At 35.6% G+C, this 144,179-nt stretch overlaps 1 protein-coding gene across 1 annotated transcript; it reads left to right on the top strand.

The window, feature by feature from the left end:
- Positions 1-77,196: 77,196 nt before the first annotated feature.
- Positions 77,197-126,498, top strand: LOC139363954 (uncharacterized). The gene is made up of 4 exons (XM_071099200.1): positions 77,197-77,261; positions 118,559-118,727; positions 124,104-124,504; positions 126,438-126,498. Exons 1-4 carry the CDS (start codon positions 77,197-77,199, stop codon positions 126,496-126,498), a joined length of 696 nt encoding a protein of 231 aa, XP_070955301.1.
- Positions 126,499-144,179: the final 17,681 nt, after the last annotated feature.

Raw genomic sequence — 144,179 nt, 5'->3', positions numbered from 1 at the left:
TGGCTCGTGACACGTGTGTGTGTGTGTGTGTGTGTATGTGTGTTCAAAAGCAATCTTATTTCTAAAAACAAGAATCATTTCATTTCTACTGCCTGGGTTTTGTTGTAACCTACACTAACATCAAACACTTAGGTGAAATCAATTCATCTTTTTTAGACTGCTTCCTCTTGACTGCTTCAAAAATCATCAAATAGTTTTTGAGAAATAGCATATAAATTGTTTATCTTACTGTAATCCTTTTTCTCCATTCTTATTCTCAATGCATTTTCAAATTAAAGGATAACATGCTTCTTGTTCTGTACTTTGAAAACGTGATTTCATATTAGGTCAGTAATGTAATATTTTTTCTATCAATCGCCACAGTGATAGTAGTCTTGTAGACACACATCTAGAAGTTTATCTTCTTCCATTTTCATAATGTAAAAAGTCTCAATAAATGATTCCCCAAGTTTTTAGAAAATGTCCCCCAAAATTATCATTATGACATCCTTACTCTCACAGGTATACAAATCACACCCCTTTTTAGGAGTGAAGGCTATAAAGTTTAGAGGATATTTAGTACATAAGATCTTTTCTCTTTATTTCTTAACTCTATAGTTAAACTAAATTTGCCAAAATTTGTATTTTTACTTTCTATCAAATATACGTATTGTTGAACATAGTCTGGTTTATATTGGCCAAGATGTCAGTGATCTTTTGTTTTATGTTTTCTGCAGTTTTATTAAAATCTTTTAGAAATAGTTTATATAAAACTCTATTTTTCAAACCAAAATATGTAAAGGGAGTTTTATTGTTGCTCTGATTTGACACATTAGTTGATATACTGTAGAAAGCATGATTGTTAATAATGTCTGACATATCAGCTGTATTTGTAGAAGGCAAACACACTTCTTATCAAATACCCCCTTTCTTTATACTCAGGTGCAACCTCTGATACAGGAAATGCTGCTTTACCCAGATTCATGAAGTAATCAAGGAAACTCTATGATAATGTTTATTTGCTCATGTGGTACACACACATGAACTCAGCTGGCCTTGTTTGAGACTGAGCCTTATATGGGAGACAAAAACCTTTGCTTGATTTAAAAATACATATGTCTCATCCTAGAACGTGAGGGTCAGTATAAACATATACTTCCATATCTACTTCTTCACCATGTTCAATCCCAAGTTCCTTTCTGCATATTTTGCAATATACTCTGTCATGATTTTTTATTTCCTAAATTCAGTTGCATATGACTTTCCATCTATCAATAAAATAACAGATCTATTTAGCCTGCATTTATGGTGATGTATGGATCATGCTGGCATTGGCATTTTAATGTTCTCATTTTCATTATTTGAACTTTTATAAAACATGATCACTATCACAATGTTCAAATTGTGAAAGTATCACTACATTGATAGCATAACATTTTATGTGCAGGCAATGTCAAAGGACTGTTAACACTAAGGATTATAACGCACTTAAATTGTGCACTTAAGTCTCATTACTTATAGTGATGCAACAATGGATGATCCATTATTGCAAAGCACAAATTACCTTCCCAGCATCACCTTTTATAGAATAAAACAACAACAGTAACTGTGGAAGATGGAAAATTCATGCCTTATCCATTTAATACTGAAAATATATTACTTTCAGCTCTTTTTTTGGGGGGCTGGCTACTGTATTCTTTTTGTATTCTCTCTACTCCATCTCGTACCTCCCCACACACCTCCACACCACTGCATTCATACCTGGAAATGGGTACATTTTGAATCCCAGTGAGGGATATGCTGTGACACTGAACTTTCAGTGCTAAGACAAAATCATTCCTGAGCAAACCAAGAAAATTGTTCTCCCTGTTCTCCCTACCTTATGACAAGTATATACTGCAAATGGTCCTCTGCAGATAAGATATCTTTCTCTGAGCAAATATTAGCAGTTTGTTTTTTCAGAGATCTGATTGACATAAACGCTATACTTGGTTATCTGTCTTCCTTTTACTTTGTTGAGAGTCCCTCCATGTAAAGTCATGAATGAATCATAGTTCAGCTCCTTTAGCTCCTTCCTCTTTATATGGAGATATACAAATTATATCTACATATTTGTATGTGCATACATACCTTACACACAAATTAATGTCATAGAATTTTATTTTTATTTGTGTATTTTTTTTTTATTTTCTTTGAGATGGAGTCTCGCTTTGTCACCCAGGCTAGAGAGCAGTGGCATGATCTCGGCTCACTGCAACCTCTGCCTCCCAGGTTTAAGTAATTCTTCTGTCTCTGCCTCCTGAGTAGCTGGGATTACAGGCATGCACAACCACACCTAGCTAATTTTTGTATTTGTAGTGGAGACGGGGTTTCACCATGTTGGCCAGGCTGGTCTAGAACTCCTGACCTCGGGTGATCCACCCGCCTCGGCCTCCCAAAATGTTTATTTTTTATTAATGAAATTCTTACAAAAAAGGGAAAAATAGTATAACGAACCAACAATTATCTATTCGTGGCCACTCTCTAAGAGTTTAAGACTCACTTTTCAAATATAACCACAATATTATCACAATATCACAACAAAAAGAAAAGAAATACAATGAAAGTTTACTAGCATGAAATATCTCATTTTGATAGAAGAAGGAGGCAGATAAATCCCAGACAGACAGGAGTGAGTCCCTGGTGAAACCCCACCTTCAAGCCAAAAAGTCTGAAACACATGGCCCAAAGTGAGAACTTCTGTTCCCGTTTGCCCACTCTCTCCCAGTTGGTTATTTCTGAATAATGTCCTTTTGCCAATCAAATGTTGCCTTTTCCAAAACTACTTATGGCCTGCCCTCATCCTATGTGTATAAAGACACAGACCCAGTAGTTAGAGAGAGAGGTGGCTTGACTGGAGAGAGGTGACTTGACTGCAGGGAAGAGACGGCCAGACTTTGAGGAAGAGATGGCTGGACTTAGAGGGAAATCGACCTGCTTGTCCTGTCCCCTCTCCAGCTCCCCTCTCCAATAAGAGCCATTTCCATCTCTAAATAAGATTCTCCAACTTCACCATCATTCAAGTGTCTGTGCAACCTCATTCTTCTTGTGTGCTGAACAAAAGTTCAGGACCCACCAATGGGTTTACCCAAAAAAAGCTGTCACACTGGCCCCTTGCCCTCACAGGCAGAGGGCAGCTTCCCTACAGGACAAGGCAAGGGGCCAACTGAGCTGATAATACACTGCTGTCTATGGACAGTAGTGCTAAGAGACCACTGTAACCCACCCTCTGGGGCTTCAGGGTTGCAGGCACTCCCACCTGGGCACTACTGCAGGCCTCTCGTGGCGCGGCCAGCCTCACTCGCTCACCTCACGTGCTCCCTACTGTAAGGGGTTGAGTATGGCAGGCCAAGTAAATATGGCACCCCTATTGCAAGCCTGATGAAGGGGTCGCAAAAATCCTGCATCCACTGGTGTTCAAATACCCCTGATTTTCACGTACATATATTTCTTCACAATTTTTATAAATCAATAATTTTGCTTTCTCTATCTTAATTTTTTTTGCAATGTGTTTGTTAAGGAGACAAGTTGTTTATCCTGTAGTTTCTTAAATTCTGAATCTTGCTGATGGTATCAGTACAGTGATTATATTACAGAGTTTCAGTCTCCCTCAAATTTTCTGTAAACTGGTAGTTTTATATAAAGGCTTTACTATATTTTGGTTCTTTTTTTAAAAAAAATAACTTTACAAGTGATATAGAAGAATACACATTAAATGATTTTTCTCATTTTTTTGGTGTTAGCAGTGATTGATATTCATTGCCTAGATTCATTATTTTATTATTTAGTAACTTGCAAAGTGGTAATATTCAAATTCTATTTTTTTCTATTTCATTCAGCAGCAATACCTCTGAAAGATGAAACTTCCCATCTTTAACTTTTTGATTTTATTCACACGCAATTACTAGAGGAAAGGCAAAAAAGTGTTTTTATTGTTAGTTTGTGTCTTTTTTTTTTTTCAAGTTTTCAAAATAAGTTCGTTTCCTGATAAATACCCCAAGATAGTCAACAATTTTTACCAGTATTATCTTATGAACTAAATATATTTTATGTGTTGTGGTATATTTCAAATATCTTACTGCGGCTCCATTTTTCCAAATTAGCTAGCAGAAACCTTTTGAAGTTGGCCCCTGAGTCCTTTAATGCTGAAATAATATTAACCTTTGAAAGCTTTCTGGCTTTATGTCCTGACAAAATGTTCCATGTACTCACTTTGTATTTTCTTCCCCAGGCTTGAAATAAGCTGTTTGTTTAAAGAACACTGTTTCTTTTAGTGAAACATTGTGTTTGGAAAATAAAATCTGATCTTCTGGAAACAAATGCATATTTTATGTATGACCTTTGGACACAAACACAAAAAACCTCTCCAATTAAAAATAACTTTTAAGCAAAAACAGGCTTTATTTTTTCTCTTTAGTACAGTAGTCTTTTTTTTTTTTTTCCTTTGTTTGAAACATTGTATCTCTCTGTCACCCAGGCAATCTTGGTTCACTACAACCTCCACCTACCGGGTTCAAGCAGTTTTCATGCCTCAGTCACCCAAGTAGCTGAGATTACAGTCGTTACCACCACACCCAGCTAATTTTTGTACTTTTAGTTGATATGAGATTTCACTGTGTTGGCCAGGTTGGTCTCGAACTCCTGACCTCAAGTGATCTGCCCACCTCCATCACGCAAAATACTGGAGGTGACTGCCCCCAGCCACAGTAGTCTTATTCAATGAAAATTCATGATATATATCTCGCTGCAAACTAGAAATACAAAAGAACTTCCTCAAACTGATGAGCATCCATGAAATACTTATCACTAACATTACACTTAGTGGTAAAAACCTGAATATTTTCCCCTAAGACTTGGGATTCACGTACTGATGTGCTTACTCAACACTTATATTCAAGATTTTCCTGAATGTACAATATGCAATAAGGTAAGAATACAAAATTAAAGTACTTATTGGGAATAAAGAAGTAAACTTTTATTCTCAAACAAAATGATCACATACATAGAAAATCCTAAGGAATTTACCCAAAAAGTCACAGAAACAAAGTATAATACAGTCACAGGATACAAGGTCAGTAACTAAGTCAATGATATTTCTACAAGAAAATGAAATTAAGTGGCATTCTGGGAAAGCCAATACTATAGAGATTAAAAAGGTGAATGATTTCCAGAAATTAAGGAAAGGGAAAGTGATTGATTACAAATGACATGTACTGGGAAAATTTTATGGTAAAGGAATTATTCTATGTGATATTGGGTAGTGAATACATGACTTTCTGTGTTTGGGAAAACCCATAGAAATGCAAATCATAAAGAGTGAACTTTAGTGGATGCTAAAAGAAAGCAACCAACATGTCAAGAGGTCCCAGGAAGAAATGTAAACTGTGGCAAATTAATCTAACTGTATTATAAATATATGCTATATTAGAACTAAAAGGAATGGGGAAACACTGACCTAAATAACTTTGGAAAATGGTGCTTTGGTTAGAGATTTAATACTAAATGTAAAAGAAACTTTACACAAACACGGTACCCTAACTGGCAACTCTATTTATCATTATTATATTGGTTAATAAACTTCTGAAACTGCTTTAAACGTATACTGGGGTTGAATGAATATGGACAGTGGATGCTGAGAGCCAAGATTTTCTCTCTGAAAGAAGGAAGTTAAAAAGAAGCAAGCAGGCCAGATGTGGTGGCTCATGCCTATAATCCTGACACTTTGAGAGGCCGAGGAGGGTGAATTGACTGAGCTTAGGAGTTCGAGACCAGCCTGGACAACATGGTGAAACTGTGTTTCTACTAAAATACAAAAGAAATTAGCCTGGCATGGTGGCGTGTGCTGTAGTCCCAGCTACTTGGGAGGCTGAGACAGGAGAATCACTTGAACGTGGGAGGCAGAGGTTGCAGTGAGCCGAGATTGCACCACTGCACTCCAGCCTGGGCGACAGAGCGAGACTCCATCTCAAAAATAAATAAATAAATAAATAAACAGATAGGCAAGCAAAAAAGACTAGAAGCCTATGGGATACTGAATTACTATCAGAGATACCAGTGTGGATTCATAATTAGCTATATTCATATTCAGATGGATAAATCTAGAAACAATTATAAATATGAATGCACACGTATGTTAATATAAGTACATATATTACCTAGCTTTATCTCCTGAAAGAACGTAAAAACAATGAAACCCCTGTAGCAAGGTACATACTCAATGTCCAGTAAAAGAAACTAGGCTCCCTTGAAGAAATGGCTGATACTAGGAAAGTGACAGGGAAAATATTATAAAATAAACCTAGAGCACCAGAAAGTAAACAATTACTGAAATATAAGGCTCAAGATTTTTAAAGACATGCCTTTAGAAATAAAAGAATGAAGATTTACAAAATCAAAAATATGAAGTATGTCAAATGGAGACCGGAGCCAATCTGAAAGAGCTCCTTATGGAAAAATCTAGAACAATTTGAGCAACAAAATAATGTAGTATTACATTCCAACACGTAAGTATCCCTAAGTTTATACTTATATACTACAAATGATTGAGTAAATATAGGAATAGAGGAAAAGAAAAAAACATACTTTTCCAGAAAAATTGCATTTAATATATGTAGGCACTTCCCACCTCCTGGCAGATCTTAGTTAGCTCCTTGCCTTTCAGAGTGGGCTGACTGAGGATATGCTAATAAATGCAGCAATGTGGATGAATCTCAGAAACGTTATATTAAGCAAATGAAGCCAGAGCAGAAGGCTACAAACAGTATGATTTCATTTATAGGAAACCCTAGAAATGACAAATCTAATCTATATTGAGAGAAGTAAAGCAGTGGTTTTCTGGGACTGGGGAGGGAGAAATTGACTGGGAAAGATCACTAAAGGTCTTTTATCAGTGATGGAGATATTTTGCGTTCTAATTTGGTCATGGTTACACAAATATATGTATTTATTTATTTACATTTATGTAAGTAATGTACATCATATACATTTATTAAATGCAATCTTTCTGGAGAAGTATGTTTTTCTTCCTCTATTCATACATTTATTCAATCATCTGTATATAAATATAAACTTAGGGATACTTATGTGTTGGAATATAATGTAATACATTATTTATTTTGTTGTTCAAATTGTTCTAGATTTATCTATAAAGAGCTCTTTCTGGTTGGCTCTGGTCTCCATTTGACATACCCCATACTTTTGACTTTATAAATCTTCATTCTTTTATTTCTAAAGCATGTCCTTAAAAATTTTGAGCCTTATATTTAAGTACCTGCTTACTTTCTGGTGCTCTAGGTTTAGACACACACACACACACACACACACACACACACACACACGCACACAATACATATTTTACATATATTTTATATATATAATATATTTATATACTGATAAAAATAAAGACTTAAATGGGTGCACTTCATTGCATGTAAACTAAGTCTCATTAAAGTTGATTAATAATAATTTTTTAGAGCCCCAGTGTTCGCTTATTTTAGAAATGGTATATCTTGGGGGGAGGGGGGAGGGATTGCATTGGGAGTTATACCTGATGTAAATGACGAGTTGATGGGGGCTGACAAGTTGATAGGTGCAGCACGCCAACATGGCACAGGTATACATATGTAACAAACCTGCACATTATCCACATGTACCCTAGAACTTAAACTAAAATAAAAAAGAAAGAAAGAAATAGTATATCTTGCCTTAATTTCCTTCTTAGAAGACATAACTATCTCTTTAAAATCTGGACAGTTGTTCTTTCTTTCATTATTCATATCTCAGCTACTTCATGCAGTGTTTCCAAAAGCTCCAAACCCTCAGTGAACATCTTACCAAAATACTTCAAAATATATAATGCACCTGTAATTATTTGATATAAAAATGAAATGTGTAAATTCATCTAAGCATTTTTTATACTTGCTAAGATCTATCTTGAATTATATTTTTGCATTTTTCAATATATTTTAAAATTTATTATGAATTTCTGTAGTATGGTTTCAGGATTTAGGGTTTTGTTAACACTCAGGTTTTGCAATCAGCAAACAAGTGTTTAAGGCTTATTTCTAGTCGGTTTTAATGCTGGTTGCTTTCACATATACCATATTCATGAGAAATAGTAACCACTTTTATAATTTGAGATATTTGCAAAAACTGTTCAGGCACTGTTTTAACTCAGAAAACCTGGAACTTACTAGCAATCCCACTTAAACCATTCTTTACTGGCCTATATTAAGTGAAATTAACACAAAGACCAAGGTCCTGTGCCTGTTGATTTATAATCTGCCGAAGTGCTAAACACTCCTTCATTTGATTTTAGAGAGAAAAGTGTAAGATTAACATTATAACATATCATAAATTATTTTGATATTTTATGCCAGAATTATATTTTATTAGTTTTTTTCTTGGCATTTTACATTATTGATAAAGTATTAAGCAAATATTTAATCTATATATTGGGTGTTTCCATATTCACTATTCTCTCTATATACATGTTTTAAAAATATTCAAATTCACAAATACAATTCAAAATATAAATTATGGTTCCACAGCTGGTACACAAAATTTGATAAAATGCGGAGATAAATATCACTTTATTATTGAAGAAATTTATATAGTAGTTCTCAATCTTTTTATGATTGAAATTCACTTTAAATTTTTAAAAACTGGACACTGTATTTGAAAGAATTAAGTAATTCAAAACACCTCTGCACAATTGAGCAATAACTACAATACAATTGTTGCTAGTGTATAACAAAGTCTCATAATATATATAAATACTCTAGTTACTGCAGTATTCAGTGTATACTGTTTGTCTATGGAGTCACTTTCAAGGCATGCCACGTAACCTCTCTGGGACGTCGTTATAATAATTTATAATATAAATATATAACAACTAAATGATCTCCTCAAATCTTTTTTTATGAAAAAATTATTCTCCAAAAACTAATTTGATGTCTTTTCGCTTTACATGTACATCTGGCATTTCATTTGTATGAAATCATACATATTCAATTCTCATGAAAAGAAAATTCTTGAGAAGGGAAGTCATGCTCCTGTTTTAAACCTGTAGCAAAATGCAGATATGCACTGTTATAGGGAGAATTCTTTTCTCCCTGGTGTGGTTTGGCTCCCTGTCCCCACCCAAATTTCATCTTGTGGCTCCCATGATTCCTACATGTTGTGGGAGGGACCTGGTGGGAGATTATTGAATCATGGGGTGGGTCTTTCCCGTGCTGTTCTTGTGATGGTGAGTGGGTCTCATGATATCTCATGGTTTTAAAAATGGGAGTTTCCCTGTGCAGGCTCTCTCTTTACCTGCTGCCATCCATGTAAGATGAGACTTGCTTCTCCTTGCCTTTCACCTTCCGTCATGATTGTAAGGCCTCCTCAGCCACGTGGAACTTAAGTCCAATAAACCTCTTTCTTTTGTAAATTGCCCAGTCTTAGGTAAGTCTTTATCGCAGCATGAAAATGGGCTGATTCAGTAAATTGATAAGAGTAGAGTGGAGCGCTGCTGAAAAGATTCCCCAAAATATGGAAGCTACTTTGGAACTGGGTAACAGGCAGAGGTTGGAACAGTTTGGAGGGCTCAGAAGACAGGAAAAGGTGGGAAAGTTTGGAACTTCCTAGAGACGTGTTGAATGGCTTTGACCAGAATACTGATAATGATATGAATAATGAAATCCAGGCTGAAGTGATCTCAGATGGAGATGAGGAACTTTTTGGGAACTGGAGAAAAGGTGACTCTTCTTACGTTTTAGCAAAAAGACTGGCAGCATTTTGTCCCCGCCTTAGAAAACTGTGGAACTTTGGACTTCAGAGAGATAATTCAGGTTTAGGGTATCTGGCAGAAGACAGTTCTAAGCTGCAAAGCATTCAAGAGGTGACTTTGGGGCTGTTAAAAGCATTCATTTTTATAAGGGAAGTAGAGCATAAAAGTTTAGAAAATTTGCAGCCTGACAATGCGATAGAAAAGAAAAACCCATTTTCTGGGGAGAAATTCAAGCCTGCCGCAGAAATTAGCTTAAGTAACGAGGAGACTGATGTTAATACCCAAGGCAGTGGGGAAAATGTCTCCAGGGCATGTCAGAGATCTTCACAGCACTTCCTTCTATTACAGGCCTGGAGGCATAGGAATAAAAAGTAGCCAGGCCCAGGGTCCCCATGCTGTGTGAGCCTAGGGACTTGGTGCCCTGCATGTCAGCTGCTTCAGCTGTGGCTGAAAGGGGCCAATGTAGAGCCTGGGTAATGGCATCAGAGGGTGCAAGCCCCAAGCCTTGACAGCTTCCACATGGTGTTGAGCCTGAGAGTGCACAGAAGTCAAGAATTGGGGTATTGGAACCTCCACCTAGATTTCAGAAGATATATATTCCCAGGCAGAAGTTTCCTGCAGGGGCAGGGTCCTCCTGGAGAACCTCTGCTAGGGTAGTGCAGAAGGAAATGTGGGGCCAGAGCTCCACACAGAGTCCCCACTGGGGCTAGTGGAGCACTGCCTAGTGCAGCTGTGAGTAGAGGGCCACCATCCTCTAGACCGCAGAATGGTAGATCCACCCACAGCTTGCACCGTGCACCTGGAAAAGCTGCAGACTCTCAATGCCAGCCTGAGAAAGTAGCCAGGATGGGGGTAATACGTTGCAAAGCCACATGGATGGAGCTGTCCAAGGCCATCGGGACCCACCTCTTGCATAAGTGTGACCTGGATGTGAGACATGGAATCAAAGGAGATCATTTTGGAGCTTTAAGATTTGACTGCCCCATTGGATTGTGGGCTTGCGTAGAGCCTGCAGCCCCTTTGTTTTGGCCAATTTCTCCCATTTGAAATGGCTGTATTTACCCAATGCCTGTACCTCCATTGTATCTAGGAAGTAACTTACTTGCTTTTGATTTTGGAGGCTCATAGGTGGAAGGTACTTGCCTTGTCTCAGATGAGACTTTGGACCGTGGACTTTTTGGTTAATGCTGAAATGAGATATTGGGGGAATGTGGGGAAGGCATGATTGGCTTTGAAATGTGAAAACATGAGATTTGGAAGGGGACAGGGCAGGATAATGTGGTTTGGTTCTGTGACCCCACCCAAATTTCATCTTGTGGCTCTCATGATTTCTGCGTGTTGTGGAAGAGACCCGGTGATGACTGAATATGTGGGTGGATCTTTCCCGTGCTCTTCTCATGGTGGTGAGGGGGTCTCATGAGACCTGATGGTTTTAAAAGTGGAGTTTCCCTGTGTAGGCTCTCTCTTTTCCTACTGCCATCCCTGTAAGATGTAACTTGCTGCTCCTTGCCTTTTACTTTCTGCCATGACTGTGAGGTCTCCCCAGCCACATGGTCCAATTAACCTCTATCTTTTGTAAATTGTCCAGTCTCAGATATGTCTTTATCAGCAGTGTGAAAATGGACTAATACACTCTCCAAATAATATGTTGACATCTTAACTCCTAGTAACTGTGAATGTGACCTTATTTGGAAATAGGGACTTCACAGATATAATCAAGTTAAGATAAGGCCATTAGAATGGGCCTGAATTCAGTATAACTGGTGTCCTTATAAGAAGGGAAATTTGGACACGAAAACTCATATGAACAGAGAGAACACAGAGGAAGATGCTGGAGTGATGTAACTACAAGCCAAGGAACTCTAAAGTTTGCCAAGTACAGAAACTAGAGCCCTAAGGGAGCACATGGTCCTATTGACACCTTGATTCCACACTTCTAGTCTTCAGAACTCTGATAAAATAAGCTTCAGTTGTTTTATGCCACCCAGTTTTGGGTACTTGGTTACGGCAGCCCTAGAAGACTAATGAACTCAACAATTAATATTATTCTCCATTTAAACTTAAAAAGATTCACAGAGGAATAACATGAACATTTACTGTGTTATATGTTACTCTAGAAAAAGGTCATTACATTGGTTTGGTTTCTTGTGGCTGCTGTAACATATTACCACAAATGTAATGACTTAAAACAACATAAATTTTTCCCTACAATTCTGGAGGCCAGAAGTTTAAAACCAAGATGTCAGCAGAACCTTACTCCCTTTGATGGTGACTGTCAGCATTCCTTCACTTGTGGACATATCACTCCAATCTCTGCCTCCGTGGTCACATGGTCTCCTATTAAATCTGTCAAACCTCCCTTGGCCTCATTCTTACTTGTCATTGGATTAGTGTCGCTATGGATAATTCAAGATAAACTCTTCCTCTCAGAGTCCTTAATTTATTTACCACATAAGTTTTGCTATATAAGTTAACATTTACTATTTTACCATTCACTGGTTCTGGAGATTGGAACATGGGCATATCTATTTTGAGACCAACATTCAGCCCACTACAGCATACAACTCTTAATACATAAAGACTAACCACATCCATACTTCTAATTATCTAATGATACTATTAAACATCCACCATATTTTCTGAACTACAGTTTCTTATAGGAGTAATTTAAACCTAAAAATGACTACAAAATGCAATAACTATATATTTTCTTAAAAATTGAATATTTTGCACATTTTCTACAATGAAGATATAGAATGCTTAAAATTGTAGCTTTATTAATTACATGTTTTAATCACCCAGAGGTTATGGATTGTATTAAGCTTAACTTTTGGTTTTGTATGAATTTTGATAAATGTACAATTACATATATCTGCTTTATGATCTCATAGAGAATACTTTCCCTGCTAGAATAAAAGTCCTCCTTTTTTCACCTATTCATCCCTTAATCCCCTAAACCCTTGGAAATCAGAGCTCTTCTTACTATCTCTATACTTTTGCCTTTTCCACAACTTAATATAGTTGAAATCATATACTATATATCCCTTTCACATTGACCTTGTTCACTTAGTAATATTCACTTAAGATTCCTCCATGTCTTTTCATGGCTTGATAGCTCATTTCTCTTCAGCACTGAAAAATATTCAATTGTCTGGATGTGCAAGAGTTTATTCATTCACTTACTGAAGGATATGTTAGTTGCTTCCAAGTTTTTGCAATCATAAATCAAGCTACTTGGAACATTCATGTACAGATTTTTATATGGATTTTAAGTTCATTTGGGTAAATACCAAGGAATGTGACTCTTGTATTGTAAGAGTAAGTTTAGTTTTGTAAGAAGCTCTCAGACTGTATCCATAGTGACTGTAACACACTGCATTCCCACCAGAAATAAATGAGAGTTCCTGTTGCTCCATATTCTCATCAGCATTTGGTCATCAGTGTTCTGAATTTTGACCATTCTTATAGGAGTATAGTGTATCTTGTTATCATTTGCATTTCTCTGATGACATTTAAGGTGTTGTATCTTTTCTCATGCTTAATTACCTCTTGGATAAGGTGTCTGTTAAAGTTTTTGGCCCCTTTTAAAAACAGATTGTTAATTTTCTAGTTGTTGAGATTTAAGAGTTATTTGTATATTTTGGTTGGTCATCATTTATCAGACATGTCTTTTGCAAATATTTTTCCCAGTTTGTGGCTTGTCTTTCCATTTTCTTGAACAGTGTCTTTTGCAGAGCAAGAACTTTTCATTTTGATGAATTTCAGCTTATCAATTATATTGTACTGTTGATGTTGTATCAAACCACAGCCAAATTTAAGGTCATCTAGATTTTCTACTATGGCATCATCAAAAAATTTGATAGTTTGGCATTTAACATTTAAGTCTATGATCCATTTTGAGTTAAACTGATGAAGGTTGTGAGATCTGTGTCTAAACTTCTTTTTTTTTTTTTTTTTGCATTTGAATTTCCAGTTGTTTCATCACCATTTGTTGAAAAGATTATCTTTTTCTAGTGTATTGCTTTTGTTCTTATGTAACAGATCAATTGATTGTACTTATGTAAGTTTATTTCTGAGTTCTCTGTCCTCCTGGTTTGTTCTTTCACCAATACCAATGTTTTAATTACTGTAGCTCTATAGTACGTCTTGAAATTGCTTAGTATAAGTCCTCCAACTTTGTTTTGCCCCTTCAATATTGTGCTGTATATTCTGGGTCTTTTGCCTTTTCGTATAACATTTAGAATCAGCTTGTCAATATCTACAAAATAACTTACTGGCATTTTTATTGGGATTCTGTGGAGTCTTTAGATCAAATTAGAAAGAACTGACACCTTGACTATATTGAAGTTCCCTATTCATGAACACGGAATATCTCTTATTTATTTAAGTATTCTTTGGTTTCTTTTGACAGCATTTTGTAGTTTTCCTTATGTATATCATATACCTTTTATCAGATTTATGCCTAATTATTTCATTTCTGATTGTGCTAATGTAAATAGTATTGTGTTTTATTTTATTTTAAAGTTTACTTGTTCATTGATAGTATACAGGAATAAATTGGCTGTAGTATATTAACCTTCTATCTGGCCTTATTGTTATAATCATTTATTAGTTCTAGGAGATTTTTATTGATTCTTCTTAGATTTTCTATTTGGACAATCATGTGATTTATGAACAATGACAATTTTATTTTTTTCCTTCTTAATAATTGCATGTTTTAGCTTGTATTTTTATTTTTTTAGTCTTGCAGCATTAGCTAGAATTTCCAGAACAATGTTGAGAAGTGGTGAGAGGGGATATCATTTCCTTGTTTATTATCTTAATGAGAAAGTATCAGTTTTTAATCATTAAATCTGTAGGTTTTCTATAAACATTCTTTATCATAGTGAGGATGATTCTTAGTTTACTAAGTTTTCAGCAATGAATGTTGGATTTTTTCAAACGCTTTTTCTGCAGCTATTGATATGATTATATTATTTTCCTCTTTAGACTATTGATGTGATGAATTATATTCATTGATTTTTAAATGGTGAATTAAATAAATTAATTCCAGGTGAATCCTTGAACACCTGGAATTAATCCCACTGGTCATAATTTAAATTTATAATTATTTTTATACATCATTGATATTATTTGCTAATATTTTATTGATTTTGTTGCATCTATGTTTATAAGACATATGTGATATGTATCTTTTGTTTGTTTTAATATCCTTGTCTGACTTTGATATTAAGGAAAAGCTAGCTTCGTAGAAGGAACTAGAAAGTATTTCCTCTGCTTCTGTCTTCTGAAAGAGATTTCAAATAGCTGGTGTAATTTATTCCTTCAGTGTTTAGTAGAATTCATCAGTGAACGCAGCTGGGCCTGGTGCTTCCCATTTTGGAGGATTATTAATTATTAATTCTATTTCATCATTAAGTAATTTTATTTAACAGCCTATTAAGAGTATCCTTTCAAAAAAAATAGTAAACTTTCTTGTATCTTTGTTTTTCTTTTTGGGTGGGGGTGATGGAGTTTCACTCTTTTTGCCCAAGCTGGAGTGTAATGGAGTGATCTCGGCTCACTGCAACCTCTGTCTCCCCGGTTCAAGTGAATTTGCTGCCTCAGCCTCCTCACTAGATGGAATTATAGGTGCCTGACACTACACGCAGCTAATTTTTTTTTTTTTTTTTTAGTAGAAACGGCATTTCACCACGTTGGCCAGGCTGGTTTTGAGTTGTTGACCTCAGGTGATCTGCCCGCCTCAGTCTCCCAAAATGCTGGGATTACAGGTGTAAGCCACCACACCCAGCCTCTTGTATCTATTTGATAGGAGGTGGCTTTATAATTTTAGAGCACAGTGTCCACTGATGTTAGGCTTTCACCCATCTGGAAAACTAGGAGATAAAACTGTTATCTTTTTGTAACTACTTTTTAAAAGGATGACTCCAAGGTCTTTGAGAAAAAACATTCCTGTATTGTAAAATAGAGAAGAGGTTTTTGAATAGGTTCACATATATCTGAAGTGGCTGAGAAAGAATTTATACTTTTGTTGTTGTTGTTTTTAAAGTAAATGTTCAAAGAAAAGTAAAGTCAGTGTCAAGAGTTAGAAAGAAGCCCCTCTTTAGTCCAACTGAGAGTAGTATTAAGAGCATCTTGGAGTCAGGTGTTGTGATAGGAGCCTATAGTCCCAGCTACTGGGGAGCATGAGGTAAGAGGATGGCTTAAACCCAGGAGTTCAAGATTGCAGTGAGCCATGATCCCACAGTAAGCCTGGGCAACAGAATGAGAGCCTCTCTCTCTGGGAGGGGTGGTGGGGAAACATCTTAGGGCATCCTGGGCAGTGTCTTAAGTCCCCTTCTCATACACACACACACATACACACACACACACACACACACACAAGAATTGCTTAAATATAGGTAACAGTAATTTTTTTTTAAAGAAGACATTATTTATTAATGAACATTATTTACAAATAATTTAAAATATTATTTAAAATAATATGTGAATATTTACTAAAATGTTTCTAATCTATTTTAAATCATTGTAAAATATAGATTAGCTTATGCTGAAAATTCAAAAATAAAATGACCATCAATACTGGATATTATTTCCAAATTGAAAGATAGAGACCCAGTTATGAAAGAGCAGGAATAAAATTAACAAACCAACATTTGGGAGATTAGTCTCTTAGTCTAAACCTTTTAAAAATCCTTATGTTTGCATAAATATTATAAACATGTTTGAATCCAAAGGTGACTTCCTGAACTGAAAGTTAGCTATGGTCAGCACTTATTTTTGTTTCATTGGATAAACTTGTCTCACTAGAAGCAAACTTGTGGGATGCAAATTTATCTTACATGATAATGTTTTACTTTTAGTTTATCAGTCCATGGAAACAACAATTTTCTGATTCATATAAAACATTTGAGAGCCACATAAGCATATTCAGAAAACTTGTATGGATAAGAAAACCCTTGCCAAATAATATTTGTGATAGCAAGAGCACAGAAATAGAGATATATAGATACAACTTACTTTGAAATGAGGACAGCTATCAAAATTAAATAAAAAGAACAAGTACATTTTTGAGTTCTTTGATATTTTCTGAACTCCAAATGCCCTTATATGTTCCCATTTCTGTCATATGTGTACTTCTTCAGCAGCAAAGAAATTGGCCAACATAAGGAAGTGCTTGGAAAAACATGACACGTCTATTCTGAGCATTAGTTAGGAGGACAGCTATTTCCAAACAGAAAAGATGGATTTGAAACTTTTTGTCTTGAATCATAGAATGTATTATGTGTCTATTTAGAAGCATTTCAATTTAATTGTCTCAAAGTCTGAGGAAAAAAAGAAAACATTGTTCAAGCATATATTTAAAATGTTTTAATTTTACTTGCTTTAGCACATTCCTAAAATGAGAATGCACCCTATCTTAATCATCCCACTTTCTTTTTATTTCATTTTATTTTTTTAGAGACGAGTTCTCACTCTTTCATCTAAGCTGGAGTGCGGTGGTGTGATCATAGCTCACTGTAACCTCAAACTCATGAGCTCAAGTGATCCTCCCACCTCAGCCTCCCGAGTAACTGGGACTGTAAGCCCACAACACCGTGCCCAAATATTTGCGGGTGTGTTAAAGAGAGGGTCTCACTATGTTGCCCCAAATGGTCTTCAACTACTGACCTCAAATGACCTCCCTTTTGAGCCTCCCAAAGTGCTGAGATTACAGGCGAGAGGTAACAAGTCACCCAACCTCATAATGTTTTCTGATCTAATTGAATGAGCATGAATTTATTCATGAGCCAACGCTGTAATTTAGCTTGACTTATTTGTTTCTTTTTCCAGTGAGAAGAAACATGTATTAAGCATAAGAATACAGCTGTGTGTGAGTGTGTGTGTGTGGTTTTTTTTTATCTTTTAATGTTTATTAATTGACTAAAACTATATTCCAAGTTGATGGAAAAGGATGAAATGGGAATTGAATTATTCATTCCACACGTATATCATCCTGAAAGTGCTGAAATATACAGAAAGCAATGGAGGAAAATTAAAATATCTATAATTCAATCTTTCCATAGACTTCTAACATGACTCAGAAAAGAGTCAAAGAAATAATTCCCTATATTTTATTTACACACTCAATATCTTTCCTGAAACAACATATAAATTTCATTAAATCCAGTCTCAAAACGGTAATTTAGTAATGCATAACTATTCAAACTCAAATCCAATGTCTTTACAGCTTCTTTTGATGGAATAGAACTAAAGAAAGTACTGAGTATATAGTAAAAACAACGAAGTGCATAGTAATGGTATAACAAAATGGTCTGAGATTTGTTTTATTTCAACAAATTAATTAGTGAGCTATATGTAAGATGGAACATTAAGTACTAGGTGAAGGTACGGCTTTTTTATGGGAACTGAGTATACCTTTGGGTGAGATTGAAAATAATTGTGGGGATTATGCGCACAATTATTCATTACACATCTCAATCAATATAGACAGACAGCAAACACATGCAACAAAGGCATTAGCTAGAGAAACTGTATACTTGATTTTTTGGAAGTTTTATGAAGTATTTCCATAAAATAAAATTACCAAGTGCTGTATCATAAAATAACCTTAAACAATTTGATACAGTAATGTTTTAATAGACCTCTTTAACTAAATTACTATCTACCTGAATCTGAGATGAAGCACAGTTTACAAAATTATTGGGGTAATCTCCAAACTAACAAGCTGAACAGCACACTTGTATATAGGAATATGAAAAATTCAATCTGTGTGAAAGCTAAGGGTGACACACGAACATCTGTACATTTTCTTAGGTGGTTTAATACATACATGATAAAAGAATCATAAAATTTCCAAATGTTGGTGGTATTACCTGAAATACTAAATAAAAATAAAAAGGTAACTTCCAAAAAGAATCGATGATCTTTTATTATCCGGATGCTCTGTTATGTTGTTTGTTTTACTGAAATAGTAGAATAAATCTCAGTCCAGAGGCTATTGTACAAGAAAGTGCAGGGCAAAGATGTGCAGGATGGTAAAAGAAAATAATCTTCCCACAATTTAGTAACAGAAAGTTACTTCACTTTTCCAGATACTTCTTAAATGTTTCATATTAATCAGAGTATAATATGGTTTAGTCTCTGAAAATATATTCTATATTCATATCTTCAAAATGAAGATTTTAGAGAGATTCAGTATTTGATATGTTCTGAATGGTGTGCGATCCGTAAGCCAAAGTTTTCTCCTCAAAATTTATCTAATATATTTGCTCTGCTACTGTCAATATATGAGAGTAATGCAAAAATACTTAAAAATTGTTTTAAATTGCATATAAATGCAAATAATCACAATGTAAAGTATTGTTTCTATAAGTACTTTTCCTTAAATCTTTCTTTGATTGACTGCCATAGGCAGAAAACACATTCTAGTAAGAGAATAATAGCCTCTTTCTGTTGAAAAGACAAATGAACACAAAACAATATTAACTATACCAAGTGGTAATTATACAGGATAAATATTTGTAACAAAGATTTTTCAAGTAATATGGTTCTTATACCTTACTCTCTTTCTCACATTTATTAGATTATTAAATAACTTTATGTCACAGTAAAATTCCTTTTATTATCCTAAAGGAGAATTGAGAGTTTTAACAATTAGTTATAAATTGATTCAGTTTCAAAACTATAGCTTTTAATGCAATTATGCAAAATTAGCTATAAAATGAACCAAATGTTCAAAAATAAATGTAAAAGCAATACTCTCATCAACAGTTAGAAAGTTAGTGATCACTATTAAACTCCACAGAAAATAAATTATAACACCCAAGGGAATATTACTTCTCTGGAATATCAACATTCTTTTTTATTTTCTATTCTATGCATAATTTTTAAACTACTTGTTTAGCAACTAACTTGCTAAAATTCATTCAACAAATATTTAATGTTTACCTTGAAGGTAAAAATAATTTTTAGATGTATTTGTTTACTTCTCATCAGAATAAATATGTCTAACCAAATCCTTTAAGGAATTTCAAAGATTCCTTAACAACATGTATTAAGTAAATGTAAGAGAAGCCCAGTGGAGACATGTTTCATTGACCTTGGCCCTCTGTCTGAGTTCTAACAGGTTAGAAGGGTTATGATTTCGATAATGTCAAATATTGGGGGTAGTCAAGCTACCACCTCAACAAGTCATTGTTGTTCATTGTTGATCTTGTTTAATTGTTGACTCAGGGTGAAGTAAAACAATTGACATTTTGATTTAAACTTACATTGTATTTGATTTGCATTTTTTTCAAGATAAGATACCACAAAATATGTCCTTGTGAAGGATGATAATTGATTTTAAAAGGCTGGGCTAGCAAAAATTAATATTGACATTTCCTTATATGCTGAATAAAAAAGTAACATATGATGAAAAATAAAAAAATACATTGGGCAATAAATAAATTGGTCAAGTTTTATTCCCTAAAAATTCAATTGAGAAGAGATTCCTAAGAGATAAATAACAAAAAATTAGAGTGGCCTCTTAAAACCTAAGGCAAATATCATTGTAAACTGAATAATCACTTCAGCAAAGAAAGATTTTGGAGATACTGCTTCTCAATATCATTACTGCTACTGGCAGTGCATGTTTGTCATTATTTGGAATATTGTAAGTGTCCTCACTGCCTCAACATCAAAATCTACTCATAAATTCTATCCTTGCTCCCCATTTCTTTAGGATTAAGTACCAATTCTTTAGTACACTATATAATTCAGCAACTCATATGTGTACTTATCCCTTTCAGTACGTATCTCGTGTGAACAAATGTGAGCTTAAACCAGTCAATCTTTCAAGATGGATCCCAAGTGGTCAAATAGACCTAAATTTAAAATAGAGCTAAGCAGCCATTTTCCGAATAGAGGTCACATAAGCTCTAAGTTCCCTGAAAACAAACACCTCTGTTCAACTTTGAGGATTTCAGAGATCACCTGAACTAGCCAATTAGAGCTCACCCAAACCAATCGATCAGACTTCACCCACTTTCATCAACCTGGGCTTCAATGTATCAACCACTTGGAAATAAGCAAGTTTGAATCCTTCATTTGCATAACAGACATGATTGAGAACCTGGCCAGGAACATTTGCCATAGAACCTGAACTCTCCCTTTGTTCTTTGGAAGGCGCCTTCATTTTACACCCAAGGCTAGATCTCCTGGGTTCTCAGACTGTTCACTGAAATAAGGTCTCTTTTCTCCAAATTCCTTTTCCTTTTGTTTACGCTTGCTACACATTTTATCTCTACCTCTACCATCCTCAATGCCCAATGCAAGTCACGCCCTAGTCTTAAAACATGTCTTCTCAATTTTTAAATCATTTTGTTGTATAGCCTTGTGATTTTTCACACTATTCTACTAGGCAAGAATATCCCAACATTCCTATTTTTACATAAAGCACCTCTCAAATTTCAATGTTGAGCAACAGCATATGTCTTCTGTGATTGATGCTTTCTGAGGCCGCACTTACAAAATTAAGGGCTTCCTCCTTAAACTTTTCACTTTACTTTATCTTAATTTCTGTCATAGCATTAACAACACTGTTGATTTTAAAATAGCATTTTTATGTACTAATCTGTATACTCCCTGAAGCTAAGATTCCATTTTCTTTGCTTTTCTACCCACAGTGTCTGACACAGACTGGATGCTTACTAAAGACGATGAATGAATAGGACTGTGCTAAACACTAAAGAAAAAGAAGGAAAGTAGTTCAGATGTGAGGAAATAGAAAAAGCTGGTTATTATAGTATAATTGCTCACAGAAGAAAAGAAAAAAAATTTTATCTCCTCTGCAGTTTACAACGGTTCATCAAAATTGCTTCAGAAAGGATATCAAGTCATGGAATAAATTCTTTATGTTTGATTGCATCTTCCCTATCACTATCACCTTTGGGGATCTGAGAGCAAGTGCAGTGCGTATGAGAGTAGAAACTCTCAAAATATATTTTCCATTCTTACAGCCAAATTAGAGTCAAACACACATGACCTCATGGATAGATTACACAAGAGTTGATAATTCAAGTCTCTTCTCCACTTCAAGGCATTTTGGGCAATTAGGACCTGATTATTTTCACTACTTACTCCATTATCATTCCAATCCCTTGGTTATGTCACATTTTTAATGACATATAGTATAATTCTTCCTACTCAATCACTAGTATTTTTTTTTGTTTTATTTTTGTTTTTTTATTTTTCTGTAATGTAAATTTCCCTTTAATGTAAATTAAGGCCTTGATTCCAGATATTTTAATTTAAGTGGTCTCAACTAGGGTTAATAATTGTATATTTAATAAATATTTTTAATTGAATTAAATTAAATATAAAATTAAATTAAAATAAGTATTTTTCATATCTATCTATGAAGAAAGAAAACATATTTAAAGGCCAACAGATAGACAAGTTACCCCAAACATCCAATGTCCTATCACCCACTGCTTTGCTCTCAAACCATTTACTCTAATGAGGTAGAATTAATCATACCATTACATATTAAAATCTGCATGTTATATTAGCCACTTGGACAACTTTTCATTTTGTTAGTACTGCCCCAAGAATTTATGATTTTAAAGTTAGGAAACCTAACTTTGAGTTCATATCCAGCATCTACTACCTGCATTTCCTGAGGGAATACCAGTTTCCTTACTTTTAACTTGTGCAAATTAAAAAAGATAATACTAGGGAAGAATCTAGTGAAGTATCGGTTTTAAATGGACATTAGTTGCTTTTCCCATCTTCTATGCAGATTTGCAAGCTTTTAGATAGCAATTACTCTTTGCACATTGATCATCTCCAACTTTATAAAGCCTTTGACACAGGATTTGAAAACGCAGGACTGCTAAAGACTGCTCAAGCTTTACCCTTCCCTGTCTAGGTAGTATCTTTCATGGAGTTGGAGAGAATAGTCCTTTCTATCTTTTTGAGGCTCAGCTGTACATTCATAGGTACATTTGGAGCCCAGCAAGCTGTGTATATGGTAATTACCTAATATGTATATTTGTTGGGATAAACACTTAAATTTTTGACCAAATATAATAAGTGGTCAACATTTTGAGACAAAAATAAAAGGAGTGCTTATTTATCTTGTGTGCTTTCAACTCAGTTAAAATTTTATACTTGGAAGAAAACATCTGATGTGGTTTGGCTCTGTGTCCCCATCCAAATCTCATTTCAAATTGTAATTTCCAATGTTGCGGGAGAGACCTGGTGGAAGGTGATTGGATCATGGGGCTGAAAACTTCTCCCTTGCTGTTCTTATGATAGTGAGTGAGTTCTCAAGGTACCTGCTTGTTTAAAAGTCTGTAGCTCTTCCCTCTTCACTCTCTCCCCTGCTCTTCCATGGTAAGATGTACTTTCTTCCCCTTCGCCTTCCACAATGATTGTAAGTTTCCTAAGGCCTCCCAGCCATGCTTCCTGTACAGCTTGTGAACTGTGAGTCAATTAAACCTCTTTTCTTCCCAAATTACCCAGTTTCAAGGAGTTTTTTATAGTAGTGTGAGAATGAACTAATACATCATCTTCTTCATTCCATTTTCAGAGATTATTGCTAACCTAACTGAAAAAAATAATAATGCAGGATAACAATCTTTCTGTTATTTAGGAAATGTCTCCTAAAAGAATTGGTAATATGACGAATGCCTTGAGGTGGCACCGGTACTAGCAAGCATAGTGGTGGACATGTGCATTAACATCTTATAGGACACATTTGAAAAGTGTATGCGTTTGCCTTTGGCGTGATTATGATAGCATAGTGACAGGAAGGTGTTACATTTTATTTTCTTCTACTATTACTTTTATTTTTGTTTACTATGGGTCAATGGCATAACAATGTGTTTATTGTTGGAAGGCAGAAGGTAACAGTCAGTTAGCAAACACTGTCGCTTTTTGAGTTTCCATTAGGATAGTCAGATACTCAAATGTCATTTAAGTGTCAGAGTACACATCAAAGAAGCATTAGTTTAACTATTTATTTGGGTTATGTGAGGATAAAAAATGTCTATGACAATACTGTTAGTTGTCAATGCTTAAATCAGAATGAAGCGAATTCTTTTTCTGAAAGAAATTTTACCAGAGGTCTTTGTGTTAAACAATAATTTGAGATATGGACATACCTGTTTTGCAAAGAGAATTCAACTGTTGGTTTTGGAAATATTATATATGTAAACACACCATGTATATGTGTATATGTAGTGTATATATAGAAATGTACACAAATATATGTGTGTATATATAACTATATCTATATTATATATGTCATATATAATATAAAAAATAAATATATAATACATAAATAAAAATACATAAATTTTTATTTATGTATAAATATATATAAATAAATGAATAAACACCTTCTGGTTCATTGTTTTCTTGAATTGTTTAACCTCTAAATAATAGTGTTATAATTTTATAATTGTATCTGGTTTAATTGAACAAGTTAAGATCAGAATTATGCACTTGAAATATGTCACAAGACTGATCAGTGAAGTTTGTATTTAATAATGATTTGTGTGGAGGCAAAAATACTGAACACAGTGCTTTTGGCCTTTGACTAAGTGCAGTATACACTAATAGTTCAGTAAGTGCTTGTCTCTTTCAGAGGTGAGTCTGAGAAAAAATTCCATTTAAAATGTGAACAAGGGTATAGAAAGGTATTTTGAAAGTGGAGATGTTGAGAAATAAACTTGTCAGCTGTTCTCCTGACAGCCCTCCTGAATGAAATTTCCACTATAGCTGTTATATAGGCTATCTACAAATGGTTTTTATTTTTCAAGTACGAGTAATTCATTCCTTGGGAGTCAGAAAGTGGGAAAAAATTACCAAAATGAGTTTTACCAGGGGCTATAAACAGATTATTGTATTGTACATAAACATAAATCAGCCTGTGACTAGATGTCAGCTTAGAGAGTTAAAGGATATAATGCTTTTTAATGCATCACCATTATCCTAGAGCTTTATTTCAATCTTCTCATTAAAATTACAAATTATGCCATTTAAACTCTGTAGAAAAATGTTGTATAACTGAGAACAGAATAAGGAAAGATAGCAATCAAATCATGCTCATTTTTCTTTTCTCTAAAGGTTTTTTCTAAAAGAAAAAATTTTCACACATTATGTTTCTAGTTTAGTCATCCATGGTTACTTCATGGCTTATACTGGTATGAGAAAACACTACATAGATTCTATTTAACTTATTATTTAAAAGTTCATCAGCTCTAAGTGTTGCATATTAAAGAACTGAGGTTCTCAAACTCCTTATTTACATCAGTCAATTTTAACAAGAGTAATTCTTCATATATAAATGAATTTGCCAATAATAATTACACTCATTATTGCAGAGTGCTTGTAAGCCTCGGCTGAAATAATGAATATGAAATTCTTTCTGTACAGTAAACGTTAATAATAATCTAAATGTTAAATTACTATTTTCATAATCATCAGCTTTTATAGCCATTATAATATCATTTTTAGTTCCATAAAACCAAACATAAAATAAATATGATTGTAGCAAAAATAATAAGAAAAGTACATTGAAAAGAAAAATAAAGAATAATTATGTAAACAGGACATGCCAGTTATGAAAAAATATATTCAGTTTCTATAAAAACTTAAAGGGCCCAAAATATCATATTTTCTCCTTTTTTTCCTCTGTACACTGATAACATAGTTGTCTTCACATATATCAATATTTAAATTAGAGTATGAGTTACTTGATGGCTTCAGATCCTGTACTACTTTTACCCTCTGAGTACATGCCAGGCTAATGACATGTTGTCAGTACCTGCTGGGCATTTGTTGAATTCATTGTATTGGTCATCACTAGGACACAGGGATAGCACAGAATGGACCTTTGTGCCAAATAAGAAAATGTGAGCACTCTGAGAAGACAATTAGATAATGGGCTGCTTCCTTCAGGCAGCCCTGAGCTGCCTGAAGAGTGCCTGAGCTCATTGTTTGGAGGGTGGATTTCATTCCCCTTTCTAGGTCATCTTTGTATAGACCAGTGCAAAGCACAGCATGCTAGACATATGCAATTGTCCTGGTTATCATTTGGCTTTGCCTTTTCCTGAAGGAGTATCGAAGGTACCCTGACACTGTGGGACAATAAGGGCCTTACTTCAACCTGCACCACTACTCCTTTTGTAAAGATAGGAGAAGTTTGTTTTTCGCTTAGATACCTGTCAATAAACAAATCCAAGTGACCTAGTCACATGGGCTAACCCCACTTAACATCCCTCAGCACCTTTCTCTTAGCACACCCCTACCTCTTGTTTCAGGGAAGTTGTGTCTGGTTCAGAATTCTCTTACTTATTGTGTTCCTGAGTAAAATAAATAAAATTCCTACTGTATTCCTGAATAAAATGTGTTTTTACTGATTTACCTATTGTCCAGTTTTGTTTATCTTTGACATGGGTCAATCAATGTTAGGCACAGCAGTAGGTAGCTTGCATGTAAGCAATAATCACAGAAGCCACTGACAGCTCGGCATCATTCCAAATGGTATGCTTGTGCTGTTACTGTTTACCGTGTATTGACTATGAGACAAACATAGTAAATTAGAAAAGAAATGCAGATTTTCATATTTTAATACTCATATTTTAAATACAAATTTTATGTGCAATGGAATGTAACTTAAAAAGTTTCCATCTCTCCCCAGTCATAGCCTTTTTTTGCTGGGCATGGGGATAGTGCTTTGGCTAAGATTTTCAAGCTGAAGGTTGAGCTTTAACATCTTCATGGAGAAATGAAAAATACCATATTAAAGGTTCCAAGCATGGTAATGGAGATTAATTCACAGTTTTCTTTAATAATATAAAAATTACTGTAGTTTATAATTTAGTTCATTTAGCAGGTATTTTTAGTCACTCACCTGTCACAACTTCAAGACAAGTTTATTATTGTTTTAATGGTACTTACATATATTAAGTCAAATAAGAGTCTGAGAAATGAATAATATCTTTCATTTAAAATATGATTACAGTTATTTTGGTTAAAATTTGCAGTGGTATACTTTAGTAATATTATGACTATGTGATCACATTCTTCATTAAAAAATAGATTTGCTGACCATTTCAGGATAGTAAAAGGAACTAAAGCTCTTAAGGTTTACCATATCATCCCGGCTATGTGGGTTGAATTTTCAGCAACAAAGTGTATTTATCAGAATTTTAACCAACAGCGACTAGAAAAATTTTCCCCAGAATCTAATTTAAAATTAATATGGATGTGTACAATGGAGATAAGATTTGCATGAATTTTAGATCCTTCAATTATATTCCATGCATTTTAACAAATGTTTTTGGCTGTGTGCCTTCAAATATCCCACTTTCTACCATTAGAGGCTCTTCATTAAAAAGCTGTAGCAGGGAGTTTATTGGATTATTAGTTAGTTAGCCTTAAATTTATTTATGGAATTTAATATGATCATCAATTTAGTTTCATGTTAAACTTTGGGTATTTTGTAGACTTCTTTTTTTTTATTTTTTAAAATTTATTTATTATTATTATACTTTAAGTTGTAGGGTACATGTGCATAACGTGCAGGTTTGTTACATATGTAGACTTCTTTTATACCAACTTTTAACTTTTACACTGCTATAACACATTCTCATAAGCTTACTTTCTCGACATTTTGCCATAGTCAAATTCAAATTCTTTTATTACATTGTTACTGGGTAGAATATGTGAGACCATATGGATATGCAAATTACTGATTTATTGGCACTGGATGTGAATAAAACATTGGGAAAAGCAGTAGGGATGTGCTGTACCTCCCAAACCTTTGGAGTGCCTTGCCTTGCATTTCATTCTTGGTTGCACAAAGCTTCACTCATTCCCATCAGGGGTTCTACTATTTGATAGACATAGAGAGGAAACGCTGCTTCTAAACACTTTTTTTTTTCATTTGCATGTGATGTTTTTGTCACCATACTAGCATTATCATAACGTGAGTGTTTGGCACCTGAATAATTGGAAGTGATTCATGTGTTATTCAGTTTTTATGGGAAAATTAACTTGATCTCTCCAAACTCTACCTTCTTTGTAGGTATCCCATTCACATAGCTGACAGAATGCAAAATATTCTGCATGTAAGCTGGATTCTTATCTAATCTATCTCTGTCTTTCTCTCAACTTATACATCTATATACTATTTCCTAAATGTATTAACTTAAGCCATTTTATTTTTACTTATCACACTATCTTCCTTTCCTCTAAATAGTTTGCTCTTCTAATTATTTCTGTCCTCTCAATATAGATATAGATATAGATATTAATATTGATATTGATATTTCATTAGATAAAAATTATTAACTTCACTTCAAAACGGTACTGGTTTCTATATTTGTTCTTTTCTTTTGCTTGAATAAAGTTTTAAGAACTTCGATCACTTGGATTGTGCTAAATGCGAATAACCAGTGAATTCATATAATGCACACCTGTAAGATAAGAAGGCCACGTGTAACTAACAGATATTTCACCATGAGGCTGTGTTTTAATCTGATGCCATTCTTCTGCTGGATAAATGAGCCAAAACCCCGTGGAGAGCCCTGCATATCATTGAGAGAACTGTTAGTCGCCTATGGTCATAGTCATTAGTCTCTTTTTAGAGAAGCTAAAAAATGTGTTTTTTCCTGAGGTTATCACAGTTTTTCTAGAGAAAATCTATACTGTTATAATCTTTACCTATCCACACAATGACATTATTATATGACTTTAAACAGTTTTGCTTTATTTGAATAAAACATTAAATTAACAGTGAATTACAACAGAATGCTTATGAAAGCATATGTGATGACCACATTAATTTCAAATGAATTTATTATGGTTAGCGCTATTACAATGAATACAAATGCACTGACAATAACATGACAATAAAAATGTTCACACTAAAATATAGAAAGGGACACAAATATTTTTACAGAATGTTCAAACTACTTTTTGTTCTTGTACAATAATTTTGCTCCTGAACCTCTAAATTCTAATGGCAAAGTTTCAATAATAGAGAACTCTTAACATTAGTAAATGGTTAATGATAGATGAAGCTTATTCTTTAACTCCTGCTTAAGGTAATGCTATGAAGGATCCCTTCACTTTACATATTTCACAAATTTTCTGAGCCTTTGATTAAACTAGTAAAACCTTTCAATTGTTTTGGAGTCAACCCATATTCTGACAGCAAGTAGCTACCCTCCAGACACCCTCCAGACCCATAGCCTGGCAGCAGAAATGGCAGATAAATGGATAATGCCATGTTTACTACATCACTCTTTGAAGTGCTGCCATTCCTACAGCTACCCCACAGGGAAATCCAAATTCAGGATCCAGTCAGTGTTGCCCTATGTACTACTTCCCAGAACTGTGTTCCATACATGCATCTATTGGAGCAGCAGAGCCAAAAACGCCAGTGCCCCAGATGGCTGTACTCAGTAATAAAAACAGAAAGCAGTGAGGTGAAATCCTGATGTTCTCCATGGGCCCCTTTCCTGAAAGCTTATAAAATCAATCAATGAGAAAACCTATCTGTTCAGTAACAAAATATAAATTAAGAATTGATAGATTCAAAACTTTTAAAATAATAAATATAAAAATAAGCATAGGGAAAAATAACATTTATTTATTCATGAGGCCAATATTTGTTGAGGCCTACAGGGTGTCACACCTTTTGCACTATGAACTGAGATATGCTGGTTGACAAGGTCAGGCCATTTCTGTCATAGAGCTTATTTTACATCAAAGGCCATATTGACTTCCTAATCACCCTTAACTCAGCTCAGATACCACCCTTTGTTGTAAGTAAAATGACTACATGTCTTCTGTATTGTCTTCAAGATTTTCAACATGGCCTTATTATTTTATGGTTTAGGTAAATATCAGCACCTTCTTAATCACATAAGGTCATGCCCAAACTCACTGTTACCCAAGGGGAACTATGTTTGACAATTAGTCTAAGATACTGTTACCCAATATTTGCAACCTCACACTTGTCAAGTTTTATTTGTACATCTTGTTATTCGAGGGATTTTTTTTTCTACTGTTGTTCTTTGTCCTAAATGCTTTCTTAATACTTAAGCAACTTAAAGTTGAAATGCAATTCTTGTTCAGCTTAATTCCATCCTTTTTCTTAGTTAAAAATTGTATAGTGTGAGGATTAGTTCCCAAAGGCATACTATGTAAGTACTAACAGAAAATGAAAAATATATTTTAACGGTCACACTAATGGTAATCATTCACTCACAGATTGACATTGCATATTTTATAGTTTGAAAACACTGTCTCTTTATTCATTCCTACATGTCCAATCTTAGCAAATTCACTTCATAAAAATAATCAAGATTATTAAGTATCCCTACTAGGAAAAATACACAAACTTCTAGATCCATATTCTTGTTTGTCTCTAAAGAAGACACATATTCCAACCAAATAAAACTTCTATAACTGTGATCTTGATTTTAACTCTTTGCATTTTCTGGAATTTTGCTCCAGAAGTAATCCTTATTCTGTATCCAGTCTTTCATCTCTGATATCACAGAACTTGGATCATCAATAAGTGATTAACAAATAAATAATAGATTAAAGTAGCAAGGCGGGAAAGGGGATACATGCATCTTATGCCAGATTTCTTGCTTTTATTACCAAGTTTTAATCAATATGTAAAAATTATATGAAGGATTACAAAATATGTATATTCAACAAATTTGAAATGAATATATCTATTCAATTGCTCTTGTGTTCCTAGTAAACAAAACATGTTAACAATATATCAGTCCAACATAGTGCTATTTATAAAATATGCAGTCAGTTATGTGGTAACATTCTTAGCAATTATATTTATGTTATATTGAAGAAGTTGCATTTTAGGGTTATCTAAATACGAGAGCAAGAAAAATTACCAAACTGTGAAACTGATGCCCAAGAGAATTACCATTGGACTTTTTGGACATCTTAAGTGGATTATCTCTGAAAAACTACAATTAACATGCGTTAGCCATATCAACATTGAGTGCCTTTAAAATGGAAATGAGTGCTTGGTTACGCAATTACAGATTCACAAAAATTATACAGAATAGGCAATAAATTTATACAAATGTCAAAAGCATCATGATGAAGTGGAAATGCTGAAAATTGATTGCCTAAAAAATTAGATTCTGTATTTCAAACTACCTCCTACTGTGACCTTGAAAATATGTTTATCTTTAGAACTCTAAAACTGACTGCTATATAATTTCCAAAGTATATATTTTATACACAAAATATATTTATATATTGTAGAATATATTATACATAATAATATATAAGATATATATGAGTTGTAGAGATAATTATAGGTTATATCATACAATTCTCAACATTTGGTATTTCTATACTCTTCACCTTGATATTACATACTCAGAGAGATGAGTGTCTTTAAGATTAGTGCCAGAAGATTGCTCCATTCAAAATCAAATAACCAAGTAAAATGGTCTACTTAGCAGTGATTCCAAAATTTGTCATCAGTTAGTTGATGGAGTACAATAATTTCATATTTATCAATAAAGTTATATAGTTTAGTTTATAAAGTTATAAAGTTTAGAAGATTTGCCACGTTCACAGAGGACACATTTAATACTGTAAATATATATCTGGTAAGTGGAAATATTTATATGACCATTGTGTAAACAGCCGATGTGAAAATAGAAGAGATTTAGCTGTTTTTACCAAGTCAACTAGGCAGATAATTCTGCCAGTCTCCTTCTCTATCACCATTCCAATTTTCTGATTAGCATAATGGACAAATTAATCAAAATACAAGAAAAATTGTAGTCATGATGTTTACCTTTGATATTTACCAAATAAATATCCTGGAAAATTAGCCCTTTGAGACGTCCATGGAAGGTGTTAAAATAAGTTTTGAAGACACAGTATTCAGTCTTTCCCTTCCTCATCCCTGGGAAATATATAATGTGCAGAGGCTTACTATACCTGCTTAGTGTCCTCATATTTATTGGCTCAAGGTATTTTATGTTGCCAAAATGATAATTTTTTTTTTTTTTTTTTTTTTTTTTTTTTTTTTTTTTTTTTTTTGAGACGGAGTTTCGCTTTTGTTGCCCAGGCTGGAGTGCAATGGAGAGATCTTGGCTCACTGCAACCTCCACCTCCCGGAATTCAGTAGATTCTCCTGCCTCAGCCTTCCTGAGTAGCTGGGATTACAGGCATGCGCCACCATGCCCGGCTAATTTTGCATTTTTAGTAGAGACGGGGTTTCTCCATCTTGGTCGGTCTCGTCTCAAACTTTAGACCTCAGATGATCCGCCCGCCTCGGCCTCCCAAAGTGCTGGGATTACAGGTGTGAGCCACCATGCCCGGCCCGATAATCATTAACGTAAGAGCGGGTATTCTACAGATGCCTAAGGCAATGCCCCTAGAACTCCATTAGTGTTACTAATTGATGTTTTATGAGGCCAGAACCTTACTCAAGTGTCAATACAATATTTTATCATCTAATAAAATGTATTGAAAAGCCATTCTGTTAAATATGTCAATTCACCTAAGAATGATATATTATCGTACTTAAATATGTCATAGAGTATATGTAAAGGATCTTTACTGGAAAATGTTAGAGTTTCACATTTAAAGTGAAAAAGAGCCCGTCTCCCTCTGAATCATTCCGCTGAAACTTCCGTTCCAGTTTTCAGCAATTTAGTGCCCCATCGTGTATAGCTGGGTCAATTCATGCTTCCTATCAGTTTCTGAGGCAATCTTAACAGATGCAGAAATTCCAATCAACAGCTTTATGACCTTTGCTGTCAGTAGGGCTTTGATTAAATGGGTCTCCGTTATTTGGGATCCCTCAGTTGAGTCATGATTTCTAGTCTCCTGCCTTGCTTTCCTATTGTTTCTAATCAAGACGGAAACAGAGTGGTTCACAGTAAGGACTGATGTGTGCTCTATTGTCTCTAGATCAAAGATTCATACAGGAATAGATATTATTTTTCATGCTCTTGACTCCTTAATTTTCTCTGTTTCTTCTCCAAGTAGCCCTACCGTGAACCTCGGCTAAATCACACACTTTCTCTGGTCTTACTGTGTGACCTTAACATTTAACCCAAATTTACACGGAAAGCTGGTATCGCTTACTGGTAAATGGATATTCAGAATGCTTTTATCTCAGCTCTACTATCTGTTTTAATTCTGAATAGTGCTACAGAATGAAGATTGACCTGTGACTGGATTAGACTGGCCATGATAACGCTATGCCTCAACTAGAGTATCTACTGCTTACATCAACTTCTGCTGTATTTTGTTGAATATCAAATTCTTCCCTACATTCTCTCTGATGCTGAGAGAAGACTCTGACTTACCTTTGAGCCACAACATGATAATGCCAGATTATCAAGTAAATTTAATTGGTTTATATATTATTATCAAACACATGGTTTATTATCAAACGTATTTTATTATCAAACACATACGTTTGATAATAATAATAATCTTGTATTTATAATGTTTATGTAATCAAAACTTACAATACTAATAGGTCAAATATAATTTGCTAATGCAAAACCAAACAAGCAAAAAGCAAACAAAACTCATCATTTCTAGACACAAACAGAAAATTAAATACCAATATACAGATACACCTCATTTTAATTAATATATATGTATGCCGTATTTTTTCAACAAAAGCATTATTATTTTAGAGAATAAATTCAAACTTTGAAAAATAAAATATTATGCTTTTCTAATAACATCATTTTAAAATTCATGTACTCGTAGATATTGATTAAAAATATAAATAGCTCAAGAGGATTGTTTATTAAAAGAATACTGTTAAATCAGATGTCAATATGAATTCTTAGTAACCTGAAATATACTATGACTGTAATTGTCTTTCAATGTATGTATATGACTTTTATTTTTGCATGATCTCATAAAACAGTTCATCTTGTAAATCTTATGCATTTGTTTCAATCAAAAAGTCAGTTTGAATAATTTCTTTTGCTTCCCACTTGAAAGTAAAATGAAAATAGTCCTTAACTGCAGCCCTTATACTTAATTCCCAATGTGACAGTTTTGAAATGTGGAGCCTAATGGGAGGTGTTTACATCATGATGGCTCACACCCATCTGCCTTCCACTCTGTGAGGATGTAGCAAAAAGACCCTCACCAGGTGCTTTTGCCACAGTCCCAGACTTTCCAGCCTCCAGAACTGTGAGCCAATAAATTCCTGTTTATTATAAATTTTCAAAAAAAGGAGTCCTTAACTTTGAGTAACTATGCCAACAAGAATCGGTATCCATAGGGAAACTTCAGGTGTGTATAGCAATATAATATATATTTCTTTCCAAGTTAATGTATGGCCTACAATTTTAACCTATACTATGTATATATCTGCGGGTAGATTCTAGTAGTTGTTCAAGCTCCTTCAAATAATATGTGTTATATATATGTCCCCATGTGAATTTTTCCTTAGAATAAATCTAATATTTTATAGGCTCTCTAATGTGGTTGTAAAACTAAGCTGAAGGACCGTTGCTTTAGAGACAGTCTGGCCTTTCTATAATACATTCTGGAGTTTGTATACACAGAAATATATTCTCAGTAAACAGTATATCTTTGTTTATTGCTTTCCAGATTATATGCTATTGGCTCTTGAGTCTTCAGAATGTCCAGATGGTGCGTAAGGTGACTCGAGGCTCAAGTCTGCTTGTTTCTGGCCACAACTGGCCATGTCTGAGGCTTCTTAGAGTACAGCCTGTGCAAAGACGCTTGGAATAGCATGCTCCTTAGTCCTGCCATAGCTGATGAGCAAGAAGTAATGCATCTAATCACCTGTAATGCATCTAATCTGGCCTAGTATGATGAGTGTAAAGAAATTTTTTAACACCTAGATGGTGTTGAGTTAATGCATATGCTGCTGTCTATTGTGAAGAAGGAGCCTATATTGGTTATCTACTGCTGCATATTAAAGTTCCTCAAAATATAGTGGCTTAGTGTAGCAAACATTTATTACCTAACATAGGCTCTGAGTGTCAAGAATACAAGAATAATGTAGTTGAGATATTCTGATTTAAGGTATCCCAGGAAGTCTGCAGTCAAGGTGATAGCCAGGGCTGGAAAAATCACCTAGCTGCAGGCAAGAGGTTGTCAGTTTCTCCTTACATAGATAGTGCTATCTTCTGAACAAGTGTTTTGAGGGAGGGTGCACATGACAGAGAGTGATGCCACGCTGCCTTGTCTAACCTAGTCACTGAGTCACACAGCACTCTTTCTGCTTTATTCAACTCATTAAAATCCAATCACTAAGTCTACCCCACCCTCAATGGGTGGGATTAAATAAAGGTGTGACTATAGGAGGATCACTGGAGGACTATCTCAAAGGCTAGCTTTCACAGAGCTCAAAAAGCTGCCAGACGACTGGGTCCTTCCGATGCCTAAGGAGAATGACACATAGCTAAATGTGTGTGTGTGTCTGTGTGTGTGTGTTTAAGGAAGGTCTAGAAAACAGATTTCCAGCCCGGGCACGGTGGCTCACGCCTATAATCCCAGCACTTTGGGAGGCCGAGGCAGGTGGATCATGAGGTCAGGAGATCGAGACCATCCTGTTTAACACGGTGAAACCCCGTCTCTACTAAAAAATAAAATAAAATAAATAGCCAAGCATTGTGGCGGGCGCCTAAAGTCCCAGCTACTCGGGAGGCTGAGGCAGGAGAATGGCATGAACCCGGGAGGCAGAGGTTGCAGTGAGTCGAGATTGTGCCACTGCACCCCAGCGTGGGCGACAGAGCGAGACTCCGTCTCAAAAAAAAATAATAAAATAAAACAAAATTTGAAAAAAACAAACAAACAGATTTCCAGGCAATAGCCACACATTTCTGTTTTCACATATGTCAAATATTTTGTCCATTGCAATTTACGTATTCATTTATTGGTGTTCGAGAACTCAGGCAGCTGTAAGAAAAAAATGTATGTTTGTATTATAAAATAAAGTATATTATTTGGAAATAATTTGTTTGAAAACAGTAGAACTTCATTTGTATTATTAGAAACCACATTTATTTAAACACTATATTTCTCAATAAAATATAAGGAAGAGCTAATTCATTAAAAATATGAATGTATACATTTGGAGTGGTTGGAAAATCAATTTTGTCACTATTGAATGTGAATAAAGTTCTTATCTCTCAAGACAGTAATGAAATTATCAGCCAGGCCTCTTGATTCATGCCTATAATCCCACCACTTTGGGATGCTGAGGTGAGAGGATTGCTTGAGTTCAAATGATTGAGACCAACCTGGGCAACACAGCAAGATCCTGTTTCTACATAGTTTTTCTTTTTCTTCTTCTTCTCTCTCTCTCTCTCTTTTTTTTTTTTTAAATTAGCTGGGCATGGTGGTGCATGCCTGTAGTCCCAACCATTCCGGAGGCTGGGACAGGAAGATTGCTTGAGCCTTGGAGTTCAAGACTGCAGTGAGCTGTAATCACACTGCAAAAATAAAAACTTCAACTGAGTTCAATTTAAAAGAGTTTAATTGAGCAAAGAACAATTTGTGAATTGGACAACTTCCCAAGCCAGAGTAGGCTCAGGGACTCAAGCACAGTCATGTGGTGAAAGATTTGTGAATAGAAAAAGGAGAGTGACATACCGAAAACGGAAGTGAGGTACAGAAACAGCCAGATTGGTTATAGCTCCGTGTTTGCCTTATTTGAACAAAGTTGAAACAGTTGGCCAGATCCGATTAGCCAAAACTCAGTGACTGGCACAAGAGTAGATTACAGTCTGTTTACACTTCCATTTAGACTATAGTTCATGATGTACAGAGAAACTTTTAGGCCAAACTTAAAATATGTAAGGAAGCAGCTTTAGACTGAACTTGATTTAATAATGCCATTGCAATCGAGCATGAATGACAAAGTGATACCCTCTCTCTATATATATATATGTTTATATAGATATATAATAAAATATATCTCTGTCTGTATATATAAAATAAAAGACTCTTGAGTCTTGATAAGAAGTTGTGTGTAGGTATTTCAGACCTACACCTTAAAATACAAAAAAAAAGATAACTAAAACTTTTCAAAAGAAAGTTTTATATAGTTTTTATAAATAAAACATTTTATAAAATTAATATTTAGACTTAAATTCACTATAGTTTATTTTCATTACTATAATTATATAATAAAAAATAAAATATTTTAAATTCTAAGTTACTAATAATAGTCCCAAATTCTTTTTTATCACTTTCTATGCATACTATGATGTTAAAAAGTGCGAGGCACTGTGTTATATTCCTCAGAAATAAGGAATTATGACTAAGGTATAAGACTACAGCAAAGATGTATAATTTTTCTCTTTGTCTGAATTAATAATGGAATCATGTGTACTAGAAGGAACCTTAGAGATAAACTAACAGTCAAAGTGAGATTTTTCAGGTAAGAAAACAGAAACTCAGAAATTCAAGTGATATGTAAAACCGCATGCCTAGTTACATCAATACAGCATAACAGACAAGCTTGGAAATTATCAAGGCCCCTTATTCACATTACTCCAATATATGTTTTTTGTTTGTTTGTTTGTTCGTTTGTTTGTTTTTTGTGCTGGTGATCCCTGTATAACTAAGAAGGTCATATTATTTAGCTTCTCACTACAGTTACTTAAATAATATGTGTATGCAAAATTTAAAAAACTCTAACAGCTGAAGGATGGCTAGATTACTTACGAATGAGAACATTGAAATCCATTTACACGCAAAGGTCTTAAAGTTGGTAAGATTGAAATGCCACTAGAATCTAGTTCACCCAGATGTGTATTATTTTTGTTGAATTATAGTTATTCTTTCAGTGCCTACATTTATGAAGTGGATAATATACGACTGTTTAAAATTTGTCAATCTTGAACTCTATTTCCAATCTTAGAATTATATAGCAGTTATTTGAAAGAGTGCATTAATACAGTACTTGCAATTGCAAAACTAGATACCCATTGATATTTAACTGATGTAAAATATAGTTCAAATAAAGATGATACCGAGCTGGGTATGTTATTCATGGTTGCCAAGAGGAATCACTTTTAAGGCAATTATGGCGCCTATACAACACATACACTTTGACTGACATTTTTATTTGACGTATTCTAAATTAAAACATATCTCATATATTTCTGTATTTTTCAATAAAATTTTTTACGTTTAATAATTAAAAAGAAGTTGCCATAATATTTCATGTAAGCTAAAATTTTTACACTCTGAATAATTCCTTTTTAAATATTATAACCTAAAAGTAAATGATGGTTAACTGCTTCCTATAGATTTGGATTACTTTCCCCCATGGTATTACTATGATTAAAATAAAAATATTTTCACATTATCAATTATTTACTTTAGTTTATTTTAGAGTCATAGAAATAGCATGTGTTATTTAACACAATTAATCATGATAAAAATAATTATTACTTTACAGGAATTTATATTCTGTATATTCATAGATGACTATATTGTTATGTCATATTTCATTTCTTTTGACACCTTAATTTAGAAAAAAAAATGTTTTCAGGTCTCTATGACTTTTAAAAAATGAGCTAGATGATGACTATTTTTTACCAATGGTAACAAGAAACAAATTAATAAAGAGGACGAAAGGTGCTCAAATTGAAAAGAGATATTTAGAGAAGATCAATGTAATATATTTCCACAAATTTCTCAATAAAGTTGTGAATGGATGTCATGTTCCTCTCACATAAATCTTACCATATAACAACTATCTGATACAGGATATTTTCCGTCTCTATGTCACTCATTGAAATATTATATCTTCATCTGTTTTTTAAATGTAGTTTTCTTCCTTTCTAATGCCTTTTGAAAATCAGAGTCTTTTTAAGAAAGTAGTACTTACCACAAATCGAACTGTGAAAATAGCAGGGGGTTTTAAGGCAGCTAATAGGGACTACATTTGGTAGTTACAAGATGATATAATCAGACACATGGAAAAATTAGAGAAAGTTATTAAAGTGGAATTACTCTGTTAGTAGAAAAAGACCGTCACAGAGTCTTCATCCAGGTAGGTGAGTTACTTCATTCTTTTTTTGTTTTTGCTTTTCTGTTGAGTCATTAGTAGAGATTGAAGTGGTAAAAGCAGAAATGACAATGAAAAGCAAACAGTCACCTTCTCCTAATTAATAGAAAACAGAGTAACCAGTGTGATATGTTCCACTTACAAAAATATGCCACAAAATCCAGAGATGACAAAAAAGTATGTTTTCAGACTAGACTATTTTGGCTTAGCTCTGGAGCCTCCCATTCCAGTCAGCCATAAGTAACCAAATACATAAATAAAATAATAATATAATATTATCCAGTTAATCAATCAAATTTTAATTTGTGTGATCATTTCAGTTCAACTTTCCTTCTCAGAAGTGTGAGGTAGGCCAGGCGTGGTGACTCATGCCTGTAATCCCAGCACTTTGGGAGGCCTAGGTGGGCAGATCATGAGGTCAAGAGATTCAGACCATCCTGGCCAACATGGTGAAACCCCGTCTCTACCAAAAATATAAAAGTTAGCTGGGAGTGGTGGCACGTGCTTGTAGTCCCAGCTACTCAGGAGGCTGAGGTAGGAGCATCGCTTGTACCCAGGAGGCGGAAGTTGCAGTGAGTCGAGATTGTGCCACTGCAATCCAGCCTGGTGACAGAGCAAGACTCCATCTCAAAAAAAAAAAAAAAAAAAAAAAAAAAAGAAGTGTGAGGGTGTGAGGTGGGGAGGGGAGGGCATGTGCCCATGCTATGGTCTGAATGAAATTCCATTCTGCAATAGAAATGTCCATATGTTCAAGTTGGAACTGGTAAATCTGTTCACAAAAAGAAAAAGAGAAAGAAAAGAAAAAACTCTTTGTAGCACTTACCAATTTTTTGTGGCATGCATATCCTCAGTTTCAAGCTAACAATGCTTTAACAACTGTGAACCTCCTGTTTTCAACCATCAGCTATCCCAAGCCTGTAAGGGGCCAGCTTTAGCACATCCCTGGTTTGATTTCTGAGCACAGATGGAACTAGGTTCTGACTTCTTGCACCCTGCTAGGATGCAGGAAGTCAGAGCCTAGTTCCAAATCATGCTTTTTTTTTTTTTTTTAAATGAAAGAACATACACACCAACACCCCACCATTAGAGAGCTTTTGGCCCACATGCCGATGAGATATTCATGTTCTTCAGGGACAAGAGAAGCTTCTTCTCAGGCTTCCTCCAAGCCCACGAGAGGAAAACAAAAGCAAAACACAGATAACCACACCCTGGAAAGACATTGAATATGGTCCATTCACCAACCAGAAGGATGTAGAAAGGACAATGTGCCTCATTGTTATGACTCCTGAACTTTCTTTCCCAGCTCTCTCTGATCTCATCTTTCTCTCATTCACCTCTTAATCTTTTATAATATGATGGGTGTAGGGATGTTTGCAAAGGAAGGTTTTATTTTTATGATCACCCCATTGTTTCTCTACTGTACTGCAAAACCTATGATGGTGAATTATCAAAAGTTCTAATATTTGTGCCATTAGAATCCCAGAAGAATAAATTTAAAAGATTGGTTCAGAAAAATACTTGAAAAAATACTGACCAAAACTTCCAAAATTTGGTAAAAGATACAATGGAGTAGTAAGTCGAAATGATTTTTTAATTTGGCAACAGAGGTGAGAAAAATGTGTACTTATTTATCTCGGACAAGGACATAAAGACATTATTATAACTACTTTTTTCTGTCTAAGCAGGTTATGGAAAGACTTAGGAAGTTAACTGGAGACATGGAATAATCAAACTTTTAGATATTTACAAACATAATATCTACAGTAAAACATGCACTCTATTTTAGTAGCAAATTAGACCACGCAGAAGAAATAATTGGTAAACCTGAATACATAGCAAGAAAGCTATTTAAAGAAAAAACCTAGAGAGAAAAGACATTTAAAAAATAAAGATAGCCACAGTGAATGGTGAAACAACTTCCAGCGCCCTAAATTCGGTGCAGTTGGAGAATTTCAAACACAGAGAGAGGATTGCAGGAAACATTAAAAATAAATAAATAAACTGATAGATCCAAGAAGCTAAATTAACCCCAAGCATAAGAAGTTTAAGCAGAACTATACACCAAGACACACCTTGGTCAAATTGCTTAACCAGTGATAAAGAAATAATCCTAAAAGCAGCTGAAGAGGAAAAAGATGGAGGAACAAAGAATAACAGCATACTTCTTATCAGAAATCATTGAGGCTCAAAGAAATATCTTTAAATAATTTGAAAAAGTAATGAACTTTAATCTAGATTTCTGAAACTGGGAAAAAAACTTCAAAAACAAAGACAAAATGAAAATATATTCAAACATACAAAAATTTAAAGAATTCATTACTGAAAGAGCTATGTTGTAAAAAATAATGAAGTAAATCTTCCTAGCAGAAGGAAAATGGTAACAGATGGAAATCCATATCAATACAAAAAAATTAAAGATTTATTTATTGAAAATGGTAAATACTTGGGTACATATGAAAGACCTTTCTGATTATTAAAACTCTTAAAATTGATAATTGATCATTTATGACTAAATTATAATATGTAGATAATATTATGCAATGTTGTAAAAATATATAGAAATAAAATGTATGATGAAAATATCACAAACCCAAGAGTTAATTGGAAGTATACTGCTACAACTGAAGTCAAACAATGTTGCTTGAAGCTAGACTCTAATAAGGATATTTAGTAGGAAACTGAAATTCAGAATAAAGAGTAAAAACTAGTAAATCACAATAAATCCAGAAAAAAGAGAAATAATAAATTAGCATGAGATGTCATAATAAAAAATAATTAAACAACCTAAAAGAAGAGAGAAAATGAAAAAGAGAGAGAACAAAGAATCAACAGTCAAAAGAGAAAACAAATAGCAACCTGGCAGATTCACACACAGCTATATCACCACTCATATTAAATGTGAAGAGTGTACACACCTCAATTAATACTCTGAGCTTGTCAGATTCGATACAAATAACAACCAATTATATGCTCTGGATAAAATATCCACTTTAAATGCAAACACACAGATAGATTAAAAGGAAAAAGACGGGAAAAAAACATCATCCTAACATTGGTCAAAAGAAAACAGAAATGTCTGGATTAATATTAGACAAAGTTGATTTCGAAACAAAGAGTATGGACAGAGGAGAGTCACTTTAAAATGATAGAGGTTAAACCACCAAGAGGCAATACCAATCCCAAATGTTTATACATCAAATCACAGAGCTTCAGAACACATACTAAAACCTGATTAACTGCAGAAATGGACAAATCTATCAGAAATCTGTAAACATTTTAAATTTTTTTATTAAGAATTAATAGAATGAACAGAAAAAATAGGTAAGTATATAGGAGACTTGAGCAACACTATTGACCAACTTTACCTCAATAAAAATTATAAAACACCACACACAGGTAGCAACAAAAGCAGGTTGGAAAGCAATGCTTAAAATTTGTTATATAACATTTTTGTTCACAATATTTACAATTTTATAAACCCTAAAGTGCCTTAAAATTCATTTTACCAAACTGGAGTCGGTAAAATGGTGTCGATTTTTACTTTCCTTCTTTATATTTTAAACTTTTTTTAATGAGAAATATATATGTGTGTGCATATATATATTACACATATATACACATACACATATACATTAATATATGTGTGATATTATATGTCATATATCAGTTTCCTGCTTCTTTCTTCTTAACTTTAGCCATTTTTTGTGCATGTCTAGCCTGATATTCAACTCTCAGTTCTGCATCTGTTTGCCTAAAAGTGTTCAGGGGCCACTGGGGACCACTCTTCATATGTTCCCAGGAGGCTGGGAACTGCTAGGGAGTTAATGCCACCCGGGAACTGTGCTCTACCAATGACAGGCTGAGGTTAATGGGTAAGGACCCTAGCCCTCCCTCCTGCAGCATGGGCTAACTCCTACAGCATGGGCTAACTCTTACAAGCGTGGGCTAACAGGTTTCTTCCAGAATCCTGTAATGGCATGAAGTCCCATTTACTCACAGTGATAAAATAATGCAACCTTTGATGATTTTGTTTCCTTCCTTCTCTGGTCAGAAAAATGACAATAAATTTATCTTTTTTTTTTTTTTTTTTTTTTTTTGAGACGGAGTCTGGCACTGTCGCCCAGGCTGGAGTGCAGTGGACAGATCTCAGCTCACTGCAAGCTCTGACTCCCGGGTTCACGCCATTCTCCTCCCTCAGCCTCCCGAGTAGCTGGGACTACGCCCGGCTAATATTTTGTATTTTTTTTTTAGTAGAGATGGGGTTTCACCGTGTTAGCCAGGATGGTCTTGATCTCCTGACCTCGTGATCCACCCATCTCAGCCTCCCAAAGTGCTGGGATTACAGGCTTGAGTCACCGCGCCCGGCCAAAGTTATCTCTTTTAAAAAATACAAGCAACAGAGAATACATTGATTTAGATATATTGAGGTGAAAAATTGTAAAATTGATAGAAACCGTCTTTAAATACTGCCAGCTTTTTAAAAACAAAAATGTGTTTATTTTTTGCTGAGAATTAAGAGGTCAGTAGTTTGATTTGTGGCCTAGGGGAAATTAAAAATCTTCTAAACAGCCACTGTCAGCAACACAGTAAATCTTCTGGTTTCAAAATATAAATAAATAACGTATAATTAAAGAATCTAACAAAAATCTTTAAAAATTCATACAAATGAAATTCAATACAGTTATCATGATCTCGGCTCACCACAACCTCCACCTCCCAGGTTCAAGTGATTCTCCTGCCTCAGCCTTCCAAGTAGCTGGGATTACAGTCATGTGCCACCACACCCGGCCAATGTTTTGTATTTTTAGTAGAGACAGGGTTTCACTCTGTTGGCTAGGCTGGTCTTGAACTCCTGACCTTGTGATCCACCCACCTTGTTTCAATTATTCATTTATATAGTAAGATTGTTAAGCATAAGATATAATTTTGCACAATTTTGCTTGTACATATAACTTTTCCTTCAAAAATATGATCCCAAATGATAAATTTCAGTTTTCACAGTGTGCTCCTACTTCACACATTCACAACCAGGTGATAATTCTTAGCTCTCATTTATATTTGTTAATTACAATTAATTAGTTTAAAATAAATGAGTTGAGTTTTCTTCCATCTCTGTGATTTTCAGTAGAGACTTTCACACCTTTTCCTCATTCATAAAAATAAATAGAAAATCCAAGTTTTGACATCTAAAGCAATATTAGTAGAATCAATAAGGCTCATTATTCTGATTTTTACCCCCACTCCAGAAATCCTTTTTAAAGTCTCTACTAAAATGAAAAATAAACCTATAAAAACTTTAATATGTGAAAGAAATAAACTGGTTATTACTCAAAAATGATGTGTGAATATACATTCACATAAATTATCACATTTAATCTTTATCTCAAATTGAAGGTCGGAAGATAATTAGATTTGTTCCTGGCCACACAGTTATCTGAGTCCAATGTTATTGCATGTTTTCCACAGAAGTTAATGTAGTCATTTCGGCTAACAAAAGTCAGAATAGCATTTGAAACCAAGTCTGAGGTTAGAGACTGGCTCTTTTTTCTGTCTCATGAAACCTCTTAGCAACAGAAAACATGCTATTAAAACAACCTTTTTTGGGGAGGTTATTACCATGGGCAACTTGGTGTATAGTAAGCTCTTTACATGCTTATTTTATCATTTTTTCATATCAATCTTTTGCAGTTGAATGAAACTGAAGCGCAGAAATCTTAATGCTTATTCACGTTACACATGAACACGGCGGGTGATTGGTAAATTTGGAATTTAAATTAGGATATGTCTCTCTCCAAAGCCTGTAGAGTTTATCTTTTTCTGACACTTCTAAAATTTTATTTTTGTTGTATTGAAAGCATAGGCTGTAACAACTGATCTATTTCAAAAATTCTAATTTTTAAAATATTTTCTGTTACTGTATATCACTCATGTCACCTTTATTATTTTGTACACATTTAGGCATTAATGTTAGTTGTACAAATAATACATTATAAGGGTCTTTTTTTTAATTTCATACTATGTAGATTGACACTTTTTCTCCTAACAACTGATCCTCATGCATTTAAGTTTTCTTTCTTCCAGAGAAGATTCTCCTCAACTAAACTACTGAGTTGGAACTCTTTTATGTTTTTCTTCAGAAACATATATTGCTTCCTATAAAGTGAAATTTTCAGATCCTTGTATTTCTCACTAATATTACTTTTATGTTGTCAATTTTTCTTTTTTGCCTTACATGCACTATATTTACATCTGATTTATGTTCCAGTTATTTTAATCTTTACCTATGGGTTACCTAGTTCTTCTCTCACTTTCTGCTCTAATATGTTGTCCGGTAGACTATACGTTTTCTTTTGCCCAACAGATACACTGCTGTGTTGCCCAGAGCAGACTTAGCACTATTAGGCATCTCTGGTTTTTTTATTTGTTTTTTTGTATTCAAGGACTTTCTAACCTACTTTAAACCTGAAAATCAATGGTATTACAATCGCAACATATAAATTATTTAACTTTCACTCATTTCCTTAGTACTAAACTGAAAATAATTTCTCAGCCTTTCTTCCTTTCTCAGAAAATAAACTTGAGACAAAGACTCATGTAAAGAATATTTTACTGGAGTCCTAGAGCAGTTCAGGGGTCAGGAATAAGAGAGAAGAGAGTAAAGCAGGGATGTGTTATTGAGTTGGCCACAGGATTTTCTGAGATAACACAGGTCCAAGCACTTGAGGGAGAAAGGGAAAACATTTATACACTGGCTCCCATCCCACTGATCGAACATTTTAGCCACACCACATCCACTTCCCTGTACTTTCAGGTTACACATGCTGGGTTCCAGTCACATTCTTGTTTCTGTCAACTAGGAAGTTCCTTGGTCTGAGAGAAGAGTCATAAAGTAGTGTCTGGGAGAGGCTGTTGGTACCTGGAACCTACTTACATCTGGCTGGAGCTCAGGCAGGGCTGGCTGATGCAGCAGTAGGGCTATAAAAGGCTATAAAAATCTGAAATGGTTCATAAGGGATCTCTGGTACAAAAAAAGTGGAGAATTGATAGATACGCTTTCAGTAAATTCGGAAACATTTTCCCTAACATCAATTAATTCTGGTGATATTCCAATTCATTTATATTCAAAATCACAAATTTTGTTTTCATAATGAAATTTGTCATCTATCCAGCCATACTCTGCCTCATACTCAATCCTTACCTGGTCCTTGTTATAGATAGGGTTGTTGTTCTTGATTTACATTGAAGAAAATTAGAAAATCTGTGCAAATTTCAGCCTTTGCTATTGTAGGCTATATAGAGATACAGATTACTTTCAAGTTTCAAGTGTATTTGAATTAATGTTTCTATAAAAACAGAGCTTACAAGCAATTCAGTCTGAAAATTTTGTTTTAAAACATACCAAATTGGAATAAGATACAGGAAAACATTAAAATAAGGCATATTTTTAGCAACTTTCTTCACCTTGTAACCATCCTGGTGAGACCTGGGTTTCGTCTCAAATTATAGAACTTATAATTTGTGTTCAAATTTTCTAGTGTTTATTATCAATCCCAAATTTTTTAGCATGTTTTGCCAAAATACATGAGATCTTCCCTTTGATACAGGCTTCTACTCTTCTAGCTTTTCTTATAGAAAGATAGTCTCAATTTATCACAAAGGCATTATTTTACTTACTTGCCCATTATCTTGAATAAAAGGTAATTTTTTTACTTCCAGTGTCAGACTCACTACAATAACTTTTGCAATACAGTTGAGAAGCAATTGGGTGATTATAAAAATAAAACTTTTTTTTTTTCAAACATCCGTATCCACTTCGCATATTATAAATGACACAGATGTGACTAAGAGAGAGATCAGACTATAGGAAGCTGGGAGAGAAAGTTCGGGAAGCCTAAGAATGAGGCACATTCTCTGCTTATTTTTAAAAAGTAAAAAAATAACAGATGCTGGTGAGGTTATAGAGAAAAAGAAATACTTATACACAGTTGGGAAAAGTATAAGTTAGCTCAACCATTGTGGAAGACAGTGTGGTGATTCCTTAAATACCTAAAGACAAAAATATCATTCTACCCAGCAATCCCAACCCTGGGTATACACCCAAAGGAATATGAATCATCTATTATAAAGACACATACACACGTATGTTCACTGTAGCACTATTCACAATAGAAAAGACATGGAATCAGCCTGAATGCCCATCAATGAGAGGCTGGATAAAGAAAGTGTGGCACATATACACCATGGAATACTATGCAGCCATAAAAAAAGAATAAGATCGTGTTCTTTGCAGAAACATGAATAGAGCAGGAGGCCATTATCCTTAGCAAATCAACAGAGGAACAGAAAACCAAATACTGCATGTCTTCACTTTTAACTGGGAGCTAAATGATGAGAACACATGGACACATGATGGGGAACAACACACACACTGTGGCTTGTCAGGGGCATGGGGGAGGAGAGAGAAGATCAGGAAAAATAGTTAATGAATACTAGGCTTAATACCTGAATGATGAAATAATCTGTACAGCAAAGCCCCATGACACACATTTAAACTATGTAACAAACCTGCACACTATGCCTGAACTTCAAATAAAAGATACAAAAGAAAGAACATTTTTAGCCATGAACTTGTGTCTCTTCCTCCCTTAACAGCACAGGGGGAAGATATCAACTGGAGGGAGAGCACATCAGTCTGAACCATCTCAGATTCCAATACTCTCAGTTTTAAAATATGTTTTAAAATATGTCTGTCTGTATCTTTTGATCATCTGTACCCAGAGAAACTCTATCTCAAGTAGAAGGTAGACTGTTGATCAGCTCAGATGTGTTTGACTGTCAGGATCCAGTCAGCCTCCCTTCTAAGAGCAGCCCTCTCGTTTACAGAGTGTCCCACTAGTCTTGAGAAACAATATAGCATAGCTGGTAAGAGACTGCATCCTAGCACATCAGACGTTTATGACCTGTTGGGAGAGTTACTTAACATTTCTCTGCCTCAGAGTTTCCTTATATAGGGCATCCCCAGATTTTTGCATGATCATCAATAACTTTAGACACCTCCTGTGCCCCAACTCATATAAAGCATGGACTGTGCAGTCAATGCCACTAGGCAATAACTCAAGGTGAAATTTGATAAAGATTTTATATTAGTTAGCATTCACTAGAGAGAGAGAATTAATAGGAGAAATGTGTGTGTGTGTGTGTGTGTGTATGTATAGGGGAGATTATTAAGTATTAACTTACATGATCACGAGGTCCCACGGTAGGTTGTCTGCAAGCTGAGGAACAAGGAGAGCCAGTCTGAGTCTCAAAACTGAAGAACTTGGAGTCCGATGTTGGAGGGCATGAAGTATCTAGCATGAGAGAAAGACATAAGCTGGGAGACTAGGCCAGTCTCTATTTTTCACATTTTTCTGCCTGCTTTATATTCGCTGGCAGCTGATTAGATTGTGGCCTCCAGATTAAGGGTGGATCTGCCTTTGCCAGCCCACTGACTCAAATGTTAATCTCCTTGGGCAATACCCTCACAGACAAACCCAGGATCAATACTTTGTATCCTTCAATCCAATCAAGTTGACACTCAGTATTAACCATCACAGATGTAAACATGAAAGTGAAAAAAAAAAAAGAAAAAAAAAGTGAGGGGAGATAAAGCAAAAAACAAACAAACAAGAATGAGGCTCATTCTCTCATTCCTCCTTCCTCTTTGTAGAGAAGCAGGTCATATTCAACGTGTCTTCATGGTGAAGGCTGCTGCTTGCTGTGCTATGAATAGTATAATCCTTTGCTTCTGATCTTGGAGTCTGTGTCTTCTGTCAGCATCCATGAAACTGGGAGGCTAACTTCTTGGTTTGAAAGTAGTATAAAATCGGCCGGGCGCGGTGGCTCAAGCCTGTAATCCCAGCACTTTGGGAGGCCGAGACGGGTGGATCACGAGGTCAGGAGATCGAGACCATCCTGGCTAACACGGTGAAACCCCGTCTCTACTAAAAAATACACAAAAAACTAGCCGGCGAGGTGGCGGGCGCCTGTAGTCCCAGCTGCGTGGGAGGCTGAGGCAGGAGAATGGCGTAAACCCGGGAGGCGGAGCTTGCAGTGAGCTGAGATCCGGCCACTGCACTCCAGCCTGGGCGACAGAGCTAGACTCTGTCTCAAAAAAAAATAAAAAATAAAAAAAAATAAAGAAAGTAGAGAAAGTCTAGTATAAAATCTCAGGACTTTTAGTTATTGAGAGTTCTGGCAATAAGACTGGGAGGTTGAAGAAATGTGGCTTTCAGAAAAAGAGTATGATGATTTCATAGGCTGATTGATTAACATGATTTGAAGAAAGTTCATGGAAATTGGTAAAGGGTATTTTCACTACATTTTATGGTCAGTTTGATAATAAAAAGTTCCTCTACTTTATTACATGATAATGAGCAGAAACTGGGAGAGAGGTGCAGACCAATACCTGGAAGTAGGTTGTTGCATTGACAATGTCAGTGCAAATGTCCTTGTCAATCTGGGCAGGCAAAAATTTTTGCCATCTTTCAGACAACAGTTACAAAGACATACACCTATAGTGAGCATGAAAGGAATAAAAGTTGTGACTGCTCCAGCTAGCAACATGGTGAATCATTAGAACTTCAGCTGGTGTCCATGGGAGATGAGAGCGCAAACACTGTATCATTTGTTAAAATAATGGAAACATCTGGGCCATTTTACAACCCAACTCCTTCTGCAGGCTCTCATGCTAATCTTAGGTTCATTTTGAGATTTTTGCAACGGGTTTTGGTTGCGATGAGGAGGGCTCTCCTGAAAAGATTTCCCTTAAATAGAAAAATTCCTGTGGAAACCACAGATAGAGGCACTGACTAGTTTTCAAGTTCTTATTGTCTAGATTGAGTTTACAATGCCAATGAATACACAATGAAGGTGACCTGCCAGATCAAGGGTCAGCAAATATTTTTGAAAGTGCAATAAAGTAAATATTTTGGGCTTTTAGAATATATAGCTTCCATTACAACTATTTAACAGTGCCTTTGTCGTACAAAAACTGCCACAGACAATACACAGATGATCATGGCTGTGTTTTGATAAAACTTTATTTACAGAAACAGATGGTCAACCTACAGGCCATAATTTGTTAAAGAATGAGAAAGTAATTTAATGAATGCCTGAAAAATTATTGTGGTGAGCTCCATTGCCTTGGAAAATTGTAGATCTCACATTAAAGCTGGGTGAAAACTGAAAAGGTGTTATCATAACAATGTGGCATCCAGTGCCTCAGGTTGAAATTGGCTTCTTCAAACAATTTCTGCCCTATGAGTGAAGCCTGAGTCAACCAGATGTCACATGTCTACATCTCTGTCAAACGCATTATGGTTGTGGCTGCCATGTTAAAGGCCACTCAAGGCTGAAGTAGATGTTCTTGCCACCCAATATAGAGTAGTGGGCAAACTTTAAATAGTGACGTTTGCTTGGTTGAACCACAAGAACCTTGCTTACTGAGGTGGAATCACACATTTCACCGTGCCCCCCACCTCTCTTTCCCCCATGGCAGCTTCAATTTTGAAGAAGGTCTTCCTGTCTCAAAGCGATTTGCACCTTTCTAAGTATGCCGGGAAATTAGGGGGAAGTTAGGCATTCAAAACTGTTAATGTGTTGGACTATTTTTGATCTGTTGCTAAAAGAGGTAAGTTTTTTTTTTTTTTTTTTCTTGTTTATATTTTATTAAAATGTTAGCCTTTCAAGGATCTATGCCTGAGGTGGTCTCTCAATTTTAAATCCTTACTTTGCATGTTTCAGGGCAAGGGTTTGTCTGTTGGTGCTACAATAACCATTAAAACACTAGTGTCTGCCAGGTGCAGTGGCTCATGCCTATGATCCCAGGCCTTTGGGAGGCCAAAGTGGCCAGATCATGAGGTCAAAAAATCAAGACAACATGTTGAAACATGTTGTCTGGTCAAACATGTCCTGGTCAACATGTTGAAACCAAAACCCCGTCTCTACTAAAAATACAAAAATTAGCTGAGTGTGTTGGTGCACGCCTATAATCCCAACTACTTGGGAGACTGAGGCAGGAGAATAGCTTGAACCCAGGATGCAGAGGTTGCAGTGAGCCGAGATCCAGCCTGGCAACAGAGCAAGACTCCATCTAAAAAAAACCAACCGGCCGGGCGCGGTGGCTCACGCCTGTAACCCCAGCACTTTGGGAGGCCGAGACAGGTGGATCACGAGGTGAAGAGATCGAGACCATCCTGGCTAGCATGGTGAAACCCCGTCTCTACTAAAAATACAAAAAATTACAAAAAATACAAAAAATACAAAAAATCCTTGAACCCAGGATGCAGAGGTTGCAGTGAGCCGAGATGGCGCCACTGCACTCCAGCCTGGGCAACAGAACGAGACTCCGTCTCAAAAAAAAAAAAAAAAAACAAACCAAAAAAAAAAAAAAAAACAGACAAACAACAACAACAAAAACACTAGTGTCTTGGTTACCAACATTGTCAAATATACCCAGGCTTGCTGTACACTAGCTTCAGTTTATCACTTAGGTTTACTTCTTACATTTTTATTGATTGGGTGGAGGGTGGGTGGCTGTTGGGGATATGCCTCAGTTTTTCTTGTGAGTTTGGCTATGCCTGTAAAAGGAGTTTGTTTCATTTAATTCAGTAATTCTGGGTATTTTATGTTAGAGATAATATCAGAATATCTAATTGATTATATTATTTTTAAAAAGCCATTCTCATCTTCTATATTATTAACAGCTTGGTGATCTGGAGTGATACAGATTGTGATAATACATGGTAAATTCCTCGTTAATTTCTTTGGTTTTTCTTCATTGTTTATTTTCTTTTCCTTAAAAAACTGGCTTCCTTATACCAGAAACAAAAGCTTGTTTTATATGCTGCACAGATACATGCATGATGTACCTTTTAACAGTGCTCTATTATTTGGGTAGAAGTCAAGAGAAGCAAGTTGAAACCTAGACTTTTGGTAAAAATAAAACATCCCTGCCTCCATGAAGAAAAGAACAAACAATGTATACACTATTTTCATGCTCACCTAGATATATACTGCTATATAAGAATGCTCAAGACTGGTCACTGATATTAAAATTAGGCAATTTACAGTAGTAATAGCCACATTACCTTCTGTGAGGTAAAATTCATATTGTCGAATGCATGACTTTCCTTTGCAGTGCATTATAGTCATATATTTTATGATTTCATTGACCCAATCCTTCAATGGCTGTGGTAGAATCTGACTGACATGCACAAATAGATCAATTTCTCAATCTGATTATTAAATATTCTTCTACTTTACCAGATTTTTGGTGACTATTTTACTGATAACTAAATATCTTCTGATTCTGGGCATATTAAACAGATGATCAACTCACATAATTTTTGCAAAATGTCTTGGTCGCTTATCTTCCAGCATTGTTTCTTCTAAGTCTTGGATAGTGTGCCAAAACATAATTAGTATAGACCCTTAACTCAGGCTTATCTGCCTTTAAAGACATTGTGAAAAATAAAGTCTATTGCTTGAAGGTCTGCCTACAAGAAGCATGCTTTTCTCCTTTCTGTTTAAGGAGGATACTTGAATTCTATAGCAGATTTCTACATGGCTGATGCAAGATCATTCATTAAAAAATTAGCAAATATTGTCATTATGAAAATATAGATATCCTACTCATTCAACTTCTGTGTGTATTAAAAATTTATTTTGTCTGATCTGGTAGATTTTAAGTTCAATTAATGACATAGTGTTACACAAAAGACTGACTTTATACCTAAATTATAAGGTAACTCGCAGACCACCGTTGGTTTGATTATCATCTAGTGTCCTATGGTTTTATTCTCTACTAACACCCAATAGAAATCCAAAAGTTGTTTCTCAAAAAGAGAACTGATACGTTCCAAAGAAGAAATGTCTTTGCTCTAAAACTTTAAGAATGTAAGTTTTCTATTAGTGTGTTTTATAATCTCCACTACAACATCCCAGTTTCCCATGAACATTCAAATATCATTGACTCCAGAGATTCAAAATGTCCAAGTGACAGAACTGCTTTACTTCTAGATTAGAAGTGTAAATATTTTTTTATTTTCCCTTGGATCTGTTAAATGTTGGCAAATTTATATCACCCAGGAGATGAGTCAGAGTAGTACAAATAACTATGAGAATACTAAAGACTGTGCCACCTTCTTAGTGGTAGAGGACACAGTTTCTAATAACTTTCACTTTGAGGGGATAGAAAGACAGGACCCAAACCACCAAAATGCATAATCATTATTGAGATCTCATGACACTACATTTTCATGGAATTTATCTCACGCATTCTGGCATGCATGTAGCTCATCAAGGTGTAGAGTTTCCTAACATTGCTTGTTTCCCAGGCCAGTGAATATAATACCATTATTATAAAAAATTAGTATTAGACCCTATAGATGATGATGGTGAGATGGTCAATTTTTCTGATAGATTTAATTATAGTACTGAGCTAGAAAACATATATACCCCAAGAGGCAAGATGATCAATTTTAAGCTAAAGCCCTGTCAGATAAAAGTCTTTCTTGTGTTGGAAAATAAAATACATTACCAAGACAAATACCTGGAGAGCAGATACCAGAATATCCACTTTCTTTAGTAAAGAATGCACACCTAGAAATGTCTTTGCAAATGTACTATACTCATCCATAAATTTTTAACCTCATAAGGTATTTTCCCCGTAATCTTGTAAGGTATAATATATTGCCAAAAATTTTAGTTGTTATCATCAGGAGAAATAGACAGCAAAATCTTTGAGAGAAACTCCATCTTTCTGGTCAATCTACCACTTTTGATTACTGGTCGGTAGTCTCAGGCAGTAGAAATGTAACGAAGACTTTGAGAAAACAACCATCATTCAAGTTACCACCCAATCCTAGACTTAACCTCTGTGGCATGAGTGTAGGATAGACCCAAAGCAGCATGACAAGGCCTTCAAAATTGAATTGGCATTAGAACAAACACCTTCAAAAGTTCAGACCATACTTGTAGCATGAACTACATCACTTTTCTTTTCTGCTAAGAGACCCATAGCAACATTCTCCTGAGGATTTATATGGGACCCAGAATTTATGTGACATATTTTTTAAATGCTCAGTATACAATTCAAAACTACTTGACATATAAAGAACCAGAAACATGTGACCAATTCTCCAAGGAAAAAGCTAATACATAGATACCAATTATGAGATAATTCAGATGTTGGGATTATCCAAGACATTAGAGCAGCTATTGAAGCAGGATATTTCCCTGACCCTTTCGCGGGACTCACAACAGGGATGCCTCCTTTACTCAGCCTGCTGCTCTCAACTCCTCACAGGAGGGAGCATGCAAGCAAACTAGGCAGGAACTGGGGAGCATAAGCACTAAACAGGATGGCTGCTTTAGCACCAGAAGAAGCGAACTCCATCCAGGCAGACCCTGTTGCAGCATCTGTAGGGGGTACCCGTAACCCCCAAAGCCCCAGAGGGCATGTTTTAGTTCTGCCATCTGTGGGTGGCTTAAATGTTAAAAGCTCAGTGGGCCCTTTGCCTCGTGGAATGGGGCAGCTGCCCTCTGCCAACGAGGGCAAAGGGCTAGTGTGACAGCATTTTGTAATCTCACTCATGGCTCCCAAGTTCTTGTCTAGTGTTTGGAAAAATGAAGTTGCGTGAATGAATTGAAGAATGGTAAATGTGAGGTTTTTTTTTTTTTTTTTTTTTTTTTTTTTTGCCAATGAAAGTGGCCCTCCGTGGGAAGGAGAGCTGAAAAGGGGAGTGGAGCATTAGGTAATCCTCCCCTGAAGTCTGGCATTGGAACAAACACTTTCAAAAATTCAGACCATACTTGTAGCATGAACTACACCAATCCAGCCAGATTCCTCTCCAAAGTTATGCTATCAATCATCCCCTAAAATCAAGCCACTTGTCCTCAATGTCCAGCTGCTGCTTCTGTCTGCCAGCTGAGTCTGGGGTCTTTATAGGCACAGGATGGGACTGGGCGGAACCATAGGTGGCTTAGAGAAAAGCAACATTCAAGAGGGAAAACAGGGATGTAAGTTCTCACTTTGGCCTGTAGTTTCAGGCTTTTCGAATTGAGAATAGGGTTTTCGCTGGGACCCACCCTTTTCTGCCTAGAATTTCTCTGCCTCCTGTTCACATCACTATTATAATTGTGTTCTATGAAGTAAAGTTTACCATGTTGAAATCAATGGAAAGAGACAAATTCTTAGCTCAGAAATAGAAACAATAAGAAAGAAACATGAATATTAGAACTGAAAAATACGATATTTGAAACTTTGAAGAATCCAATGGATAAACTCAATTAGCAGAATGGAAATGACAGAAGAGTCATTTAGTAAACTTTAAAATATGCTATAACAATTATCTAACCTGAAGAACAAAGAGAAAAAATATTTAGGGAATAAACAAAACCTTAATTTCATGGATGCTTGTAAGAAGGCTTGGGATTCTAAGGTCAGAGCCTAAGGATCTCATTATTCACACTACAGCCAACAGCTGTGTATATTTGATTCACTTCTTTTTCAGTATATTTGATTAGCTTCTCCTTACCACCGTATCCCACAGGAGTGATGCATATGGACCCGAGGGATACCTGCATATACAGAAGATCACACTACAAGAAAGAAACTCTGAGTTTAAGAGACCCACATCATTTTATAACAGATGATAAGCATTCCTACTATCTAATCTGGAGAAAGACACTACTATTTTCCAAAGAAATTCACTACACTTTATTGAAAAGATAATCTGGAACGAAGACATTCAGTGCCTCTGGTCCCAAAGCACACACACAAACAAGAAAGCCATAGAGAATTGTCCTCTAACACATGAAAAAGAATATGCATGTATAAGATGAAAGTAACCCTTTTTATATTTGAGGTCTGCTTGATACTGTCTCCCCCTCCAACTCGTTTAGGGGCGTGTTTTATCAGAGTGCAGTTATTCAGGATGTAGGGTGCCTATATGTTACTTTTAAGTCAGTTACCAAAGTTACTTTTTCCCTTTTTATTTTTCCTGGTGTATATTAATTGAGTAAAAATTATGTTCTGAAGAATTAAACTATTGGTTAAGTGGTGTAAACAAACGAAATCAAATGATATATTTTCAGTAATTTAACATCACTCTTTAGTCTTCAAAGCATAATTAGATAAGTTAAAAAAATCACAGATACTCAAGCTTCTTTTTGTTTCAGAGATAGGGGAATCATACGGCTAAAGAGATACTGCCATATTCTTATCCGATATTTAATTTTTCTCAAAAATCCCAGGAATACCCATATGAATTAAAAAGTGTGTATTTGTAAATAAGTTTTGTCACAATGTATTTCTATTTTTTGTTTTTGTAAAAATAAGCCTCATGATGTAATTAAAGTCAAATATAAGTGGTATGTAGGGCATATCAGCATAGTCACATTGCTAAGGACCAATTTCACGTTGGAATTAAATTTTTTTTAATGGTAATTAACCACACACATTATGACTATTACTTTTGAAAGTAAAATGTAGGTTTTCAGCAGGAAGACAAAATAATACTATTCATTAAAAAAAAGTTCCTTTTTAGAAAATAAACTAATAATTATTTATTAAGTTTGGATAAAGTTCACTACCTTTTACTACACTAATCTAATGTTGTTAATATTCCATTCATTATTTAATATATTGAATCACGTAACTATATCCTAAAACATAGTTTCCTTTAATTCAGTTGATTATTCAGTTGATTTTTTCTTTTCACTCAATTATTATTTCTGGAATAAAATATATTCAGTATTAGTATAGCACATTTCAGTATTCTTATTTCTAACTACCACACACATAAAACAAAACTTTTGAGATGTCTTTTAAGTTTTAAGTAATTATTTTGTTTTCATGCAGGAGGCAGGTAATAAAAAGCTTATCTTCCTCTCTGGAGTTCAGAAACAAATAAGGATCAAGATAACAGAGAGATGGAGATGAAATTTTAGATTTAAGGATAAAGTTTATTAGAGAATAGGGCTTTAAATGTATGAGAAATAAGGCTTTTAATAGTAGAGAGGTGCTTTCCTAGTCACTAGAGCAATTGAACAACTGCAGAATATTTGAAGAGGCAGAAAAACTTTGTTGTTACTTTTAACCATACACAGAGAGTTACCAGAATGTCCACGTTGTGGGTCAGCACATCTGAAAAGAGGAAGTACAGAGAAAGCTGAACGAAGCATCATCAGTCCCTTATTACAATTCCACCATAGGGGAGGAGTAAATGAGCAGTGAAAGACACAATTACATTGGAGTTCTCTTGTCGAAACATGAGGTTAGAGGAAAGGAGGTGCGTCTAACAAGAAAGTTGCTAAGATTTACGTTGATATGAAAGAAAACTAGATAAGATGTCAAAAAAATCCCTTGTATTTACACATTAGTTTTGTAGTTAATTAAATTTGTGGCTTTGCCAAATCATAACTATTTGTGGTAGCTGTTCATTTATAAAACAGATGTTGCAATGCAGGCAGCACTACCAATTAATTATAACACATGTCCTACTGGGTTATTAATAAAATAAAGTTATATATGTTCACACGCAAGAATAATGTGTTTGCTTCTTGCCTATCTTATTTTTGTCAAACATCCAAGCTGCCAATATTTTACAAAAATTATTATACTGAAATTAAAAATAAACTAAGAAGTGAGACAGCAGAGTGAAACATCTGTGATTCAAAGCAATTATAGATGATGCATTTGAAGGGAGTGTTGAGACCTCAGTATTGTATTTCATTGATTTCCTGATATTAAGAGTAATGATTCTGACTGGTATATATTTTTTCCATAAGAAAATTAGGTTTACTACATCTCACTATAATCATTGAAAACATGAGATTCTACAATTGAAATAGACATATTGGGTGGCCTTATTTAGGGAAAACCTCTTACTCATTTCAGCTTAATTACTGCAAATAAGGAATCCTCTCTCTTTTCTCTATCTGGTTAGGAAATATGGAAGAAAAAAAAAACTTCTCTCTCCTTTTGTTATTTGTTCTTTTCTGAGGGAGAAGGGAAATGTTACTTATCAAAAAAAGCGACAGATATTGAGCTGTCTTGGTTTAAAGCCTGTCCTCAAAGTCTGGCAAGGATTTGATGGCAGGAGGTTTATTTGACAGGTGATCCCAGGACATAAAAGTTAGATTAGTAAGAAAGGTAACACAGGGAAAGATAAAAGCTAATAAGGTTTATTTTAATGAGCTGGTTACTGCTGTGGTGAACTGAGCATTCAACTTGCTGAGGGATCCTGAAGAGTCTTGAAGAATGCACTTCAGAACTGTCCTAATAGAGGATAAAGAGGATGGCATTTATCGTTTAGAAGACTTCTTCACATAATTCTAGGCTGAGCTTCATATATTCCCTGGGACAGAAAAGCAGAGCTCTCCAAAACACCCTTTTGATATTGGATGCTGGCAATAAGTGTGGATATGTCAACCATATCTTCACTGAAAATAGGCCATAGGAACATGCTCCAGGGCGTTGTAAGTTTTTTTTCTATTGGGCATCATTATTACAAGAAATCCAAGTAACCATTTTATTAAATGTCAGGACTGATTATCTTTGCTTTCTCTCTGTTCCACGTTTTCTTCCTGTGTTCCAATCTTAACATTAATTCTGGGTGGTTATTGGCGAATAGAGGATTAGGGGGATGCCCATGTCTAAGCCAGGCTCTCCAATACAATTTCATTAAATGTCTGAGTTTGGGAAATTGTCAGTAAATTTACTAGTCATTAATAAAGATGGTACTTTGTATCCCATTACTCATCTGTGTGTTTTCTGTCTATGTCAGTAATCTAGAAATGAGAAAGAGTGAAACTTACACTCTTAAGATCACCAAAATTATTATACTTTGGCTGCAAAGCAGAAAATCTCAAGCTCTTCATTCCCCACATTTGCTAAACTCCATCATTTAGTAAATTTGCTATGTTGGAGAATTGCCTGATTTGAACTTTAGTTTTAATTAATTTATATGCTTCTATTCTGTTATATAGTAATCTAAAAATATAATGCTAATATGAGGTACACAATAACTTACAGATGAACCAGGTTTATGATGAGGTAAGATTGTGATGAAGTTGCACAAAATTGTGGCTTAGAAACAATATAATGCTATCACTGTAATATAAATGTCAGTACGTCAGTAGTCCAGGGCTGGTATGGCAACTGTGATCCGTAAAGACTTCTCAAGTTCCCTCTCTTGCTTCTTGTATTATACTGGACTTTCATTTCTAAAATCACTTTATGGGCTAAGACAACTCCTCCAAACTGAGTCTTCATAAACATACTCTATGCAACAGAGAGGAGAAGAGATAAAGAAGTAGGGTTAAAAGCTTATACTAGCCATTGTATAAGAAGGAGTCACACAATAATCACGTTTGTATCTCAATGTTTGATGGTTTGTCACTCGGTCATATCATAGCTGTCAATGAGGCTAGGAAATGTAGATTTCCTTTGGGGAGTAATGTTCTCTGTGAGTATTTCAGAGTACTGTTAATATGGAAGAAAGAAAGATGGTTGTTGGGGTTCCACTATGAATCTGATAGTACTGATAGGAGGAATAAATGGGAAAAAGGTTATTAATATATTTTGCATGTGACCTGTCAAAACAGCAACAATTCAGTATAGTATCTTTTAAGTCATTATCTCTATCATCATACTCATCAGCAGCATTATTATTTGCTCATTAATTATTAAAAGGTTTTTTCATGTAATTCTGTCTAAATAAGCTAGCATATTTATCAGTGTGTGTATTTTCTTCTGTACTGTCCCTCCATCAAGATTCTTTCAAATATATCTATCACTATGAAAAACATGATTTTACTGGTTTTTACATTACCATTGCAGATAAGGAACTGAATTATACTGAAATGGGATAATCACATTAATTTAAGAGTCTTCTTACCTATGGCACATTGTTATTAAAGAAAATCGCAAAAAAAAATGTGTTAAGTAGTTCATGAATTCAATCTCACTATCTTTATTTGCTTACTTACATATATGTGAGTATACATACATATACATCATGTATTATTTAATTCCTAAAGACTAGCTAAGATGTTAAATATTCTGTTAGCTTTCCCTTCTTTGTATAAAATTCTCATTAACCTTGTTAAACTAATCCATATTTTAGAAATATGAATATTATTATTCTGGTCAGATTCATTACTACATAGTTTAAAATGTTTATCAATTCATAATTTTTCTTTTTTATGAGATTAATTATATCATCATAACACTTTGTTTAAACCTTTAAAATGTTTTCTATATTGCTTCAGAAGTAAGTGCCCTATTCTTCAAACTTGATGTGTAATTTAATTCATTATGATAGCAATTACCCACATATCTGAAGTTTCAAGTATAGGTAACCAGTATTAACAGCCTGGGCCCTACTAAGCTCTAAAATGTTAAAAAAGAAAAATATAAATTTATCTCAAACACCTGAGATTGACATTAAAATGACCTGATGTGGTAAAAATACTTTGAAAAAGATCTTTGAGTTCTAGTCTTTTGGGGCTTTGAACTTTATTTCTTAAATTCTCTTTACCTTTATACCCTTTTGATAATCATAATAAACTGTAAAATAGCTAAAGGCTTTGCAAAAACCTTGAATTACTTTTTTTTTAATGCAGAGCAACACTTTTATCAGACTAATAGCATTTGGAATCATAATCATAAGTAGTTTGTGATTAATAATTTAAACTGAAAACTAGTCATTTTAGTCTGAACTTGAAAAATTCAAGGAGTCTATGTGTTTGGGAAAAAGAGAGGGTTCTGTTGCCAGTTTCTATAAACAAAACTTTGTAAACCAAAAGAAAACAAACAAACAAAAACCCAAATACAAAACTGAAAGCCATTGAAACATTTATTTTGTGTACTGTTAATTCATGAGCTTCCCATCCTTTCACATAATCATCAAAGATATGTTTATAGGCTGTTATATACATACATAAAAAATTCCTGTGCTACCATCCCTATTTTCTTTTTAATGGATTTTATTAATGTAACTATTAAGCTAAATTTACCTTTATAATATCTGTGGAATGTGAAATATGTTAGCGGCAACGGCTCTGGGTGTCTGGGTGTTGCAGATTCTGCAAACCCTAGAGGCAGCTTGGTTTCTGACATCTGGATAGATCTCAAGAAACATGTCAAACTCTACTCCTACTCACAAGGTTAAAACATACAATGTTGTAGTCATTAATTTCTTTCTATACATCAGACATGGTGCTAAGGGTTATGCAGAATGGTTCTCAATTCAGTGTGTGTGACTTACTCAATCTTTCTTCCCTTTTTCAGCCAATTGCCAAAAGGAGTTACCTTCACTGGTAAGCCTTTTATATCTGCCCAATCACACCTAGCTGATTGCAATCTAGCTGTCAACTAAAGCACAAAACAATTTTTTGTTAAAGTTGCAATAAAACCATAGATGCCAAATTAAACGGAGAAAATGTTGGTCTTTTATTGGATTTCTCTGATGCATATGACAATATTAATCACTTACACATACTTATATTCTATATGTTCTTGGTTTTCCTAAACCCTCTTGGATATCTTTGCAATTTTTATGCATATTTTGTCTATTAGATTCCTAATGCTCTTTTGAATAAAATATTTATTTATTCAGAAATAAATGTTAAATATTCTGGATAGTAAATGTATCCATAATTTTTTATTCTACATGCATGGCTTGAATCACTTCATCTAGTCTTGTAATTTTAATTATTTCTCATATAATTATTATTTCTAAATTTATGATCTTAAATCACAACTCTCTTGAGTTTTAGAATGGTGTATCTAACTCTCTCCTATTTATCAAAGGCATCTACCTAAATACTGAATGTACTGGCTAAAAATAAAACACCACTAGTACCAAGTATTGGTAGATGAGGAGAAAATGTGACTCTCATATTCTGCTGGTGGTAATGTAAAACACTACAAGCATTTTGGAAACTTTTTGCCAGTTGATCATAAATTTAAACATACATGAATAAAAAAATTTGGAAATTACTCTCCTAAGTATTTACCCAAGACCTTGTGTCCACTCAATGATTTATACATGGATATGCAGAGCAGCTTTACCTGTAATAGCCAAAACCTGGAAATAATTCAATTACCCCTCAATAGGTATATTGATAAACAATTTGTGGTTCACTTCATACAATGGAATACTAATCAGAAATGAAGAAGGAGCACGCAATTGATGCCTTGAAAAATATGAATGAATATTGACATGCTAAAGACAAAAAGGTATGCACAAATAGTACATACTGTATGATTCTATTTTAAAACAATTTAGAAAATATCTATAATCTATACTGGCAAAATGCAGGTCAGTGGCTACAGGAGACTGGATGTCTGAGAAAACTGACTGCAAACATTCAAGAAGGAATATTTGGGGTCACAGAAATCTTCTGTATCTTGAATGTGGTGTTGGTTAGATAGATGCAAATGCGTGTTGAAACACATGGAACTCTGTATTTGCAATAGTTAAATTGTATTAGATGTTCTTAAGTTTCAACTAAGATTATTTAAAAATTGAATTCTTTGGCATTGCATCTCCTCCTGTCCCATCTCTGCTCCCCTCCCACCAAAATATTCTTATATTTCCTATATCAGCTTGGTGATAAGCCCACAATATACCAAATCATCCAAGATAAAAGTTTGTAATTCATTCATCCCTGTCTTAGTCAGTTTGGGCTGTTGTAACAAATATACCATATACTGGGTGGCTTAATTACAAATATTTATTTTTCATGATTCTATAAACTGGGAAGCCCAGCATCCAGATTCTGGAAGATTCAGTGTCTGGTTGGAGGGCCACTTCCTTGTTTACAGACAGCTGTCTTTCTTGTTGTATCCTCACATGGTAGAAAGTAGATCGAGAGGAAACACTCATGCCTCTTCTTACAAGGGAGCTAATTCTATTTGTGGCAGCTCCAACTTCATGACATAATTACCTCCCAAAGGCCCACCTCCCAGTTCCATCACATCCTTTCAATATATGAATTTTGGGTGGACACAAACATTGAGTCCTTAACAATCTCTAATTTCATACTTTCCTTCATTCCAGGCCCAATTGCCAAACTCTTCTCTCTATATCATCTATTGTTCAGATGTGCCAGACCCTATGTCTTCCCTCCCTTTCTTCTAATAATCCTCCCCCTTTGTGGTTAACACAGCTGTTTACATGGAACTGACCCTCACCAACTACCAACCAGATTCAGTTAGGACCTATTATAATGCTTTACCAAACTGGCTAGATAATTTGGTTTTAGGTAGGGAAATGTAAATCCATTTACTACTTCTTCCCGGATTTTAGTGAAACTAGTCAAAAGAAGCATTACCTTTCCACTAGTGCGATCATCAAATATGGTAAAACAACTCTATAACTTATGGGTAATATTAAGGGCCAATAAATAAAATATAATTTCCTCCCTCATAGTCCATAACTAAATGAGAAACAAGACATATGAGACATCAAAAGAGAGATCTAGATTTCAAATTTATTACTGATATACCTATTTGGAGAATGTCACTTTTGTATTGCAGCCAAAGAGGCTTACTAGGACTGTCTCACAACAAGACGGTTTACCTGTTTAGTCATTGGCACCCATGTACAACTAAACTGCAGGCCTCTTGTATGAGAGTTGGCTCTGTGACAAAATGACCAAACAAGAAAGAAAACTAGAATGAACCTTTTCTGTGGCAGACAGATATGAAAGAGAGAGGTTACTGATTTAGGCATGTATAATTTCTTCTTCCTGAGGGATTTATTAGGTAAGTCCCTTCTCCTCTGGGGACAAAGTTAATATGGCTTGGAAATAATCAGAAAGTATTGCTCCCCTACAACACCATGCTGGAGATTAGAGAAGACATTTCCTCTGCTATATGGAAATATAAAGTATGAGGATTAAGTGCTGTATCCTAAAATAGTTTTTTCGGACCTTTCCTCTAGCATACATGACAGAGGAAGAGTCCACATCGGAATGAAGCCAACACAGAGAAAAGATTAGTAGGACAATTGAGAAAAAAAAAAAAAAAAACGAAGATATTGTTTGAACACCTGAATTCAGACTGGCGAGTCCTTTACGTCACTGTTCTCTGGCTCCATAACGAGGGTGATGACCTTTATTGCTGTAAACAGAGAAGGAGATATGGCTGTAGATCTTATGCAGAAGGGTCTGGCTGATTTTCTTCTAATACACAACCTCAATTATTGGCCCAAATGCTTGTGCAGTCTTCTGTATGCATGAGGCTTTACGTTCATCGACGAGTGCCAACTTGAAGTACTGCATGTTCAGCAACTTAATGAGTTACTCATGGCATCATCGAATTCAGAGCCAAGCTAGCTGTGAACTGTTGAGGGCCTTGTGATGATGTGCAAAGAGCTCACCTGTGAGGTGATAGCAGGAAATTGTACAAATTGGATAACTGATTGATGGTTGAAGATAGCCTTCACTAAAGGCAAAAGATATTAGTTTTCTGTTCTTATTAATTATGTGAATCTTCTTATTCTAAATTTAATGTATAAGTTGATAGTCAATTATTAGGTGCATGTTGGCACTGATGAATAGCAGCAAAATAAAAAAATCATACATGTCACTGAATTTTGAGAAACACTCACGGTGTAGCTAAGTACAATATCATCGTATATTTTATATATATATAAAATATCACGTATATTTTCTTCTGAAACTATCTACTCCCTTCTCCACATAAGACATTAATGTTACTACAAATAAGATAATTTTGGCTCTACTGCTTACATTCTAGGAAGTGTTGTTGAAATACTTTTAAACATAAAACCAGTTTAATAGTTTGCATTTTACATTGGCTTAAAACTAAATAATGCAAAGCCTAAGATATTGTTGACATATCCATGGGATGATTATGAATAAAATAGGACAACACACAGTTCACCAGAGTAAATATATGAATCCAGTTTTCAACTTTGTATTTTATTATATAAAAATTTGTAGAGTAATATTATCTTGTAAGGTCTTATGAGCATTAAATGGTAAATGAGCTAACATGAATATACTTATAGTAGTGTCAAAGAGATTACTATCACTACAAACTATTTTGTTAAAAAAAAAAACCAAGATGTTAAAATTTTTCCTTCTCTCAGACACATGCACAAAGCTCAGCTCAGTATTTGTAAAGAGAAACTGATTATCATCTCGACTTTCAAAAATCTGTGTTTTTACCAGTAGAATAAAGATCAAATACCTTAACTGCAAGACTGTATGTAAGTAGCCTTATAAAAATGTTTCTCCAAATCTATAGCGTATTTGAAAGAAACCCTCTAATCAACCCAAAAGAGTTGTCTATTTGTTTTTCACAAAATGTTTGCCAAACTTCTTTTCTCCCCACCGTTTAATTTGCCGGTTTCTTTTTGTGAGACACTCTCTAGTATCTTCTGCTGATAGAAATCCTACTCTTAATCCAAAACTTTAATTCTAACATTCTTCATGAATAATATTTTGATTGACTAAAACTTGGGTGATCACACAATACTTTAGATCAGCTATGTTCATGTATGCCTTTTCTCTCTAAGCAGTGAATCATGTTTTTTACAAGATTAGGGTATATTCTTCACATTACGTCGTGTATTCAAGACTAAATTAGTGTCCCGTGTTGCACAATTTACAAAGGACTGTTGATGACCATACTACTGCAGATACTCAACATTTTACATCTTCAGGACTTTCATGGCCGCAGTGTGCATAATTCAGTTCAGGTGAAAAAAAAAAAAAAAGATTTTCTGTCAATATTGTATTTAGTATGAGATTTCTCAAGTATGACTTAAAATAGATGTTAACAAGATTTAGAGTACAAAAATTAAGGACAAATAGAATAAGTAATGTAACAACGCTTCTAAATCTTCATCTTGTACAGAGAAGAAACATACCAAATAAAGATCAGCCTGGATATTTGATCTATGATTTATAGATATATGTAAAATCATATGCCCAGTACTTAGAGAACACTTGTTATTTCAGATAAAAATGGAGTAGTACTAACAACTTACCACATACTGTGTTAGGTCACTAAGCACATTTCAATGCAAGCAAAAAATCACTGTGTAATCATATAAGCTGATCAGAAATGAATCTGATCAGAAGGCTATGCCTCTCTTCGGGATAAACGTTGAGTGTGGTAACGACAGGGATAGCACTGAAAATCAATGGATGAAGAGTTGACTCTTTACTAAATGGTACTGGAAAAAGCAGATGCCATATGGAAATAAATAGATCCCCCATCTCATTCTAAAACTAAAGTCCATATGAATTCAAGCTGAAAATATGAAAACAAACTTTCACAACTCCTAAGAATATTGAGGACAATAGATTTCCAGCCCTTAGTAATGAAGGATTTCTTAACCAAGGACTAAATTTGTATAAATAAGAAAAAAGATGTATTTCAGAATATTAATATTAAAGTTTTGTTTTGAATTAAAGAGAATGTTAATTCGATGGATCCCTATGTTAAATTTATTTAAATTAATTTATTGAAAATTAAACAAACAAGCTCCACAAATCAGTGAATAGAGACAAAGAACTAAAAGGAACATGAATGAAAGATACACAAGCAAATCATAGAAGCAGAAACTATAACAGCCTAAGTATATGTACATATTTACGGTTATGTGTCATTTGTCACTTAACAACGGGGACATGTTCTGAGGGAGTTGGTCCCCAAGTATTTTTTGTTGTTGTATAAGCATCATTGAATGTACTTATGCAAACTTAGATGGTATAGCCTGCTACCCACCTAGACTATATGGTATAGCCTATTTCTCCTAGGCTACAAACCTGAACAGCATTTTACTGTACTGAATACTGTAGGCAATGTAACGCAATGGTAAATTTTTGTGTATCTAGATCTAACTAAACACAGAAAAGGCACAGTAAAAATATGTTATAGTGAATAAAAATGGTACACCTGTATAAGGCACGCATCATAAATGAAGCTTGCAGGACTGGAAATTACTATGGATGTGTCAGTGAGTAAGTGGTGAATGAATGTTGAGGCCTAGAACATTACTGTACACTACTGTAGATTTCATAAACTATACACTGATGCTACACTAAATTTATAAAAATATTTTTCTTTTTCAATAGCAAATTAACCTTAGCCTACTATAGTATTTTTACTCTATAAACTTAATTTTTTAACTTTTGACACATATAGAATAACACAGTTTAAGATGTACCCTGTGTAGCTGTACAAAAATATTTTCTCTATCTTTGTTCCATAAGCATTTTTTCTATTTTAAAAAGTTTAAACTAGTTTTCACTATTTAAAATTATGTATTAACAACTAAAACACAAAGTCATACATTAGCCTAGGACTACACGAGGTCAGGATCACTAATATTTATATCTTACACTTCCACATCTTGTCTCACTGGAAGGTCTTCAGGGACAATAACGTGCATGGAGCTGTCATCTGCTATGATAACCAAGTCTTCTGCAATATCTCATGAAAGACCTGCCTGAGGCTGTTTTACGGTCAACTTAAAATATATATATTTAAGTACCAGTGTGTCTAAAATAAAAATAAAAATTATAGTAAATACATAAGCAGTTACATAGTTGTTTATTATCAAGTATTAAGTACTACATGTAACTGATTGTGCTATACTTTTTTTTCGACTGGCAACAGAGTAGTTTTGTTTACGCCAGCATCAACACAAACACATGAGTAATGTATTGTGCTATGCTGTTACAATGGCTATGAAATCACTTAGGCAATAGGAATTTTTCAACTGCATTATAGTTTTATGGGACCATCATCATATATGAGGTTCATTGTTGACAAAAACATCATTATGTGGTGCATGACTGTATATATATTTTATATCTATATATTATATATAAATGCATAAAATCTGTTCAAAATGAATTTTAATAAGTATAAGAAGAATGTAACTAAGACATTTTCATTTCACACCTATCAGACTAACAAAGTGCAAAGTTCATAATATTAGCTATTAATGAGGATGTAAGGAAATTAAATTCCTTATGCAATATATGCGGACATGGAAATTGGAATATTTGGAAAGACAATATTAGAAGAGTAGAATATTTTGTGTATTCCTGAAATTTTAATAATGTAAATATTCATACATGTATATAGGACACAAATACAAATCTTTTATTGCAGCATTGTGTAGATTGGCAACAACATGGAAAAAAATTTAAGTATTTTTCAATAAAGTAATTTAAAAACTCTGGTATATTCATATAGTAGTACCCTAAAAAACAGTTAGCAAGAATGAACTACATCCTTTTAGTTTCAAGATGGCCAATCTCAAAGCATAATGCTGAATGAAAATAGAAAATTGCAAAAGAATATTTACAGTATGATATCAATTATGTAAATTTTATTTTGTTTTATTTTATTTTATTTCATTTCATCTCATTTTCTGAGACAGGGTCTTTCTGTTTTGCCCCGGCTGGAGTGCAGTGGAATGGCAATCATTGCTCTCTGCAGTCTCAACCTCCTGGGCTCAAGCAACCCTCTTGTCTTCGCCTTGTGAGTAGCTGGAGCTACAAGCGTGTGCCTCTGCACGTGGCTAATTTTTGTATTTTCTGTAGAGATGGGGGTCTCACCATGTTGCCCAGGCTGAGAACAGTGTAAATTTTATAAACACACAGACTAGCACTATGTATTTTATAGGATATAAATAGAGAAATAAATATATAATCATATATAGAGAGAATAAACAACTTCAAGTTTAAGCAAAGAAGAAAAGAGTGAGATAAGGGAGATGCTTTAACTAGTTTTATAATATTGTATTCAAAAATATTTTGAGGTGTCTGTAATCACAGCACTTTAGGAGGCCAAGATGGGCAGATCACCTGAAGTCAGAAGTTTGAGACCAGCCTGTCCAACATGGCAAAACCCCATCTCTACTAAAAATACAAAAATTAGCCGGGCGTGGTAGCACACACCTGTAATCCTAGCTACTCGGGAGGCTGAGGCAGGAGAGTCACTTGAACCTGGGAGATGGAGGTTGCAGTGAGCCAAAATTGCACCAGTGCACTCCAGCCTGGCGACAGAGCACAACTCCATCTCAAAAAAAAAAAAAAAAAATATTATGAGGCAAATATGACATAAAAACATTTTACATCTGAGTACAGTGTACATGAGGTTTATTATATATTTAAAAGTAATAAAATTGAAAAATAATAATTTTATAATTTGTGAATTTAGAAACTTACTAAGTTCAAAGACATCAATTTAGAATATTTCTTGTTTTTCCATTTATAATAATTCATAAAGATGCTACCACTGACACATTTAGTAAATACATTCAGGTTTCCTGTGATACTAAATCTTTTAAACTTTATAGAGAGGAAAACATAAATAATGCTTGTTCTTTTATGCTTAATAATATTATAGTAGATTTCTATGTTAGATACACCTCTTAGAAAGTTCATATGACCAGAAATATTCTTTGATTAGTAGAATGGTTAGTTCCAGGGAGTAGTGGCCTACATTATATATTATCCTAGATTTATTTTTTCTTTTCTAGGAAAATGTCTACAATATCTAATTTTATTCTATTCAATAATACATAACAATTACTATTTTGCGTTTACCTGAAAAGATGAGGCACATTTTACTTATCATTTTTCCTTGGAAAGCATAGAAGAGCTATATGTTTATAAAATGGAATTCATACATCATAATTTTATAAAATATAAGTGAGGCTAAAATTGACCAAATATAGTGATATGGTTTGGCTGTGTCCCCACCCAAATCTTATCTTGAATTGTAACTCCCACAAGTCACACGTGTCATGGGAGGAACCCGGTGGGAGGTGATTGAATTATAGAGATAGTCTTTGCTGCACTATTCTCGTGATAGTGAATGAGTCTCTCAGGAGATCTGATGTTAAAACCAACAGGGAGTTTCCCTGCACAAGCTCTCTTCTCTTGTCTACCACCACATGAGATGTGCCTTTCACCTTCCGCCATGATTGTGAGGTCTCCCCAGCCACGTGGAACTGTAAGTTCATTAAACCTCTTTTGCTTCCCAGTCTTGGGTATGTCTTTATCAGCAGCATGAAAACGGATTATACTTATGGTTCATTTTGTTGAGACTAAGCACACAGCATTTATCAAACAAATACTTCAAAACTGCTTCTTATACTTCAGAATGAGTTCTAAGCACCTTATAAATGTGAGCTCATATACCCTTATGCCAATCCCATGAGGTAGACACTAAGATTACCCTCATTTGAAATCTAAGGCACTGCAATTTTGTTTAATATCACAGAACCTGTAGATGATAGAGTCAGCCCATGAACTTGGCTCTAAACATGCTGATTCTAACTACTCTGTTATGTTCTAATAGTTGGGGCATCTGTATGCATTGGTGTCAACCTGAAATTTAATTGAATATATGATTTTTGATAACCTGATTGGTATGATTTTTGGTAACCTGATTGGTCTTCTTGGAAATACACCTGGGCTTGTTGGAATACACATGGTCCAATCTAGGTATTGTAATAATCATGCTAACATATTGAAACAAAAAATTCAGTTACTCATTGCAAAGTTTCCCACTAACAGAGTAATTTTCCTTTCTGCTAAAGAAGATGCAGCCCTAATATAAGAAACTTCTAAATATAACAGCACAAGATCTGCAATGAGCCAACTTTGTCTGCAACGGAAATAGCCCACAGTCCTTAATTAAAGTAAAAATTAACCAAGTTCAACAGTGAAGACAGATCACCTTTTGTTAGGTGTTTGAAAAGATGACAACACTGCCTTCTCATGTCAAGTTCAGTCATGATGTGTTTTGCTTCTTTAGCAGAGTTGACTCAATGGAAGACCTAAGTAGCAGGTTCTTCAAGTTGTCATTGCAGCAGTAATCTCACTGGGAGTCCTGTTCTCTATTACAAGCCTAATTTGGCATATTGATTAATTTAATTTAATTCAGTAATAATTACATTGGCCACCTACACTATACGAGGTGCTGAGGTAGATGCTTTGGGAAACACAAGATTTATCTTGCTCTCAAGAGCCCACATTCGAGGGCACATCTTATTTGACCACATTTACTGTCTTAGATTGTGACTGTGATATGTCTTTACTCCAACTTGCCCAGTCAGGTTCTTCAAAGCACAGCATTGGGGCTCAATAGTTTTGTGTGTACCAATCTATGTTTTTGTTTGTTTGTTTTTGTCAGTAATAAGCCTTAAAAAAAATCTGAAGTCTAAAAAAAATATATTTTTGCTAGAATCTTTACATTTTTCATATTCTAAATGGCGTGTGAAATAGTGAATCCAGTAATTCTAAAGTTTTGGGGATAGGGTGTTTAATTGTTCAAGGAATCATACTTTATTTGCATTTCAAACATATACTCTATAAGTATAGGTGTAGATGGAGGAATCAGAAGAGTCAGAGGATTGGAAGATGATGAAGAAGCTGTTTATAACGCACCGGGAGAAATGGACTGTATATTTACAGTGTATTTTAGAATGGCAACCCATATCAAATTACAAAAATCTCTTGGAAAATATTTATTAAAATATCTATTTAAAATAATATCATAATTAGTGTCTTAGTCAGCTTAGGTTGCCATAACAAAATTCCATAGACTGAGTAGCTTAAACAATGAAAATTTACTTCTCACAGTTCTGGAGGCTGAAAAGTTTAAAATCAAAGTATCAGCATGGTCAGATTTTGGTGAGGACCCTCCTCCTGGTTTGCAGATGGCCACCTCTCCACACTGTGTCTCCACATGGTGGAGAGAGCGAGCTCTGGTGTCTCCTCCTCTTATTATAAATCACCAAACTTATTTTATTAGGTCTCTGCCCTTATGACCTCATTTAACTTTTAGCACCTCTTCCCAGCCCCTGTCTTCAAATACATTAGGGGTTAGGACTTCAACATATGAATGTGGAGGAAACACAAACATTTCTCTGTAACAATATATAAAAGGCTATTAACTGAAATAAAGATTCTTTGATCCCAGGAACTAAACAGTAACAGGCCACTGGAAAAATCAACTGAAAAAGTGCCAACTGATTATGTATTGCATGTGACTCTCATTTTAGTGGCTATCTATATTCAGAGAAAGATCAGAAACAGAAATTCCAATGACCGGGGCAACGGGGTCCTTTGAGATAACTTACATAGATAATAAAACTCTCTGAGGATGGTATAAAATCTGTATTTTGAACAGTCACTATGCTTTAGATGGGTTAATATGGGGAACAAGAATGTATTCCAAACCATCAATATCTTGAAATTTAGAATCGCTTTAAGACAATCCCATTGCCAAGGAGTGTAATTGAAAAACTTGAGCCTTAGATTGTTGAGGGGAATTACCAGATTTATCAGGATGGCAGATAAATGTCTAGGGAAATAGTGCTCAATGCAGCCTTATAAAGGTAGCAATAAAACATTAGTAGGAATTGGAGAATTGGAATACATAAAACTTTAGTCATCAAAAAAAAGTAGCAGAAAATAAGGCGAGCAGATTATCCTTTCACTCTCTCCCACTGTCTTTGTTATTTTTTTTCCCCATCACAGATTCATTTTGTTCTCTACCAAATCTTACCTTTAGCTTGCTGCATTTAAACTATATTGCAGTTTGGTTCCACCAAGAATATTTGCATACCATTGTACTATTTGAGAAGGAGAAAGAAAATTAGCAGAAAAATGCTTTGTTGTTTCATGTTCTGCTTAATATGGCCTCAAATCAATATTTACTTTGAAAAATTGTAAATCACCTATGTCCAAACATATTATAAATCTCTAGCTTTCAGGGATACCTTTTTTTAATTCATATAAATAATTATTAATGCTTGTGGGTGCAAATTAAGATCTTTATTCTGCTAGCTTGAAAGTCATTTGATTTCATTCTTTCCTATATGCACAGACAAATTTCACTCATGCTTATTTTCCACATAGTAGCCTAGCAACTGCAAATTTCAAGAACTTTTTATAATAGCATTCTCTGAATAATTTTAAAATGATGTCACCCTCTTAAATCCAAGAGAATACTGCTAGTTGGCCTTGCAAATGACCAAGGCCATCATTCTTACTTGTTAGAAATTTAGCTTGGTAATCTTTCTATGTGTCAAGAAGTTCAGTTTGACGTCCCAAAATACCAAACCTCCACTTATACAAAATATTCAAAACCAAAAGAAAATCAAAGAATAACACAGTTTGTAATCTAGAGGACAGTAATACTGCTCCCTTGTTTCTGGATTTGTGAAAGATGAATAATGCAATCAATGTACTCAAAAAACAAATTAAATCAGTTACAAGCTCTGAGAAATGTACACAAAAATATATGAGCAAGAGTCAAGTAAGATTGATTCCCAAAAGTCACAAAATAAAATATATTTTGAATTTGAGTTAATGCAGGCTTAAGAATTAATTTAGAAAGATAATTATCATAGATGATGATGAAAGTAGAAAGTTGTTACCTCACATAGGAAATATTTTAAATTAGTATTTTCCTAGAAAGTAGAGTTGCTAGAAATAAAACCTAGGATTCTCAGTTAAAGTTGAATTTCAAATAAACAAAAAATAGTTTTTTTAGTGCAAGTATGTCCTATAAATCACTTGGTATGAATATACCCCATGCAATATTTGACATCTACTTATGATAATAAAGGTATTTATCATTTATCTGGAACTCAAATTTGACTAAGCTGGCATATGTTTTTATTTGCTAAATGTGGAAACTCTACTAATAGAAGATTTTAAATAGAACTATAAAATAAATTAACTGGTTATCTTGCTTACATTAGGGACTTAATAAATGTCTGGTTAGCAGAACTTATACCTTTTATTTTAACTGATGCATCATAAGCTTAACTAGACACTTTAATCAGGAAATAACACGTGAAACAACTATGACTCATGAGCACATTTTAGAATTATAATCTCTGAATAACTTGTATGTGCATATTTTTGTTTATTCAATGAATAACAACTTATAGGAATAGTCAGAACACTCAGCTTTTCTTAGAATCATTTTTATACTTGATAGAAATAAAAATACTGTTAAAGAAAATAGCATGATGAATTAGAAAGGCAAGAACACTGCAGAGAGCTATAATCCTTTCAGATTTGAAGGATAGAATGAGACTGTGTCAGCAGGGCTAGCTGCCCTATTGAATTGAGATGACGTAGCTGGACATTTAAAAAAGCATAGTAGTAGATGCAGGGTCACATCAGAGATTGAAATGAAGAAAGTCCTTGTTGTCATTTTTATTTCACCAATTGGAATAAGTTTTCAACTTGTGAAAAGTGCTGCACAGATCCTGGAAATTGAAATTCTTTACTAAAGCATAGGCAAGTGCAGGGCAATCAATGGCAATATCAGATTGAAGCTCATGCCTGTTAATCAATGTGACTTAACCCTGGTTTGGAGAAAAACATTATTTTGAAGATGAGAATATCAACCCTGAGCACTGCTCTGCGTTTCTGCTGAGAGTAACAATTATTTCTTATCAGTGATGATATGGAGCCTTCCCAGGTGAAGGAAGTGCAAGGATAATGGCCATGGTGCATAGGGAGAGAATGGGAGCAGGGTAAAAGCCAATTCTGCTGCAGCTAAGATGCTGTGTCTAAACACTGCACAAGATAGCAGTTGTCATACAGTCTCAGCTTCTAATGTTGGGTCGATAGCTTACTTGTGATACTTGTATAAGTCATTTTACCTGTCAGTTCTTTTTTTTTTTTTTTTTTTTTTTTTTTTTGATAAATGAGATGAACTTTAAGGTCTTTCAGCTCTTACCAACTTTGACCATGCCATTGATAAGGACCTTTAATCTTCCAAATTAAAATCACCTTTCAAGGAAGAGCCAATGGGGTATGTTTCTACCTGCAGTGCATCTAGCTTTAGAAGACTTCCTCTGTGATGTGGAGAAATAGGAACATTTTTACACTGTTGGTGGGAGTGTAAATTAGCTCAACCATTGTGTAATACAGTGTGGAGATTCCTCAAGGATCTAGAACTGGAAATACCATCTGACCCAGCAATCCCATTACTGGGTGTATACTCAAAGGATTATAAATCATTCTACTATAAAGACACATCCACATGTACGTTTATTGCAACACTGTTCACAATAGCAAACACTTGGAACCAACCCAAATGCCCATCAATGATAGACTGGATAAAGAAAATGCTGCACATATACACCATGGAATACTATGCAGCCATAAAAATGGATGAGCTCATGTCCTTTGCAGGGGCATGGATGACACTGGAAACCATCATTCTCAGCAAAGTAACACAGGAACAGAAAACCAAACACTGCATGTTCTCACTTATAAGTGGGAGTTGAATTAATGAGAACATATGGAGACAGGGAGGGGACCATCACACACCAGGACCTGTCGGGAGATGGGGGGCTAGGGGAGGGATAGCATTAGAAGAAATACCTAATGTAGATGATGGGTTTATGGGTGCAGCAAACCACTATGACACTATGTAACAAATCTGAATGTTCTGCACATGTATTCCAGAACTTAAAGTATAATAAAAAAATAAATAAATAAAACAAATTTGTGATATGTGGCTAAAATAGGGCTTGTAGATGATTTATAGCATTAAGTGCTTATGTAAAAAAAAGAAAAGTTCAGAATACATTTTTAAACATAATAGATTTTTTCCATTTTGTTATATACTCTGATTAGAAACAAATTAAATATTTGTATCCTTTTACATCTCCGAAATGCAGATTTCTTTGCATGTCAACAGTTTATATCAACATCAGTCATCTATCATGTCTTTTACCTTCTCTCTGTGCATAATTTTCATTTTTCTCTGATTGTCACCTTCCAATGTGCATGAGTATTCAAAGCACTGTAGCTTCCTGTGCCAGCTTTCCCCACCCCCTATCATTTCCCCATTTTACTTAACTCTTTCAAATACATTGTTAATGATATTAAATAGAACCCTGGATGAGGAGATGAGTGGAGGTCAGAAAGCATTGCCATCTCAGGAATGGTGTTAAGCTGCCTCCTTCGGAGCTCTTCAGCACTAGCAAGAGTGCTATTGAGTTGGACCCTCCCTTCAAATAGAACATTGGCAATGGGGCTAGGAAAAGCAATAGTTTCTCCTTTTTTTTGAACACTTTTTAATATTCATATCATCTCTGGCCAATTACTTATTCAATGATGTATGATTCATGCATTTACATACATAATCAAATATTTTTTTCAGGAACTATGTTTGTTAGATATGGGAATAAAAGAATCAATTTTTACACATTAAAAGCACTGATAAATGCCAGAAAAAAATAATTAATCAAATACTATACAAATACTTTCTTTAAAGCAAAGCTAACAAATGAAGATCTTTATAAACAATGCTGTCTTATAAGTCCAAATTTTAAAATTCACTTCTGTCATCGTCTTCATAAACAGTGATATGAAGTTTTCTCCCATTCCTCTATAACACACACATATAGCTTTTAAGGGGGAAAAAAAACACTTTGTCCAATTATAATTATTAGTATACTCCATCCACATGAAATTATTTGAAGGTAATTTTTTTCTCTTATTTACTGATAGAATCATCTGATTCCTCTACTGTGTGAACTAGCCATTTTTTTTTTTTTTACATAATTTCTCTTAGACCATACTGGCCATTCAGTAGTTGTTTAAAAAGCAGAGAGAGAGAGAGAGAGAGAGAGAGAGAGAGAGAGAGAGAGAGAGAAGCTTTTAATATCTTTGAGTGCTTTCCCTGACTTACTACAGGTAACTGAATGACCAATATGACTCCATAAACATTTCAGCCTGAAGATTTTTGATACTACATTGAGATATAGGGACAGAAAAAGAGAGCAAATTTTTTTTTTTAATTTTACATTTTTGGAAAAAGTGTTGAGTTGTTCTTGTTTTGTGTAATTGCCATAAATCATTTTCTCATTAAACATAGCTTAGATGTCTAAAAAAAATCATTCCCTCTGAGAGACTGATATCTCATATAATATATTTAATTGTGATTCTCTAATGATACTAATGATGCAACTTTGTCACTCTGTCATCTAGTACATTTTGTTTTTGTTACACCAAATATTTTAGCTCAGTTGTATATTTAATAATAGACAAATGCCATCCAAAGTCTTTCCTTTTTAAAAAATAAAATGCAATTAATTCTTTGTTATATAATACAAAATTTATTCACAACTGAGAGTGAGTTTTAAATTACTTATGTAGAAATTGAGATTGTTCATCATTACAAATAATTCCATCTGGCAGGGACTCACAGGAACCACTTCACACCATGACTCTTGATGAGTTGACTGTTCCTGTGACATATCCTTTTATCTTAACTGGAAACCTCAGGAGGTAGGCTGTGTTCATAATTGAAAACATAATTGAAAACAAAATATCACACAATGTCATTTGGAAAGTCAAAGTTATGATTTTCATATTTACTGTATTGAAGTAAAATTAACCATGAGCCAAAAATATACATGTCAAACTTAGTAGTGTTTCAATAAGCCATGAACAATAGCACTGAGGAAAAAAGATAGTTAAAAATAAATTTCCCTTTTCCATATATTGCATGGCTTGTTCATAAAAAACCTTTTTGTTTCTGAAAGCAACCTGATGTTTTCTCTAGATTTATATTTAGCAATGTTTAAGCATCATTATTTATATCTCTACACTTTTATAGTATAGTCATTCAAAGCACTGGCTCTGAAAATTCTAACCAAACTGCTGTGGTTTGAATACTATTTCCACCTCTGACTAAATGCATGACCTTGGACAAGAATCATAACATCTTTTTGTTTCTTTTATGTATTTATTTATTTACTTACTTCAGTAGGTTTTGGAGAGAATATTTGTTGTTTGGTCACATGAATTAGCAAGAAAAAAGCAAGTAATCCCATCAAAAAGTGGGCTAAGGACAAGAATAGCCAATTATCAAAAGAAGAGATACAAATGGTCAACAAACATATGAAAAAATGCTCAACATCGCTAATGATCAGGAAAATGCAAATCAAAACCATAATGTGATACCATCTTTCTCCTGCAAGAATGGCCATAATCAAAATATCAAAAAATAATCTATGTGGGCATGTATGTGGTGAAAGGGAACACTTTTACATGACTGGTGGGAATGTAAACTAGTAAAGCCACTACGAAAAAGAGTTTGGAGATTCCTTGAAGAACTAAAAGTAGAACTACCATTTGATCCAGCAATCCCACTCCTGTGTATCTACCCAGAGAAAAAGAAGTCATTATAAGAAAAAGACACTTGCGTGTACATGTTTGCAGCAGCACAATTTACAATTGCAAAAATATGGAACCAGCCCAAATGTCCATCAATCAGTGACTGGATAAAAACACTGTGGTATATATATTTAACATGGAATACCACTCAGCCATAACAAGGAACAAAATAATGGCATTCACAGCAACCTGGATGGAATTAGAGATCATGATTCCAAGTGAATTAACTCAAGGATGGATAAACCAAACATCGTATGTTTTCACTCACAAGTGGGAGCTAAGTTATGAGGATGCAAAGGCATAAGAATGATACAATGAACTTTGGCTACTCTAGGGAAAGGGTTAGAGTTAGGGTTAGAGCTAAAAGACTATATATTGGGTATAGTGTACACTGTTCAAGTGATGTGTGCACCAAAATCTCAGACATCATTATATTTCACATTGCACATAAGCAGAATGGGAATAATGATATTAGTTATTTTATAAGATTGCTATGAAAATTATACTATTATTACTTTAGATTAGATTATGTGTGCTAACTGCCTAACAATGTGGTACATCCTAAGTGTATCACAGCCAGAAGTAATGGAGTCACCAATCCCAGCAGTGCAGTGAGTGACCCACTGCAAAAACAGCATTCTCTCACCTGCTTTCTCCAACACTGAAGAAATTGAGACAGAATAAACAGAGCAAAGTGTTTGTTACAGATTTGTACCAGTGAAAGGTTCTCAGAAAGCAGGATTAGATCAAAGGCAGCAGTCCGAAACGCTGGTCTGCCTGGGAGAGAACTCCAGAGTATGTAGTGCCCTTTTGAGTTGTCTTGTGTCAGACAAAAATGTCCTGTCCTTTACACCTTACCTTGCCCTGTTACCAGATGCAGGTTGTATCAGGAAAGGCATGACCTCAGGCAAGGTGGCTCTGTGGCACGGATATACCTTGAAGGGGCTGACTGCTACAGCCAGTATTTCCTTGAATGGGGCACAGGTAGCACACCTCTGTGCATACCACACTTCAATCTACTTCCTTTTAAAAATGTGCATATTTTACAAACAATATAAAAAATTCCATAAAAACATGGAACAGTCCTTTGCTCCTCCTTTCCCTACCCCTTAGGGGAAACCATGGTCACTCAGCATTTATTTGTATATTTCCAGACAACTTATTTATAATATCTTGTCTTATTTAATTATGTTGGTGTTAACTTATTTCCAAATACGGTCACATTCTGAGGTGCTAGAGGTTAGGACTTCAACATATGAATATGATAGTGATTGAGGGGCAAAATTTAGTCTATAACATTCTCATGCTAGCCCACAGATGGCCTTTAGCAATTCATGAATAGGTTTTGCTGAATAAGTCTTCTTTGCTTACGTGTTAGCACTTGTATTAGTAAGGGTTCTCTTAGAGGGACAGAACTAATGGGATATATCTATATCTGTCTATATCTATATCTATCTATGGAGTTTAAGTATAAACTCACATGACCAGAAGGTCCCACAATAGCCAGAGGGAGCTTGAAAGGACAAATAGAAAGGCTGTACTACTTCAGTGAATAGATGAGAACTAAGAAATGCCTCCAGAGAAATGAGTAAGTCTTTTATTAGGTATATAATTTAACTCTTTAGAACATTTTATTAAAACAATTAAAACTATTGCCTACATTTTTTTTAGTAAGTTGGAGATATTTGCATTAAGATAAACCATGCAAAGACAACATTTATCAGGGAGCCAAATGTAATCTTTGCTTTGTTTAATATTCAATTGCCTCAATTCTTAACTTTAGTGTTCTAATATAGATGTGTTTAGCTTTAAAGAAACACACACAGCTTAGAGGAAACCAAACTGGATATTAAATGACAAAAAAGTTTCATTTATAACTGGCCCTGTAAAGCAAAATAAAATTATTAGCCCCCCAACTAACCAAGTGGACCCTCCTTTAGGCTAAGGGGATCCAAAGAAACCTGAGAAACTAATTCAGGAGATGAGAGAAAGAAGAAAGGGTCAGACATGTCTCATTATACTCTCCTCCCTTTGGAGTTCAGGCACAGCTGACCAGCATTAAAATAGAGATCCTAAGTCCCACAGACTATTCTATAGCAATAAGATACTCTTGTAGCAATAAGATAACAACTCCAACCTGACTCTGATATAACATCACATGACAGATAACAGGCCCTAAAAGGAAATCAAAACATTTTATCCCAAAATATATTTCTTTGACATATTTTGAAACAGTCCTGCACAAAGCCATCTCTTGAGGGGGGAAATTTGCATTCTGTAGAGAATCTCTTTTCCTTAAGAGGTCTCTCCAGAGAGCCTGATACCTTTGACGAGAAACATTCACATCTATTCTCTCTGAAGCCTTCGACTGGTCAGGGAGGCTTCCACCCTCCCAGCCACCCCCGCCTTATTTTAAGCTGATTTTAACTCTTCAGGCAGAGCTTAACCTTTCCAACCAATTGCCAATCGGGAAATTTTTAAATCTACGTATGACCTGGAAGAGGCACCTCCAACCCCGTACCAGTCCCTCACCCACTGCTTCGAGATGTTCCTCCTTTTTCCTTTCTGGCCTAACCTTAAACGTATTGATTTATGTTTGTGCCTGTAACTTCTGACTTCTGTATAAAATAAATCTGTAACTCAACCACTTCAAGCACACGTTCTCAGTACCACCTGAAACTGTATCAGGAAGGGTTATGATCCTTAACTTTAGCAAAATAAACTTCTAAATTGATTGAGACCTGTCTCAGATAGGTTTTAGTTTACAGTCCCAACAGAAAGAATTCCAAATATGTAAGTTACTGATGATGGAAAAGCAGGCAAAAATAGGGGGAAAATATTTGCTGTTTTACCTTTAGTTATTTGGATGTCCCTTCCATAAGATGCCTATTTTCAGCAGTAATTTAAGTCAACTGCTTTAATTTCATTCTACAATGAAATATTCAAGGACGATCAAGTGGTTCCCAGATGAATATTTCTGGAAAAAAGTAGCTACTGATCTGTGGGCAGGGAAACATGAAGTATTAGTGAGTTTCAGAGCCAGGAAGAGTGAGGGGAAAAGTCACTGAAAGTGACAGATGTCGCCTTCCTCGTAGGTTCTTCTTGTGACACAATATTCACATGAGAGTACATTTGCCCATTTAATTTTTCAGGAAAGAAAATAAATAGAGCAAAGCAATAAAAAGTAAATCACCCCTTGCCAAAGAATACTTATAAAGCCAATGGGGCGGTCTCAGTAGATTAGAGAAACAAAGGGAAGCAAAATGGAATGAATAAAATAAAGAGCCGAGAGACTTGAGGAAATCAAACTGAGCTGTGTAAAGCAAGACCAGGACGTGAAACATAGGATAGAAACAAGATAAATGAGTCGAAGAGACAATTAAATTCTTAATTAAAATTTAGCCCAGGCAGGGTGGTTCACGCCTGTAATCCCAGCACTTTGGGAGGTCAAGGCAGGCAGATCACTTGAGCCCAGGAGTTTGAGACCAGTCTGAGCAACATGACAAAACCCTGTCTCTACAAAAAACACAAAAAAATTAGCCAGGCGTGGTAGTACATGCCTGTAGTCCCAGGTACTTGGGAGACTAAGGTGGGAGGATCACTTTTGTCTGGGAGGCAGCGGTTGCAGTGAGCTGAGATCACATCACTACACTCCAGCCTTTGTGACAGAGTGAGACTCTGTCTCAAAATAAATAAATTAATTAAAATAAAATTTAGGTATTAGTGAGTTTTCAACTATTCATAAATTAAATTATTTTTATTATTCATTTATTATGTTGTTATTGTACAATTAGCATAATTTTTTTGAAATGTCTTTATATAATCTATATCTTTTTGAAGCCTATTAATTTTTTATAAGAAATGCAACATATAATACAAATACAGTTTTCTGAGTACAGTATTATTTAGTCATTGAAAAGAGATTCTATCATTTGGAGTAATTGGAAACCTTTCCCCAGGAAGAGAATGTGTCACTGAAATGCAAGTCAGTCTAATATCTAAACTTTGTAAAGCCTGTTGGTGAATATCAGGTGATAGTCGTTTCTGTAAGGTGGCCTCATTTCAGCTTCCGATTGGGAGATATGTCCATATGAAACAATATACCCATAAATGGTGGGCGGAAGTTGGATCCAGGTTGGGGGAAAGATAACTAAGATGGATTTTAGTCAAGAAAGTCAGTGGCCTTGAAAGGTAACTGGGGCAGATTTCTAATTCAAAAATTAAGACAGAATTTTTAGTTCATAGAACTAAGCTATCAAAGAAGTGTGTGTATGTGTGTGTGTGTGTGTGTGTGTGTGTGTGTGTGTGTGTGAAGTGGTTTAAAATTTACAACTGCAAATTTTCAGAATTTGCCCATCGAGTGCAGAAAACCGGCTATGCTGACAGAAAAGGAAATTGGCAGCTGTGATTTTTCTCACTATAAGAAAGTTGCAGGATTCCAGACTAAACTCCATTTCCAAGACCAATCAGATGTTTCCATGTGGAGCTGCACACATTGTTTTCCTTCCTCGGTCAGGAATAGGAATTTTAGGAACTAGGTTTGAGCAGATTAGGAAAGGGATGGACATCCAGCTGGGTGATGTTAAAAATAAAGAGGGAGAAAACAGAAATTTGGGCTCAAAGCTAGGATTTTGAGTTAAAAAATAATACAGCCTATAATCCCAGCTACTCGAGAACCTGAGGCAGGAGAATCATCTGAACCCGGTAGGCAGAGTTTGCAGTGAGCCGAGATGGTGCCAATGCACTCCAGCCTGGGCAACAGAGCAAGACTCCGTCTCAAAAATAAATAAATAAATAAATAAATTAATTAATTAATTAAATAAATAAATATATTGAGCACTCATTATGTCTCATCTCCTGGACAAAGTATTTTGTATCTATTTTTTACTTACTTTTCATAAGCATGCTGTAGGGTAGGTAATATTATTATTTTCATTTAACATACAAGAATATAGAGGCATAAAGAGAATAAATATCATGCTTAATACCATGACTTTTAATTGAAGAATATGTTAGGAAAATTGTCTTCATCAGATTATAGAGTCTATGTCTCTGTAATGACTAGTCATACTAACCCTTCCAACAGCTACAATTTCACAGCTGTATTTTAGGAAGAAACTGATGGTTATCTTTAGTTGACTTCAGGAAGATAGGTTGGTAAGATAATTTTTTAGCTCTTTTCAACAGCGCACCAGAAAGTAAGCTTTCTTTTTTTTTCTTTTCCGACAGTCTCGCTCTGTCGCCCAGACTGGAGTGGCGTCATCTCAGCTCACTGCAACAGTCATGAGCCGCCATGCCCAGCCTATCTTGCCCTATTTATTGTTGATTCTTAAGGCCTCTAAATGAGTTTCTAGAAGAAAAAATTATGAAACTCTTGAAACTTATGGAGTACAGTAACAGAAATAGTTTAAGCATGGTTGATTTAAGAGACATGCTGAAAAACAGAACAGTGTAGTAGAAAGACCTGAGGCTTTAGAATTAGATAGAGTTTTGAATACAAACTTTGATGTTTTCTACTAGCTTGAATACAAGCACGTCAACTCTTGTAAACCTCGGGAACACGTTTGTGTGTGTGTGTGTGTGTGTTTATAATGATATATATGATATATATTTTTACTTCATAATTATGTATATGTGAAGCAAATATATATATCTTATATAGATATATATCTATATATCATATTATATATATATATCATATGAAGTAAAAAATTGGTCTGTAACAGAGCCTCATAAAAAATATAAAAGTTTATATTTTAAATCTGACATTCAAATTTAGCTTTCTTTGGTATGCAACCAATCTATTTGTAATTTATTTTAGTATAAAGCTCAGAATTGAAGTCAAATTATTTTTAAGATTTCAATCTCAAAGGGATATGAAATCAGAGGCATTCAGGCTTGCTTAATTAAAAGACACTTTCAGGTCTATGATTAAAGAAAAGTGTTTCTCACATTACACAATTTACTATATGCACATCAACATCGTGGATTAATGTATTTCCAAAGTATTTATTCAATCTACAAGCATATTTTTCTTTGTAAGTACTTTTAAATTGCTAGATTCAACATCTTTATAATTTCAAAAATCCCAAACGAGAAACAAGTACGATATAATATCATTCATCTCTGTTCAAAGGAAGGGAGTTGGGCAGATTTAGGATATAATTATTCATTAGGAATGTATATAAACCAGGATCAAAGCTTGCTTACTTGCTGAGCTCTCCTCATGCAGAAATCTGAAAACACTTCTACTCTAAACTGTTATTTATGCTTCCAAACGATATTACTTTAACACATACTATGTATGCATCACGTACAGGACTCACTCTGCTAAGCTCAGTGTATATTATCATGCATGTGTGTGTGTGTGTGTGTGTGTTTAAATACACAAGTCGTGGTTTACTTGAGAAATAGAAAAGTTAATCTGCTATTTTAATATAATGTGAAGAAGTATGTAATATAGTTTTTCACCTACATATAGTCGGAACTGTCTGCAAAAACTTTATCAAGTAGTTGTTACATGAGTTGAGTCTTAATGGCTGTGGATGAGTTACTGTGTTACACTTGAACCTTTATTACATCAGTTATACTGGGGAATGGAGAAAAATAAAATTAGGGAGAGAGACTGAAATGAGACCACAAATGGCATTGTATATTATGCAGGTATTTTAAACAGTATTTTCTAGAAAACGGAGGCCATTAAAGGATTTTTAGGCAAGGAAGTAACAGCACAATATTTTCAGCAATGTGGGAAATAATTGCTGGGAAGGCGAAACAGAAGATGCTAACAGGGAGAATATTGCATTACTACAAGCAAGAGATGATAAGGATGTGAATTAAAACAATGGCATTAAACATGCAGAAATTCAGGTGCAAATATAAGATAAATATTAAAGAAGCCAGTGACCAATTGGTTGTGGGTAATAAAGAGAAGGGAGAAACCGTTCCAGAAGCAAGTGTTTGAATAAAAGAGGTCCTTAACTAAGTTAGGAAATGAAGGATGACTTCTGTATTGAGATGTGCTGTGAATTCATAGTCACCATGAGCTTGAGTTGACTCTTGATAATCCACATGGAGATTCAAAGTTGTGTCAATAAACACTAGGTTTAGATATATAGGTGTTGATTTCAATAGTTTAGATGTTGGTTTTTCATATGTATTTTGAGGGTTATCTCCATGAATAATTACAGCCTAGGTGAGAGATTAAATATCCAGGACAGATATTGGCTAATAAGAGCAAAAAAACAGAGAATGGAAAGCAGAGAAACATTGTAGGAGCAAATAAAGGGAAACACAGAAAACATGGATTCAACACAGTCTGGTCCAAAGATGAAAGACTTTTTATTAGTTTGGGACCTCCTCTGCAGTTAGTCATAACCTCCTGGTACTTCCAGAATACAAATGAGGTAGAATTATTTTTGAGGTTTATCTGGTTAGTCTTTATTTACCACTTGGAACAGCAGTAATGAGGAAGCTGTTAAGATTTATACAGGTGGCCAGGCAAGGTGGCTGACGCCTGTAATCCCAACACTTTGGGAGGCTGAGGTGGGCAGATCACCTGAGGTTGAGAGTTCAAGACCAGCCTGACCAACATGGAGAAACAGGTGTAGTGGTACGTGCCTGTAATCCCAGCTATTTTGGAGACTGAGGAAGGAGAATCACTTGAACCTCGGAGGCAGAGGTTGTGGTAAGCTGAGATCACACCATTGTACTCCAGCCTGGACAACAAGAGCAAAACTCTGTCTCAAAAAAAAAAAAAAAAAAAAAAAAAGGAAAAAGAAAAGAAAAAAAGAGATTTACATAGGCAGTCCATGCTTTTTAAAAATTAGGCAGATCCTCGTATAACCAATATTTTACTTTCTTTCCGAAGTCTCAAAGTGCCCTGATCTTACCCAGGACTTTCCTTGCATTATAATAATATAAATGACACAGTATGTTTCTTCTACATGTATAGAATGTTTACTGATGTAATGTGTATGGGGACATGGTTTAGGAAAACAAGAGCTAGACACACATACATGTAACATGTTGCTGTTATGATCATGGCACTTAATTCAGAGTATTACCTGCTATCTGGGCCCTGTGCTAATTTACAAACATCTACTATTAGTGATCTCTCATTTGTTTTAATTAACCACCTACATGAAACTATATACTCTTGATTTATCTTCATACCAACCTTTCTTTACTATTTTTTTCTAGTAAAGATAATATTGTAATTACATAAGTTAACCTTTAACACTATGGACTCGGGCAGAACCTAAATCAGTTTCTGCATCTTCAAATTACTAGTAATCCACAATATGGCAATTCATAAAAATTTCTGAAGCTTTACATATTTATGTTGAAATAATGGACATAATATTTCTTTTTGGGGATATTAAAAGAAAATACTGGAATATTGAGGTGCTCAATAAATGATGGCTGTGACAATAGTAAATGTCATTATCTGGGATTTGGAAACAGAATATAGACTGGCTGAATATAAGAGAAGACCAAGAATTCCCCTAGAATTGCTAGGACTGTCACTAGCAAGTACTAATTTCAAAGAAGTCTGGAAATTTACATCATTCTTAGAAAAGACCGCATTGGCAAGGGTATCATACATAGGCTTTAAGGATTTTGTTGTTGTTGTTCTTTAAATTTTTGTTCCTGTGCAGATCCTTGCTCCCAAATAATTGCTTTGCTTTAAATTATCTAATTTTTTTCTTAATCAGCCTATTCATATATATTCTGCCAACTGTTCCCAGTATAGCCCATTTATTTATCTTCCTTCTACCATGTAAGCAGTCACAAAGATTGGAAAAAAAGACTTTTGTTTTTGTTTTTGTTTTTTTTTGTTTTTTTTTGTTTTTTTGTTTTTTTGAGACGGAGTCTCGCTCTGTCGCCCAGGCTGGAGTGCAGTGGCGCGATCTCGGCTCACTGCAAGCTCCGCCTCCTGGGTTTACGCCATTCTCCTGCCTCAGCCTCCTGAGTAGCTGGGACTACAGGCGCCCGCCACCGCGCCCGGCTAATTTTTTGTATTTTTAGTAGAGACGGGGTTTCACCGTGGTCTCGATCTCCTGACCTTGTGATCCGCCCGCCTCGGCCTCCCAAAGTGCTGGGATTACAGGCGTGAGCCACCGCGCCCGGCCGGAAAAAAGACTTTTTAAGATAGCAGTGTGACTTACTAGTTATTTAACAAATATCTGTCTTCCACTCTATGCTTTAAGCCCCACAAGGGTATATCAAGTGTCTGTTATACTTAGTCTGTATCCTCACATCCAGAAAAGTGCACTTAGCATGAAGAAGATGGTTGGTTGTTAGGCAATACAGCAACTATAGAATTAAATTAAAACATTTTCTTTCAATGCAGATATTTTGCTCATGTCTTCAACAGCAAATGTAGGAATCGTCCCTCAGTTTTCTTCAATTTACCATTAGTCATCATGCTCACTTGACAATGCATCTACAAATAGGCAAAGGGCAAATGTGTGTATATATGAAGTTTTAAGTTGTCTAAATCCACTTTTAGATGCAGTTGCCAGTAAATATGTATTTTTAAACACAAAATGTTTCAAATTTCCCATGTTAAAAATTCTAATGCTAAAATAAGTCAGTGCTAATTTGAAAGGCAAAAGTCCATTATTTGCCTTAGAGACAAAGTAGAAAACACCTTTGGCCGTTAACAGACCAACTCACTTTTTAATAGCAACACTTCACATCAGAAGACATTAGAGCAATGTATTTAAGATGCACAAGGAAAGGAAATATGAACCAAAGATTTTGTATCCATTCAGATTGATATAAAGGTCACGGACAATGTGTTATGAACATGGAAAAGCTCAGGTTCTCTGACCATTTTTCTACTAGAACACAAGCTTTAGACAATCGAGAAATCCAAGTACAAGCTTGAATAAACCATCTAATGGCAAGAATTGAACAAATATAGTCATGGAAAAAAGACTAAATCCTATGTATAAAAATTATATACTGTATAAATAATATGTCTTTTGGTACAAAAATAGATATAATAGCACACAATGGTGAAGGGATAAGGACTAGGAATATGCAAAATAAATAAGCATGCTGATTGCCTCATTGTATTCATCAGAATTTAAAGACTAATATTTTAAACACAAAGTATGGGGATATATGGGAAAGAAGGATGTATTAGGCAATTTATTACAGTTCATAGTAGAAGATCCATATATATCCTATAAAGTACAACTTAAATATATACAACAAAAATAACAAAAAACTTCACTACATTAAAAAAATAAATTTTCCTAAGTAATTAAAAGAGATGATAAATAGAAGTTTCTTGCATGCAAGAAACTTAATATATAAACTAGACAGTATTACTAGAAATGTAAAAATTTCAGCTCTTTCTTTCCTCCAAATCATATGAGTCAGTTCCTAAAATAAATCTGTTTTTTTATATTTCCCCTATTGGGTCTGTTTCTCTGGAGAATGCTTTCTGATAAACACTACATGCTATACATTAAAATCCCTGTTTTCAACTATATAAATTGTAAGTATGAAGTATTCTTTTTTTATTTTTATTTTTCAAGATGAGGTCTTGCTCTGTCACTCGGGCTGGAGTGCAGTGGCACAATCACGGCTCACTGCAGCCTCAACTAGGCTCAAGCAATCCTCCCACCTCAGCGTCCTGAGTTGCTAGGATGATAGGCACATGCCACCATGCCTGGATATTGAAATATTCTTGATGAAAAGTGAGCTGAATAGATTAAGTGAGGAACAAGGGACTAGAGAGAAGGACATGTTAAAAATATTTTACTTTCTGAGACTTAATATTGGTAAATCAGTTGTCTCTGGTCTCTTGTGTTGTGCAGTACTTAAAGCTAGTGAGGCCTCTATGTTTGTCTTGCTTTGATAACCAGTCAACAACTGCTATTTGACGTTTATTTTGGTCTCAGCCTTCAGAAGCCTAAAAAGTTGAACACATAATTTAGTGTCATTTCTGGCATTCCTCAAATTGTGCACGACCAAATAATTTGTAGTCTAGTAAACTTCTATTATCTCTTCTAGTCAGTATAAAAATATGAAAAATACAGCTTTAGGTATATCATTTTCACTTATTGTTATTACATAAATCTTCACAACAAATAGATTTAAACATTCCAAATATAACAGGGAAGTAAAAACCTAAATACTAAAGATATTAACATTACAAAAGTTAAGATAAAAGTATGTATTACCTTTACAAAAATAAAATCTATAATAATGAATGGTTTCTTGAAAGTGCATTGTCTGTATAAAAGCAATTATTTAAAACATTCACACAATCAAATAAACAGAAAAAGATACCAGAGACAGTAAGAGTATCAAAAGAGATTGCATTAACTAAATAGCATTAGGAAAATTTTTAATCATATCTCTTATAAGCCAACAAGTGATTATAAAATTAATATAAATCAAAATAATAGAGAGGAAATTATATCTTAATCCTAATATGTGTTTTGGCTACTAACATAATAGCCAGTATTATAGCTATTAAAAAGTAAACTTTGTAAAATACATTTAGCATTAGTTTATTTAAATCCATTTCATTTTCTAAGGAACCCAAAATTTTTTATTTGACATTTTTCTCACGTGATAGTATAAATGAACAAGTGAAAGCAAAAAGAATATATACACACACATACTCACATACACACAACCACAGGCACCCCCACACACACAGCCAAAAATCTATACCTGAATATAATGTGAAAGCATCTTTTCAAGTAATGTGCAGAAGCTTTAGTACTTAGGTTGACTTCAATAAAGTTACATAACATCTTTCAAATAAAACTTAACCAGGGGGTAAGTTAGCACCTTATTCAATGATATTTGAAGAGAGTAAGAGTTATAGCTTAATGATTTGGTGGTAACATCACCACTGCCAATTCCCTCTACTGAAAGAAATAGTTTTAAAAAGGAAGCCTTGCTCTTCTTCCCCCACTCATATCAACTGAAAGCAAGAGACCCTTTTAGCAACGCAAATGTTTCCTATAAGAACTATAGTAGCAATTTAACTTTTGTATTATATTTTGGAACTACCAAGAAATTATTGTTTCATCCTTAAAATAAAATTTTAAGTCTAATTAGATTTGAATGGACAAATACAAAAATATCTTTAAGTGTTACATAAAAGACGCTTTGTAGTTCATACATTTGTCTAGATTTTAACATGAATCACAAAAATATTAAGGACATTTTTCTAAAAATCAACTATGCTACACTGTACCAAAGCAACAATACAAGCAAGAATGGTCATGCTCTGAGTGAAATACATATTGTTTAAAACTGTCCTGCATTGTTGCTAAATTTTAATTATTTTTATTTTATTTTTGAGACAGGGTATAGTTCTGTCACCCAAGTTGGAGTGCAGTGGCCTAATACAGCTCACTGCAACCATGACATCTTGGGCTCAATTCTCCCACCTCAGCCTCCTGAGTACCTGGGAGCACAGGCGCATGCTACCTGTGCCCCCTCCCCCTTTTTTTTCTGAGATAGAGTCTCACTCTGCCATCTAGGATGGAGTGCAGTGGCACGATCTTGGCTCACTGCAACCTCTGCCTCCTGGGTTCAAGGGATTATCCTGTCTCAGCCTCCCAAGCAGCTGGGACTCCATGCGCCACTACCACAACCAGCTAATTTTTGTAGTTTTAATAGAGACGGTGTTTCACCATGTTGACCAGGCTTGTCTCAAACTCTTGACCTAAAATGATCCACCTGCCTCGGCCTCCCAAAGTGCTAGGATTACAGGCATGAGCCACCGTGCCCAGCTCCTGCTCATTTTTTTATTTTGTTTTTTGTAGAGATGTGATCTCGCTGTGTTGCCCAGGCTGGTCTCGAGCTCCTGAGCTCAAGGGATCCGCCCACCTTGGCCTTCCAAAGTGCTGGTGCTACAGGAGTAAGCCATTGCACCCGGGCTGCAAAATTTTAAAAGGAATGATTACAAGGAATTTGAGTATAGTTTATAATCAGTATCACTTGTATCAGTCAGAGTTTCCAGAAAAACATAACCAATGGTAAAGGGATGATCGAGATAAAGATAGAGAAAGATGGAGATAGATAATAGATACACACAGATTTATTTTAAGAAATGGGCTGTTAGAATTGTGAGGTCTGGCAAGTTGGAAATCCATAGGGCAGGCTAGCAAGCTGAAAATTCAAGCAAGATTTTTATGTTAAGACTTGAAGCAGAACTCTTTCTTTCCTGGGAAGCCTCACCCTTTGTTTTGTTGTTGTTGTTGTTTGTTTTTGTTTGTTTGTTTGAGACGGATTGTCGCTCTGTCACGGAGGCTGGAGTGCAGTGGCGCGATCTCGGCTCACTGCAAGCTCTGCCTCCCGGGTTCACACCATTCTCCTGCCTCAGCCTCCCGAGTAGCTGGGACTACAGGCGCCTGCCACCAAGCCTGGCTAATTTTTGTTGTTGTTGTTGTTGTTGTTGTATTTTTAGTAGAGACCGGATTTCACCGTGTTAACCAGGATGGTCTCTATCTTCTGACCTTGTGATCCGCCTGCCCCAGCCTCCCAAAGTGCTGGGATTGCAGGCGTAAACCATGCGCCCAGCTACCCTTTGTTTGCTCTTAAAGCCTTCAATTGGTTGGATGAGGCCAACCCACATTATAAAGGGCAATCTTTCCTTAAAACTTTCCTTAAAAGCTTATTGCATCTATAAAATACCCTCACAGCAACATCTAGACAGACAGACAATTGAGCACCATATCTTATTCAAGCTGATATACAGCTTGATATTTAACTGTCCCAACTATGTATATTAATTGCTACAAATCATATTCAAAGAATGGACATAATTTTTGAAGGTACAGATGTTTTGTAATGAACATGTGTTTTTGTGAAACTTAATGTATCTCAGAATTAAAACATTACTGTTACATGTATTTTTCTTTTAGAGATTACAGATGACTTTAAATAGAAAAAAAGTCTTATTTTTAAGTGTAATACAAAATTCTTTTTAAAATATAGCTCTCAGAACATAGAAATCTAGATATATTAGAATCTTTATGTTTATACCTATAGCCATTCAATATTCAAGATGGACATATATACTCAAGGAAATATTTTCTTCAAAATTAATATGAGATATGCTCTAAACAACTACATTACTAACAGATAAAATGCTAATTTTAATATACAAGTCAAAAATTGCTTGTGAATAAAGGACGGATGTACAGATATACAAATGAATTTTTAAAGAATTGTTTCACTGTTTTGTCTGAAGTCATTCACTCATTGCTATGAGGACAATAAGTAATAGTTAAGTATGAAAATATGATAAATAGTAGTACAAGATCTTTTTCTAGGTTGTGATAAAATGTGGTCTAAATTAATCTTGCAACCCTATGCTCATTACCATGTTCTAACTCATCTCTGTAAGAAAAGAAGTTGGAAACAGGCGATTTGATGATATAAAGGAATTTGTTTAAAAAGAGATGTAGCTCTGAAAGAAACTTCCTCTCTTTTACAGAGAGTTCAAGTCTGTTATTTTTCTACTTCTCTGTGTCATAAAAGAGCAATTGTACTTTCCTCCTCAAACCAAGCAAGAGCTCAGCAAAAGACCCCATTGGAGTAACAGGAAGCATTTGTGGGAAAGGATGAATCTCACTCCTAGATGAATTCTAGTAAATTGCAGAAACTTGTTTACTACTATCAAGGCAGAGCACACATGGGTTCTTACAGAGTCAAATCCTGTAAAAGGAAGTTGCCCTTGTCAATAAGGTGAAGAGAGAAGCTGCATTTCACCAGCAATCTTGCAAAAAGTGAAGGGGGTAGCTGGGCTAGTCCCAACTTAAAAGCATCTGTCACAAAATGACTGCTTATCAGGGAGCAGAGACCCGTGAATAATAATGGTACAGGGCAGTAACTGAGAGTGTGTCCTTAAAAGTGACCAGAGAATGCAGTTCCAAGGTATATTTCAAAAGCCCAGGGGTGGTGGAGGAGGTTTCATGGAGAAGGAGCCAGCAAGTGTTCAAAGATTCTACAGAGACGCCCTGAGAAGAAGAAACTAGTGATTGAACTTCTTCAATGGCAGAAGGTATTAGATATTCCTCAGTTGCTAAGAGGGGACCACGCACAACCTCTACAAAGTCTAATGGCTTTTGTTTCTTTATCTTTAAACATTATCTCCACTCCCCACCACCCTCGAGGAAACAGAAGCAACCTGATAAATGCCAGAGAGGTAAAAGGGCAAGGTGGGGTAAAGGGACAGATCATGCACTTTTCTCACTGTGAAAACAGAACAACAGGCCTGTTTACTAAAGGGGGAAAAACTTTGGATTGGAAAAAGTCAGCTTACTTTATTATAAAGACAGCTGCATATGATTGTGGCATGCAAATAGATATTTCATTGCTATAAAAATTCATGGTGACTTCAACTAAACCACATATATTGTGACTCCGAGCTAATATAATCCAAGTAATATTTTGAATAGTTTACTAGGTATATTTTATTCCAGTGGGCACTAAAATACTTAAAAACAGATTATGCTAGCCAGTGGCTCAATAAGAAGCATATTTATGTTCCTTACACTGACAATAACTTAATATCATCATCTGTGGGTAGATGATAGATTTTCTTGTTGACCTATTCGTGAGGAAACCTGACATATTTGAATATAGTATATACTTTGATAAAATTTAGAGGTATTGTTTTGTAAGATTTCTATAATTTAAACATGAATAACTCATGTTTTCATCAAAAAGGATACTGCAAACCAAATATCACCAATGTTACTATATTATTGATAGTTAGGCATCTTTCATATCTTCATAAATATACATAATTATACAAATATAAATGGTTAATACCTACTTTCAGTCAGCAATGACTTTATGTTTAATATGAGGTCCTCAATTTAGCGACTTTTTTTCTTGGGAATAAAAGACAGTAACATTATTTATTCTACTATATATCACCCTATGGTTTTTTAAATTTATGTCTGAAAACAAACTTTGGACTCAAATCTGGATCCTCTCACTTTTAATAAGAAGAGTTAAGAGTGCACACTATTGAAATAACCACAGGAAATCAGGCATAAACTAGGAAATGAAGTTAAATGTATGCTCATCCCAGCTATATAATCTAATATATTAGAATTTCCTTAATAGTGTATGATTTGTAATCAGTGTTTCTCATGTTTTATTACAACTGTGTATGTAATGTATATTTTGATGTCTTGTAGGATTATTAACAATAGTATAATTTTTCTTGTCATTGATTTTGACTAAAGTACACAGAAAAAGACCCGTGCAAAATACATACTTAAAAATTGATAAACAAATACAAATAAAAACACAGACTAGGAAAAAAATATGAATTATAGTCAATAATGTACCTAAAAATACCTAAACAGTATTACAACATATAGAAATATTGATAATATTTTCTTATACTTCTCTATCTAATATAAAATGTCATTTTACTCCTTCCCTTCTCAATATTTCCCAAATTCTTTCTGGCTTTATTCTCATTATCATCAAGTTATTCTCTTCCCTAATGACACACCAAGTCACTCACCATAGCCTACCAACTAATTTCTCACCTGGAGGTTTCTCCTTTCTAATTCATCTTACACACTTCTCTTAGACTAATCTCTCTAATATATTTGATCATACTAGTCATTATTGTATTCATCAACAGTTTATTGACTGCTATGTTTTGTCCAACATAAAGTAGACGTTGATCTCTGCTTCACTGAAACTCAAAGTCTACTCGGGAGAAAAAGTAAACAAATGATTATCTTTATAAAAATAAAATCACTAATTCTGATAACTGCTATGAAGAAACCAGATGAACTGCTATTTGAGAAAGGGCCCTATTTGAGAAATTGGAAAGGTTTGTTTGAAGAACCAACAATTGTGCTGAAACTTGAAGGATGGGGAAGGGACAGCCAGTCAAGGAAGACCTAGAGCATAGATTATTGCATAGCTTGTTATGGTGGAAGTGCCCAGTACATGTGAGGAACTCAAGTCTAGCTACTATAGATTCCTGGATCGTAGTGTGAGGGGATCTTGTGAGCTGTCTGGCAAGGTGGACAAAGACTTGATCATATGGGATTTGGGAGGCAATGTTAGAGGCTTTTTTTTTCTCTCCCTAAGTGCATTGGACCTTTCTGTTCTCCTTTGCAAACACCTATAAATATTTTGAAGTTAAACAAAATATAGAGATAGATGTCTAAACTTAAAACATTTTACTTTGGAAGTAATAACTGCAATTTGGGGAGTACACACAGACTAGATTTTCTTCAGTATGTTTAAAGAACAATGAGAAAGCTGGAGGTTTAAATAAAAGCATAAATGTTATGCATTGTTTTGAAAAATGTTCATTGGCACTAGTAAAGTTTTGGGGATTGGTGAGTGACCATGGTAGGTAAAACCAGTCTTAGAGTCACAGCAGGTCATTTTAGTAGTTAGTTACTAGATAACAGTGGTTTCAGGCTATAGTAGGCGGTTTCAGCAGCTAGGCTGGGAAACAATTCGTTCCTGGAGCAATGTTACATGCTGTGCATGTGTTAGCTCCTCTCCATTGTGCTTTGCTTCAGTAGGACAAGAATAACCCAAACCATATGATCAACTTTCACAAATCTATAATTATTTCAAAATTAAAAAATAATTTAAAAAATTGTATATTAGTTTGCTTCCATAATGAATTATTACAGATTGGGTGGCTTAAACAGAAATGCATTTGTTTACAGCTCTGGAGGTGGAAATCCAAGATCAAGTTTTCATAAGTTTAGTTTTCCCTGAGGCCTCTGTTCTTTGCTTGCAGATGGCCATTTTCTTACTGCGTCCTTAGATGGACTTTGCCCTGCACACACGTACCCTTGGCATCTCTGCGTCCAAATATTCTCTTCTTATAAGAACCACCTGTCAGATGGAATTATGGCCTACCCAGTATCTAAATGCAGTCACATTCTGAGGGATTGAGGTTTAGGGCTTCGACATATGAATGAGAGGAGAACAAAATTTAGTCCATAACCATTATATGATTGAAATCAAACACCTATTCTGAGTAAAAATAGCAAAATACTGTTAAGTATTATTATTCTCATTTTCTGATGGAGAAATCTTACTAGTAAGCACTAAAACAGTATTTAACGAGAGTGTAATATGAGCAAACATTTTCCCCAGCCTTTACATGATGTGCTTCCTCATGAGTAGGTAAACAGGAAAATCTATAGTTTACCCACAGATGATGGTATTAAGTTTCTGTCAATGTAAGAAACATAAATATGCTTGATATTGAGCTGCTGGCTGGCATACTCTGTTTTTAGAAAAACAAAGAGGGAAATGAAGACAGACAGACAAACCATCATAAAAATCAATATGATGGCAGTGGATTTTTAGGTTGGAGTAACAATTTTTATTTTCAGTGTATTTTCTTGTCTTTTTTTTTCTAAGTTTTCTACAATTAACATATTATTTTGTAATTAAAATGTATCATTGCAATAATAACTCTTGTAAAACATATTAAGAATACATATTCTTAATTACTTAATGTTTTCTTACTGTAACTTTTTTACTATTTTCTTGCTTTTCTATAATAAATAGTTATTTACTGAATTACTGCTTGTGTTAAATTCCAGGAGTTGCACTGCTTGGCAAAGAATATGATGACACTTTGGGAGGCCGAGGCAGGTGGATCACGAGGTCAGGAATTAGAGACCAGCCTGACCAACATGGTGAAACCCTGTCTCTACTAAAAATACAAAAATTAGCCCAACATGGTGGCGTGTGCCTGTAATCCCAGCTACTCAGGAGACTGAGGCAGGAGAATCACTTGAATCTGGGAGGCAGAGGTTGCAGTGAGCCGAGATCACGCCATTGCACTCCAGCCTGGGCAACAGACCAAGACTCTGTCTCAAAACAAACAAACAAACAAACAAACAAAAAAGAATATGATGACATACTTTATCTATTGATTACAATCAGAAAATTGTCTTTCAAAAGAATTCTATCAGATCATGTTGAAACCAGTATTGCAACACTACCTGGTTTTACCATTACTCAAGAACATAACATATATTATTAATTGGTTTTTGCTAACTTAGTGAAAGTGCCATCATTTCATTTTATTTCATTTCACTTAATTTCATTTGTTTGTACAAAGGGAGTCTGACTTCAAGTATATTAGGTTTTGTTATTGTTTATCTGATACAAAGTGTTTTTTCAGGTCAGTTTTTATGCTTTTATTTTTTATTTTATTAGTGCAGGGGTGCAACTGTGGCTCACTGTAGCCTCAAACTCCAAGGCTCAAACAATCTTCCTATCTCAGCTTTCCATGCAGCTGGGACTATGGGCATATACCACTTTGCCTGGCTGCATTTTGTACTTTTTGTAGAGATGAGGTTTCACCATGTTGCCCAGGCTGGTCACGAACTCCTGAGCTCAAGCCCCCAGCCAGCCTCAGCTTCTCAAAGTTCTGGGATTATAGGCATAGAACTCGGCCAATATTATTTTTAAAACCAATATGGGCTCTAAATGTAGTTGTTCAGAATATTTTATAGAAATAAAAATGTTGTAAAATATAATCATTAGTAGCACCCACAAGTGAATACTTTCCTATAAGGAGCTTAGATATTTCTAATGCCATATTAACCAAATAATTTTTTATATACTAGAATAGAGTTTTCTTAATGTACTAAGTTTCACACTTGTTAATCCTCATTCTCAGCTACACAGTCATTGTAAGAGTATATTCTATAATTGAAACAATCATTAAAAACAGTCACACAAAAATTTGCATACTATGAAAGATTCTAGATAATAAGATCAGAATTTTGTACTTATTTTACTGCCTTACCTTTGTTGCAAATTCCTCTTTGTAGCTGTTAAAATTATAGATAGAAGTAAATGCATATTAACTTAAATTTTTTATTGTTATACATAAATAATCCAAGAAGTTTAGAATATACATATAAGGTGATATAACTGATGTTATGCACAATCAAAGAGTGGAGTGGAGTCCTAACTCTCATTCAACCACCTTGCCCACCATAAAATTATCAATCTACATATACAAACTTTAAAAATACTCAGATCTTTAGGCCAGGCGCGGTGGCTCATGCCTGTAATCCCAGGACTTTGGGAGGCCGAGGTGGGCGGATCACGAGGTCAGGAGATTGAGACCATCCTGGCTAACACGGTGAAATCCCTCTCTACTAAAAATACAAAAAAATTAGCCGGGCGAGGTGGCGGGTGCCTGTAGTCCCAGCTACTCGGGAGGCTGAGGCAGGAGAATGGCGTGAACCTGGGAGGTGGAACTTGCAGTGAGCCGAATCGCACCACTGCACTGCAGCCTGGGCGACAGAGCCAGGCTCTGTCTCACAAAAGAAAGAAAAGAAACTCAGATCTTTTATACTACAGTTGTAAAATCTCAAACTAATTCTAAATTATATTTTTAGGACTCCAGACTAATACCAGGCCCAAGGGAATACATATTTAATCTTCATAGCAAATACTTCATTTCTGCAAGAAAGACAAAGACGTTTTCTTCTTTTCCTTTTCTAGAAAATATATAAAAACCTAATTACTTTTGTTTTTTGTTTTCTAGGTATTTTTTGGAGACAGAGTCTGACTCTTTGTCACCCAGGCTGAAGTGCAGTGCTGTGTTTTGGCTTACTGCAACCTCTGCCTCTTGGGTTCAAGAGATTTTCCTGTCTCAGCCTCCTGGGTAGCTGGAATTATAGGCATGCACCACCATGCCCGGCTAATTTTTATATTTTTAGTAGAGACAGGGTTTCGCCATGTTGGCCAGGCTGCTCTCGAACCCCTGACCTCAGGTGATCCACCTGCCTCAGTCTTCCAAAGTGTTGGGATTACAGGTGTGAGCCACCGCGCCCAGCCAAAACCCAATTATAAATATCAGAAACTGTGTGGAAAAAAATAATTTGTCTCAGCAATGCTTCATTAGATCCTGAAATTCAAACTCTCAGCTTTCACACATTAATAGTTGAAAGGCAAGATTAATTCAACAGATATTTCTAAACAAGTCAGATATATAGGTCTTGCATAGTAGAAAACATCACTGCAGAATGGGATTGAGATGAATTTAAATGTGACTTTCAAACAGCACTACATTTAAAAGTTATAAACTTATTTATTTGCTTTGCCCATTTTAAAAAAATTATGGTTTTTAGTGGTCTTGGAAACTACTAAATTGGTGAGCTGACCATCAATTTTTTCCAGAAAAAATAAGAAATGCAATGGGAAAGGGTTATATTTCTAGAATTCCTAATTGTAAACCAGGAAACCAACTCTTAAGGTTGTTCATTTTCTTTGCTAGCCCTGTCTGATGTGTAAGTACTTTAATCTGTAATGAACATGGGAAGGTATAATTGTGTGTACTCAAATTGCAGTTCTTGCTAAGCCTGTGTCCAGTGAACTGGAAATTAAACTTCAGTTATAGTGGTGTTTAGTTATTCTTTGAGATTACAATAGTTCCATTTCAGTAAAAAGCAGTTTGAAAGAAGTTCACTGGAAATGATTGCTAAATCCTTTGTTAGAATAAAGTACAATGCAATTTTGGTCAAACGTGTCCTGAATTCAAGCATCCTTCAGAGGGTCACCCACCTATCTCTTTGGATAAACTATCCACTTCATGCAGCATTTACTTGGATGGAAATTACACATATACTTTGACATTAATTACTGATGCAAATCACACGTAAGCATGACATAATGAGCATGTCGAAGTCAATTAAAATATAGAGACAAATTTCTAAAGTCTTTTATTTGGGAAGCAACAGTTCCAATTTTCAGCATACACACAGACCAGTTGGTCTTCAGTATGTCTGAAGAACAAAGAGAACGTTTGAGAGCTTTATTAGAAAGAGAAATGCTACCTATCACTTTGAAAGAAAGCTCATTGACACTAGGGAAGCTTTTGGGAACTGGCAAGCTCTGATTGGCAAGTGACAGTGGTAGGTAACAGCAGTCTTAGAGTCATGGCAGGCCATCTCCACAGCTGAACTTGTGGAAAATTAAATTTTTGGAACAGGTGCTATGTGCCCCAAGAGCTTTTCCCCTAGCCCCTCATTTCTGTCTTAGTAGGATATGGCAAGAGTGACTCAATTTGAATAATTAACATTCACAGTGCTACAAACATGGTGAGGGAAGAAGAAATGCAAAGGAACAATATGCACAGAAGATAATGAAGGAGAAATTAAATTTGAGATGGAGTATAGTTTCTAGAAGTTATGCAACCAAATTTTAAAATATTATATATAAGGATATGCAGTCTCAGAGAGAGTTGTAGAGTCAGACTCTAGTCTCAATGTTCAGTCACAAATCCAGTGAGAAATAGTACATCAAGGAAAGGTTAGGGCTAGAGAGAGAAATCTGTGAGTAAATCACAAAGACAAAAAAAATGCTCCAAGGTAGTCAACAGAGAAAAGAAGAATTAGGAAGACACAAACCTGAAAACAATTCACACTGAGGTGGATGGAGAAGGAAAATCAGGCAATATAAAGAGAATTTAAAAATAACCATGTTTGTAGATTTCTACAGTAGAGGTGCCTCTTTGGAGATATTTCCCAGGTCTCTTACTTTCAGGTTTGACTTCCATGAGAATGTTAGAAAATTTAAAATTAATGAATCAATTTTTAATGCACTTGCTTTGAAACAATCAAATTCTAATCTTCCCAGGTTATCAATGTAGGGAGAATGTAACTAAGAACATCCTTTATTTTCCCCAAATTTCTCTTTCCCTGAATAATTTTTTAGGTTGATCAATTGTTACAGTTATATTGTCTTCTATGAAAAAAAAAATAAGTTTTTGTCCAGAAGGTCTCATGCTGTCTTAGCTGAATTAAAGATTAATATTTAAACAGGACTTTAATTTCACTGTGGCCTCCACAAGGAAAGGAGAGCAGGATAAATTTAGATAACTCTCACCATCAAGCTTCTGGGCTCTCCTAGCTTCTGACTTTCCCTTTCATAGAAATTTCCATTTTAATCTTTACTACCTGAGAGCTGTCAAACATTTAAAATAAATCCTCATAGTTTGTACCTGAGAAATCATGATCCCACAAGGCAGTCAGACTTTTCTCTCAAATGCCAAAGCTGAAATTTTTATTTCAGTTTTGTGCTTGAGAAATTCTACAAAATTGACACCGGGAATATCCGTCTCCTCAAGATATTTCCTTAAATGTTTAAAAATTTCCCCATGAAAAGTAATACAGAGTGCATTTGTGGTTCATAAAATATAATAGCCCAGTTTGATAAAATGTTATGTTGGATAAACATTAATATGTAAGAAATATAAATGAGCATGAGTTTTAGAAATTAAGAGTTTGTTTAATCTTTTATTGGAAAGTTAATAAAGAGTGCCTATCTCTCTGTATTTATTTCTAGCTCAATTTCTATCTGCTCCTGAATCTGGTTCATCCACGATCATGTCTTCCTTTACAACATGACAGCCAAAATTACTCAGGGCATTCCAACTGTTAAGTACAGAGGAAAAGCATCATACATTGTAATTCATTCACATATTTATCATATGTTTTATGAGAGCTTATTATATAATAGGCAGTGTTTTAGGCTATACAGATCCAAAAACAAACACATGTCAAATGTTGAAAACTAAATAGGTTTAAAAATCTATATATTTTTTCAAAATTTGTGCTTCAAATGCTTCCATAATAACACAGCAGATATTTAACATCAAAATTCATAACATCTGGTATATTTATTCTGCATAATTATATTAATTGCATAGGTAGTAGGGTGACAGAATTCATCAGTGACAAGGCCAGAGTACTGAATAATTTGAACGAGAATGTTAAAATTACATCATTAACAGTCTGCCTCTTTGCCTGACAAGGTATCCACAGCGATAACTAACAAAAGGGGATAATAACATATTTAGAATGGGCAGTGCTTAATTTCACATAGCGTATATAGTAGAAAACTCTTTTTAAAAAATGGGAAAAGTTAAGATTAATAAGAAATGCAAGATTTATTCGTTGGATTTTGTCGTTAACCAAAGAAAAACTGCAAAGCCTATCTTGCGTGAAACATTGCTGCTGGTTGTTGACATTTACAAAATGTGGAATCATTTCCTGCTGTAGAAAGCTTATTGAATATCGTAAACTTTAACCTGTAACTGCAGATGTACCCCTTATTTCTCTTTAGCCCCTTCAGATCCAACTTCCGTTCTTCTTCACTCTTTCTTGTAAGACACAATCTCCAAAGACCGTATCAGCGGCCGCCTTGCTTCTGACTTGCCATTACCCTGTTGGCTAAAGGAAAACACTTACAGGAGATGGGGAAAGGGCGAAGAAAGAGGGATGGGATATATATTTCCCAGGCATTCTTGCTCCTTGAGAGAAGAGGAATTAGATGTGTTTCTCCTGTGGCAGGGCCCTTACACACTTAACAGCTATGCTTTTTGGATTAATTCACTACTCCCTGGGCTTGCCACTTCACACCTAGAGTTGGTAATAGTTCTCCAATAGTATCTAGTCCTAGTTACCTCACCCTTCCTTGTGACTAAAGGTGTGATTCTCTCACACTTTTAGAAACAGCACTTTCCTGGTTTCTTTGCAATAATCCAGCTTGAGTATGCCATTTCTTCTCAGTCAGGCCTCTGACTGAAAACTAGTGTCCTGCAGTGACTAGGGGTCAGCACTACATACACAGAGAAAATACTGGAGGATGAAACAAAATTATGAATTCTAATTTAATCCTACAACTTCTTTACAACTAACACTCTACACTTATTTTTCTGTGTGTCCATAACCATTCTAGTTCTAACAGAACAATTCAACTTTGGAAGAAAATGAAGGATCTATTCCTTTTCTACTACAAAATATTGCAATGATCCTTTGCCATATTAACATTTGCTAGAAAGGTGGAAGATCTATTGCCATTTACTAGAATTTCCCCAGATACTGGATTTTATTCAAACTGTATTATTTTATTACATAGCCCAGCAACATAGAAATCATCTCACTAGACTCATATTTCTTTTATACAGAAGTATAATTATCACTTAATTTACATGCCATGGCATAATTTTACTTCTACTAAACAATAAAAAGGCATATTAACATCTAAATATATTGAAAATATAGATTATTACAGGTTTATATTTTTAATAACTTTACTTTCACTCACATCTAATACTAATAATTTTAAAAAATATTTGCAAAGTGCTATTGTGCAGCTATAAATATAGAAAACCACATTCCATATATATTTATATATTATATATTTACATATTATTTATATAAAAATTATTTATATATACTTTATATATAAAATATATATATTTATATTAAATATATGTGTGTGTATATATATATATTTTTTCCAGACAGGAGTCTTGCTCTGTCACCCAGGCTGGAGTGCAATGGCATGATCTCGGCTCACTTCAGCCTCCACCTCTGAAACTCAAGCTATTCTCCTGCCTCAGCCTCCCAAGCAGCTGGGATTACAGGCACCCACCACCACTCTTGGCTAATTTTTTTTTTTGTGTGTATATTTTTAGTAGAGACTGGGTTCCACCATATTGGCCAGGGTGGTCTCAAACTCCTGACCTCCTGACCCGCCCACCTCGGCCTCCCAAAGTGCTGGGAATATAGGCATAAGCCACCGCGCCCGGCCCCATATATAAGTTTTTAGAATAGCAGAAATATAAATGTATCTAGATGTCTTAAGGAATATTTTATTTCTGTCTCTTAATAGGTACATTCTTTTAAGATTTACCCATACATTGATTCAAACATTGGCATATTATAAATTGTGACTCATCATTAGAAACATAGAGCTTCTAAGCTCAAACATACACAGTCTTGATAGACTTTCATGTATGATTTTAACATATATGTTAAAATTTAAAATTTTTAACCTAATATAAGCCATTTTATTTAATTCAGGTTTGCGTGCAAACAAATTTGGTCAAACTAATTGAGGTTAGGTCATGTTTCCTCTTAAGAATATTTGTATAATAAGCTCATAAACTTTCTGCAATTGTTTCTAGTCCCAAATCACAACTTTTCTGTTTTCAAGCATAATCCGGTGCAAAAGTCTGTATACATGGTATTTGTTTTCTATTATTATTAAATTACTACTATATTTAGTGGCTTTTTTTTTCTATTATTTGTATTTGTTTTGTATTTGTTTTCTATTATTTGTATTTGTTTTCTATTATTATTTGTTTTCTATTATTAAATTACTTAATAATTAATAATTACTTAAAAAAATATTTATGACCTCACAATTTCTGTCCCTGAGGAATTTGGAAGTGTCCTAGTGGGATGGCTCTGGCTCACAGTCTCTCATGAAGTTGAAGTGCGGATGATGGATTCCATCTGAAGGTCTGACTGGTGTTGAAGGATTCATTTCTAAGCTGACAGTTCCTTCCTGGCTGTTGGTAGGAGGCCTCAGCTCCTAACCATGGACCTAGCTGCAGAATATGACAGCTATCTTCATTCTGCAGCTTGCTAAAGTAAGTGGTGAAAGACACAGAGAGAGCAAAGCTGTAATGTTAGAAGTGACATATCATTTTTTCTGCCATAGTCCATGTCCACATAGGACTAATGCTGATACAGTGAAAAAAGGGAATAATACAAAGGTATGAATGCCAGAAGGTGGAGATCATTAGGGACCATCTTGGAGGCTGGCTAGCAGAGTAAGTGACTTTCAAATCAGCGTGTGTTATCATTTGACATTAAGTTATACAAATCCCAGTAATTCTCAGGTCAGGAGAAGGTCAAAGGAAAATGAAGCATATTCATATTTAATTTTGTGGTCCTCGATAATGATGCAAACATGCCTGCAATACAATGAAAAAACAACAGATAATGAAAGTCAGTTTTAGTGTTGGTGCTACCATTGTGTTCTGTGCTATTTGTTTTTAGTCTCAAAAAACATATTTGCTTCTGTCATCACCATTGTACAGAAATGGCACAGATTCAAATATGAAATAACTCTGTAAGAATTTCAACGTTTGAATTTTTGTAAAAATTGTGTAATGAATCACATACCTCTAGATATGAAAGTTTGACCTACCTTGTTTTTCCCTGTGACTCTTTACACACCCGTTGTTTTTATTCATCTAGCTCATTTTTAAAATCAAGTCTAATTCTGCCAGTTAGGAGGTTTTCTGTATCCAAGGAAATGTCCAGAAATGTAGATTTTTGAACTTAACACTCTTTTCCTAATTATGGCATTTGTTTTACTCCATGACTATTTAACAACATATTTATTGACCTTCCTATTATTACAGTAACTGATATATTAACATAGTCAATGAGCTTCTTTGTATAGACCTTGGCAAGCAGTTTTAAATAATAGATTTAAGTTGATTAAACACAACTAAATAATATTCTCTATTGATATCAATAAATTGGTTTATTTCTGATTCCTGAGATTTACTCTTCTTAGAAGTTATTTTTTATTTTCTAAAATAAATATTGACATTTAAATATTGATCTCTATGGGTTCTCATTTTTTAAAATAACTCTACATTTCTGATAAGGTTGCTCTGATAAGGTTGCTGAGATGGGAGGATCACCTGAGCCCAAGAGGTCAAGGCTGCAGTGAGCAATAATCACATCACTGTACTCCAGACTTAGCACCATTATGAGACCCTGTCTCAAAACATCGAAATAAATAAAATAAAATAAAATAAAATAAGAACTCTACAACTCTATTGGACATGCCTCCAAATGTTAAATGGAGGTTGGATAAAATAGGAATCATCCTCTATTTAATTGTTTGGAGTCTTAGAAAGAAAAATGCATTCTTCCTCTTGGAGCAAAGCAAAAATAGGCAAATGGTATTGATATTTAATATTTTTGGAAAGTTAATCTCCTACATTAAAGGCAGTAATAAAAGGTTTAATGAAACTTTCATGTGGCTAATAAATACAAAATAACATGTATGTTCCATTCGTGGCAAACCTTAAGCATGTAAACATTTCTGCTCTCAATACTCCAATGTAGCCATGATAAATAAAGATACATTTTCAGTAATTTTTCAATATTTAAAAATCTATGTGTTTGTGAATGTCTTTGTTTCTTAATGTTAGAAAATAGAGGCCAGGTATTTTAGCTCAAGACTATAATCCCAGCACTTTGGGAGGCCAAGGTAGGAGGATAGATTGAGCCCAGGAGTTCAAGAGCCACCCAGAACAACAAAGGGAGACCCTCATCTTTACAAAATACTTTTTAAAAAATTAGTATGGCATGGTGATACACATCTGTGGTCTCAGTTTCTTGGGAGGCTGAGGAAGGAGGATTGCTTGAGGCTGCAGTGAGCTGTGATCATACTGCTGCACTCCAGACTGGGTGACAGAGCAAGACCCTCCCCCTGACACACAGTAAAACATAAAGTAAGAAAATAGGCAATATGAAACAAAATTTGAAAATATGATAAATGAATGTTATCTTTATAAATACGCTGTGTGTAGATGCTTATAAAATCCTTATCTTGTGTGTGTTAAAAACAAGATAATCTATATTATCTACCTTCTTTTAAATTGTGTTTTGTTTTGAGACAAAATTGTGTTTTGTTTTGAGGCAACTAGACCATCTATCTTGTGTTCATTCACAATAAGGAACATTTTCCATTAGATAAAGGAAAAATGGTTAGATTGTAATGTAGTTTCAAACCTGGTCATACATTAGAGACACGTGCAAGAATATTTCCTTTACTTACATGTTAAATATTTACATTTGTAGATTATAAAGTTCCTACTCATCTTTAATAAAAACACAGGGAGTTTGGAAGGCCCAATAACAAACCTATAAATAGTATTTATCTTAAGTAACTCTTTTTAAAGCTGTACTCCATCCCCAGGGAAGGCTTAGAGAATACTAGATTAGGACCAAAATTTTGGAACAGTACAGCACTATCAATGTGTGAATAATACCATCACTTGTCTCAATTATCACATTAAGACGTCATTCATGCTTGCCTTAAGTCATGTTCACTAGAAGTGGAGTTTGGGACAGGAATTCTTATGTGAATAATTTATTGGGGGAACATAAGGGAGAAAATAGTGCAGGATAAGAAAAGCAAAAGACAAGAATGTGGTCTCAGACAAAGCCTGGCCTTGGCCTGGTACATAAACATAAACCTGCTCCCAGTATATTTCTATGTTAAGAAAAGGGGCCAGCCTTTTTTCTTTTTCTTTTTTTTTTTTCTTTGTTTTCTTCTCCTTTTTTTTTTTTTTTTCAATCTTTCTGGAGTGAAGTATCTCAGCCAAGGGCAATTCTCTAGAGAAGACAGCTATTGGTAAGCAAAACATATAGCAGGTCCCTGTGGATGTGCTGCCTTGGTAAAGATCATAGCAGTAGTTTCTATAATTCTCTCTCTTCCTTTACATGAAATCAAGGAAAATTCTATCCATTATTTCTTATAAATATTTCTTGATCTGATTGTATCATTTTTTTCTCAGTGCACTACCTTAGTTTAGGTTCTATCTTAGACCACTGCATCGGTCTCCTAAATCATATCTGAGCCTCCACATTGCAATCAATTATTTTCATGGAGCACAGACTATTATTTTCTCCTTAAAACCCCATTATCTAAAGAACTTTATTTTTTTTAAACTGACTTGTCCTAATCCCCACCCCTATATGTATTATTTAAGGCTGAGAAACACATGCATCCAAGGTAAAGTTTTCTGCCAACTGTGTCTCTCCTCTCTTTCATTTTAAGTTTAGAAAAAGTAGTTAGTGTGTTTTCCATCTCTAAATTGCAGAGATTTGCACAGCGTTCAATAATACTTATTGAGGGCAATTAATTACAGAAGTTTAAGGAGAAAAGGACGATTTTTGATGCCATTGATATCTGGGCTCAAATTTTAGTTTGGGCAAATTAAGAACTCTGCTTTGCCTTGGATTCCTCACCTGTGAGATAAGGACATTTTCGTGAAAATATTTTTGAGATAATTACGTAATATACATTAGTAGAAATTACTGATATAAGCAATAAATAAGTTTTGTTTCTACCTTCCTAGAAGTGCCCTGTATACTGTTGGTCACATAATATGGTTTCAACAAACATCAGGGCTGCGGTCCAGCCAATTCAAAGATTTATTGGTTTTGTTTGTATTTTCTTTCAGAATTAATTCCCTTCATTCTATGATTATATATAAACATCATTTTGTATACTTTTGCTAATATGAAAATTATGAAATTACTTTGAAAATATTAAGAAAAGATTGGCATTCTGTATTAATAAAGAATGTACTTTCTCTAACATTCTTTGGATTACACGTTATTTGCACATCAATACTTTTGAGGAGAGATACTCAGAAAGTACAGGATAGAATTTCCTTTCAAAAAAGGTATTCAGGCAATGGTGTCCTGGAGCTGACTCACACAGGCGCTTCAGAGACAATTGTGTGTATCTCTTTTCAGTCCTGTGTGTAGTGTCATCACGTTGATGGTTTTAAGTCAGCCACAGTATTTATACCATGTAAACTATAGAAATTTTTAAAAGCTGCAAAAGAAAGCTTCATTCGCCAGCACAAGAGTGCAAGCTTTAAAGCACTTCCCAATGCAGCACTATATTTAATCCAGGAGTTCAATTATCTTCTCATCGATTGAAGACAAAGGCAAAAGGACAAATTAACAGAATTGTAAATGCAGATAATCATTGAAAAATATGCACACTGTTTTCAAGTCTCCAGTATTTAAAGACAAATTAACAACCTGTGGAGGGAAATACAAAAATCTCACTTACTCTTTGCTTAATATCAATTTCTATAATACTTTCTATCAAATCGGGGCAGGAAGGACCTGGAGAAGATGGAAAGAAAACGTAGAGTAGTTTGCATGTGGGAATACACAGAAACGCACAAAAGGCTCTATAAACACAAGGACCATGTTAATTCTTTTTTTTTTTTTTTTTCATTTTTAAGGATTCATTTTAATGTATCATGGTATACCTAATACATTTAAAGAACCATTTAAGTATAAAGGGTACATTTGCATTAAATAGTAAAGAATCCTTTCTTTACATTTTGACAGACCTGAGTTCAAATGTTTTTTTTTTTTTTTTTAATTATTATTATACTTTAAGTTCTAGGGTACATGTGCATAACGTGCAGGTTTGTTACATATGTATACTTGTGCCATGTTGCTGTGCTGCACCCATCAACTCATCATTTACATCAGGTATAACTCCCAATGCAATCCCTCCCCCCTCCCCCCTCCCCATAATAGGCCCCAGTGTGTAATGTCCCCCTTCCTGAGTCCAAGTGATCTCATTGTTCAGTTCCCACCTATGAGTGAGAACATGCGGTGTTTGGTTTTCTGTTCTTGTGATAGTTTGCTAAGAATGATGGTTTCCAGCTGCATCCATGTCCCTACAAAGGACACAAACTCATCCTTTTTTATGGCTGCATAGTATTCCATGGTGTATATGTGCCACATTTTCTTAATCCAGTCTGTCACTGATGGACATTTGGGTTGATTCCAAGTCTTTACTATTGTGAATAGTGCCGCAATGAACATACGTGTGCATGTGTCTTTATAGCAGCATGATTTATAATCCTTTGGGTATATACCCAGTAATGGGATGGCTGGGTCATATGGTACATCTAGTTCTAGATCCTTGAGGAATCGCCATACTGTTTTCCATAATGGTTGAACTAGTTTACAATCCCACCAACAGTGTAAAAGTGTTCCTATTTCTCCACATCCTCTCCAGCACCTGTTGTTTCCTGACTTTTTAATGATCGCCATTCTAACTGGTGTGAGATGGTATCTCATTGTGGTTTTGATTTGCATTTCTCTGATGGCCAGTGATGATGAGCATTTTTTCATGTGTTTGTTGGCTGTATGAATGTCTTCTTTTGAGAAATGTCTGCTCATATCCTTTGCCCACTTTTTGATGGGGTTGTTTGTTTTTTTCTTGTAAATTTGTTTGAGTTCTTTGTAGGTTCTGGATATTAGCCCTTTGTCAGATGAGTAGATTGCAAAAATTTTCTCCCATTCTGTAGGTTGCTTGTTCACTCTGATGGTAGTTTCTTTTGCTGTGCAGAAGCTTTTTAGTTTAATTAGATCCCATTTGTCAATTTTGGCTTTTGCTGCCGTTGCTTTTGGTGTTTCAGACATGAAGTCTTTGCCCATGCCTATGTCCTGAATGGTACTACCTAGGTTTTCCTCTAGGGTTTTTATGGTATTAGGTCTAACATTTAAGTCTCTAATCCATCTTGAATTGATTTTCGTATAAGGAGTAAGGAAAGGATCCAGTTTCAGCTTTCTACTTACGGCTAGCCAATTTTCCCAGCACCATTTATTAAATAGGGAATCCTTTCCCCATTTCTTGTTTCTCTCAGGTTTGTCAAAGATCAGATGGCTGTAGATGTGTGGTATTATTTCTGAGGACTCTGTTCTGTTCCATTGGACCATGTTAATTCTTAAGTAGATGTAATGTGGCTCTTCCTTCACTCCACACACTAGAGTTACAGGCCTAACCAGTGTCTCCTTACCATGCAGCTGTATCCTTAATTAACACACTGTAAATACAAGTTTATTAATTCACAGTTTGGCTTCTTGCTATTTACTTTCTTTAAACCTGTATTTCTGATTATTCTATATCTTGAATATCTTAATCACAAAGAACTAGTAAACTTTTTCAGAGTTGTTTTTCTTTTAGCAAGAGTACACATTAACTGCCTTAGAACTCTATTCCTTGTCAGATTTCATATTATCTACTGTTACAAAGTTTTCTCAAGTATACTCTGACTTCCATGGTTAGGAGATGTGGAACATTCGCACTGGCCACATTGCCAAGATTTCCATATTCTATAATAATGTCTCTGTTATAATTCTGTGCTAGGCAATATATGAAAAACTTCAAAAGGAAACAGAAAAATAGAGAAAACTTTGTAAAAGAATTGATTTATTAATGTAAAACTAATTGAGTGGCTTTAAAAGATTTAATAAACGTTGGGAAATTAATTATTTTATGAAATAGCTTTTCCATATATTATTGTTCAAAACTTAGCTTGTCACAAGGAGTCTACTGATCATCAATTTTTTAGAAATGACTACTATTTCTACTGTTTTCTATTCAAATTTTAGCTTTTTCAAGCATATATTATGTTTTTTTAAATTAACATTTCAGTAATCATTAACAAGAATTTTCCCCAAATCTCAATATTGATAGTGATAAAGACAAGAAAGTAGAATGTGTTAGGAAAAATCATTGATATTAATGAAATAAATACTAGACAATTATAGACAATCTCCTTGGTATAACATTCATGCACTAGAATATTTGAGGAACAGGCCTGCCTGATTTTTAAAACATGGAGACATACAATAGCAAGCATAATCACACCATTACTAATTTAGTTTCAGAATCTGAGGCAAAATGATGTGTTGTTCATTTGCCATGAAGAATCAATATTTCCTCTTGCCTGCCCTTATCACCCTCTGTGATCTATGACTTAGCACTTCTTTCAGAACACTGAAAAATACATACACTGTAGACACTCAATTTACTTTTTTGAATCCAGTCTTGGCTGAAGTAGAGGGATGGTTTCAGGAATTCGATTATACAGCACACTTCATAGTTGGCAACTACATCATTCCAATGGAAACAATTGCTTTTCTTTTCTCTTGTTTTTTCTTTTTCATTTCCAAATTTTATTTTAAGTTCAGGGCTATATGTGCAGGATGTGCAGATTTGTTACATAGATAGATGTGTGCTATGGTGGCTTGCTGTACAGATCATCCCATCAGTTAGGTATTAAGCCCAGCACCCATTAGCTATTCTTCCTGATGCTCTCCCTCCTCCCACCGCCACCCTCTGACAGACCCCAGTGTGTGTTGTTAACTACCATGTGTCCATGTGTTCTCATCATTTAGCTCCAACTTATAAGTGAGAATATGCAGTATTTGGTTTTCTGTTTCTACATTGGTTTCCTGAGGTTAATAGCTCCCAGCTCCATTCATGTCCCTGCAATGGACATGATCTCATTCCTTTTTATGGCTGCATAGTATTCCATAGTATATATGTACCACATTTTCTTCAACCAGTCTATCATTGATGGGCATTTAAGTTGATTCCGTGAAACTCTTCTAAAAAAGAAAGGTATCCTCCCTAACTCATTCTATGAGGCCAGCATCATCCTGATAACAAAACCTGGCAGAAATACAACAAATAAAGAAAACTTCATGCCAATATTCTTCATGAACATCAATACCATAACCCTCAACAAAATAATGCCAAACCAAATCCAGCAGAACATCAAAAAGCTTATGCACCATCATCAAGTAGGCTTCATACCTGGGATGCAAGTTTGGTTCAACATATACAATTCAATAAATATGATTCATCACAGAAGCTGAACTAAGGACAAAAACCACACGATTATCTCAATAGATGCAGAAAAGTCCTTTGATAAAATTCAACATCCCTTCATGTTAAAAATTCTCAATAAACTAGATATTGAAGGAACACACTTCAAAATAATAAGATCCATATGTGACAAACCCGCAGCCAATATCATACTGAATGGGCAAAAGCTGGAAGCATCCTCCATTGAAAACTGACACAAGAAAAGGATGCCCTGTCTCACCACTCTTCTTCCACATAGTATTGCAAGTCCTGGCAAGGGCAATCAGGCAAGAGAAAGAAATAAATGTATTCAAATAGGAAGAGAGGAATTCAAACTATCTTTGTTTGCAGATGACATAATTCTATCTCTAGAAAACCCCATTGTCTCAGTCCAAAAGCTTCTTAAGCTGAAAAGCAACTTCAGCAGAGTCTCAGGATACAAAATCAATGAGCAAAATTTGCTAGCATTCCTATACATCAACAACAGACAAGCCGAGAGCCAAATCATGAATAAACTCTCATTCGTAATTGCTTTTCTAAACTCTGTAAATGGAACTAGTAAGTTAAGGTGTAAACAAGGGGCCTCCCTTGCCAGGCAGCCAACTGGAGGCTCCTGAAACCAGATTTTCAACTAATCACAACTGGATGAGACAAACTACAAAAGGAAATGAGAAAAAACCTCAAGAAAGCAAACGGTATGTTGAGGATGCTATGCAGTCTCAATAAACTTTTAAATCTGTTATTATAGTCCCTCTGCAAGCATGAAAAAAAGAAAATAATGATGTCCTGAAATACTCGAATGTTTTTTTTCCGCAATCAATGTAGCAGACCTAGTAAAAATACTTTTGTGTGTGTGTGTGTGTGTGTGTGTGCAAATTTCAAATCAAATTCCTTTAAAAATATTCTGTCATTTAGGGAATCCTCTAGATTTATTCCAGTTGAGATAAAGAACACCTCCACTGCTTTGGTATTCTAGTGTTTCTCTCCTCTTATTTCTTCCAATCCAGTTCAGTTCTGAAATCCTCTGGGGGATCTATGCATCTTTAGCCTCAATCTTTTCAGACAATATATAAATCTCATTCTTAATATTTTTATCTTTACCAAAGTGGTGGTTTGATATGCTCTTTTGTGTGTGTGCTTTTTTAAAATTCTAAGTGAATTGGGCAAAAAATATTCTAAATACAGTTTTCATTAATGATGTCATACAATATCATACAATATAGTACATTTGGGGCACATTTTCTGGCAACTGAATGTAATAATATGGGTATATTTTAGTGTTTTTTATCTCTAAACGAGTTAGACAAACTATAGAACATCCAAACACACTGGTCTGTATATACCACTACAATAAAATAAAAGATTTACTGTAGCATTTTTTTCCTCTTGGCATGTAACAAAAACTTGTACTTTCCAAACAAACCTTTCTACACATCATTTACTTTCTTAGATGCAAAGCTGGCATCATTATTAAACATCTGAACAGTGGAGCAATATGTTCTGAATTACTTACATATCTGTTAGAAGCTGGAGTCTTTTCCCTCATCTTTTATAGTAGCTGTGCATACAGAGTAATCAGCAATCTTGGGCAAGCAGTCAAAACAGTCAAAACAAATGTGCTTGATCCTGTCTCCAACAGCTTCATGCAATGTATTTCTTTCTTTCTTAAGATTCCCCATAAAACATCACATTCATGAAGTATAGAAACATTTGAAAATTTCTAATTGAGCATTAGGAAGTTCTCTGTTTTGTAAAAAATAAGAGACAAACAGATTTACATAGGCACTGTTTTGAGGACTTTTATATAGAAAACTCCAAACCTAGTCTGCTGATATTTTTTAAAAGATTAAAAACACAAAAACTGTACATTCTTGATAAAATAGGATTAGTTCAAAAAATAAAAAGTCCTCTTCTTTTTAGAAAATGATGTTTTATTTGATTTTAAATTTGTCTAATCTTTGATAAAATAACTGATACATTTGACTTTCTCATGTGATATGAGGACATAATTAGTTCAGACTGGCAATCTGTGAAAACAAATGCCCAGAATGGCCGGAATGATCAGGATTCTAGATTTAATAAATGCTCCATGGCATACTGCATATAAGACATTATAATAAGAATATAAGTGAAAATTTAATTGATAATAGTTATGAGCTAGCAGTAGAAAGTGATGGGGGATTATATGTAGTAAGAACTTTTAAAAAGATAACTCAAATATCTTATGAATATATACATAGACAATATGTACTTTAAGCATATTTTAGATAATAAAATTTTTCTCAAGGTACTTTACAAGGAATTTGAAAGTTTTTAAGCTCTTAGAAATATTAGGAATGTAATGAGGAAGACAGCTGGACATTCCAAGACTAATTCAAATCATGCCACATTTTGCAATAGACATAAAATGAAAAATTCAAGTGTTAACAATCAGCTAGCTAAAATAAGAATGTCAAGCCAAAGTTTTTATGTCCTTACATAATAGAACCTTTCATTTGGGTAATCTGGATGATTAAATAATGTTATAATACTTTATTTTCTTAACGTATGTAAGAGAATAACTTATAACATAAAAATATTTACAAAATACATACCTATTTGATTACTGAAAATTACAAGAACACAATGCATTTTAGAAAGGATGCCATTAAAACATAAAACAGCTTTTATAAAAAAGACAATGACAATTATAGTATAATAAATATCATATCCTGATCACTCTCTAATATGGTGCTGGTGGCAGAGAGGTGGCTGGCATCGTGCTTTTCTGTACCTTTATGTTTATGATTTCAGTAAGCTACATGAGCTGAAATATTTAACGCATGAATTATTTGTACACTAGAAAATGGTTTTCATTTGCAATCAGTTCTGAATATTAGATTTTTTAACAAGGAACTGCTGGGTAGAACTATACTAATTACATCTTATTTATGTCTGCTGAAGTTAAAAATAGCTTTATCTTCATAACATTGTACCACTTGTCTGGCGTTCTGTTCTGGCATGTTTGTATATCTTTTAAACACTTTTTTTTTATACTATTCCTGCTGATATTCAAATAGTGCTATTATCTTAGCTTAACTTTGCCTTTCATTTGCTATCTACCAATTTATCATGTTTATTTTGCCCAACAAAAGTCTCTATATTGCTATCTTATTTTTCAGACAAAGCTACAATTTCTTTTAGAGAAGTGTAGAACTATGAATTGGGACTAAATGTAGCTACTGAAAAATACTAATATGTAAGGGGTAAAATGTCTAGTTCGCTTGTTGTTAAAAGAGCTGCAAACAGTTTGGGGTTCCTAAGGACTAAATACAGGAAAATCTTGAAAAAAATTAACATGTGGTAGAAAAAGTAGTGAAGAAGCAAATAAACAATAATCAGAAATAAATTTCAGATCTATTTCTGTGATTGGGAGCTAAAATATTGTCCTTTCTTTTGCTAACAAAAAGGCATAAATACCAAGCAAGTTGGACCAGCAAGATAAAGAAAATGGAGAATGAACATATACTGGTACTGTAACTATGGAGACAGAATTTCTTCCCTTTGAAATCCAAAGCATGTACACAAAAGTAAGACCTCTCACTCACGTATCATTATAATTTTTACTTTACATTTATTCCTTAATCAATAGAAAAAAATGTACATTACAAGATAAATTTGAGGATTAAAAAGTAATTGGCTGGGTACGGTGGCTCAAGCCTGTAATCCCAGGACTTTGGAAGGCCAAGGAGGGCAGATCACTTGAGGTCAGGTGTTGGAGATTAGCTGGCTGATGTAGTGGAACCCTGTTGCTACTTAAAATACAAATATTAGCCAGGGGTGGTGGCATGAGCCTGCTATCCCATCTGCTTGGGAGGCTGAAGCGAGAGAATCCCTTGAACCAGAGAGGCGGACTTTGGAGTGAGCAACTGCACTCCAGTCTGGGAGGCAGAGCAAGACTCCGTCTCAAAAAAAAAAAAAAAAAAGGAATTTAATTAAAAATTAGTTAGAAAATTATAAAAGCATGTATAAATATATTTCTAAATTATTTGGCATTTTCTATACATTGAAATCAATTTTTCAAAGATTTTTGAATGAATGGAAATAGTCACTGTTTGAATCTTTGATATGTTTACTAATCTACTATCCCTTGCTCTGAAGTTTGATTTTCTGCTTGTTACCTTAATTTCTTTTTTTTTTTTTTTCTACTTTTTAACACTACAAAGGTAATATACTTTATGTGTAAGAAAAAGTCGAGGCCAGGCATGGTGGCTCATGCCTGTAATCCCAGCACTTTGGGAGACTTCAGTGGGTAGATTACTTGAGCTCAGACAAGTCTGGGAAACGTAGTAAAATCTTGTCTCTACCAAAAATACAAAAATTTGTTGGGCATAGTTGTGAACACTTGTAATCCCAGCTACTGGGGAGGCTGAGGCCTGAGAATCACTTGAGTCCAAGGGGTAGAGTTTGCAGTGAGCCAAGCACTCCAGACTGGATGACAAAGTGAGACTGTCTCAAAAAAAAAAAAAAAAAAAAAAAAAAAAGGAAGAAAGATGAGAGAAAGAGAGAGAGAAAGACAGATTGAAAATATATATATTTTTTATAATATAGTCAGTTTCCACTTTCTGCACTAAAAGTCTACTAATGTTAATTAAACCTTATAAACAAAAACACAACAAAAACAAAAACTTTGCTCCTCATGATTTCATCTGATTTTTAAAACATAATAAAATTGGATTGAACAATAGTTATACATTCAGACTAGTTGCTTAATTTGGTAACTTTAATTTGAAAGTATATGCAAAATTCAATAGGACCCAAGTAAAATGGAACATTTATATAAACTGACAAGCCTTTCACATTTAGTAATTTTAATTATTTTATTTTATTGTAAAATACTATCTAAATAGTAGCTCAAGTTGTAACACTGCTTTAAGTGTTACTCTTGAACTTTGGCTTCCAGAAAAGATAAGTAATATGGACCTGATTTTTCCTTCTTCCTGAATCAACTATAAAATTTTAAAATACATATATGAAATAACAGTTTTAAGACACTGGACATCAGGCAGGCATTAATCTCTAGAATGAGTTTCCAGGCTGCAACTCTTAGAAGAGAGGAGTGCAGATAGAGCCTGGTGGCCTCCCTGAATTGAGAAGGCAGAGATGGAAAATTAGGGAGATCAAAGCAGCTATACTTCACACAGCAGAGTACAAGTGCAGAGAAAGTGGCAAAGACCTACATAATGCACCCATAGGGTCTTCAGTTGACTACTGATTAACACATAAGTGCAAGAAAAACACCCAAGGCCAGGGAAAGAACCATCAGGAAGCAGACTCATGAATGATGGAGTTAAGTAAACAAGGACATTAAATGGTTATTATAACTACATTACATATATTCAAGGAGGTAGAGCAAAGAGTGAACATGTTAAATAGACACAAGAAAGATATAAAGATACAGATATAAAACTTACAGAGATGAAAAATACAATTAATGAGATATAAAATAGACTTAATGGGATTAACAACAGATTAGAACTGGAGAAGATTAGTAAACTTGAAGAAATAGCCATAGAAATTAGAAAAAGAAAAAAATCTGAATTAAAAATAAACAGAACTTAAGTGATTTGGTGGAAAACAGATCTGACTTAGTATATATGTAATAGAAATTCCAGAAAAAAAGAGAGTGATCAGAAAAAATTGTCTGGAGCTGCACTCCCCGGCCATAGCGAATAATAATTAAAGATTAAACGCCTGAGCTGTGTTCATTTCCACCCCACACCTTCTCCCTATCCTTGCCTTTTTTCCCCTGTACTAATACCTCATTAAAGATGGTGCTCTTCCTGCTTCTTCTTCACTCACTTTTCCCGCGCCCGGGAAAATTGTTACTTAATAGCGCAAGCGCAACATGACGTCCGACCGGAGAAACCGAAACTAACCTGGCCACGCCCTCGGCAATGAGATCATTTCCGCCTTAGCCCAACCCCTTCCCTTCCAAGTGTATATAAGGCAGTGCATTACCGCCATTAAACGAGACTTGATCAGAGCACTGTCTTGTCTCCATTTCTCATGTCTCTTGTTCCCCAAATTCCCACCCCCTCCTCCAGGGCCTACACTGACTATCCCACGGGCCGGGATACGTGGCGCCCAAACAGTGACCTGGAAACGAGGGACTCCGTGAGGAAGAGGACGCCAAAGGACGGTCGACCGCTAACGAAGACAAAAGGAGTCAAACTCTTCCGATCACCGCGGGAACCTGCCGCGTCAGAATCGAAGGTAAGTGACGCGTCCGAAATGGGACAAGAATTAAGCCAACATCAAATATATGTAGGACAATTAAAAGAGGCTTTAAAGATACGAGGAGTAAAGCTTAAAGGTAATGATTTGTTTAAATTTTTTGATTTTGTAAAAGACACTTGCCCTTGGTTCCCACAGGAAGGAACTATTGATATTAAAAGATGGCGTAGAGTAGGGGATTGTCTTCAGGACTATTATAATACTTTTGGGCCAGAAAAAATTCCTGTAACCGCCTTCTCTTAGTGGAACCTCATTAAAGATTTAATAGATAAGAAGGAGGCCAATCCGCAAGTCATGGCTGCGGTCGCTCAGACAGAGCATATTTTAAAGGTTAGCTCCCGCTCTAACCTCACAAAGCCTCCACAAGATACGGAGGAAGATCTCATTTCCCTCGAAAGTGATCATGAGGAAATCAAGTCTCCTTCTGTAATAGATAAAGAAATACCACACAAAAACAAACCAAAAAAATACCCAATTTTACAGATGCTTCAAAAGGAGGAGGAAATTAATAAGCCTAATCAATCGGTTATAAATTGGGATGATTTAGAGGAAGAGGCGGCTAAATATCACAACCCTGATTTGCCTCCCTGTTTTTCATACCCACCCCCATATAATAAGACACATAATGAGGCTTCTGCGCCCATTGTTATGGCAGCCATAGATCCCAAAGAAGAATTAAAGCAAAAAATTGCTCAACTAGAAGAACAGATTAAGCTTGAAGAGTTACATCAATCATTGATAATTAGGCTCCAAAAGCTAAAAACAGGAAATGAAAAAATACCTAACTCAGACGCTATGGAGGGTTTCTTGCGCCCACTTCAGCGGCCTGGACAACATGTTCCAAGAGGGGGGTTAGTTGCTAGCCGACATAGAGAAGACTCCTCTCCCAAAGACGTTTTTCCGGTCACTGAAACCATAGATGAACAGGGACAGGCTTGGAGGCATCATACTGGGTTTGATTTTACTATTATAAAAGAGTTAAAGACTGCTGCTTCTCAGTATGGGGCTACTGCTCCATATACTCTTGCTATAGTGGAATCTGTAGCTGAGAATTGGCTCACTCCTACAGACTGGAATACCTTAGTAAGGGCAGTTCTTTCTGGGGGAGACCACTTAATTTGGAAGTCAGAGTTCTTTGAAAATTGTAGAGATACTGCTAAAAGAAATCAACAGGCAGGAAACGGTTGGGATTTTGATATGTTAACTGGTTCAGGTAATTATGCAGAAACTCAGGCCCAAATGCAATATGACCCTGGACTGTTCTCACAAATCCAGGTTGCTGCTACAAAAGCCTGGAGAAAACTTCCTGTTAAAGGAGATCCAGGGGCCTCGCTCACAGCGGTTAAACAAGGACCCGATGAGCCATTTTCAGACTTTGTGCATAGACTTATGACCACGGCAGGTAGAATCTTTGGAAATGCAGAAACGGGTGTAGATTATGTTAAACAGTTAGCTTATGAAAATGCTAACCCCGCCTGCCAAGCGGCAATCAGACCTTATCGAAAGAAAACAGATTTAACAGGATACATTCGCCTTTGTTCAGATATTGGGCCCTCATATCAACAAGGCCTAGCAATGGCCACCGCTTTTAGCTGCCAAACAGTGAGAGATTTCCTCATTAACAAAGGTAAAGATAAAGGGGGATGTTTTAGATGCGGTAAAAGGGGACACTTTGCAAAAGATTGCCGTGAAAACCAAAATAAGAGTCCAGAAGCAAGAATCCCAGGCCTTTGCCCAAGGTGTAAAAGAGGAAGGCACTGGGCAAATGAATGTAAATCTAAAACTGACAGTCAAGGAAATCCTTTACCCCCCAGGCAGGGAAACGGGATGAGGGGCCAGCCTCAGGCCCCGAAACAAGCATATGGGGCAGTCAGCTTTGTTCCAGCCAGCAACAGCAATCCATTTCAAAACTTAGTAGAGCAACCCCAGGAAGTGCCGGATTGGACCTCAGTTCCACCTCCCACACAATACTAACACCTGAAATGGGACCGCAAACCTTAAATACCGGAATATATGGACCCTTACCACCTAACACTTTTGGGCTACTTTTAGGAAGAAGTAGTGTCACCATGAGAGGCTTACAAGTCCTCCCTGGAGTTATCGATAATGATTATGAAGGAGAAATTAAAATTATGGCCAGAGCTATTGATAGTATTATTACTGTCCCTCAAGGAGTTAGAATAGCTCAGTTACTCCTGCTACCTTTGGTTAAAACAGATAATAATATCCAATACTCTAATAGAAATATAAAAGGTTTTGGATCATCAGATATATATTGGGTGCAACCAATTACAAATCAAAAACCCTCTCTAACCTTATGGTTAGACGGGAAGGCATTCACTGGACTAATAGACACAGGGGCTAATGTAACTATCATTAAACAGGAAGATTGGCCCTCTCATTGGTCTACCACAGAAACTTTAACTCACTTGAGAGGAATTGGACAAAGCAGTAATCCTAAACAAAGTTCTAAATACCTAACATGGACAGATAAAGAAAACAATTCAGGCCTCATTAAGCCATTTGTCATCCCTTACCTACCTGTTAACCTTTGGGGGCGAGATCTACTTTCTCAAATGAAAATTATAATGTGTAGTCCAAATGATATAGTTACTGCACAAATGTTAACTCAAGGATACACCCCTGGTAAAGGCCTTGGAAAAGGAGAGAACGGTATCCCACAGCCTATACTGGTTTCGGGACAACTTGATAAAAAGGGGTTTGGAAATTTTTAGCTCAGGCCACTGACATACCTGCACCCCAAAGGTGCGCTGACCCCATTACTTGGAAGTCAGATGAGCCCGTTTGGGTTGATCAGTGGCCTTTACTCAATGATAAACTAAGTGCTGCCCAACAGTTAGTGCAGGAACAACTAGCAGCAGGACATATTGAGGAAAGTAATTCCCCTTGGAATACACCTATTTTTGTTATTAAAAAGAAGTCTGGTAAATGGAGACTCTTACAAGATTTAAGAGCAGTAAATATCACTATGATCCTTATGGGTGCCTTACAACCAGGATTGCCTTCACCGGTTGCAATTCCTCAAAAATATTTTAAAATCATTATTGACCTTAAAGATTGCTTTTTTACAATTCCCCTTCACCCTGCTGACCAGAAAAGATTTGCCTTTAGTCTTCCATCTACAAATTTTAAACAACCAATGCAGCACTATCAATGGAAAGTCTTACCTCAGGGTATGGCCAATAGTCCTACCTTGTGTCAAAAATATGTAGCTGCCGCTATAGAGCCAGTCAGAAAAACATGGGCACAAATGTATATTATACATTATATGGATGATATTTTAATAGCAGGAGAAATTGGCGAACAAGTCTTACAGTGCTTCACCCAACTCAAACAAGAGTTAACAGCAGCCAGACTACAAATAGCCCCAGAAAAGGTACAATTACAAGATCCATACACTTATCTTGGTTTCCAGATTAATGGACCCAAAATCATTAATCAAAAGGCCGTTATACGTCATGATCATTTAAAAACTTTGAATGATTTCCAAAAATTACTGGGAGACATAAATTGGCTTCGACCGTACTTAAAGCTCACTACAGGAGAGTTAAAACCTCTTTTCGATATATTAAAAGGAGACTCTAATCCAAAATCCCCCAGGTCCATTACTAAAGAAGCATTAATAACACTCCAACAGGTAGAACATGCCATTGCAACACAATTTGTTACCGGTATTGATTATTCTCAGCCATTAATATTCCTTATTTTTAACACAACAATAACCCCTACTGGCCTATTTTGGCAGAACAATCCCATTATGTGGGTACACCTGCCCTCCTCCCCTAAAAAGGTTTTGTTGCCTTATTATGATGCCATAGCTGATCTAATTATCTTGGGGAGAGAAAACAGTAGAAAATACTTTGGAATAGAACCCTCTACCATTATACAGCCCTACACTCAATCACGCATCCATTGGCTGTTACAAAATACGGAAGCCTGGCCAATTGCTTGCGCTTCTTATACTGGCGTGATTGACAACCATTACCCACCTAACAAACTTATTCAATTTTGTAAACTTCATGCGTTTGTATTTCCCCATATTACCAGTAAAGAACCTCTCGATGACGCATTACTAATTTTCACTGATGGATCTTCCACAGGACTTGCCGCTTACACTTACAATAATGTAGTCGTTAAATTCCAGACCACTTATACATCAGCTCAGCTGGTCGAATTGCAAGCTATAATTGCAGCACTATCAGCTTTTCCTTGTCAGCCACTTAACATTTATACAGACAGCGCCTACCTGGCCCATTCAATACCCCTCTTAGAGACCGTGTCTCAAATTAAACATATTTCAGACACAGCTAACCTATTTTTACAATGTCAACAACTTATCCGAAAAAGGACTACTCCCTTTTTTCTTGGGCATATTAGAGCACATTCAGGATTACAGGGACCTCTAACACAAGGTAACGCAACAGCTGACACGGCAACAAAAACCATAGCCACAGTCACTACAGACAATTTGCAACAAGCGCAAAAAGCACATGCCTTACATCATTTAAACGCCCAAACCTTAAGACTTATGTTTAAACTTACCAGAGAACAAGCTCGACAAATAGTTAAACAATGCGCCAACTGCATAACATATTTACCTGTTCCTCATCTAGGAGTTAACCCCCGAGGACTCATCCCCAACGAAATTTGGCAAATGGACGTTACTCACCACTCAGAACTCGGTCAACTAAGATATATCCATGTATGCATAGACACCTATAGTGGATTCATCAGTGCAACTCTCCAAACAGGAGAGGCCACCAAACATGTCATAGCTCATCTATTACACTGCTTTTCTATTTTAGGAATACCCAAACAAATCAAAACAGATAATGGCCCCGGTTATATAGCCAAAACCTTTTTACAATTTTGTAATACCCTACAAATTAAACATACCACAGGCATTCCCTATAATCCCCAAGGACAAGGTATAGTAGAAAGAGCTCATCTGTCATTAAAAACTATTATCACAAAATTAAAAGGGGGGAGCTGGTACCCCGTGAAGGGTACCCCCAGAAACATACTCAATCATGCCCTGTTTATCCTTAATTTTTTAAATTTGGACAGTCATGGAAAATCGGCTGCCGATCGTTTCTGGCATCCTGAATCTCAAAAACAGTTTGCAATGGTAAAATGGAAAGATCCACTTGATAGTTCATGGTATGGCCCCGATCTGGTTTTAATTTGGGGAAGAGGCTCAGTATGCATCTTCTCACAAAAAAATGATGCAGCCAGATGGCTGCCTGAAAGATTGGTAAGACAAATAAATCATAACCATTGTCAGTCCAGGGAAGATAAATCTCCCTGAGAAGTTCTTTCCTTCTTGTTTTTCAGAAAATGAAGCCTAACATGAAATTCCTTTGGAGAATAATCGCTCTATATAACATAGTGACAGTTTATGCAGGTTTTGGTGACCCTCGTAAGGCAAGAGAATTATTACAAAAACAATACAGCCAGCCTTGTGACTGCAGAGGGGGACAAATATCTGAACCTCCGTCAGATAGAATCACCCAGGTGACCTGCACGGGCAAGACAGCTTACCTAATGCCAAACCAGTTATGGAAATGTAAGTCTACCCCAAGAGATACCTCACCTAGCAGGCCGCTCCTAGAATGCCCTTGTAGCTCTTTCCAATCTTCTGTACATAGTTCCTGTTATACCTCCTATCAACAATGCAAATCAGGCAATAGAACATATTATACGGCCACGTTACTAAAAACACAAACTGGAGGCATCAATGACGTACAAGTATTAGGATCCACTGATAAACTTGTACAATCTCCTTGTAACGGCCAAAAAGGAAAGCCTGTTTGTTGGAGCACTACCGCCCCCATTCACATTTCTGATGGAGGAGGCCCATTAGATATTGCAAGAATTAAAACCCTCCAGAAAAATTAGAAGAAATTCATAAAGCTTCATATCCTGAACTTCAATATCACCCTTTAGCCCTGCCTGAGCTTAGAGGTAATTTTAAGCTCGATGCCCAAACCTTTGATATCCTCAATGCTACTTAAAATTTACTTCAAATGTCCAATACAAGCCTGGCCCACGATTGTTGGCTTTGTCTAAAAATGGGCCCCCCTATTCCTCTAGCCATACCTAACCTTTCATTGCCCTATGTCAATTACTCAAATGAATCCTTAGTAAATAATTCCTGTCCTATTACCCCCCCCCTCTTAGTTCAACCAATGACGTTTTCTAATTCTTCTTGCTTCTTTTCACCATCGTATAATAACACTAAAGAAATTGATTTAGGCTATGTTGTGTTTGGCAACTGTACTTCCATAATCAATGCAACCAACCCTTTGTGTGCTATAAATGGCTCGGTTTTCGTTTGTGGAAACAACATGGCATATAAGTATCTACCTACAAATTGGACAGGGCTTTGTGTTCTGGCCACTCTTCTCCCCGACATTGATATCATCCCTGCAGATGAACCTATCCCCATCCCCGCTATTGAACATTTTATTTATAGACCGAAACGAGCCATACAATTTATTCCCTTGTTGGCTGGACTAGGAATCACCACTGCTTTTACTACAGGAGCCACAGGCCTAGAGGTCTCACTAACCCAATATACTAAATTATCCAATCAACTAATCTCAGATGTACAGACCTTATCCAGTACTATACAAGATTTACAAGACCAAGTAGACTCGTTAGCTGAAGTAGTTCTCCAGAATAGAAGAGGTCTAGATTTGTTAACGGCAGAACAGGGAGGGATATGTTTGGCTTTACAGGAAAAGTGCTGTTTTTAGGCCAACAAATCCGGAATCGTCAGAGATAAGATAAAAACTTTGCAAGAAGAACTAAAAAAGCGCAGAAAAGGCCTGGCCGCCAATCCACTATGGACTGGACTCGATGGACTTCTCCCCTATCTCTTGCCATTTCTTGGTCCTTTACTCACTCTTCTACTTTTCCTCACTCTCGGGCCTATAATCCTTAATACACTTATGGCATTTGTCAGACAACAAATCGAGGCCTTCCAGGCCAAACCTATACAGGTCCATTATCATCGCCTTGAGATGACTGAAAATGGTGAGTCTTATTTACCTTAATAAGACCACCTCCCTTGTGTGCTGAACTGGACAGTCAATGACGGGTAAGAGGACACTATCCCCATCGGAGCCTAAGACAGGAGGGCCGCCCTTGCTGCTGCCTTATCCCATGACGGGCCTAGAAGGTGGGGGTGAGTTGACCCAACCTAAGACAGGCGCAGTTCCCGAGGGGTTTTCTTATCATAAAAAATAAAAAGGGGAACCTGTCCGGAGCTGCACGCCCCGGCCATAGTGAATAATAATTAAAGATTAAACGCCTGAGCTGTGTTCATTTCCACCCCACACCTTCTCCCTATCCTTGCCTTTTTTCCCCTGTACTGATACCTCATTAAAGATGGCGCTCTTCCTGCTTCTTCTTCACTCACTTTTCCCGCGCCCGGGAAAATTGTTACTTAATAGCGCAAGCGCAACATGACGTCCGACCGGAGAAACCGAAACTAACCTGGCCACGCCCTCGGCAATGAGATCATTTCCGCCTTAGCCCAACCCCTTCCCTTCCAAGTGTATATAAGGCAGTGCATTACCGCCATTAAACGAGACTTGATCAGAGCACTGTCTTGTCTCCATTTCTCGTGTCTCTTGTTCCCCAAATTCCCACCCCCTCCTCCAGGGCCTACACTGACTATCCCGCGGGCCGGGATAAAAATAATGGCCACATTTTCCAGATTTAATGAAAACTACAAACCTGCAGATGTACAAAACCCAATGGACTACAAGCATAAGAAACATGAGTGATCTAGGGGGCGGAGCAAGAGGGCCGAATAGGAACAGCTCCAGTCCAACTCCCAGCGCGAGCAACACAGAAGACTGGTGATTTCTGCATTTTCTACTGAGGTACTGGGTTCATCTTACTGGGGAGTGCCGGACGATCGGTGCTGGTCAGCTGCTGCAGCCCGACCAGTGAGAGCTGAAGCAGGGCGAGGCATTGCCTCACCTGGGAAGCGCAAGGGGGAAGGGAATCCCTTTTCCTAGCCAGGGGAACTGAGACACACAACACCTGGAAAATCGGGTAACTCCCACCCCAATACTGCGCTTTAAGCAAACAGGCACACCAGGAGATCATATCCCACACCTGGCCGGGAGGGTCCCACACCCACGGAGCCTCCCTCATTGCTAGCACAGCAGTCTGCAATCTCGCGGCAAGGCAGCAGCGAGGCTGGGGGAGGGGCGCCCACCATTGCTGAGGCTTAAGTAGGTAAACAAAGCTGCTGGGAAGCTCGAACTGGGTGGAGCTCACAGCAGCTCAAGGAAACCTAGCTGTCTCTGTAGACTCCACCTCTGGGGACAGGGCAATAACAAACACAGCCGAAACCTCTGTAGATGCAAACGACTCTGTCTGACAGCTTTGAAGAGAGCAGTGGATCTCCCAACACGGAGGTTGAGATCTGAGAAGGGACAGACTCCCTGCTCAAGTGGGTCCCTGACCCCTGAGTAGCCTAACTGGGAGACATCCCCCACTAGGGGCAGTCTGACACCCCACACCTCACAGGGTGGAGTACACCCCTGAGAGGAAGCTTCCAAAGCAAGAATCAGACAGGTACACTCGCTATTCAGAAATATTCTATCTTCTGCAACCTCTGCTGCGGAATACCCAGGCAAACAGGGTCTGGAGTGGACCTCAAGCAATCTCCAACAGACCTACAGCTGAGGGTCCTGACTGTTAGAAGGAAAACTATCCAACAGGAAGGACACCTACACCAAAACCCCATCAGTACATCACCATCATCAAAGACCAGAGGCAGATAAAACCACAAAGATGGGGAAAAAGCAGGGCAGAAAAGCTGGAAATTCAAAAAATAAGAGCGCATCTCCCCCGGCAAAGGAGCGCAGCTCATCGCCAGCAACGGATCAAAGCTGGACGGAAAATGACTTTGACGAGATGAGAGAAGAAGGCTTCAGTCCATCAAATTTCTCAGAGCTAAAGGAGGAATTACGTACCCAGCGCAAAGAAACTAAAAATCTTGAAAAAAAAGTGGAAGAATTGATGGCTAGAGTAATTAATGCAGAGAAGGTCCTAAACGAAATGAAAGAGATGAAAACCATGACACGAGAAATACGTGACAAATGCACAAGCTTCAGTAACCGACTCGATCAACTGGAAGAAAGAGTATCAGCGATTGAGGATCAAATGAATGAAATGAAGCGAGAAGAGAAACCAAAAGAAAAAAGAAGAAAAAGAAATGAACAAAGCCTGCAAGAAGTATGGGATTATGTAAAAAGACCAAATCTACGTCTGATTGGGGTGCCTGAAAGTGAGGGGGAAAATGGAACCAAGTTGGAAAACACTCTTCAGGATATCATCCAGGAGAACTTCCCCAACCTAGTAGGGCAGGCCAACATTCAAATCCAGGAAATACAGAGAACGCCACAAAGATACTCCTCGAGAAGAGCAACTCCAAGACACATAATTGCCAGATTCGCCAAAAAAGTCAGGAAACAACAGGTGCTGGAGAGGATGTGGAGAAATAGGAACACTTTTACACTGTTGGTGGGATTGTAAACTAGTTCAACCATTATGGAAAACAGTATGGTGATTCCTCAAGGATCTAGAACTAGATGTACCATATGACCCAGCCATCCCATTACTGGGTATATACCCAAAGGATTATAAATTATGCTGCTATAAAGACACATGCACACGTATGTTTATTGCAGCACTATTCACAATAGCAAAGACTTGGAATCAACCCAAATGTCCATCAGTGACAGATTGGATTAAGAAAATGTGGCACATATACACCATGGAATACTATGCAGCCATAAAAAAGGATGAGTTTGTGTCCTTTGTAGAGACATGGATGCAGCTGGAAACCATCATTCTTAGCAAACTATCACAAGAACAGAAAACCAAACACCGCATGTTCTCACTCATAGGTGGGAACTGAACAATGAGATCACTTGGACTCAGAAAGGGGAACATCACACACCGGGGCCTATCATGGGGAGGGAGGTGGGGGGAGGGATTGCACTGGGAGTTATACCTGATGTAAATGACGAGTTGATGGGTGCAGCACACCAACATGGCACAAGTATACATATGTAACAAACCTGCACGTTATGCACATGTACCCTACAACTTAAAGTATAATAATAATAAATAAATTAAAAAAAAGAAACATGAGCAAAATTACACCAAAGATGATCATAATCTGGATAATAAAACACAGAGATAAAAATAAACTCTTAAAGCCAACCAGAAGAAAAAGGAGATACGATATACAAAGGACGAAATATAAGAAAGACTTATTATCTGAAAAATTGCAAATCAGAAAACAATGGAGTAAGTACCCTAAAGTAATGAAAGAGAGAGAAAAAATGTCTATCTGGAATTTTGTATCTGGCTAAAATATTTGTAAGCAAGGAAGTTGAAATAAAGATATTCTTATACATAAAAAGTTGTATGTATTCATCTACAGCAGACATGCACAACAAAATATTCTAAAGGAAGTTTTTCAAGTCGAATAAATGATATATGGATAAAAATATGGAATGACATAAAGGAATGAAGAAAGAAGGAAATATCCGGGTATGTAAGTATAATATCCATTTTTCTATATCTCTTTAAAACATAAATGACTCTTTAAAACAAGATAATAATATGATGTTCTGTGTTTCATATGATGTAGAAAATAAAAACGTGATAACAGTAGAGCTGGTAATGGAAAACTGAAGTGTATGACTAAAGTTTATTTTACTAGACATGAAGTGATCTAATATTAGCTTAAGGTTGACTTTGATAAGTTACTGATGTATACTATAAACATCACAGTATAGTCCTAAGCTGCTAAAAAATAAAGTTAATGAAAATTAGAGCTAACAAAGCAACAAAAGACATAAAATGGAGTCATAAAACATACCCAATTCATCCAAAAGAAGGCAGAAAAAAGAAAAAAAATTGAGGGGCAAAATAGATTAAGTAGAAAATAAATAGAAAAATCATATACTTAAACCCAACTATATCAATATATCGACCATATTAAAACATAAGAATGTCATAAATATTATAAATATGTAACTTGATTGTCATCTGGCATAGTCACTAATTAGTTCCAGCTTTTCTACTTCTTAAATAATTATTGTATGAACAAACCTTTTCCCTTTACTTCTCCTTATTGAAACAGGATATTGATATTGTTTGTATGTTTGTCCTCTCTAAATCTCAGTTTGAATGTGACACTCAATGTTGGAGGTGAGGTCAAGTGGGAGGTGTTTGGGTCATGGGAGAAGATACCTCATGAATGGCTTGATGCGCTCCTTGTGGTAATGAGTTCTCACACTCATTCGTTACTATGAGATGTGATTTAAAAAAAAACAAAAAAACAACAACTTGATACTGCCTCCTCTATCTCTTGCTCCCTCTTTCACCATGTGACATGCCAGCTCTTTTTGCCTTCCGCAAAGGGAATAAAAGCTTCCTGAGGCTTCACTAGAAGCCCAGATGATGCCAGCACTATGCTTCCTATATAGCCTGCAGAACCATGAGCCAAAAAAGACTCTTTCCTTTATAAATTACCCAGCTTTACATATTCCTCTATAGCAATGCAAAATGAACTAATACAAACATTATAATGATGTTTAGGAAAATAAATCACATTCAAAATAATTTTTATAACTAGAAGGCTTAGGTTCTGTTCTAATTGACAACTATCAATTAGAAGGAGGAAGAATAAGTAAGCTTAGAAAAAATGTTCAACATCACTAATCATCAGAGAAATTCAAAACAAAAACACAATAAGATATTAGCTTACCCCTGTTAGAATTGCTATTACTGAAAAAACAAACAAACAAAAAAAGATGCTGTTGAGGATATGGAGAAAAGGGAACTCTCATACACTGTTGGTGGGAATGTAAATTTATATAGTCACTATGAAAAGCAGTATGGAAATTTCTCAAAAACCGAAAAATCAAACTACTATATAATCCATCAATCCCATTACTAAGTATTTATTCAAAAGAAATGAAATCATCATATCAGAAAATATCTACGCCCCATGTTTATTGTAGCACTATTCACAGTAATAAAGATAAGGAATCAACTTAAGCGTCTATCAAAAACTTAACAGATAAAGAAAATATGGTATACATACACAATGGAATACTATTTGGCCAGAAAAAGAGTGAAATCATGTATTTTGCAGCAGTGTGGATGAAACTGGAGGTTATTATTTTAACTAAAATAAATCAGGCACAGAAAAAACAATTATCACATATTCTCACTCATATGTGGGAGCTAAAAAGTTGACTTCATGAAGGTAGAGAATAGAATGATAGGTAACAGAGGCTGGAAGGGTGTGTAGGTGGGGGAAAGGGATGAAGAGAGGTTGGTTAATGGGCACAAACACACAGTTAGATAGCACAGAAGGGTGATTATGACTAACAATGTATTACGTATTTCAAAATAGCTAGTAGATAGAATGTTCCCAATATGTAGAAATGACAAATACTCCAGCTAATGGATACTCTAAATGCAACGACATGATGATTACACATTCTATGCATGTAACAAAATATCACATGTATCCCATAAGTATGTACAAATATTATGTTTCAATAAAACAATTAAAACAAAAAAAGTGCATATATTCAAATCATGGTAGGTGGGGAAATTTCTTGCTTTCTCAGTGTGAAAACCTGGGCAAGTTACTTAGACTCTCATTGTTTAAGTTTATTTGCTAAATAAGAATAATTATAATAATGCCTCCCTCATAAACTTGTTGATTAGAATAGTTAGGTATCGTGCAAAATATTCAGAACTATTTCTGGAACATAATAATAGCTCAATGCTTGTTAGCTGTTATTATACAGGACAGGGGCAGGGAAGTGCTGGGTAGAGAAGGGTGGGGTCCCTGCCGAGAGCTCCACTCCACTCTTGGGCCTGTGCCCACATACCTAAGTGAGAACAGGCACTCCTGTTTTCACACACAAATGTTGCATTTTCCAAGACCACTTGGCCCACCATGCCCCCTATCCTGTGCCCATAAAAACCCCAAGCCCCTAGCAGACACACACACAAGCAGCTAGACGTTAAGAGGAGCAGAGGAGCAGAAGAGTCCACTGACAGGCACCAGCAGAGGCCAGCAGGCCATCTATGGCAGGAGGACGTGGAATGTGGTCAGGGGCAGTCAACCACAGGGCGGCCCAACGCCAGGGGAAGAACACCTTGCCACTGCATCCCCCTTCTGGCCTCCCTATCCACCTCACTGGGAGCTACCTCCACTCAATAAAACCTTGCACCCATCTTCCAAGCCCAAATGTGATCCGATTTTTCCTGCACAATAGGGCAAGAAATCTGGGACACAGAAAGCCTTCTGTTCTTGTGATAAGGCAGAGGATCTAATTGAGCTGATTAAAACAAACCTCCTGCAGATGACAAAACTGAAAGCGCACACTGTAACACACGCCCACTGGGGCTTTGGGAGCTGTAAACACTCAATTCTAGACACTGCTGTGGAGTCAGAGCACAAAATCCCTCCCCATGACCTGCCCTTCTGGTCTACACGCTCCCCCTAGGGGTTTGAGCAGGGCACCGAGGAAACAAGCCACACCCTGTCAACCACACCCTGAGAGGGGGATAAGGGAACTTAATTCTGTTTCATTATTATTACCTAACTTAAGATCATTAGTGTTATCCATTTTTATTATGTAAACATTAATATGTAGCATTCATAAGAAAGAATCAGGAAAAAAAAACACAATAATCAATGTTCTCACGTAAAAAAAAGGTACAAACTTTGAGTGAAATTTATTGATTCAACAGATATTTGAGTAACTGCCATGTACCAGACACTTACTTTCTACCAATGAAGGAATGAAAGACAAAAAACAAATAAGGAATGATTATTGTATGTTAGACATGACATTACTGTATGTTAGACATAGACATGACATATTCTATGTTAGAATATAAATTAGAAAAGGGGTCTGATGTGGAATTTCATGTAAGCTTGTAAAGAAAACTTTGTTAAGAGGGTGACTTTAGATAAAGACCTGAGGAAGTAAGGGAGCTAGTCATATGAACATGTGTGAAAAGCAGATTCTAGGAAGAGAGAATGGCAACTGGAAGGGTCCTTAGGTAAGAACATGCTAGTTTGTTCTAGAAACAGCAAGGAGAATCAGTTTTTTCTTTTTCTTTTTTTTTATTATGTCTAATAAGCCCTTAATGGCCAGGAGATGGGACTAATATGAGACAAATCTGGATGGCTCTAGGCTTTGTTTTCTCGTAGTGTGCTTTTGGTTTTATGTCCAGCCTGCTGGCTCTGGTCGTGGCCTCTCTGCTGGAACATTGGCTGTAGAGCATATAGAACATCTGTGTGCAGCCTGTCTTACCCAATGACATAAATTTGAAGGACAGCAAGCACTCCACTTGTAAGCACCACCCCCCCATCTCCCCCATCAACACACACATACATAAACTATATTATATATGCACTGTGTGGTGCCCTCATCTGATACACGCTAAATCACTGGACTATTAGATATCTCATGTACCACATGTACTACTAGAGGTGTATGTTCATAACCTCTTTCACAAGTAGTGGTGGAAGCAAGGAAAGGGTTGGTAGCGTTTTCCAAGTCCTGTTTTGAGGTGTCTGGTCAACATTAGCAGTTACCCAAACTATCAATAACGGATACTTAAACTTTCTGTTTATAGCTAGGGCTTTCTTTGCAATCCCTTCATTCTGCAATTCACATGAACCTTATATATGTCCACTTAGCCAGGAGATGTTTACTAGCCATGCCCCCTCCTGAAATAAGTTGGACGCCCTAAATGCAGTGCAGCTCTTAAGAGACCTTTGTATGCACCATTAAGAGTAAGAGGATCAGTACTCCTACACCATTTTTTTTTATCCTCCTCTCCCTACTTGTGTCTAGCTTATCACAAAGTAAATGCTTCATGTGACTTGGTGTATTTATTCATTCAGGTATATTTATTGAGCATCTACTCTAGGCTAGGCATGGTTCCAGTTTCTGGGAATAGAACAATGACAAGTCAGACAAAACTCCAACTCCTTGAAGCTTATAGGCTAAAGAAGAAGGTAATCAACAAGATAAATAAATCAATGTAAATAAATGAACATATGTTAAATAGTATTAAGTTTTATGATTAAAAAATGCAGCAGGGAAATAAGACACAGAAGAGAGAGAAGCTAAAATTATATATATGGTATCTGAAGTAAGTGAGGGATATCTGAGGAGAAACTATTCCAGAAAAAAGGAATGGTAAGTGAAAAAGAATGTTCCTAAAATGATTAATAAAAGAGCTAAGGGAGATGAAGTAGGGGGATGAGGATGCAGGTGGTAAGAAATGAATGCAGTGAGGTAATAAGTTTGTTGGGCTAACTTTACTTAAGTCTTTTGTTTTTACTGTGAATGAAATGGAAAGCCATTACAGCGTTTTTAGAATAAAAGCTACATGGGTGTTTTGATAGAATCACTATGGATTCTGTGCTGAGAAAGGCAATGACTGTTTTGGGGAGAGAAAGCGGAGGATGGGAGAGCATAATCAGGAAAAACAGTAATGAGGTTATTGTAATTACTCAGGTTAGAGAAGATGAACCAGGGTGTTAGAAGTGGAGTAGAGAAAAAATAGTCAAATTCTGAGTATCTTTTTTGAAGATAAAACTAATATAATCTACTAATGGACTGCATCAAAGATCACTACAAGGTTTTTCCCCCAAGCAACTCTGAGAATGGAATTGTCCTTAATTGAAACTGCAAACGCAGGAGAAGCTGGTGGGTAGTGTGGTTAATAGGCGCTCCTTTTTGGACATATAAGTATTGCAAATAGTTTATCAAAGACGTCAAGGAGAGCAGCAGATTGTAGAGTGGAGCTGTCACCAGCCCATCAAATGCATAGCTAGAACCTGAGCTTCCTCCAATACAAGAATAAAGGTAGCAGGAATAAAGATAATCTTAAAAACCTAAAGTGTTATTTTTTGAAGTAATCTTAAAGATCTAAAGTTTTTTAAAGAATATTACAATTTCTCAATGTTGAAGATATACATCATTTATGCAACATTACATAACATTACATAACCTCTATATTACATCTCCATACAATCTGTACATAATATAACTTAGCTATTTCAAATTTATAAATATTTTATCTGGAGACTTATTACAATGAAATGTCTCAATATGTAGAAATTAAAGTAGTCATATTTCAATAGAATGTAGGAAAAATGTTTTTAAAAGATACCTATTACAGTTGACATTTGAGCAACATGGGTTTGAACTATGCAGGTCCACTTACATGTGGATTTGTTTTTCAAAGTTACATCACGTATGCCTGCCTCTCCTGTTCCGCTTCCACCTCCTCCACCTCTTCTGCCCCTCTCTCCCCTGCACAAGACTAACCGCCCCCTCTTCCTTCTTCTTCTCAGCCTCCTGAATATGAAGAGGACAAGAATGAAGACCCTTATAATGACCCACTTTCACTTAATAGTAAATATATTTTCTCTTTCTTATGATTTTCCTAATAACATTTTCTTTTCTCTCTCTTACTTCATTGTAAGAATATAGTATATAATACATGTAACACCAGGAATATTTGTTAATAGGCTGTTTATGTTATCAGCGAGGCTTCTGGTCAATAGTAGGCTATTAGTAGTTAAGTTTTGGGGGAGTCAAATGTTATACAAACTTTTGACTGCACAAGGGGTCAGCTTCCCTAACCCTGCATTGTTCAAGCATTAACTGCAGTTTTATATTAACATGTCCCAGATAACTACCTTAGAGTGATAAATTCCCCCCAAAAAAAGAATGTTGAAAGGTTACTGTATTAAACGTAATTTATATAGAAAAATGCATGCTTCTCTGATAGCTTGCATATATTGTAATAAATATTAAAGCATTTTAAGCATAAAACAAATATGAAATTCTTAGATAAACATTATTACAAGTACTTAAAGGAAGATTATATTGAATTACTCTTTAGGTTTACATATGGTTTAGGAGATACTGTGTTCTTACATGAGAAAAAACTGCCAAGACTTTGTTATGAAACAAAGGGCAAAAATAAATAATAATTAAAAAGAAAAGAAAACCACAACTACTTCAAATAATTAGGACCAGACTTCAAAAACCTTGGAGTGAATCCTTAGGTGCTTTGATTCGATAATCCCAAGAATATACAATCATTAAAATTAACAACCCTAACGACCAAAAATAATGATAAAGTTTGAATCAATTATTCTTTTTTATTTTATTTATTTATTTTTTTTTTTTTTTTTTTTTTTTTTTTTTTTAAATTTATTTATTATTATTATACTTTAAGTTGGAGGGTACATGTGCATAACGTGCAGGTTTGTTACATATGTATACTTGTGCCATGTTGCTGTGCTGCACCCATCAACTCGTCATTTACATCAGGTATAACTCCCAGTGCAATCCCTCCCCCCTCTCCCCTCCCCATGATAGGCCCCGGTGTGTGATGTTCCCCTTCCTGAGTCCGAGTGATCTCATTGTTCAGTTCCCACCTATGAGTGAGAACATGCGGTGTTTGGTTTTCTGTTCTTGTGATAGTTTGCTAAGAATGATGGATTCCAGCTGCATCCAAGTCCCTACAAAGGACTCAAACTCATCCTTTTTTATGGCTGCATAGTATTCCATGGTGTATATGTGCCACATTTTCTTAATCCAATCTGTCACTGATGGACATTTGGGTTGATTCCAAGTCTTTGCTATTGTGAATAGTGCCGCAATAAACATACGTGTGCATGTGTCTTTATAGCAGCATAATTTATAATCCTTTGGGTATATACCCAGTAATGGGATGGCTGGGTCATATGGTACATCTAGTTCTAGATCCTTGAGGAATCGCCATACTGTTTTCCATAATGGTTGAACTAGTTTACAATCCCACTAACAGTGTAAAAGTGTTCCTATTTCTCCACATCCTCTCCAGCACCTGTTGTTTCCTGACTTTTTAATGATCGCCATTCTAACTGGTGTGAGATGGTATCTCATTGTGGTTTTGATTTGCATTTCTCTGATGGCCAGTGATGATGAGCATTTTTTCATGTGTCTGTTGGCTGTATGAATGTCTTCTTTTGAGAAATGTCTGTTCATATCCTTTGCCCACTTTTTGATGGGGTTGTTTGTTTTTTTCTTGTAAATTTGTTTGAGTTCTTTGTAGGTTCTGGATATTAGCCCTTTGTCAGATGAGTAGATGGCAAAAATTTTCTCCCATTCTGTAGGTTGCCTGTTCACTCTGATGGTAGTTTCTTTTGCTGTGCAGAAGCTCTTTAGTTTAATGAGATCCCATTTGTCAATTTTGGCTTTTGCTGCCGTTGCTTTTGGTGTTTTAGACATGAAGTCTTTGCCCATGCCTATGTCCTGAATGGTACTACCTAGGTTTTCCTCTAGGATTTTTATGGTATTAGGTCTAACATTTAAGTCTCTAATCCATCTTGAATTAATTTTCGTATAAGGAGTAAGGAAAGGATCCAGTTTCAGCTTTCTACTTATGGCTAGCCAATTTTCCCAGCACCATTTATTAAATAGGGAATCCTTTCCCCATTTCTTGTTTCTCTCAGGTTTGTCAAAGATCAAATGGCTGTAGATGTGTGGTATTATTTCTGAGGACTCTGTTCTGTTCCATTGGTCTATATCTCTGTTTTGGTACCAGTACCATGCTGTTTTGGTTACTGTAGCCTTGTAGTATAGTTTGAAGTCAGGTAGCGTGATGCCTCCAGCTTTGTTCTTTTGACTTAGGATTGTCTTGGAGATGCGGGCTCTTTTTTGGTTCCATATGAACTTTAAAGCAGTTTTTTCCAATTCTGTGAAGAAACTCATTGGTAGCTTGATGGGGATGGCATTGAATCTATAAATTACTTTGGGCAGTATGGCCATTTTCACGATATTGATTCTTCCTATCCATGAGCATGGTATGTTCTTCCATTTGTTTGTGTCCTCTTTGATTTCACTGAGCAGTGGTTTGTAGTTCTCCTTGAAGAGGTCCTTTACATCCCTTGTCAGTTGGATTCCTAGGTATTTGATTCTCTTTGAAGCAATTGTGAATGGAAGTTCATTCCTGATTTGGCTCTCTGTTTGTCTGTTACTGGTGTATAAGAATGCTTGTGATTTTTGCACATTAATTTTGTATCCTGAGACTTTGCTGAAGTTGCTTATCAGCTTAAGGAGATTTTGGGCTGAGATGATGGGGTTTTCTAAATATACAATCATGTCATCTGCAAACAGGGACAATTTGACTTCTTCTTTTCCTATCTGAATACCCTTGATTTCTTTCTCTTGCCTGATTGCCCTAGCCAGAACTTCCAACACTATGTTGAATAGGAGTGGTGAGAGAGGGCATCCCTGTCTTGTGCCAGTTTTCAAAGGGAATTTTTCCAGTTTTTGCCCATTCAGTATGATATTGGCTGTGGGTTTGTCATAAATAGCTCTTATTATTTTGAGGTACGTTCCATCAATACCGAATTTATTGAGCGTTTTTAGCATGAAGGGCTGTTGAATTTTGTCAAAAGCCTTTTCTGCATCAATTGAGATAATCATGTGGTTCTTGTCTTTGGTTCTGTTTATATGCTGGATTATGTTTATTGATTTGCGAATGTTGAACCAGCCTTGCATCCCAGGGATGAAGCCCACTTGATCATGGTGGATAAGCTTTTTGATGTGCTGCTGAATCCGGTTTGCCAGTATTTTATTGAGGATTTTTGCATCGATGTTCATCAGGGATATTGGTCTAAAATTCTCTTTTTTTGTTGTGTCTCTGCCAGGCTTTGGTATCAGGATGATGTTGGCCTCATAAAATGAGTTAGGGAGGATTCCCTCTTTTTCTATTGATTGGAATAGTTTCAGAAGGAATGGTACCAACTCCTCCTTGTACCTCTGGTAGAATTCAGCTGTGAATCCATCTGGTCCTGGACTTTTTTTGGTTGGTAGACTATTAATTGTTGCCTCAATTTCAGAGCCTGCTATTGGTCTATTCAGGGATTCAACTTCTTCCTGGTTTAGTCTTGGAAGAGTGTAAGTGTCCAGGAAATTATCCATTTCCTCTAGATTTTCCAGTTTATTTGCGTAGAGGTGTTTATAGTATTCTCTGATGGTAGTTTGTATTTCTGTGGGGTCGGTGGTGATATCCCCTTTATCATTTTTAATTGCGTCGATTTGATTCTTCTCTCTTTTCTTCTTTATTAGTCTGGCTAGTGGTCTGTCAATTTTGTTGATCTTTTCAAAAAACCAACTCCTGGATTCATTGATTTTTTGGAGGGTTTTTTGTGTCTCTATCTCCTTCAGTTCTGCTCTGATCTTAGTTATTTCTTGCCTTCTGCTAGCTTTCGAATGTGTTTGCTCTTGCTTCTCTAGTTCTTTTAATTGCGATGTTAGAGTGTCAATTTTAGATCTTTCCTGCTTTCTCTTGTGGGCATTTAGTGCTATAAATTTCCCTCTACACACTGCTTTAAATGTGTCCCAGAGATTCTGGTATGTTGTATCTTTGTACTCATTGGTTTCAAAGAACATCTTTATTTCTGCCTTCATTTCGTTATGTACCCAGTAGTCATTCAGGAGCAGGTTGTTCAGTTTCCATGTAGTTGAGCGGTTTTGATTGAGTTTCTTAGTCCTGAGTTCTAGTTTGATTGCACTGTGGTCTGAGAGACAGTTTGTTATAATTTCTGTTCTTGTACATTTGCTGAGGAGTGCTTTACTTCCAATTACGTGGTCAATTTTGGAGTAAGTATGATGTGGTGCTGAGAAGAATGTATATTCTGTTGATTTGGGGTGGAGAGTTCTATAGATGTCTATTAGGTCTGCTTGCTGCAGAGATGAGTTCAATTCCTGGATATCCTTGTTAACTTTCTGTCTCGTTGATCTGTCTAATGTTGACAGTGGAGTGTTGAAGTCTCCCACTATTATTGTATGGGAGTCTAAGTCTGTTTGTAAGTCTCTAAGGACTTGCTTTATGAATCTGGGTGCTCCTGTATTGGGTGCATATATATTTAGGATAGTTAGCTCTTCCTGTTGAATTGATCCCTTTACCATTATGTAATGGCCTTCTTTGTCTCTTTTGATCTTTGATGGTTGAAAGTCTGTTTTATCAGAGACTAGTATTGCAACCCCTGCTTTTTTTTGTTCTCCATTTGCTTGGTAAATCTTCCTCCATCCCTTTATTTTGAGCCTATGTATGTCTCTGCGTGTAAGATGGGTCTCCTGAATACAGCAGACTGATGGGTCTTGACTCTTTATCCAGTTTGCCAGTCTGTGTCTTTTAATTGGAGCATTTAGTCCATTTACATTTAAGGTTAAGATTGTTATGTGTGAACTTGATCCTGCCATTATGATATTAACTGGTTATTTTGCTCGTTAGTTGATGCAGTTTCTTCCTAGCCTCGATGGTCTTTACATTTTGGCATGTTTTTGCAATGGCTGGTACCGGTTGTTCCTTTCCATGTTGAGTGCTTCCTTCAGGGTCTCTTGTAAGGCAGGCCTAGTGGTGACAAAATCTCTAAGCATTTGCTTATCTGTAAAGGATTTTATTTCTCCTTCACTTATGAAACTTAGTTTGGCTGGATATGAAATTCTGGGTTTAAAATTCTTTTCTTTAAGAATGTTGAATATTGGCCCCCACTCTCTTCTGGCTTGGAGAGTTTCTGCTGAGAGATCTGCTGTTAGTCTGATGGGCTTCCCTTTGTGGGTAACCCGACCTTTCTCTCTGGCTGCCCTTAAGATTTTTTCCTTCATTTCAACTTTGGTGAATCTGGCAATTATGTGTCTTGGAGTTGCTCTTCTCGAGGAGTATCTTTGTGGCGTTCTCTGTATTTCCTGGATTTGAATGTTGGCCTGCCCTACTAGGTTGGGGAAGTTCTCCTGGATGATATCCTGAAGAGTGTTTTCCAACTTGGTTCCATTTTCCCCCTCACTTTCAGGCACCCCAATCAGACGTAGATTTGGTCTTTTTACATAATCCCATACTTCTTGCAGGCTTTGTTCATTTCTTTTTCTTCTGTTTTCTTTTGGTTTCTCTTCTCGCTTCATTTCATTCATTTGATCCTCCATCGCTGATACTCTTTCTTCCAGTTGATCAAGTCGGTTACTGAAGCTTGTGCATTTGTCACGTATTTCTCGTGTCATGGTTTTCATCTCTTTCATTTCGTTTAGGACCTTCTCTGCATTAATTACTCTAGCCATCAATTCTTCCACTTTTTTTTCAAGATTTTTAGTTTCTTTGCGCTGGGTACGTAATTCCTCCTTTAGCTCTGAGAAATTTGATGGACTGAAGCCTTCTTCTCTCATCTCGTCAAAGTCATTCTCCATCCAGCTTTGATCCGTTGCTGGCGATGAGCTGCGCTCCTTTGCCGGGGGAGATGCGCTCTTATTTTTTGAATTTCCAGCTTTTCTGCCCTGCTTTTTCCCCATCTTTGTGGTTTTATCTGCCTCTGGTCTTTGATGATGGTGATGTACTGATGGGGTTTTGGTGTAGGTGTCCTTCCTGTTTGATAGTTTTCCTTCTAACAGTCAGGACCCTCAGCTGTAGGTCTGTTGGAGATTGCTTGAGGTCCACTCCAGACCCTGTTTGCCTGGGTATCAGCAGCAGAGGCTGCAGAAGATAGAATATTTCTGAACAGCGAGTGTACCTGTCTGATTCTTGCTTTGGAAGCTTCCTCTCAGGGGTGTACTCCTCCCTGTGAGGTGTGGGGTGTCAGACTGCCCCTAGTGGGGGATGTCTCCCAGTTAGGCTACTCAGGGGTCAGGGACCCACTTGAGCAGGGAGTCTGTCCCTTCTCAGATCTCAACCTCCGTGCTGGGAGATCCACTGCTCTCTTCAAAGCTGTCAGACAGAGTTCTTTGCGTCTGCAGAGGTGTCTGCTGCGTTTGTTTAGTTTACTGTGCCCGGTCCCCAGAGGTGGAGTCTACAGAGACAGGCAGGTTTCCTTGAGCTGCTGTGAGCTCCACCCAGTTCGAGCTTCCCAGCAGCTTTGTTTACCTACTTAAGCCTCAGCAATGGCGGGCGCCCCTCCCCCAGCCTCGCTGCTGCCTTGCCGGTAGATCACAGACTGCTGCGCTAGCAATGAGGGAGTCTCCGTGGGTGTGGGACCCTCCCGGTCAGGTGTGGGATATGATCTCCTGGTGTGCCTGTTGCTTAAAGCGCAGTATTGGGGTGGGAGTTACCCGATTTTCCAGGTGTTGTGTGTCTCAGTTCCCCTGGCTAGGAAAAGGGACTCCCTTCCCCCTTGCGCTTCCCAGGTGAGGCAATGCCTCGCCCTGCTTCAGCTCTCGCTGGTCGGGCTGCAGCAGCTGACCAGCACCGATCGTCCGGCACTCCCCAGTGAGATGAACCCAGTACCTCAGTTGAAAATGCAGAAATCACCGGTCTTCTGTGTCGCTCGCGCTGGGAGTTGGAGACTGGAGCTGCTCCTATTCGGCCATCTTGCCAATTATTCTTTTTTAAACTCAAAAGGTAAACTAAATTTATGAAAAGAAAAGTTACTTCCAAAGCCATATATTTTTAAATAATGTATTCTGATAAATTTGAAATAGGGCATTATATTTCGTCTCAGTCTCCTTCTTTAAATTAGTTGAGCAAATTGTACTAATAACAATTATCACCACTTCATTAAAATGTACTGCAGTTTTTGATAGGCCATTATATTCCCTTGTTTTTAATTAACTTGGATGTAACTTGTTGATTTAGAAAGGTTTATTCCCCCTAATCACATCTGATACTCTAATTCATGACAGGACCACCCACAAAGGTTTCTGTTTAACAGGATTGTGAAAAGTATTTTTAAGAAATAGGAACAAGAAAAGGTCATTTGCCTTATTAGTTTTCATCACTGAGAGCAGTTTCTAAGCATAGATGTTACTTAAACATCACTGAAATGATCTAACACTTCAGCCATTTGGGATATTTTCTTTCAAATCACTGCCAAGTTCCACATGAAATATACTTTAGCCTTTCTAGAATGAAGTTGGAAGAGGTTTGCTTTTCATGAATCTTCCATAATTTTACAACATGACTTTTGTCCCTTCTTTGATTTATCAGTGGAATTTCTGACCTAATGAAATTTGTTTTCTTTTTTTTTTTTTTTTCATAAACCTTCTTCCCTGTGACATCCATACTTCAAAACTACAAGCAGTTTGGAAACCTGCTTTCACCTTTGGGCCATAATAATATAAAACAGCTAAAACCTATTTTTCAATCTACCTTACAGTTAAATCTAACAGCCTTTGAAACAGTCAGTTACCCTCATGGGTGAGCAAAACTAATGGGCATGGAGGTCAGCAACAGTTCTGTGATGGATTTTGCTTTACTACGGTTTCTTAGGCCTCAAATATGCTTGTTCTTATAAGATTTCTGGAACAGGCTTGTAAATTAATTTCTAGCCATGGGAAACCTCCTTTACTTTATATTAAATCTCATCATCTTCTTAAAAGAAAATACCTAGAGTAAGTTTTCTACATTTATTATACATTTTGTTAAGGTCCATTATTATTTCCATTAAGAAAACATCTTTTATATTAAACTATACCTATGTCAAATTGTTCCTTAAATAGTTTGGTAGGCCCTATGAATGGGAAGAGCGTAACAAGTTGTTGGATACTTAAACTGTTGAAATAGCTACCCAGACATGCAATTAATTACTGAATGACCTCCCTGTAAATAATAAATAATAAGTTAAAATCTCATACTAATCATAAATGGGCTTATAAATGCAAATGAGAATGTTTAGATGAAGTTTTTTTTTTTTTTAATCCCTAAGAAGAATATACCAGTTAATTAGCTGCATCTTTATGCTCTTGACTCAAAACACAGATTTTCAGTCCTCTTTGGATTCAGGGTCATGTTTCCAACTGCTTGTGTAGTAGGACCCAAATAAAGATTTGCTTGTGAATAAAAATTTACATTATAAGTTTGTTTAAGTCCCCTATCTAATTTCATTTAGAGCTAAAACCTATAATTTTCTAAAAGGTTTTTAAAGATAATATTTCAAAATGTTTCTGAGATAAAATATATTCTGAATTCTAAAAATATTTTTATTGTAGGCTTCCAATATTCATATAGAATTCACATTCAGCTGTCATTATTAAAATTAAACATTTCTGATAGTGGATAATATTTTTATCTTGTTTAAATTATTATGTATTTCAAAAATATTTTAAAATTTTTGCAGAGAAAACTATATGAACAAAGGAGATTTAAAGTCAAATGAATTCAGAGAGAAGAAAGAGAAAACATTTCTCATATATTTTTTAACAGCAAGCACTAATTTTGTCACAAAATACTTTGTATACTTATATAAGACATGGATATGTTGTTAAACAATTAAGAATAGATTCCAGCAAATTACCTATGTATGCAACCTTGTAAATAGTTTTATTACTCACCCTCACA

The sequence above is a fragment of the Macaca nemestrina genome, chromosome 6 (genome assembly GCF_043159975.1).
Source record: "Macaca nemestrina isolate mMacNem1 chromosome 6, mMacNem.hap1, whole genome shotgun sequence".
NCBI classification, from domain to species: domain Eukaryota; kingdom Metazoa; phylum Chordata; class Mammalia; order Primates; family Cercopithecidae; genus Macaca; species Macaca nemestrina.
The sequence above is the reverse complement of the archived record's forward strand: the minus strand, read 5'-3'. Positions and strand labels throughout refer to the sequence as shown.

Coding starts and splice junctions, on each gene's coding strand:
- LOC139363954 (XM_071099200.1), top strand. CDS start 77,197: ATGACTCTTGATGAGTTGACTGTTCCTGTGACATATCCTTTTATCTTA. Junction 77,262..118,558: donor TTAACTGGAAACCTCAGGAG/GTAGGCTGTGTT, acceptor CCCCTCCTCCAG/GGCCTACACTGACTATCCCA. Junction 118,728..124,103: donor CTGCCGCGTCAGAATCGAAG/GTAAGTGACGCG, acceptor CTTGTTTTTCAG/AAAATGAAGCCTAACATGAA.